The sequence below is a fragment of the Pseudorasbora parva genome, chromosome 25, assembly GCF_024679245.1.
Source record: "Pseudorasbora parva isolate DD20220531a chromosome 25, ASM2467924v1, whole genome shotgun sequence".
Classification (NCBI taxonomy): Eukaryota; Metazoa; Chordata; class Actinopteri; order Cypriniformes; family Gobionidae; genus Pseudorasbora; species Pseudorasbora parva.
The window spans coordinates 32,369,276-32,513,454 of NC_090196.1; the positions used below are offsets into that span (position 1 = coordinate 32,369,276).

General features: G+C 38.2%; 1 protein-coding gene and 1 long non-coding RNA gene across 4 annotated transcripts; both read left to right on the forward strand.

Annotated features, from left to right (window-relative positions):
* The first annotated feature begins 19,571 nt into the window (after positions 1-19,571).
* On the forward strand, positions 19,572-114,986 carry wnt7bb (wingless-type MMTV integration site family, member 7Bb). 3 transcript variants are annotated; one of them, XM_067437198.1, is made up of 4 exons: positions 19,572-19,611; positions 82,752-82,978; positions 107,329-107,600; positions 113,677-114,986. In XM_067437198.1, exons 1-4 carry the CDS (start codon positions 19,601-19,603, stop codon positions 114,154-114,156), a joined length of 990 nt encoding a protein of 329 aa, XP_067293299.1. In that variant the 5' UTR covers positions 19,572-19,600; the 3' UTR covers positions 114,157-114,986. The 3 variants fall into 3 exon arrangements, with proteins under 3 accessions (XP_067293299.1, XP_067293298.1, XP_067293297.1); XM_067437197.1 differs by lacking the exon at positions 19,572-19,611 and adding an exon at positions 64,839-65,534; XM_067437196.1 differs by lacking the exon at positions 19,572-19,611 and adding an exon at positions 69,357-69,780.
* Positions 114,987-138,464: 23,478 nt separating this feature from the next.
* Positions 138,465-140,643, forward strand: LOC137064487 (uncharacterized). Its single transcript, XR_010901553.1, has 3 exons — positions 138,465-138,561; positions 140,230-140,354; positions 140,540-140,643. It is a non-coding gene; the product is annotated as an uncharacterized lncRNA (long non-coding RNA).
* Positions 140,644-144,179: the final 3,536 nt, after the last annotated feature.

Genomic DNA, 144,179 nt, shown 5'->3' on the forward strand with positions numbered 1-144,179 from the left:
TTGTTCCCGGGTCGATAGATTTGGTCCATTCACACTGCCAGCGAAATACCGTAATATGTGCGCTTTCACACACAACCCGTAACGGTTGGTCGAGTTGACACGTGACATCCTGATGTGATGTATAACGGCGAGCGATCTCAGCTTCAGCGCGGATAGTAAGGAGCTCCTAGGCCTCGACTTGTGTCCAGTTTGCGCTCATTTCTGCTTGTTTAATTTGAGTTTCTTTTGTATACGAACACTCTCTGCGTTTAAAACACCGACGAGCTCTTCTGGCACTGCAGGGTTGTGTTACTGAAAAAACAAGCTCTAGGAGTCGCACGATAACTACGTACACGTTGCAGCATTAGTTTCGGCTTTTGTTCACACAGCGCTCGTCCCGGGTCGAATCCCGCAATATTACTAGGTCCCCGACCCGGGTCGAATTCGGTAATCAATCCCGGGACGTGGTTGCTTTCACACAGAAGGCGACCCGGCAATGTTCCGGGAATATTGCGGGTCCGACGTGCAGTGTGAAAGGGGCTTAAGTTGATAACAATTAAACTAATAATGCTTTTGGCTAACGATGCTTTGTATATTCATTTAATCTTGCTCAAACAATATAAATTGGTACGTTTATAGTCATTATCTGTGTTTTATATGTGCCTTATAAATACTTGCCCTTTTGTAGTGAACCTAAGCTGGTCCATATCCTGACTTAAGCCAAGGTAAAAAAAAAAAAAATAGTGGTAAACCAACATTGTGACAACAACAGTAGAGTTAAGCCATGGTAAGTAAACAAAATGTTTTCTGTAAATGTAGACTAATTCAATAGTTAGGTGAAGTTTGATATCTGGTGATTTGACCTGTGGCCTGTCTTTACATTAACGCTTTCACTATGACTACAGTAGATCGCGCTGTTTTTCGGACCCCCATCGTGCGCACCACGATGTTTACAAACATTGAAGGGGTCTATACAATAATTATATGATCTAGTGATGGAAACCCTAAAGTAATCTATATATGATGCGCCTCACAGAAAACCTTCCATATAAAACCTTTTCTTCTGAGAGTGTAGAAACTTGCTGAAAAAGTGCTGAATTCAGCAATGCTACAAATCAAAGCCATTCGCTCGCAACACACCTCCAACGAAACCGGGCCATAAGGGTTGATTTTGGGCCGCGCTCCATCCAAATTCCCTCTGGCAGATAGCTTATGGAAGCGGCACAGAGAAAAGTCCTCGGCCAAGAGCCTATTGCAGAACAGCTCAGCTTTCATTTCAAAGCCCTGTCTTTAGTGGCTTTTTCCTGATTTAACTTTCTTCTGGCCCATTAAAAGTGTTCATAAAATTAGGTTAGCAAGTGTTTTTGCCATTAGCAGTTAGCTTATAAATAGAAATCTGAACTGCTGGAAGGGTTTGGGATGGAAGTTAACCGCTAATAATGTGGCACTACAGGAGGAATAGACAGTCTCTGAATGATCCCGGAGAAAAATAAAACATCTATGGTGATTAAAATGACATAAAGCAGAGACTGTAGTATGAAATTAGCCGCTCTATTTTAGCAGAGAAGGCATTAATGTGTTCTACATCGGGCCTTTGAGGTTACAAGGCAATTTTAGCAGCTAGCAGACGTTCCTTGTTTGTCATTCAGAGTTGCATTCATATGCATGAACAGATACACAATTCTTGCACAAACAATTAAGATTATGTCTTCAAAATGGACACTATAAAGTTGATAAGACACAGGGCAACTTTTTGAGCAGTGTTGCTGAAAGATGTTGCTGTAGGCACTTTCCCATTGGGAATGGGCAACAAATTTCTTTTTGGACTTCCAGATTAAAATGTGTTGCCCATTCTCAATGGAAAAGTGTCCAAGCAACATCTTTCAGCAACATTACCCGGCAACACCGCTCAAAAAGTTGCCCTGTGTATTATCAACCTAACTGTATGTTCTTAAAGTTAAGACATAATCCATGCTTTCATGCAAAAAACAAACAAACATTTAGGAGTCATTCACAGAGACAAAACACAGATTTGAGTCCTGTGATCTTAAGTTGACACGTCAGATTAAGCCTCGAGAATGCGTGTTGATTTATTGCATTGCATCTAGGCCTTTTGAGCTCAAGAGCGTGTCATGAACGAATGGCTCCTTATCAGCCACGCGAAAGCTGGACAGGCTGAAGAGCACGTGCACAACAACCAAGGGGTTGTTGGTTCAGTGATAAAAAATTGCAACTGTGATTTAAAATGGGACTTAAAAATTGTGGGCATACTTCATATGTCAACAAAAAAGAAATATTGCCAGTATTTCACAAAAAATATACAATCGAGTATTTAAGTAATATTTTTTTACTGTACAATTAAAATATTAATATTCATAGCTGACTTAATTTGAGCAAAATGTATTTGTATTTTTCTAATACAACTGTGATTTAGAATTTATTTTTTTCTTCGGGCTGTATAATTTTAACAAAGTTTTATATCATTTTAATAAACTCGTATATATATATATATAACTATAAATGTATAATAAAAAATATACTTAAATAAAGAGATAACAAAACAAAAATACTAAACAAAAACATACTAAATGATATATTTTGCTGAAAAACAAAAAAAGTATTTAAGAAAATAATAATTTTACTGTAAAATTACAATACTAATATTCATAGCAGTCTTACTTTGAGGGAAAACATTTTTGGTAAAAAATTGTAACTGTGATTTAGAATGAGATTTTACGTTTTTTTTTCTTTTTTCTCTCTCTATTTTCTACTGCACAAGAGGCGTGATCAACGGGCATTATTCAAATGACTCTGTATGTAATTGGATAGTCCTTCAACCAATCGGACCACAAGAGGCGTGATCAACAGACAATGACCCATCGCTTCGCCATCCGTTAGTGTGTTAAACCCGCCAATAGCACGCCAGTTGGAAAAGCCAGTCTGTGATTGGTTCCTGCTAAAGTGTAACAGAAGCAGTAAAAATTAATGTACAGGCTTTACAAAAACATGGCTAAATAAAACAAAAAAATTACTAAACATTTAAAAAAATATATAATAATGATAATTGTATCTATTTTATACCAATATTTATGGCTATCTTAATTTCTTCATTTTCAAATTTTAAACCATCAAACTGCTCACAGTGTCGCATTTCACTCTGAAACATCCAACACACACACACACACACACACACACACACACACACACACACACAGGTTGTGTTTCCATATTTTATTATTTTATGGGGACTTTTCATAGGCGTAATGGTTTTTATACTGTACAAAGTGTATATTTGATCCCCCTACACTGCCCCTAAACCTACCCATCTCTCTCACACACACACACACACACACACACACACACACACACACACACACACACACACACACACACACACACACACACTGCCCCTAAAGCTACCCATCACACACACACACACACAGACACACACACACACACACACACACACACACACACACTGCCCCTATGATTTATAAGATGTTTTTCTCATGGGGACCAAAAAATGTCCCCACAAGGACAAGGATTTTGGATATTGCCATCTTTGTGGGGACATTTTTGTCCCCATAACGTAGGGTTTGCCAGGCCACACACACACACACACACACACACACACACACACTTAGATGGCAGCGTTTGCAAATTATTATTATTATACATAATTAATTATTATTATACAAATTATTATACGTTTTGCACTATATTTACATTCATGCATTTATCAGATGCTTTTATCCAAAGGGATTTGCATTGCATTCAAGGTATGAGTTCATGCATTCCTTTAGGAATCGAACCCATGACCCTGCCGTTGCTAGCGCTATACGCCCTACTGTTAAAGCAACCAAATGCACGCTGGGAATCAAATAGAATAAAATGGTCAGTTTTTGCAAAGCAGCTTTTTTTTCCACCACTGAAACAGGCAAAACTGCCTATACTCAATCTGAAATGGATTCAACCACAATGGTGCCTTTTACTGAATAGTCAGAGATGCATCACTAGCACACCAATCAAAATATCCATTACCATCCTCACCCAGACACAAGCCAGCCAATAGGAAGTCAGCACGCCAGTTCCACCTCTTTCTCGGAGCTGATCACAAGCTCGAGGAACGCCAACAGCAAGGTCATTTATTCTAATTAGGCCATTTGCCATTCCAGAGTCAGTCCTAATTCAGCAGCTGCTACCTGAGAACGCTGCTCTTCAATCAAAGCAGTCTGTCAGCGCTGGGGAAAGCATCACCACGAGGAAGAGCTGGACTCATGTTCGCTTACAAAACAGCACGGCGGATGCTTAATGTGGCCAAGTGTGACTCAACCCAAGGTGCTTAACTGTTGTCCTTGGCCGCCCGGCTCGGGTCTTTTTCTAGTAATGGCTAAAGTTTCACGCTTTAGAGCTGTAACAACATGGTGCGAGGAGGCTCGGATGAATATATTAAGACTTTGTTTTGGTCGCCTGGCTTTATCAGACACATGTATGCGAGGACTAATATCTACCGCACCAATATCTTCATGTTGATTTCATTAGTTTACTTTTTATTGGTTTTCGATTTCATTCATACTTGTATGTATACTGTAAAATAAAATAAAAAATCAGGCCCCAATTGAGAATTTTCTAGTGTCTGCTCACATCTAAATTTTTCAGTTGGCCAAATGTAATGTCTGTGAAGTGATGCAATTTAATTCACAGAAGTTCAATTTGGCCAAATGAAAAATTTAGACATGAGCAGTCAGTAGAAATGCTTCAATTGGGGCCATTTTTTTAGGTGTTTTAGTTTTTTTTTTTTTTTTTACAGTGTAAAGTGCACTTAAAATGAGTAATGTACAATATAATGATACTGATAGCATATAAAACATGCATGTTTTGACTTATAAAAACATTTTTTTTTAATGCTGTGGGTGAATACTCGAACATAATCCCAAACCACGAGACTCATTTATCTGCAAATAACGGAGAAACTCTGTTAATAGCAAAACCCACTAATGAGATGAAATCCAGTCATTCTGACTGTTTTATGGCTGGATTTATTCACATCAAAGCTCATCAGTTATGAAATATAAGCAATATGCTGCTGACAAAAACACTCAAATATGTGTTTTGCCTTTTTTTTAATATAAAACATGAACATGCATATATTTAATAAGCTTAATTTATTATAAAAACAATCAAATCAACCAATGAATTCCATGCTTTTTAAGTACAATCTAATTAAATGAAATTAAAATGATTTCAAAAATTGAGTTGAATCTTGATTAACTTCACCAATGAATGCCATGAATGTTCTACAAACCTCAAAGGGGACAATTCTCGAATTAAGTCAATTAACTATTTAATATTTTAAGTGTTATGCGGTGGTAAATTAAATGTTGTCCTTAATTTGTGGCCTCGTCCACACGAAGCCAGCGCTTTCCTAATCTGATCATTTTTTTTCCTCGTTTCAAGAAATATCTGCGTCCACACGGGATTAAGAAAACGGACTAAAACGATGTAGTTTGCATGCCAGGCCAGTGTGGGGCGCTGTAATTCTGCCACAGAAATACACTAAACACGGAGAAGAAGAGTTGTGTCTAGAAGGGGTATAGCAGTGGTCGGAGGTGAGGCACAATCTCACAATAACATAACAATAAATACATTTGCTACTTAACAGATGTGTTTTATTAATCCCTACACCCCAACCCAAAACATACCCTTACAATAATGCAGATACAGTAATTAAATGACGCAATATTGATGTGCGTATGCCCAGTGCCCGTAGCTTTATCCCTTAAACTCTTCACCGTGCTGGACGTAGTGTGATCACCGTTTCAGAAAATATACGGATTCGCTGTACACACGAAAACGGAAGATGATCGTTTTCAGATTTATCCACTTTGGGACCCGGTTTCGAAAAATATCGGATTCAAGCTTCAAAACGCCGGATCCGTGTGGACGAAACGCTGATACGGTACAAAATGTATACGTGTAAACGGGTCTCCGTGTGGACGGGGCCTGAAGCACAATTCAAATTTAAAGTACAATCATCTTGAACTTAAATGAGTTGAATCTTGTGTAACCCTAACCCAGTATCTTAAATCAAGATACATTTACTTGAGAAGAAACATTACTTAAGATATCAAGTCTTCGCAATTAAGCGAGTTAATGCGTAAAAGTTTATTTTCGGACCCCATTTGCAGTCATGTTGTTTTCAGGGCTTGGTAGATTACTTATAAACTACACTGTAAAAAATGATATGTTCAATAAATTATGACAACATATGTTTTTACATTTTTAACTCATCAAAATAAGTTAAGAAATGTTAAACTTGTTTTTATTAGTTATACAAGATGTAACTCATTTTTTAAAGTTGATTTTGAAGTCTATTGTACTGCAAAAGTTCAAAATTTGCCTTTTTTTTACAGTGTAGAATGCAAATGACATGATGAACCCTGTAATCCATTACATTACACATTTTCGTATTACTTTTAGATTTCTTCTAGCCTTAACTTTGTCATCATAGATTTGAATAGGATAATCTTGGACTATAGTGATACTTTATTTACTATAAAACCAATTCATTCCATTAATGAATTTTCGGTACAATCAACTTTGATGTGTATATCATTTCAATTTAAATCACATTAAACAGATTTAAAAAAATAAGATGAATCTTGATTAACTTAAGTGATCTTTTTTTTTGGATCATGATATTTTATGGCTGAATTTATTAACATCAAAGCTCATCAGGTATGAAATATAAGCCAAATGCTGCTGACGAAAACATTCAAATATGTTTTGTGACATTTTTTAAATAAATAAAACATGCATATGTATATATTTAATGAGCCTAATTTATTATAAAAACAATCAAATCAGCCAATGAATTCCATGCATTTTAATGCATTATGCATGAATTAATGACATTTAAATTATTTTTAAAATTTGACGAATCTTGATTAACTTAAACTTAAAACTTGATTAACTTAAAAAAGTTGAAAATAGCTTATTGATGAGATGATAATGAGCCTAATTTATCATAAAAACCAACCGATGAATTTTCATGAACCCCAAAGGAAACGTAAACATTTGTCAATTAACTTTTTTATTATTATTTTTATTGTAAGTGTTATGCGGTGCTGAATTTGATTAGCTCCCATGTATATTGATATTGCACATTTAAGTCTCTGTCCAAGCGTGCGCTACGAATACTAATGAGATCACGTTGTAAATTCACTGTGTAGGGGGCATAAAGCAGAGAAAGGACCTCTTCAAACTCTCAATGAGGTCTAAATCACGTCGGGACAGTTCTGACCCAATTCAACAACCAAACAGGAAGAAATGGCCGAATCCTAACAAGATTTATTTTCATTCGCTTTCAAGACGCAGGAACTCGCTCTCGCTCGCTGTATCTTTGAAGGGCTTGAAGTTTTCTTGGCAGCTCAGGGAAGAACGGCAAGTTCAGCCAAAATAGACAATAAAGCAAAGGGGAGGAACATGCCAAAATGAAGGGGGCAACTAGTTCCAGGGGTTCATTTTTCCTTCATGATTCACGCTGGAAAAGAAAGCACTTCCCTGTCCTCAAGTGAACTCTCGTCGCGCGCGCGCTCTGGCTCTGCGACTCTGGGGGAGGGGACGCACACGCGTACGCGCCCGTGCCCGCGCTACACTGCAGAACTGGGTCATCTGCAGACGCATCAGAACCTTTTTTTTTCACGGTCTATGATCAGAACTCAGAAGAACCGAGAGTGGTAAACAAACCAGGACCAAGTCGCACATACAGCCCATGTTCCCCTATAAATATCGTGACTGTCGGTGGTGCAAACACTCAGATTGCGCGTGCACGCAGGCCTCCCGAGGTTTTTCTGACTGATAATGTGCTTTGTAGAATTGTATTGCAATGTTTTTGACACTGCGGGCTTTACGGCACGATTTTCTGTAAAGATGATTTTAAACATTATGCATTGCGGGGGGGAAAGGATGAGATATTTCTTGCATTTTGTATTTAGTCATTCATTAGCCTACTAGCTATTGTGCACTGCAAAAAAATGACTTTTGACTTGTTGCTGCCTTAATTTTAAGTAGGCTACAATCAACTTGGGTGTTTAAGTCATTTCCACTTAAATTACATTAAACTGCATTGTGAGTTGAATATTTATTTAGTTGAATTCTATTATATCTATTTTAATAAGTAATGTAAAATGTGTTACATTTTTAAAAATTACGGTATCCTAAATCTACATACATTTACTTGTGGAGAAAAATTACTTAAGATATTTAATCTTGTTTTTGCTTACAATTAAGCGAGTTTATGCATAAAAGTGTGTTTTTTTCTGACCCCATTTGCAGTCATGTTGTTTCCATGGCTGGGTAAATTACTGAATGCAAATTACATGATAAAAACTATTATCCATTACATTACACATTTTAGGTAATGTAATCGGACTACTTTTGGATTACTTTTACCCTTAACCTTCTTATCACGTAGATTTGAATTGTACTATGGTCATATAAATACATTTCAGTTTCCCAAACTGGGGTTTCTGAAGGCTGATGAAATCAGCAATAGCTAAATAAACCATAAACATGTTACATTTCAATATAAAAAAACAAAATAAAACCCAAAAGAATGAAATATTTGATTTGATAGGCTGTTTGACTTGTAAAAATGTAATTCCTCAAAACTAGAATACTTTCTGAACAAGCATATTATAAATAAATATAAAAATGCTGGGTTAAAAACAACCCAAATTGGGTTAAAAATGGACAAACTCAGAAATTGGGTTGTTGTTGTGGGTCCATTCACTGGGTTCAAACAACCCAATTTCTGGGTTTGTCCATTTTTAACCCAGCTTGGGTTGTTTTTAACCCAGCATTTTTTAGAGCGTATAATAATTAGTGAGAATCAATAAATTATGAGTATTGTACTGCCATTTTGCCATCATGTAAAAAAAGTAACTATTAATAATCTAACTACAAGTACAAATTTTAATCAGATTATGTAATCACGATTACGAACAATCATGTTTTATTCTTTTAAGTCACTTAATTTAGCATTTTTCAGAAAACAAGATTTATGCTTCTCAAGTAAATGCATCATGATTTTGTAGGTAGCCTAAGATAAAATACTGATTTTGTGCTAATATGTCTAAATGGAAAAGGCATTTCGGCATAAAAAAACATTATTAAATGCATCTCAAAGGACATAAAATTAAAACCAAATTTTTTGAAAATGATGATGTGTCAAATTATAAGTTATTAGGCTACTTCTCCATCTCCAGCAATGCTCGATCACTGAGTTCCAGTCGCGAGGACCGGAGCCAGTTACCCAGAATGCTCTAGGGCTGCACTAATAGGAGCTTTTACAGCAGCGATATCATGGCACCAGACTGAAACCACAGTGACTAACACGATATATAGATGAGTCGAGCCGCGTGCTGCCAAAACCACCAAACCACAGTCGAAACCCACAAAACTATCACTTTAGCTTGAGTCGCTTTCAACAACTGCCTGGCGAGCAGAAGCTGTAGAATCTGGCAGAGAAGCCGAGATACTTACATTCATCAATCTACTACAGCATAAAAAAGCAGATGATGAACCCGTACCGGACACGCGTCGCGTGAATCAGCATCGCTTTAATGTCGCGCAGTGGCGCTACCGATCACATTTACAGTACAGGGGAAAATAATCACCATCATGAATTATGCAACTTTCACAGTGTGCTATTTCAATCGCAATCTAATATTAGTAACCTTTTGCATATTAAGCTTGAGATATGCATTAATAAGGTCATATTACATAACAGCCACATGTGATCATTTGAGCTTATTTTACGTAAAACAAATTTTTTGTTTGCGTTCTGTTGTATAAACTTACGTGTTATTGTTGATGCACACAAAATTTTAACCTACATTAAAAAAAAACATTATGTACTGAAAATCAACTCTCTTAAAAACAGGCATCGCCTACTATTTACAATATGCATAATCATGGCAGTTTTAATATAATTATTCAAACTTCAAATGCATCACATGGACTAATTTTGCACGAATAAAAATCTCTGACTAGCCTACTTTAGGCCTATATTTTACATTATACACGCAATTGCATATGCACGCTTAATTTATTAAAAACGTGTCCATTATTATATTTTCATACTACATCTACAGAAATCATAACTTTAAAGCAGTCCTGATGTGATCTAAGAATCATTAAAAATGTGGTTAACATTTGACTAAAATATAAAATGCAGATATTCAATATGTAATGCATTATGTATGTTTATGAATAATTGTAACCAAAGTTAGATTCCTTTTCAAGCGATTGCTGTTTGCCATGTGCACAAGGTGTAACATACATTGAAAAGATATGTATAACTTATTTATGAGACCATCCAATATATTATGATGAATGCATTTATAATGGATTATATATAAACGCTTGAAGTAAAGTGTCACCAAAATGTCTTTTCTTTTCATGTTGATGTTCCACATCCAATTGCGAATCTTATTGGGGAAATCTGCATGTGTTCAAAAAGATCTAACAGACGCTGGGACTGTTATTTGTATGTTTGAATTATAGAAATATCCTATCAGATAGGGAGTTTTTAATGAGGCACCAGGTACACTCACCTTCAAAACTCCAGATGAGTTCAGATGTGATGAGAGATGATTTCTGCTCGGTGTTTGAGACTTTGAGATCCGTCTGCATTCTCCAAAGCAGTTCGTTCAGTGTTCCAGTGAACTTCAGGACGTCCTGATGGAGGATCATTGTGCTTTGGGACACGGAGAGACCCGGACACCCCTGTAATGCGCGCGATTGATCATGTCGTGCGTCTTAGCGCGTCGCGGCGCTTCTTTGATTACGCGCATTTACGCACGAGACGCTCGGCTTTCCTCCATTTTATTTACGCGTGTAAAGAAGCGACACAACTCACAGAATGAAATCTCGGAGTGTAAAATAAGATTGAGTTATTGGGAACGGAGGACATTTGGATGTGTGTGCTCATATAAACGCCCATTTTCACGTGCCCACCGAGGGAGAATCATCGTGTATCGCATGCTGAGCTTTATTTCGGTGAGGAAGGACGTGCACATAAACTGTGAGGAACATTATATTATTGAGTAGCTATAATAAATCACTTTCAAAAGCACCTCATCTTTCCTACTGAAAGCTGTTATTCACCATTTCATTTTGGGTAACACTTAAAATAAATTACACACAATTAGAAACATTATTACGGCTTCATTAAGATTCAAATAAGACAGTTTATGAACACGTCAAAGTTTAATGGCATTTCTGATTCTGTGAATGTATAGCTACATGAGCGAATTCGTCAAAAATTGTAAATTACCTGCAATTATGTTTTTATGTAAGTATTTGTAGAACGGTTATATACAAATACAGAATAACCCATCCATCCGCCAGCTTGATGAATCTATTGGTGAAAAAATCAGAAAAGTAAAAAAAGACTTGCACTCTATTCAAAAGAGATTTATTACAGATTTAATTGATTTTTATTTTGTTGGAAACTTTTTTTTAATTTTTATTTAATTTAAAAGTGTGTTTACACACACACACACACACACACACACACTTTTTTATAAATATTGAATCAAGAACACACACACACACACACACACACACACATATATATATATACAGACAGAGAGACAGACAGATAGTCAGAGACAGACAGACAAACAGATAGTCAGAGACAGACAGATAGTCAGTCAGAGACAGACAGATAGTCAGACAGACAGATAGTCAGAGACAGACAGACAGATAGTCAGTCAAACACAGAGAGACAAACAGATAGTCAGAGACAGACAGATAGTCAGAGACAGACAGATAGTCAGAGACAGACAGACAGATAGTCAGTCAAACACAGAGAGACAAACAGATAGTCAGAGACAGACAGATAGTCAGAGACAGACAGATAGTCAGTCAGAGACAGAGAGACAAACAGATAGTCAGAGACAGACAGATAGTCAGTCAGAGACAGGCAGAGTGACAGATAGTCAGTCAGAGACAGACAGACAGACAGATAGTCAGAGACAGACAGATAGTCAGAGACAGACAGATAGTCAGTCAGTCAGAGACAGACAGACAGACAGATAGTCAGTCAGAGACAGACAGATAGTCAGTCAGAGACAGGCAGAGTGACAGATAGTCAGTCAGAGACAGACAGATAGTCAGTCAGAGACAGACAGATAGTCAGTCAGAGACAGACAGATAGTCAGTCAGAGACAGGCAGAGTGACAGATAGTCAGTCAGAGACAGACAGATAGTCAGTCAGAGACAGACAGATAGTCAGTCAGAGACAGGCAGACAGACAAACAGATAGTCAGAGACAGACAGATAGTTAGAGACAGACAGACGGAACAGACAGACAGGTTTTGTCTCTGCTCTTTGGCTGTGCACCAAGTAATGTGATCAGTCAGAGGTGGTTCAGAAATGCAGCAGTCGCAGGTGTCCCTCCAGCTCAGGCTCCTCATAAACATACACACACACACACACACACACACACACACACAGCTGGAGTTCACCGAGGCTGTCTGTCCCGCTGCAGACTCCTCTCACGGGCCCCGAGAGCCTCTACCTGCTCCTGTCTCGCGTGGCTCTTGTGTTCGCAGGTCAGGCCTGATGACCCAGAGAGACGCCCACGGAGCAGCCCGTCGGTGTGACGAACAGGAGATGATGTCACCGCTCCGATGGCCTGGTCATGTGACCGGATCAGACTGTTAATGCTTGTGTTTGTGTTCTGACCTGGGATCAGATGACATCCTATAGCTTAAAGGGATAGTTATCGCAAAAATGAGAGTGTGATGTTTATCTGCTGACCCCCAGGGCATCAGACGTAAGTGTGTGTGTTTCTTCAGGAGAACACAAATGAAGATTTTTAACTCAACCGTTGCTTGTATAATGCATGTCAATGGGGTGTAATTCTAGATGTAGATAAATATGACACTTTCATTTTTGGAGGGAAACTATTTCTTCAACCAGAAACAAGGATAATATGCTTTGATTAGTTGCCACTAAAATGCATAATGTTACACAATATAAAGGGTTAGATCTCCCTCCCCATGTTGTTTAATAATATACATTTATATTTCTTCTTCTTCTTTTGTCCCACAGACGGATCCTCACTCTCTCATCCTTTATATCTCCTCTTAACATTGGGCTTTCTTCTTTAATCACACGACCGGTCATCCCAGTGTCGACGCAACATCTGTGTTTGATTGGCGCCAGAGTAATGATACACACACTCTCACAGCTGATCCAAAGTGAGTGCTGGATGTATTCCTGTTAAAACACCTTTCTTCAGGCCATGGCTCCCCAGGGAGGCCGGACCTCGACTCGCTCTGCAGGAATTTTAAGGCTACCTCGTCCTACGCAATCAGATGAAAAGTGCAGCTTTACAGAGACCCAGATCTGTTGGACCGCAAGCGAAGCGATACAGGGTTGAGTTGTGTTAGAGGAACGGAGGAACCCATGTGACTCTCTACATGAGGTCAACCCGAGGAGCAGACCCGAATATTATGCCACCTTCACGTGCTATCGGAATTATCATAAATACGAATTTCCAAGGTAAAAATGGCACATGAACACCCTCTGATGTTGTGTTCACCACTGGGAAGTTCAGAAATAATTTTGATACCCAAGTTCCCGAGATGGACGTTAGCCTAAACGCACCCTAGCGGCAGCAAATCTAATGTGCCGTGAGTGTCGTCTAGCAACTCTCAATGCAGTTCTGAGCTGTAAAAACCAAACTCTGGGCGGGCCAATCACATCGTGTATAGAGTCGGTGGGCAGGGCTTAACATAATGACGGCCGAGTTGCGTTTGCGTGCTTCTAGTAAACACAGAAACTGGCGAACGGCGGTCTTTCGAATCAGCTTTGACCGCGACTCTGGAAGACTTGGAGTTAAGCTTTTCTCTGAGAAAAGAACAAAGAACGGCACTGAAGTCATTCTTAAAAAGGGAAGATGTGCTCGGAGTTTAGCCGACCGGATACGGTGAATGTTTAATCTATCAGCGAGCTCCGCTTCACCTTCGTTGCTCTGGTTGGTTGTAGCGCTATCCTATCGCGTGCAGAGGGAGTTTGAAAGACAACCGTTTATCCGCCCCTCGGATTGAGCTGACAATGGTGAGTTTCCAGACCAAACATCTTGATGTGGGTCTGGCTTGTCAGGCTAGACGGGCGTGGCTTAACCGCGCAATATTAGAATATTAGTTTTTTTTCCCACAACAATTTCACAAAGTCTTGTCTTGTCGTTAAAGTAGTACATATTTACATACATTAATAATCATTTGAAGCATATTGTGTATTTTAAACGCATCAAAATCGCATGTAGTTGACCATTCCAGAATAGTGAGCAAGCTGACTATCTAGATAATGTGGTAAAGTAGCTAACTTATACAATAGGATCATGCAGGGCTGAAAACTATTGCCATTTTAGTGTTTAAGCAGCCTTCTCTTGTCTACATTATGCCTTTATTATGAATGAGATTATAAACGATATGCTTTCGTGTTGTGCTGCTATGTTTGCCAGTGATTCTATGATTTTCTGGGACCGGGAAATGACTGAAATGGTTATGGTGTTAAAATGACATTTTCCAAAGACGCACAAAAGCATGAACCTGGCGTCCTCCATTCTTTCCGACAACAAAGCACCTAAACACAACAAGCTCGTAATCACGACTTCTGAAGTGGGAAGTTTTCGATAGCACGTGAAGTCAACATTAGTCATTATTATTATTCACTTCACTGACTGATCCACAATCGAATCTCTTCACACAGATGTTCGAATGTGACATGCTACGATACTTTTGAATCTTACGGAGCAACGCGATGATGGATAAATGGCATTCAAGCGCTTTTGCATTCACTTTGCGTTTCTCCCAAGAAACTGTGAATTTGCTGGCAAAACTTGTGCATTCCCCAGAGAAGCTTTGTGTTTGCTCACAATCTTTTATACTCTCCCAAGAACATTTAAGGTTGCTGGCAAAACTTTGAAGAAACATTGCATTTTCTCAAGAACATTTGCATTTGCTGAGAAAACATTTGAGCTTTCCAACAACAACAAAAAATGTTACGTTCACTTGCAAAACTTTGCGTTTACACTCTTGCATAAACTGCTGCGTTCGCTGACAAATCGTTCACGTTCCCCTAAGAACGTTTGAGCTCTGGCAAAAAGTTATATTTAAGCACTTTTGCATTCGCTCCCAAAGCGTTGCGCTTCTCCCAATTAAGTAACAGAAGCATTAACTGGCAAAACGTTTGTGCTTTTCTCAAAAAAACGTTGCGTTGCTTAAAAAACGTTTGCGTTCCCCTTTGCATTTGTCGGCAGAATGTTTGCATTCTTCTGAAAAACACTGCGTTCACTTGCAAAAATGTTGCGCTCCTCGAAAAAACGTGTTGTTTGCTCACAAATCTTTCACGTTCCCCCAAGAAAGTTCCTCCGAGAAACGCTGCATTTGCTCGCAAAAAAGAAAAGAAACGATTTTTAGGCAAATGCGCAACATTTCTCTGAGGAATGTGAAACTTATGCCATTAGCTTCTCGAGGAACGCAAAGGTTTTGCGATTGACGCAACGTTATTTTTAGGAAAGCATGAAAGTTTTGGCAGTAAATGCTTCTGTTTGTTGGGAGTTTTTTGAGCGATTGCAAAAGCACTGAAATATAATTTTTGCCAGTACCACAAAGCTTCTCGAGAAATGCAAACTTATTTTTAGTATTTGGTGGCAAATCTTTTGTGCTTTCCGACAAAAAATACTGCGTTTGCTTGCGAAACTTTTGCGTTCCCCAGAGAAAGTTTGAGTTTGCTGGTAAAATGTTTGCATTCTGCCAAAAAAACGCTGCGTTCGCTAACAGATCTTTCCCGTTCCCCCAAGAAACTTTGAGTTTGCTGGCAAAACATTTGCATTTAATTGCATTGCAATTCTCTTGAGAAACTTTGCATTTGCTTGAAAACATGTTAATATTCCTCGAGAACCTTTGCATTTGCAGGCAAACCTTTTGGCTTCCTCCAAAAACACACACACACAAAAAAACCTGTTGCTTTTGCTCACAAAACGTTTGTGCTTTCCAGCAATTAAAAAAAAACCTTACGAAACCTTGGCAAAAATGTAGTTTCAGTGCTAATTGCATTCGCTCACAAAAAGTGCGTTTCTCCCATTAATCTTTGCATTTGCTGACAAAACTTTTGCACTTTTCTCCAAAAACGTTGCGTGCACATGCCACATCCACACACAGCGTTCGCTCACATTCCTCTGAGAAACTTTTGCAAGCGAACACAAAAGCACTGGAATATCATTTTTCCTCTCTATGTCCCTTTAGGGGATCCGTAGCATTTTATGAAGAGCCATTTTTCAGCTAAATGAATAAAATTCAAGAGCTAAAGGGAAGGTTTTACATTTTGGTCTTTATTCACCAGATGTGAGGCGAACTTATGGGCAGATCAGGGCGTCTTGTAATTGATAACTTCAATAACTTGAATATGCATATGCACTCATGAGATTTGCAATGCTTTGACTTTCTCAACACCACTGTTTTTTGTGTGTAATTGATAACTTGATTATGCATGAAAATTGAGATGGTCAGCTGTTGTGCTGCTTTTGTTTTTATTTATTTTTTTACATTTAACAGCCCTTGCATTGTCTGTGAAGTAGTGGTTTACAGGTTTGTAACGACATGAGGGTGAGTAAACTATGACCAATTTCATTTTTGGGTGAACTGTTCCTTTAAGTGCCCAGAGCTTGTTTTCTGATGATAATCAGCTCTTTGTTTTCCTAATTCACCCTTTCCTTTGCATTCTGTTTCTTGCACTAGCTCTCTCTCTCTCTCTCTCTCTCTCTCTCTCTCTCTCTCTCTCTCTCTCTCTCTCTCTCGAGCGCTCATCACGAAAGCTTGTCTTATCTAATTAAAAGCGAATTAAAACAAAAGATTTCCCGCCAAGGCACGCTTTATTTCGCAGCTCGGCGTCGTGTGAAGCGTGGCGTTGTTCTCGTCAGTGTTAGCGGAGCTCAATTGGAGGAGATGTGGCCGGTTTGCACGCGCAATCAGCGGGTTCCTCGAGCTCTCTCGTGCGTGCAAACCGAGCCGATGGTTAACTAATCTAAACGACGACTAATGATGTGCAGGTGTTGGCCACCGAGCAGCATTTGGCGACCGCTTGGGAAAGCTGGTCGTGTTTCAGTAGGTTTGGTGTGTCGTTTGAATGTAATCTGTCTCTGGGGCCCTGCAAAAATCTCACACGACAGAGACAGACGTAATCTGAAAGAGAGAGCCTGCCGCACAATGTGCCTGAAGTTCAGGTTACTGAGGACACCGCGCCACCTGCTGGTGGACAGGGATATTGTCAGTAATATCAGTAAGTTAATGGTGACAATTTTAAATTAAAATATTTTGTAGTTATGAAACGCTCTAAAATATTTATCAGCGTAGTATTACTGATTTTGTGAGTTAAAGGGTTAGTTCACCCAAAAATGTAAATTGTGTCATTAATTCACTTGACTTAATGACAGCTTTCCTATAGCTCAAACAGTAGACAAGCAACTATCCATGTAATGAGTTTCTTAACAAATTTAAAGAAGACCTATCACCACAATGCTCTTTTTGTAAACTCGAATCTGAAACTCTCCAACATTTATTTTGTAATTGTAAATATTCAGAAGAATTTTGGAAGCAGGCATCTATGTTGATTTTTGATACATTTTACAAATTTATTAAAATAGAAGAGCCTATGATCCTATTCTTGGACTGTAATACTGGATCTGATATAATTGATAACGCATTAAAGGTAATTATTCTTCTTGGGAAGTTTCATATACATAAAGCTAAAGTAATGTCTATCACACCTGCATTTAAGTTTTTCTGTAAAGATCTTAAAATTTTCTATGACTCTTTGAACTTAATTACCATACATAAGAAGTGTATTAAAACATCTCTTATATTGAAAAAAGTAATTAACAAAATGTAATAATTTACCTTGTACAATGTAAGATCTGTTATGTGCATCCCCAATTTCTGTTTATGTTTTCACTTTTATTTTTATCTATTTTTCTGTTTTTTTTTTCTGCTTTGTTTGTTTGTTTAATGTTACATATTATTGTATGTTTTGTTGTAAAATGCAATAAAAAAAAAAAAAAAAAAAAAGACAAGCAACTCCAAGGTCATGGGTTCGATTCCCAGGGGAAGCAAGAATTGACAAAATGTAAGTCACTTTGGATAAAAGCGTCTGCCAAATGCATAAATGTAAATGTAATTCCTCCTGTGGTTGGACACCCGTCAGACCTCCGTTCATCTTCAGACACAGATGAAGATATTAGTGTTGAAATCCGATGGCTCAGAAAGGCCTTCATTGACACCAATGTCATTTCCTCTCTCAAGACCCATAAAGGCACTAAAGACGTCGTTACAAAGCCCATCTCACTACAGCGGCTCTACAATCATTTTATGAAGAGACGAGAAGAGTTTGTGCGCAAAAAAACGAATAACAAAGAACAAATAATATCTACGCATCAGGTTTTGTTTTTAATTAAAGGACTAGTTCACTTTAATTAATAATTTACTCACCCCCTCATCCAAGATGTTCATGTCTGTCTTACTTCAGTGGAAAATAAATTAAGGTTTTTGAGGAAAACATTTCATGATTTTTCTCCATATAATGGACTTCAATGGGGATTAACAGTTAAAGGTCCAAATCAATGCAGTTTCAGAAGAAGAGGCTCTCACCGATCCCAGAGGAATAGGGTCTGATCTAGCCTAGGGTGACCATATTTCGATTACCGAAAACTAGGACACTCGGCCCAACAATGAGATACTCAAATGATACTCAAGTTTATTCAAAAATGCCTTATTCATTTCAATACATACCCCCCTCTGTACGGATAGAAAATTGTTAGGTTATATTAAAAAAATACTAATATAACCGATTAAAAGGTCTGTGTCTTGGAAAAACAGGATGTTTGGTCACACTAATCTAGCCAAACTATCAGTTATTTTCAAAAAAATGAGCAAAATATATAGCTATACTTTTTAACCACAAATTGTGATTCTTCACAGCACATGATGTAATCACCTCAGAAATGTCAAAATGAATGTGCAAAGATTAAACATATTATCTATTATCATTCTGTGCTTTATATCAAAACACTGCATCTGCAAATGGGTTGATGATTTGACGTCACACAAGATACAAAAATAATATAGACGGTTTCATTGAACGCACGCGCGTTGCCGCGGTTACGCGCCTGGTCCGACGTTAACTTCTGGTCTGTTTGTTTATGTTGCTGCAGTTAAAACCGTCTATAATTAGTTTTTTTTTGTGCATAATTTAAACTACAGTAAATGGGTAAACATTTATTTGTCTTGCTTTAACCTGTTCATTTAAGAACTGCTTTGTTATTAGATTTTTTTTGTTGTTGAGCCAAACCTCAATATTGTCCTATGGTGACTGTCTCAAGCATGGTTCAATAAATTAGGCTACAACTTTTATGAATAATAATAAAAAATACCTCGGGCATAATTTGTGACACCATATAGCCTGATTTTAAATCGGGCAATTCAGCTGACAACTGTAATTAGTTGAAGGACCCCATTCAAGATCATGTTCCTGCGAAGCCCATGACATGTGGACATGGTAAGATTTTGTCTCAGAGTTGTTATAACTTTTTTTTTTTGCAAGCACTGTGTTTAACACCCCTGCGTTCTCAGTCATTTCGGTCACACACCATACACACTCTAAGGAAAAAAAGGTACAAAAACAAGGTCACTGAGGAGGTACATTTTCAAAAGATACACTTTTGTACCTAAAGGGGTCATATTGGTACCTTAAAGGTATATGTTAGTAGGCTACCTAAAGTGTACTAGTGCCTAAAAGGAATAAAAGTGTACCTTTTGAAAAGTTTTTTTCTTTTCTTTTTGTGAGAGTGTAGGACACAAACAGTGAAAGATGTGACAGTTAGTGAGCCCTTATATTTTCTCAGACAGACTTCATATAACATGATTTTTTTCACCTCAAACGTGGTGTTTTACCATCACATTAAAAAAAAGCATTTTTACTGCAAATGTTAAGTCTCACGGGTATATCTGTGGCAATAGCCGACAATACATTGTGTGGGTCAACATTTTAAAACATTTCTTTAGGCCAAAAATCATTAGGATATTAAGTAAAGATAATTTTCCATAAATATATTTTGTAAATATCCTAATGTAAATGTATTTTAAAAAACGATATTATTAGAAGTAATATGCATTGCTAAGGACTTAATTTGGTCAACTTTAAAGGGATTTTCTTAATATTTAGATTTTTTATAGTTTCAATGGTTGTATCTCAGAGGAATATTGTCCTGTCCTAACAAACCATACATCAATGGAAAGCTTATAATAATAATAATAATAATACAAAATGGACCCTTATGACTGGTTTTGTGGTCCAGGGTCGCATGTGTCAACTACCCAAAATATCCTGGTTTTGCAACTCTTTGTTTTGTAGGATAGGTTGTTAGTTAAGTTTAAGTTTAATTCTTGATATGGGAACACATTACAATCTCTGAATTGAGGTATGAGAATATAGGCAATTCTTCTGGTTGTCTAACGTTTTTTTCCCGCACAAATTTATGTTTATTATCATGCTATGAGCCTTTTATTTTTCAATGTAATTTAATTTCTGCAAGCTTCCAGGAACTTTGTGAGGCATAATGCATTCTGAGAGGATCCAGCTCTGCTACCCGTGTTTCTCATTGGAATATTGGTAGGCTATGAGTTGTGTGTTTGGTGTCTAACATACTGAAAATGAACAGCCTGCATTTACTGGGAGCGCTGCTCATTCACGACCTCCACAAAAATGGACCAAAAGCCTGCCTTTTCAGTGGAAAAATGTGTTGTCAAGGATCTGATTCGCTGCAGCGACATCCACTGGCAGCGGTGAGTACTGCATCTACAGCACACGGACTTAGGCATCCTCGCTTTGGGATGCACACAATCATGCCTTCCGACATTAACTTCTGGAATATTGTTGTGGTCACTAAAACTACTAAGTAGGTTGATGCTGAATTATATTTTCCTAGCATTGCTCCACTTAATAGTCTTGAACGTAACATTTCTCTTGTGATTTTTGCCCTGGAGATGTGTCTGTAATTGCACAGTTTTCCAGGCCTAATTATGCTAAACGCATTTAAAGTTTATTGTCTTTTGCATCGAGGGAGAACTGCACAACTCAAATATTAACCCAACTGTCCTCATTTCTTCCTGTCTGACAATTTATAGTGGGATTCAATCAGGTTCCCGTAAGTACTACTGATGAGTTTTAATTTGGTTGACGGGAAAGCGCTGTGGGTCTCGTCTGGTCAACGGAAACGTCTTCAGCCACGTCCCATTGACAGATTTTGACCAAAAGCAAATACATTCAGCGAAAATGAACGAGAACATTTGAGCTGAACAAAAAAATATGCAGTCCACTCTCCTTCAAGTCTAACAAAATTTTGAAGTCTTATTTGAATGAAAGTAAAATGCTATGTACCACTTTAGCTATAAAATAAAAAGGCATTAAAAGCCCAAACCTGCATGAGTTATACAGTATATGCACTCTAAAGAATGCTGGGTTAAAAACAACTCAAGTTGGGTTGAAAATGGACAAACCCAGAAATTGGGTTGTTTGAACGGGTTCATTCACTGGGTTAAAACAACCCAATTTCTGGGTTTGTCCATTTTCAACCCAACTTGAGTTGTTTTTAACCCAGCATTTTTTAAAGTGTGCATATTTATAGTATGGGGTTGTTGAATCTGATTGGTTGATGAACAGTCTAAGGCCGGTTTCACACTGCACGCGTTAGAAGGAGGTAAGCAGCGTGTTTTTTTCGGCGCCCATGTTAACGGATTAGAGCATTCACACCGCACGCAGAGGCAGCACGTCGCAGGAGCAGAAGCGGCAGGGCCGCGATCGTTTCGGCGTCAAGTCTATTTTTGCCGCGCTGCTCACGCTGAATTACTGCCACAGTGTATAGTTCTTGATAAAATTGACCTGGCTAACATGAAAAATAACATATTTCACCATAAAATCATTAAGTGAAGTGCTCAGTGAGTTTTTTTTAACCAAATGACATCCTGTGCTTAGGCCTGTCACGATAACAAATTTTGCTGGACGATAAATTGGCGAAGAAATGATTGCGATAAATGATAATATTGTCGTTCTGAGAGCATTTTCCTCTCAAATAATGATAATGGCATAAAAATGCAGGTAAACATTTTCAAAGATCAATAAACTTTAATTTCTAAAGACTATTTAACACAAAAAAATGGAAAACATTTTAAATAACCACAATAAATGAACAAAACAACCAAAAACAATAAAAGCATGGACTCTCAGTCTGTTTAAAAAAATGCATTTAAATAAGTAACAAAAACAATAAATAAAATGGATAAAAACTACAGCGGATGATTGTGTTTTTGGAGCATATTAGGGGAGCCGGTTCACAAAACCCACGGTTCGGTTTGTATCACGGTTTTAGGCTCACGGTTTTCCGTTCTGTACGGTTCTTGTTTTTTAAAACATTGATGACATGCTTTTCATTTATTTGGCAAAAAAAGGAGAATGTGTATTGCTATCTCTACAGGAACTTATGTGCCTTTTTAACACACAAAGATTGAACTGAAGAATTTTCTTGTGTTTATCAAACTTCAGTGTAGCTTTAAGCCTCGTTTATACACAACGCGATCGCTCGCGGCAAAAATGACGTCGACACGGAGTGCCCCATTTCGCTTGGCACGTCAAATTTCGTTACTTTGCGTGTGGCTCCGCAACTGAAGAGCCATGAGATCTAGACGAATCTGCTGGCCGAGAATGACGTCTCATCACGCCGCACCCGGTCCCCGCGTCGAGTATTAACACCTCCCCAAACGGACGAGGCGCGCGCAGTCAACGAGAGAGACGAGGAAAACAAAAAAGCATGCAAATGGCAATTATCGCGGCCGAAAAAATTATCGAGCTCCATTTTTTTAATTGTGCGATTGATTGATGTATCGACTATCGCGACAGGCTGTGAAAAATATTAATGAAATGCATGAAAACACATCACTGCCAAAAGTTTCTGCTTTAACTTCAACAGGCTGTTTAAATGATTAAACCCAGAGGCATATCTTAACTTTAAGGTTACTTTTATCATCTAAACTACCTATATAGCATGTTATATGTTTTTGGGACAGAGGGGAAAACGGTTGCATTTGCAGCAGATATATGCATGCCCATCATAAATCAAAGCATGAGAATGACAGTGTCGGAGGTGAACACCGGAAAATGTGACAGGATGGACAATATTTGTCTGTATTTGCATTACATGAGCCGCGGTTCAGCTGCGGGAGACGAACGCTGGCAGTGTGAATGTTGGCTCTCCATACGCACTGCTCCTGCCCTGCGAACGCACTGCCTGCACATGCAGTGTGAAACCGGCGTAAGGTGTGCAGTGTTTTTTTTTTTTTTTTTTTTTACAGAGAAACGCATGGCTAAAGTAGTTCCAGTCAGATGTTGACTGCATTGCAGTTCCATATCACTTCGCCAAATTATTCTAGTTATTTCAAATTAAGAAAACAGCACACAAAAAAAGCACACAAAGCAATCTCATGCTTATTGTAGCTGCTTTCGATGGTGGGCAGTCAGGGGTCATCATAGGCAGACGGGATAGCCTTCATTGCCCTCGTGCATTAATGAGCTTTAGGCGCCCAACACCCAGTCGCTGGTTTGTGTTTGTTCCTCCTCGGACACTGTTGGTAAATCCTCGGCTCGCCCCTGCCGACCGGACAACACAAGAAACTCAAGCCCAAGCCCTGCCATTTTAGAGATACTCTGACCCAGTCGGCTTGTCATAACAGTTTGTCCCTTGTCATTCAGATCTTTATTCCTATCCATTTCTCCTGCATCAAACATGTTGATTATGAAAACGAATTGTTGTATTGTTGGCGGGATTGTTAGTATCTAATCTACCCAGACCTTAACTCTTTCCCCGCCAGCGTTTAAAAAAAGCTGCCAGCCACCGCCAGTTTTTTTTAAACCATTTTCACCTAAATTTAATAGTGCATAGAATATTTTTTTTATGAATATCTGCGCATACAATATATCAAAAGAAAGAGCTGACCCTCTTCTTTTAAACAAACAAAAGAAAGTTTTATTCTAGCTTCTTGCATTCCTTTTTTTATCAACACTTAGATATGGATAAGTTTCATAAAAAAGCCACATTTTGAACAAAAAGCTGAGAAAATCACATTTTTGTAAAAGACTGTTTCCAGATCAGATTCAGAGATGATCAAACACAGATGGAGTAGATCGAGTCCATCAACACCTCTAATGCTTCAGTCCTGTAACTCGTCCTGCTCCACATTTCATTCAGTAACATTAGACAGTTTTGATTTATATACTGTTTAATGATGATCACGTTATTTTTCATATGCATATGATTACATGTGATAGCTTCTTTTACTCCGTCTTACGTGTGTGTTTTGATCAGGAGATTCTGTACTTATTCAGAAGATGTGCAATAGCGCCCCCTAGTGTCTAACAGTGAAAACACGGAAAATTACATTTTTGGCCTGGATGTGTTTTCTCATAAATAACAGAAAATTCTGTGTTTGGCAGGGAAGGAATTAATACAGGTCATTCTAAAAATATAGCATATTGTGATAAAGTTAATTATTTTCCATAATGTAATGATACAAATTAAACTTTTATATATTTTAGATTCATTGCACTCCAACTGAAATACTTCAGGTCTTTTATTGTTTTAATACTGATGATTTTGGCATACAGCTCATGAAAACCCAAAATTCCTGTCTCAAAAAATTAGCATATCATGAAAAGGTTCTCTAAACGAGTTATTAACCTAATCATCTGAATCAACTAATTAACTCTAAACACCTGCAAAAGATTCCTGAGGCTTTTAAAAACTCCCAGCCTGGTTCATTACTCAAAGCCGCAATCATGGGTAAGACTGCCGACCTGACTGCTGTCCAGAAGGCCATCATTGACACCCTCAAGCGAGAGGGTAAGACACAGAAAGACATTTCTGAACGAATAGGCTGTTCCCAGAGTGCTGTATCAAGGCACCTCAGTGGGAAGTCTGTGGGAAGGAAAAAGTGTGGCAAAAAACGCTGCACAACGAGAAGAGGTGAGCGGACTCTGAGGAAGATTGTGGAGAAGGACCGTTTCCAGACCTTGGGGGACCTGCGGAAGCAGTGGACTGAGTCTGGAGTAGAAACATCCAGAGCCGCCGGGCACAGGCGTGAGCAGGAAATGGGCTACAGGTGCCGCATTCCCCAGGTCAAGACACTTTTGGGCTACAGAGAAGCAGCACTGGACTGTTGCTCAGTGGTCCAAAGTACTTTTTTCGGATGAAAGCAAATTTTGCATGTCATTTGGAAATCAAGGTGCCAGAGTCTGGAGGAAGACTGGGGAGAAGGAAATGCCAAAATGCCTGAAGTCCAGTGTCAAGTGCCCACAGTCAGTGATGGTCTGGGGTGCCATGTCAGCTGCTGGTGTTGGTCCACTGTGTTTTATCAAGGGCAGGGTCAATGCAGCTCGCTATCAGGAGATTTTGGAGCACTTCATGCTTCCATCTGCTGAAAAGCTTTATGGAGATGAAGATTTGGTTTTTCAGCACGACCTGGCACCTGCTCACAGTGCCAAAACCACTGGTAAATGGTTTACTGACCATGGTATTACTGTGCTCAACTGGCCTGCCAACTCTCCTGACCTGAACCCCATAGAGAATCTGTGGGATATTGTGAAGAGAAAGTTGAGAGACGCAAGACCCGACACTCTGGATGAGCTTAAGGCCGCTATCGAAGCATCCTGGGCCTCCAGAACACCTCAGCAGTGCCACAGGCTGATCGCCTACACGCCGCACTGAAGCAGTCATTTCTGCTAAAGGATTCCCCACCAAGTATTGAGTGCAGAACTGAACATAATTATTTGAAGGTTGACTTTTTTTGTATTAAAAACACTTTTCTTTTATTGGTCGGATGAAATATGCTAATTTTTTGAGATAGGAATTTTGGGTTTTCATGAGCTGTATGCCAAAATCATCAGTATTAAAACAATAAAAGACCTGACATATTTCAGTTGGTGTGCAATGAATCTAAAATATATGAAAGTTAATTTTTATCATTACATTATGGAAAATAATGAACTTTATCACAATATGCTAATTTTTTGAGAAGGACCTGTAGGTGGAGAGAGGGTTTCTGATAACGTGCTTCAAAAGTGCTTACAGCAAGCACAGAGCCAGTCCATTTAAAAGCTAAGCAGCGAGCTCATTGGCTGCAGAATCCGTGCAGTCAGCTTTAGCCATGTTAGATGATGTCATTGTTTGCAGATTGCATTAAGAACCCGTCAGTCTGCGCCATCTAGAGTTTCATGACTGAACTATATATGTATATAATACCACGGTTTGGCATAATTATTCAGCTAAAAAAAATATTCTAAATGTTTCGCTAATGTTTCTATTCAGTCTCGAAAACAAGTTTTCTGAAGGTTATCGGAACATTCAAAATGTCCAGTTTAAAGAAAAATGTTTTGATGGAATGTTGATGTTGATCATTTTGCAGACTTTTAAAAGAATGTGACTTCTGAACGTTCCGAAACGAGTAGTTACATTTAAATAAACATTCCATGAACAATATATTGTTGCTAGAGCAATAAATGGAACAATAGGTGTTTCTCAATGTCAAGGATGCTTCCTTGGAAGGACTGATCCTTCCAAGTCACTTCCTTCAGAGGCTAGGCGAGGATCCTCTTTAGCATTCGGAGAACACGTAAATGGAACAGGCTAGCAAGTGCACGTCATTGCGTCATTACGTCAGTGAAAAGGTCCGTTGGCCATCAATAACGTTATGTGTAACGTTATTTGTATATTTTTTATATCAATACAGTAGTAATTTGTAAACTTTACTCATATTTACTACGGTTATAACAAACGTAAATAAAAGCATTGTGGAAAGCAGGGAGGCGAGGGACCGTGAGAGCGGGCCGGTGGAGTGATAATGAGCGGCAGCTGATCGCCGCCACACCGGTCTCGGCTCATGGCAGAGTGGCGGGGGTATAAATGGAGAAGTGTGGAAGACGAGAGGACTAGGCCTGGATTTTATGCTATGGTTTGTTTATGTTTTATTTTGTGTGTGCGGGCAGTCGTCCGTGAGGGGCTACCTGCGTTACTTTCGTTTTGTTTATTATTTATAATAAAGTTGTTGAACATTCGCCGGTTCCTGCCTCCTTCCTTCCCATCTACGAACCCCGATTCAAGCATATTTGCCCCGTTCACGCTCCGACTCCGCGAACGTCTGAAGATAGCAAAGCTGCGCGCATAGGATTGTGGGTGATTTGAGAACGCGAAGAGCACGAAAGCTACTCATATTCATCCTTTCCTGTACATGACATATTTTTCGAACGAAGGACTCAGTCCTTGGTTGAAATTCTGAGGATCCTCGACATTGGAACAGTCCTTCGTCGGGTGTCGATGACGTGGCATCCTTATGCTGCGTTCACACCGCACGCGAATGACGCGATTCATGCGAGTGATTTACATGTTAAGTCAATGCAGAGACGCGAATAGGCATTCTGCGGCGCGATTCACGCGAATGAGGCGGCAATGATCACGCGAATTGAGCGTTTTGAACGCGTGATTTGCGCGAAAAACGCGAATCGCTCAAGTTGAAAAATCTGAACTTTGGCGGATATTCGCGCCGCGTTAACCAATGAGGAGCCTGCTTACTGCTGTCACGTGGTGAAGTGCCGGATGGGAAACCCATAGGGGAAACCCGAGGCCAGAATAATTTAAAAATACTACTGTTTTGTGTCACAATTTACTTTTAATAGTTTTTCAGGCGAGAATGTAGTTGTTTAAAGCTCAAATATGTGATTTATTTATTAAGAGAGCTCCTATTTGAAAATTTGATCTGGTGTTTTCGGTGGTGTGAGACCCAGGTGATCACCGAAGCTCAGCGCTCATCAACCCCGGTGAGAGCAGCCTTAACTCGGATAGTCTTTCTGGCGACTGCCGCTGCCTGGCAGAACCCCCTCCCATGATGCGAATTCGCCTCTGTTGTGTAGTGAATTTCACGCGTGAATGAAGCGAATGGATTCTAATTGTTCACGCGTCCAACTTTGCGCGAATAGCGCGATTTTATTCGCGTCATTCGCGTGCGGTGTGAACGCAGCATTAGAATTCTGGCTTCCGAGGATCCTTCCTTGACATTGAGAAACGCCTAATATGTATGCATGTGTTTGGCTAATTAGCAAACTCCCATTGATTCTCCATTGGTGGTCATTCAAGCTCAAAATAACATTTTATTGTGACCTTTTAAACTTGGCCTGTTGTTTTTGTTTTGAAAATGCTGTAAATAAAAAATACATCATTTTTACCTAACATATCAAAGTGTCATGATGTCACTGTGTTTCAAGAGCGAGTACTCACATGATGTTTGTGGCTCAGAAAGTTGTGTTCTCTAGGTATTATAGAACACCATGTTTATACACTTAATCATTTTCACACATTTTAGTGACCCATTCATTCGAACACAGGAACAAGGTGAAATCTTCCTCAGTCGTATGCCACGTACCCATAGTTTTCATAGCAATGTGGATTTCTGTTTCTACACCAGCTTTTCCAGTCATCTGTCACTCATCAGCCCAGAAAACAGCACCTAATGACTTTCACAAGTCGACGTGGAATAATTGTTTATAATCCATCAGCCAGCCCTGTTTGAGTTCAAATTGAGAGCTGAGCTCATTTTGCATATGGTGAATTTAAAACCAGCCTAATGTGGAAAATGAAATGCTAGCATTTAAAAAACACAACTTTATTAACAGGTCTGAGAATGCCATTGACATCCACATTGACAATGAGGTCATGTTTACACAGTGTCTCCTTAAAGATGAATCCTAGAACACACACCACACACTCACTCATTCATGAAATGCTAACGGTTGTCTTTTCCATCTCAGCAAACACCAGATTTAGAGCTGGAGGATTAATCATTAAAAGATCTCGAATCAAAAACCCCTGTCATCTAATTCCTAAATGACAACGATTCGCCTGTCTATTGAACAAAATCACAACGGAACAATTGTAATTGTAATTGTATAGGTATATTATCAAAGAATTCTTGGGAAAAAAGTTTATAGTTAGGATATAAACACTTTATATCTACAGTAGCGATCAAAATAGAACTAATCTAATTTGTAGATCTAAATCTAAATGTATTGATTAAATAACGCTGTAGTTTACATTGTTATTGAACCAGGTGACGACAAGTGACTTAAAAATGTTTGTCATTGAATCATTCATTAAACAGGTTCGTTCAAAACTGCTGAGTCATCCAGTAATGAAACACGTGAAGTCTTTATGAGTGAGTCATTGAATCATTCATTCAAGAGTTTTATTCCAAAATGCTGATTCATCCAGTAATGAAACAAGTGAAGTCTTTGAGTGAGTCATTGAATCATTCATTCAAAAGATTAATTCAAAATGCTGATTCATTCAGTAATGAAACAAGTGAAGTCTTTATGAGTGAGTCATTGAATCATTCATGCAAGAGTTTTATTCCAAAATGCTGATTCATCCAGTAATGAAACAAGTGAAGTCTTTATGAGTGAGTCATTGAGTAAATAATTCAAGAGATTTGTTCACAAACCTTGATTCATTCAGGAATGAAACAAATTAAGTCTTTATGAGTGAATCATTGAATCATTCATTCAAGAGATTTGTTCACAAACATGGATTCATTGAGTAATGAAACAAGTGAAGTCTTTATGAGTGAGTCATTGAATCCTTAGTTCAAGAGTTTTGTTCCAAAATGCTGATTCATCCAGTAATGAAACACGTGAAGTCTTTATGAGTGAGTCATTGAATCATTCATTCAAGAGTTTTGTTCCAAAATGCTGATTCATTCAGTAATGAAACAAGTGAAGTCTTTATGAGTGAGTCATTGAATCCTTAGTTCAAGAGTTTTGTTCCAAAATGCTGATTCATCCAGTAATGAAACACGTGAAGTCTTTATGAGTGAGTCATTGAATCTTTCATTCAAGAGTTTTGTTCCAAAATGCTGATTCATTCAGTAATGAAACACGTTTAGTCTTTATGAGCGAGTCATTGAATAAATAATTCAAGAGATTTGTTCACAAACCTTGATTCATTGAGTAATGAAACAAGTGAAGTCTGAGTGAATCACTGAATCATTCATTCAAGAGATTCATTCAAAAATGCTGATTTATTCAGTAATGAAACAAGTGAAGTCTTTATGAGTGAATCATTGAATCATTCATTCAAGAGATTCGTTCACAAACATTGATTCATTGATTAATGAAACAGGTGAAGTCTTTGAGTGAGTCATTGAATCGTTTATTAAGTTTTGTTCCAAAATGCTGATTCATCCAGTAATGAAACAAGTGAAGTCATTGAGTGAGTCATTGAATAAATAATTCGAGATTCGTTCACAAACCTTGATTCATTGAGTAATGAAACAAGTGAAGTCTTTGAGTGAATCACTGAATCATTCATTCAAGAGATTCATTCAAAAATGCTGATTCATTCAGTAATGAAACAAGTGAAGTCTTTATGAGTGAGTCATTGAATCATTCATTCAAGAGATTCGTTCACAAACGACTCTTGTAATTAGATCTTCTGTCGACCGCAAAATCACAGACCAAACTAAGCAAAAACTCTCATCACAGCGAGCTTTCTATAATATTGTGACATGCTGCATTTCAAAACTCAAAACTATAGGTGCGTCCCAAACCACGTGCATTGTGATGTTTGTGCAAATCATTCTAATTCTTGTTCCCCCAGTGCGACAAGAGCAACAAAACCTTTCTAAAATCATCATAACAGACTTTTAGTGTGTTGAAAGGTCGGTAAACCAACAAACTACCTGGTTTAAAACGCTTATTTAGCATGTTAAATGAACTTGCACCCGTTCTGGTGGATAAATAAAGATTTTCCTCATGAAAAACGAGATTATATTAGCTCACACGCTACAGGCTAAGCTAACAGGCCAGGAAAGCTGTCATTATCCGAAGAGAGGTCATTTTATTAGGATGTCTCACAGTAGCCAGTTTGATGTGTAAGCAACTTGATTGATTGCGTGAGAGACGTGTGATTATTCGTGTGATAATGGAAAAGTCACAAGTGATTATATTTTCTTTGACAAGGAGCACTAGCTTCCATTTCAAGCCTCACATCACGCTAACCCAAACCCAGGGGTGCGAATAATCCCACAAGACCACTGAAAACATTCTGATCTAAAACAGCATCTCGCTCTTAATGATGAACGATTTGAAGTGACCAACTTTCAGTCTTTAAAAACACGTATCACATTAGCTGCCAGGCCGAAGGCTGACCAACAGTTGTGCCGTGTTTGGATTTTGTGTGAAAGAAATCTGTGTGATCGCCAAGATCTCCAAGCCACATTTTAATACACACGTCTACATTTACATGCTGAATGTAAAGCGGCAACATCTAATATTGTATAAACAACAATGAATAATGAAGTGTATGTGGTGCAAAACTTAAAGGCATAGTTCACCCAAAAATGTAAATGTGATGTTTATCTGCTTACCCCCATCCAACATGTAGGTGTGTTTGTTTCTTCAGGAGAACACAAAGATTTGTAACTCCAACCGTTGCAGTCTGCCAGTCATAATGCATGTGAATGGGTAACAACTCTATGAGAGCAAAAAAACATGCTTAGACAACATGCACACAAACCCTGCTGCTCGCGACGACACGTTGATGTCTTAAGACACGAACCGATCGGTTTCTGTGAGAAACTGAACAGTAGTTTTGTCAAAAATATCGATATTTCGATATGTATTGATACTGGAATATCTGAAACGATACGATTCTCAGTTTTTACAGTATCGATACCAGCTGCACTCTCCTCTCGGACCGTCAGCGAGTTGACACACACCGGCATATTCTCACTCAGCCCGGTTAACCTCTGAGCACGGCGAACGTGCGTTCTGCTGGACTTTTTCCTCATGACAGTGTGTTAGTGTTAGTGTGTGATCGGTCTGAATTTCGCGCGGGATTGCACATCAATTAATTCTACTAATGCCCGCAGATTTCGTGCTCACATCTGAAGCGCACACACACACACACAGCCTACCGTAATAAAGCCGCCTCTGACATGATACTAGTGCAAACATTTGCTTCTTTTTCCAGCTTATTATTGGTCAAATCCACTCAAAGAATTATCAGTGCACATCTGGAAGAGTATTAACGCAAACACAGTCGCAAACCGTTCAGGAAGAACGAGTGAACGAATGACTGAAAAAATAAAGCAGTCTATTTCATTTGTATCTTCTATTCTATTGTATTTATTTGTGCTATTGTTCGTAATCTGTTCATTTGTTCTTATTTTATTACTGTTTACTCGTCTTTTTAAATTCAATTTACCATCCGAAATCAAGCTTTCTTGTGCTGTGTGTAAGCTATTGCAACACAATTACCCCATTGTAAAAAATACATTGAGATAGCAAAAATTTGTGATAATTTTAATAGTAATTGATCAATAATTGTTCAAATCAAAACGATGCCCAACCCTAAGGAACATGCTGGCCACATGAATTTTTAGTAAAAAATAACAATGAATAATAACAAGTTCTGTTGTCATATTAAGCATCTTATCTTTTTTTAAAATTTTTTTTACTGTGGTATCGATTTAATATCAATATTTTAGTCTGATATCATATCGAAGTCATAATTTTGGTATCATGACAACACTACTGAACAGTATTTGTTATTTTATTACCTCATATCCAGACGAATCTCATCTATTTTTCCCCGTCATTTCTTCCATCTGGAAAGGTCAAACTGATGCGATCATTTATTTATATATATATATATATATATATATATATATATATATATATATATATATATATATATATATATATATATATATATATATAATATTTATATATATATATATATATAATATTTATATATATATATATATATATATAATATTTATATATATATATATATATATATATATATATATATATATATATATATATATATATATATATATATATATATATATATATATATATGTTCAGCCGATCCGCACAGGCACAAATGAAGTATCTATATATATATATATATATATATATATATATATCTCTGATCGCGCCAGTTTGACCGTGCCAGATGGAAGTAATGGCAAATGGGAACACTAGATGAGATTCGTCTGAAATGAGGTAAAAAATTACATAAATGCTGTAGTGTTTCTCACAGAAACCGATCGGTCCGTGTCTTAAGACATCAATGTGTCGTCAGGAGCCGCAGGGTTTTTGAGCATGTTGTCTAAGCATGTTTTTTTTTTTTTTTGCTCTCATAGTTGTTACCATTCACATGCATTATGACTGGCAGACTGCAACGGTTGAGTTAAAAATCTTCATTTGTGCTCTCCTGAAGAAACAAACACACCAACATGCCCTGGGGGTCAGCAGATAAACATCACATTTTCATTTTTGGGTGAACTATCCCTTTAAAGTCGATGGACATCTGAGGGAAAAATGGCATTTGTGAGAGCAGCTCTCTCTTAAAGGTGCTAAAATATTTTCTTGTATCCCAGTTTAATGTTCAGAGCCCTGTTCGGACAGTAATTGTTTCTAATGGGGACGTCTGTAAATTAATTAATTTGCACTTCGTGGTCAGTCAGCTTTAAACAAAATGTCTGTCATTGCTTGGACAATTAATGCATTATTATTAGCTTATTAATTGAAATATAATAGCCTATTTACTTACACTATCAACACTTAAATATTTCTTGCATTTTATATCTCAAAATGACTCTTGAGCTTTTTAAACAAATAATGTCTGCCCAGATCCGGGCCACATCTGGGACATTCAACACAACTCAGATGTGGGCCGACACTGTTGCTGTCAGTGATTTATCAGTACTCATAAAGCACATATTAATGCCTTAGGCCCCGATCACACAGAACACGTTTTTGCAGCGAGAAGCCTTTTTTGAGTGGATTTCGGTTGGCAGAGAGCGTTATGCACGCTGCTTATTCGCCCTGGGCGCCTCGCGTTTTAACTGCTTGCTGCGCCTCGCGTTTTTGAAGGAGTGCTCCAAGCGCATGAAGTTGAAAATAAGTAAACTCTGAGCGGAAAAGCGCCCGACGTCATTACGTTTATTTTCTGTTGTCCAATCGAATGAATGGAGAGGCGGGCCTTCCGTTGTGTTGACCGTTACATTGATTTGACTGACCGTACAGGTGATTCGGGGGTTGCCTGGAAACATAAAAAAAAACGATGCACACTGCTCTTTTCTGAATGAAAAACGGCAACCAAAAAAGGCTGTACAGTGCGTCTCGCGTTTTCGAACCTAAAAAACGCGTTCTGTGTGATCGGGGCCTTATTCTGCATATCCTACCCAATACCTAAACTTCAATTCTACAAAAACGAACTTATTATTAAACATGGCATGAAATCAAATTTTACAATTCGTATTTTTATATGTAATATTGTAGTGTTTACTATACATGATTTATCTGTGCACTTCATTAATAATTTTTTTTTTTTTACCCTTATAATCTTTAATCAAATACATTAACCTCCCCTCCCCCTCGAAACGTCTTCTCTTCTCTCCCGGTCATGTGTTATTGCGCGAGGGCGGTCTCGTTTCTGTGCCGCCTCTCAGACGCCTGTCGCTGAGGGCTTTCAAATCTGCCTCCATTTTGTTAGCAACGGCCAACTTCCAACGATCCAATCAGTTCCCGAAGGACGAAATCAAGCCCTGCCCTACATTTGTTCTAATTTCAGAGGCCGTTTCACTCGGATATATGTCACAATAAGGAGAAAAAGACGATCTCAACTTCCGTTTCATGCCGACTTTATTTATTGAGGCCAAAGTTGTAGTTAATAGTGAATTTGTGTTCCCCATGTATGACTGCATTTCTTTGTTCTGCTGAAAACAAAGGAAGATATTTTGAAGACTGTTGGGTAATCAGACTGTTAGCCATTGACTTTTTTTACTTTTTTTCTCATATTATGGAAGTCGGTGGGGCACATCAACTGTTTGGTTATCCATATTCAGTCTGATTCGAATCATTTGAATCTGTTTGTAACACAGACTCATGATTCATTTAATGATTCTTCTGCCAACCGATAATTGCTTGCACAGCGTAGGTTTTCCAAGAGTATTCTCAATCATATAAACATCAGTCAATCAATCAATCAACTTTATTTGTATTCCGCTTTTACAATGCCGATTGTTTCAAAGCAGCTTCACAGTGTTAAACAGGACAATATTGCAACAACATTTGATTTGGCTGTACAGTCGTTCTGGAGAGAACAGTGATGTTATCAGCTTAATTTAATTTATCATATAACATCTATGTCTATGGCAGTGATCAAAATAGAGCACAGTCAAGACAAATGACATATAAATGTTTTTAAATCATTCATTCATTCAAGAGATTTGTTCAAAAGCGCTGATTTATCCAGTAATGAAACAAGTAAAGAATTTACGAGCGAGTCATTGAATCATTCACTCAAAAAATACGTTCTGAAAATGTATAGGTGTGAATTTGGTTAAAGAATGCGGTTGTCACTCCGCAAATAATCAAAACTGTGTGTGAAAGTAAACATATTAAGGACTCAAATACAGGACTGACAATTGATTCTGCATATTTGTTATTAAAATAAGTCTATCACGCCGCATTCACACGGGGCGTAGGCGTTAACGCTTCTCATTTACTTTGAATGGGGGACCTCATCCATTGCCGAACTGAATTGTGGGTTCCATCGCGGCACTTCACTCGCGTTGCAAGCGGCAGAAGTTGAAGATTTCTCAACTGCACCAGCGCAGGCGTCATCCAATCAGATCGCTGTATGCAAATATCCTACAGCAGACTAGCCAATTGCGTTCATTACTGCTCCGTGAACCATCCAGACGCAGCTCCCGGACCACTACGTGATATTCTTCCCGCTGTAAATGTACTTAACAGCTTCGTGCACCTGTGCAGTGCACTGACAACAACTACACGGGCAATCGCACTCACACATACAACCAAATCGGCATCCATTTCGTCTCACAGACTAGCTGTCAAAAAGAGGCACTTTTTGTGTTGTGTTTTGGTCCAAGCGGCAAGTTAATGTGATTGGCTGTTGTCACTATGACGATCGCGTCAGCACCCAGCTTCAGCCACGCCCTCCGTCAAGCGTTAACGCCTACGCCCCGTGTGAATGCGGCGTTAGGGCCAGATTTACTAACAGCTTGCTCCAGCTCAAACCCTCATTTAGCCATTGAAAAACTACTGTCGGGATTTACTACAGGCACACAGTGAAAAATTAGCAATGAAAAGGCGTGAACAGGGTAGGGCTGGCGGAAACTAAACATTTTCTTGACCGACCACCGAGCCTCATTAGCCGGTTGAAACCGGTTAACCGATTAGTTTAAAATATGCTGCGCTATTTGAAATAACAGCCGTGAGCCGCGCCTGCAATTTTGCAAATCTGTCGCATCTCTCTATGATCTCTCTGCCACACACACACACACACACACACACACACACACTGTCCTGGCGCCGGCGCCTCCCTTCCACTCACGTCACTTTTTTAAATCCCCTACAGCGTGAAACACGGCGCCGAGGAGCTTGTTTGTAATTGGAGGACAAATGGCTCATTAGTTTCGAAATGGTTTGGGTACAAGGTGATCGCGTTGAAAATAAAGGCATTTGTCTAGCGTTAGAAGCTCATTTGAAACATTGCCGCTTTGAAACTCTTTTAAGAAAATGACAGAGCAGAAGAAATGCCGCTTTAGTTCGAGGCAGTGCTAACAATAATAAAGAAAGATGATGATCAACACCTTATGTGTTTCCACTGAAATGTAGATGTGATATATTTCCAAATGTAAGCCCATCTTATGCGGAATGACCCTTCATGATCGTCTGCCCCGGCTCTAACCTCGAGTGTTTACTTTTTGCACACCTTGTGAGCGCGCAAACCCAAACGCTGTGACCTCGCGCCAAATGTTTTTATTGGTTTATTAAGTACAAACAGGCGAGTTATGACAATTGAGTGTGAGGGATTTGTTCACTTCACACAAAACATATTTTGTAATGAGACAGCTAACTGTAGTAGCGTTTGGTCCACTGTAATAGCCTAATTTAGAGATCACTTTTTTTTTTAACCGACAACTTTGATCGGTTAAAGGGGGCGGTGAAATGCTGTTTCATGCATACTGAGCTTTTTACACTGTTAAAGACTTGGATTCCCATCCTAAACATAGACAAAGTTTCATCATCGTTTGATGGAGTATTTCTGTGTCAAAAATACTCCTTCCGGTTTCTCACAAGTTTCGGAGAGTTTTTTCGAGTATGGGTCGGCTTGTTGTCGACAGAGCAGAAGGTCCTTGTATGGGCCGTACGGGCTCTTCTCCCGGTAGGGTGCGCGCGCGTGACTAGAGCGAGAGAGGAAATGCACGCCGTAAACACTCGCTCAGCTGCAGATCCAGTCCTCCGTGAAGACTTCTGTCGCACCGCGCTTCACTTTATTCCTATGGGTGACGTCGAGCGACTTCAACGCTTCAGCACAGCATTCCGGGAAGGCAGCGCTGCATTTGAACCGATTTGAACGCAGAAATGACGGGAAGCTTCACAACATCGCTTCAGTCGCGTCACAAAGTGGATCTCCACGGTCACTGCTGTCAGGACTTCACCAAATCATACCAAAGAAGTGTGTTTTTGACGGAGAGGTCCCAGCGATAAAGCCGAACAGCCGGTGCCAGGGTGTAGTGTCTGACAAACAAACAAAAACTAAAGCTCTAAAACTATAAAGATTGACTACTGCTTGTGGATTCAGATAAAGTGTATTATGACTTGAACCATCAAGTTATCATTTAAAGGAAAAAAGAAAAAGAAAAAGAGCGCCTAATAATGCCAAAAGCAAATCAAAGACGAGGCGAGTTATCGGATACCGCGCCAGCAAACCAAACCTGCCTGGAGGGAAAGGGCGCTGGGAGCGCCGATAATACTTCAGAAATACTGAAAGAACTCAAATTATTTCGAATTGAAACGGCTGGAAACTTTGGTGTGCTGAGGAAGGAGGTGAGCGACATCAAATTAAATCTGGAAGATTTAAAAACAAGGGTGACTGACGCCGAACAGAGGATTGCGGACAACGAAGACCGTAATATGGATCTGACTAAGGTGCTGTTTAATGTGATGCGTAAACAAAAGTACCTTGAGGAGAAGTGTGAGGGTCTGGAAGGCCGTTCACAGAGAAATAATTTAAGAATTTACTCTGTACCGGAGAAAACAGAAGGAAGTAATATGATTGAGTTTATAGAAAAGCTTATTCGTGAACAGCTTAATATCCGGGAAGAGATTTACATTGAAAGGGCGCATCGCGCCGCAGTAACAGGTGTCTCCAAGGGACGTGTCGCGGACTTTACCAGATCAATCATCGTTTGTTTCCGTAGTTTTAAGGAGAAACAACGAGTGTTACATGCTGCATGGTCTCTAAAGGAAATTCGGATCAAGGATCAACGGATATATTTTGATGAGGATTACACCACCGAGGTTTTTAAAGAGCGCGCAAAATACAGGAGCTCAAGGAAACAACTCCAGGAGCGAAAAATCAAGTCTCGCATTCTCTACCCCGCAAAACTCATGCTGTTTTTGCACGATGGAAAGACTAAAATTTTTGAAAACCCACGAAAAGCAGCTGAGGGTCTAAAGGACTTTGGCGTAACAATGGAAGTTCCAAGAAAAGAGCCGGATTGGGACTCTGCGCTGCGGGCTGTAGGATGGCAGTCCCCCCGCAGTTGAAGCAAATATGCTCCCGCTGGGGAAATAACAGCCAGCGTTGAATCTCTTCGACTTTCCTTGGACAATTATGAAAAAAATGATAAGACAGATGGTGAATAAGGTATGTGGAGATTACATTGTGGCAAGCACTAATTTGTGTAACTGAGTGCAATGTCAGCAGTGTGTGAACATATCTGTACACAAGCTGAAAATTCAGAAGGATGTGTCTATGATTATGATGAACGTGATTTGGAGTTAAATTTATTTCCAAACATAAATGATACATGTAAATATTATACAGATGCAGAATTTATTAGTAATATAGAAACAGTTGGTTCATTTTCTCTTATTCATTTGAATTGTAGAAGCCTGTATTCGAATTTTAGTAAAATACATGACTATTTGAACACATTACAAAATAAATTTACTGTTATAGCCTTGTCTGAGACCTGGTTAACGGATACGAAAGGTGCGGAATTTTATTTTCATGGTTATGAATTGTTTCATGTTAATCGGATTAATAAGAGAGGAGGGGGGGGTTGTTTTATATGTTAGTAGTGATCTGAAATGTAAAATAATTGAGTGTATGACTACTGCAATAGAAGATGTAATGGAATGTTTAACTGTTGAGATTGAAATGAAGAAACAGAGGAATATTGTTGTCACATGCATATATAGAACTCCAGGATCTAGCATTACAGTATTTAATAACAAGCTGGAGCAATTATTAGTTGGAATAAATGAAAATAAAGTGTCTATGATGTGTGGGGACTTCAATATAAATCTATTGAATGTGTCTAATCATACTGGTAGTTTAGATTTTCTAGATTTAATGTATAGCAGAGGCCTTTATCCTACTATTACTAGGCCTAGCCGAATAACCTCCAGTTGTGCCACATTAATTGATAACATTTTTGTAAATATATTGGAAAAAACGGTCAAAAGTGGTCTTTTGATAAATGACACAACTGATCATTTGCCGATATTTGTAACTTACTTATGTGAAGTAAAAACAAAAAAAGAAAAGTTTAGTAAAGTTATTAGGTTGAGAACTGAGGAAAGACTAAATAGATTTAGGGACGATCTTATGAAAGAACACTGGGACAATGTTTATAGTACAAATAATGTAAATAAGGCTTATGAATTATTTTTGGAAAAGTATCTATGGTTATATAATACACATTGCCCAATAAAAATATTGAATGATAAAGTAAGAGATAATAATAAACCTTGGTTAACGGAGGGTATATTGAAATCTTGTAAAAAGAAAAATAAGCTTTATCGAAATTTTGTAAAATATCGGACAGTAAATACAGAAAAAAAATATAAAGTCTATAAAAATAAGCTGACTAATATAATGAAACGTGCAAAGAAAGATTATTATACAAATTTGTTGATGGAAAACAAAAGCAATATTAAAAGAATGTGGAAAGTTTTAAGGGAGGTAATGGGCAGTAAAGTGAATCATTGTCAGCCATTACATTTAATTAATGAACAGAACGTGGAGATAAGTGGTGAAAAAATGGCTGATGAATTTAATTCTTTTTTTGTCAATGTTGGTCCAAATCTTGCCAAAACTATACCACTATCTAATGAAAACAAAAGTTGGACAGGTGAAAGCAGAGTCATGAAATCGCTTTTTATAAATAAAGTTAGTGAGAGTGAAATTATTTCCACTGTCTCCAAATTAAAAAGTAAATTTTCATGTGATAGTGATGGCTTAGATATGTATATTGTTAAAGAAACTATACATTGCATTATTAGACCATTAAAATACATAATTAATTTGTCTTTTAATATAGGTCTCTTCCCAGATAAAATGAAGGTGGCTAAAATTATTCCCATTTTTAAATCTGGTGACCGGTATAGTCTCACAAATTATAGGCCTATATCTTTGCTTTCTCAATTTTCAAAAATTCTGGAGAAGCTTTTTGTTAAAAAAATGGATTCTTTTCTTGAAAAACATTCCGTAATAAATGATAATCAGTTTGGGTTTCGAAGTACCCGCTCAACAGCTATGGCTTTGATGAAAATCACAGAGGACATTACTACAGAATTGGAGAATAAAAATCACACAGTTGGAGTTTTTATTGACCTTAAAAAGGCCTTCGATACTCTTGATCATGGTATATTGATATCTAAATTACAGACATATGGAATTAGAGGTGTAGTATTAAATTGGATTAATAGCTACTTAGAAAATAGACAACAATATGTAGAGTATATAGGCCATGAATCTAAGTTGGAAAAAATACTGTGTGGAGTCCCTCAAGGCTCTGTGTTGGGGCCCAAATTATTTACGCTATATATTAATGACCTCTGTGAGGAATCAAAGATTTTACGGTTTGTCCTTTTTGCAGACGATACTATTTTTTTTGTATCAGGGAAGAATTTAAAAATATTAATGAAAACTATTGAACAAGAATTGGTCCTACTTCAGAAATGGTTTAATAAAAATAAATTGTCGTTAAACTTACGTAAAACAAAATTTATGCTGTTCACAAATAAAAAATGTCTTGATAATGTTCGTTTGACTTTAAATGGAATAAATATTGAAAGAGTGTCAGAATTTAAGTTTTTAGGAGTACTCATTGATGAAAAATTTAAATGGAAGTCACACATAGCTTATGTAAGAAGCAAAATTTGTAAAAACATTGCCGTTTTGAGCAAAGTAAAGATTATGTTAAATTATGAGGCAATGAGAATCCTATATTGTTCCTTTATTTTGCCACATTTTATGTATTGTTTAGAGGTATGGGGAAACTCTTATTTCACTAATTTAATGCCTTTGTTTATTTTGCAAAAAAGGGTTATAAGAATAATTAATGGAGTTGCTCCAAGAGTACATACTACAGGACTGTTTCTGAGGTCAGGACTGCTTAAATTGAAGGATTTGGTTTCTTTACAAACTATATTAGTTGCATATAAAGCAAAAAATAGCCTGTTACCGCATGGATTGCAAACCCTTTTTACTTTAAATAGTGAGACAAGTAGAAGAAATAATGATTTTAAACAACCTTTTGCTGGAAATACCCTCAAACAAATGTGTGTTTCAGTTTCTGGTGTGAAAAGATGGAATTATCTAGAAAATGAATTAAAATGTTGTTCAAATATTCTTCAATTTAAATATAAGTATAAACAGAAGATATTTAATCTGTACAAAGATGAATGTAAAAATTTTTAAAATTATAACAACGATGGTTTCGTCGTTGTTTTTGTTTTGAAAGTTGTCATTATTATTGTTGTTTTTGTTTGTTTGTTTTTGTTTAAGTGTGTGTGTGTGTGTGTGTGTATATATGTATGTATGTGTATATGTGTATGCATATATATATATATATATATATATATATATATATGTGTATGTATGTGTATGTATGTGTGTGTATGTATGTATATGTATATATATACATATTTCTTTTTCTTTTTCTTATGTTGGTGAGGCCATCCAATTTGTGACTTTGTTAATATAAGAATGGGGTAGGAGTTTATAAGATTTTTTTTCTTCATCCTACTCCTGTTCTTTTTGTCATGGAATGCATTTTTGTTGTGTTTGAGGATTGTTGTTGTGGCATTTCATGTTGCATTACCATGAAAAGAGAATGCATAAATAAATAAAAAAAAATAAAAAAATAAAGGTTCGGTCCTGCTTTGGAAGCAGCCGGTGAGTAAAACTGCTTCAAATGTCTGTGCTGTCGGCTACCGTCGCATGAGTAAACATCAGTAAACGACACGATCGCGTGCTTCGTCATTCAAATGCGCTAACGTTACTCCATTGTTGTTCTCTGTATAACGTTACACTAGTCTGACGTGCAAAACCGTTTTGCTTGCTACTGCTAAGGTTTAGTCGCATACAATAGTCCATAAACCGAATCGTCCTCATAAACTGCGAGTAAAGACACACAAATGTTGACAGGCCACTAAATACAGTCCATACCACAGAGACGGACGTCCTGATGTTCCCGTTTCTCCTGTTCAATTTATTTCTCCCTCAGATTTGATTCTGGATCATTATCTGTATTAGCTGAGATCGATAGCCATGGGCTTCTCCACGCTTGAGGACGTCACCGCTTTGCGCAATCGTCATTCTTTAGCTCCGCCCACACGATACGCCTCCAGGCGCTCGTTTTTTTCCTGAAAGACTCGGTACTCTTTTATAAATATAATAAAACTAAAGACTTTTCGGAGATATGAAGGATGCAATACTACTCTATAGGTACTCAAGATTGACATGAGATTGACTGAAACTGAGTGTTTCACCCCCCCTTTAACATTGATACGGTCAAACGGTCATCGGTTAACATCCCTAGAACAGGGTTATTTTTGCATTTGTTCTTATTCCATATGCATTTGTTAGTTTCCCTTTTAGACGCAAAATTCATGTGAGGAGAGTATTTCAATGAATTTATAAAGGTTTGCGCTTGTCAATTTATTGGTGTTTGTGCCATTATTTCCCGCCCCTGAAAAAGCATGTCTTAAACCACACTTATGTGCGTTGCATTTGGTAGATTGCATTGGTCATTGTAGTAACGTCAGTAGATTTACTGACTCCTATCTGGGCTTTTTTTTTTGGGATTGCGCTCACACTAATTTGCACCGTTTAGTAAATCTGGCCCTTTGTCTTACATATCTGAAGCCTTGATTTAAATGCATCTTGATTTAAGAATGTTTAAATATTTGTACTGGAAAACAAGGCAAAAACCCCAGATTTTTTACATGTGCAGCAAATCCCCAACTGATATAAGTTGCGTCAATTTGAACCGACAGCTTTAACTAGGGTTTTCCAGAAGTGTAGCAAGACAAATGATTTCATAAACAGGTGCATGACACCACAAGGTAATTATACACTAGATAATGGGGAATTAAGGGAGAGGTGATAAATCAATATTCTCTTACACCGACAGCGGCAGTATGTAAAACTACTCTAGACTCCACATCATATTTCAACCAGGAGTTCAAACCACATTCCCGTTATGCCCCGTTTGGCAGCTGCATTGTTGAGTCCAGTGCATGCAATGTGTAATTGAGAAATAGCTTTTCCTTCACAGGCCTCATTCTTCAGAAAGGCTTCATGATTGGCTTGCATTATGTCCGGTATCAATGTGATCTCATCATGCTACACAGAAATACTCTGTAATTCTGTCTTGTTTTCCAGTACAAATATCTAAGCTTTCATTTATTTTGTGACTGAGATGCATTGAAAGGCCACCAATGCGGTCTGAAAAATCATTCTGCTCCCAATCACAATGCTCAAGATATCCTTACTGCAAAAAAAAATTATATGATTAATAAGTTATGACAACATATGTTTGATATACAAGATTCAACTAATTTTTTAAGGCAGTTTAATGCAATTTAAGTTGAAATTACTTAAAAATTCAAGTTGATTGTATTTAAATTTAAGGCATCAACTTTTTTTCTCTTTTTCTGAGATTAAGTTTAAGTACATGGTTAAGGTTACATTTGTTCAAAGTTGGATTATTGTCCTTGTTTTGTCCTCAGTTGATATACAGAAGCAGCAGGGGCGTAACTACAGACAGTGCAGGCAGTGCAGCCGCACTGGGGCCCGTGCCCACATTGCAAACGGGCCCATGGCGACAAAGTGACTCCGCAGAATATTGTGACACTCACATTTCAAATGAAAAGCACTGGTTTCAGATTTCACACGGCTGTCGCGCTCTACCGTCACGCTTAGGATATACTGACCACCTTTTTCATCAGAGCATGTGAGCGGAGCACAGTTGCGTGACGCTCGATCCGCTAGATATTCCGCTCTATGCCAGTGAGCTTCACAATTCACTATAAAATGTGAATTATTTGATTTAAAGCTAGCGATTTCAAGTTTTCTTTTGGCGTATGTTTCATGTTTGTCATGTATTCACCGAGTTTCAGATTCTCGCAGATAGAAAGCGCACCTTTTTTATTTATTTTACTAAAGCACAAAGTTTTGTTGTTATGTGAGTGGACAATTAATATTTATAATTATGTCTCACATTTATCTGTATGGCCAAAAATTACGGAGTATTGCGAGTTATAGGCTATACCCCGTCATGACTCGTGAGGGGAAAAAAACAGCCGGTACGTGCGTTCGTCAGCCAGAGGTTTAAAGAAACCGTAGCCTATTTAGTTTCATATTTATGTTTAAATAATAGCCCATTATATAATTTATTATTATTAATTATTTTAATTAGGGATGCATCAAATATTCGGGCGAAAATGGACCATGTGCATTCTCTCGGTGCATTCTTGGCCGAAAGACTTTCATCACCGAAACAATACGTCCGAAATGTGGGCTTCGTCCCGTTTTTTAGCCTGTCTTCAATCCGTAGCGGCTCTGAGCAGAGCGCAGCGCACGTCAGAAGCAGAGGTGTGTGTGTGTGTGTGTGTGTAAATCTGAGCGTCATTGGTCTGTCACCGCTCGTCAATGTCAAAATATTTGATAAAACCAATCAAATCAGAGAAGGCGGGCTTTATGGTCACACAGAAACTGCTGAGGCTGAGCGGAATTTTTTTTTTAGGAGCGCAACTCGACGTCAAGTAAGATAAATGCAGCTAAACTAAACATTCATGTTTGACAGCTGCTGCTTTAAGTCAGAAATGTTAATCAAAAGAAAAAAATATTTAGGCGAATGAATAAACTTGTTGTGTCTAATTTTTAGACATTTTTAACTGGAAATATGCCTATGTGATTCATAATGTAGGCCTAATTAACGAACAAGAAATATTAACAAAGCCATTTTCATCAGATTAGGCATAAGATTAATAATAAATGTGTATATATTGTAAATTAATATAATTCTATTTTTAACATTCAGTAAATATATATATTTTTTTAAACTCAGCTTTTTCAGCCTGTATTGGGCATAAGATTAGTATTGAATGTGTTCATATTATGATTTTAATAAACTTAAAACTTTGATAAATAGTAAATTAAGTAAGTAGATTATCTTAAAAGAACATCTTAAAATGCTCATATGTAGATCATAGAAATCAAAATTTTCTCGGGGGAGTTACAACCCCCTAACATTTGGGATCTTGGTGATTATAAACCTGCCTACATTATTGGGTATGATTAATGCATGTACAGTATGGCCATGCAGTAAGGTATTAATATTTGCTTTATAAGTAATAATAAACAGCCAATATCTTAGGGGTATGCATGTTTGTAAGCTATTAGTTAATAGCGCAAATTGGACCCTAAACTAAATAGTGTTAACATTTTTTCTACAGGCCTACCCTCACTGGGGGCTGAGCCGCCCTAAAATGAAAATCATAGAAACGCCCCTGATTTTCACCATCATCACCCGCGTGTAGTGCCAGAAGACGCGAATGAGAACATCTGTCTCTGTGCACTCATCCGAAAGCGCGCAGTCTCACAGCGCGCAAATAGAGTTCTCTTTCAAGTCTTGCGTTTGAACGGACAAACCCACAAAAAAAGTAGCCTATGTCAACATGTCCATCTTGATGAGTCTCTAGTAATATTGTTATCTACTTTTTTTGGCCTTCAGAACATCTTAAAATACACATATGTAGATCCTAGAAATCTAAATTTTCTCGGGGGAGCATGCCCCCGAACCCCCCTAAATAACTCACATTTGGAATCTTACTGATTATAAAAGAGTGTCTTTTTTATGATTAAGGGATGTAGGCCCTACGGTGACACAGAATAAGCCATTAATATTTGATTTGTAAATAATAATAAACAACCGATATCCTGATATAGAAATGAAACCTGACCCTAAAGTGTTACATATGCTTGGTTGGGGGGGGGGGGGGGGGCTAACTGCATAGCCTGCACTGGGGCCCATCATTAGTAAGTTACGCCACTGAGAAGCAATATTATGATATATAAGTTACTATGCTTACAACAAGGAAAAGTATCTGCAAATTGGGTCAAAAAAATCTACTTAGTTTAAAGGCACAAGAAGTTTATTTTTCTGACACCATTGGGAGACATTTTTTTCTTGTTTTAAACACTTTAAATCACTAAATTCAGACATTTGAACTGGAAAATAGTCAATTGTGCCACCTTCACATACGAGTTTCCTAGTTGGAAATTGTACATGAACGTCCTCTCAAGTCATATTTACTACTGGGAAACTCTGAGATCATTTTAATACCTGGGTTTCCGAGTTGGGCTTAACATAAACTTCATGGTATTTACTGGTATTTGTTACTACATCACCTTTTTGTTAAAGTAGAGCATATTTATATAGATGAATAATCATTTGAAGCATATTGCACAGCAAATAGCATGTGTTTGACCGAAAGTCCAGAATCAGCCGACTGCCAATGTTTATAAGGTTTTATGCGACATTTTATTCAAAATTCTATATTTTCAGTACTTTTTAAAGGATTTCCTCAAGAATTAAGCAAGAAATAAACCTGGTGATTTAAACGCAGCACACTCGAAATCACGACTTAATCACAGACATTGTAGTCATTGTATCAGAAACCAGGCTTAGTAGGCTTTTGGAGTCGGACCCTGATGCAAAGTGAACCTCATTTGCAAATAGAAAATTAGCTTCTGAGGGTTTCTACATGAGAGGAACATAAATCCCTATTGACTTCTTTCGGATCCTTATCCAAGCTCTCAAAATGTGGCATTCAGGCTTTGGCGAGCAGCACCACAACCTCACTTTCCACTAAAGACATGTCCCAGCATTCAGACTGGAGGTAATCATGCTGAGAACAGAAGCCAGACTGCGGATTCGGCCCAGCGTATCTGCATACACTGCTGCTGGACTGAAAACGAACATGACTCGGCATTCATTATCCATACCAAACTTTAAAAGAGTTTGGGATTTATGTTGCTCCAGGTTGCTGATTTTATGTTGTGCAAGTATAGTAAAGGTCGTCTAGATGATGCAATTTGAGGTTAGTCAAGTCTAACCAAACGCTTTCCATTACAGTAGCGCTCATTGTCAAAGGTGGTCAATGGCACACCAAGCTGATGTAAGTGCGTTTTTTTTTTTAGTTTTTTTTTGCAGCAAACTAAATTTACACCTAACCATGCATTTTTACTGATCGGATAGCTATCTGATTTGTCAAAACGGTTCCAATTACACATAAATGTGTATTCAAAATGAACATAAATCCTTAAAGGTGCACTATGTAGTATTTTTGCAGTAAAATATCCAAAAACCACTAGGCTGGTGTTATATATTTTGTTCAGTTGAGTACCTACAATATCCCAAATGTTTCCAACTATTTGTAAATTGTGAGAAAATTGCTATTTTAACTAAGGACCGGGACGTGTCAGCATAGCGTCTGAGGGAGTCGCCTGTCAATCGCGTCATATCTGCGCTACCCTCGGTTTCGGGTTTTATTTGGCAGGAGCGCTTTACTCTTAGCAGTGTGAACAAGTGAACGCACAGAGTATCGTCATATCATAATTTTAAACACACTTAAATGTATCTAATATGATAAACAGAGCTGCTTTACCTCATAATCATAACCGGAAGAGCGGATCAGTGCAGGCGCCCGGTGACTGTGTCCCGTCCCGTCATAATAAAAGTCCCGGTGCTCGCGAGCCGTGTGTTTGTGTATCAATCGCTCCAGCAGCTGTGCTCAGCTCCACAACACTCGGTCCTGCTCTGCTTTACGCTACAGTAACGTTAATAACCGCATGCATGAACGTGATTTCTGCCCGAGTCCTACTTTCCACCGGCTGTGAGGTGAAGACCACATGTCCCAAGATACTGCACTCACACTTTGCGTCATCAAACTACGCCTTTGTTTTGAATAGGCGCCCTCCAGTGGACGGAAAGTTGCATAGTGCACCTTTAATTCCTGTGCTATATGCAAATATAACAGAGATCAAAATAAAAGATATGCACTTATTTTATTGTAGGATCATTTTCCTGGTTGCATTCACACCGCCAGTTGGAAGTTTGAAGTTACTTATGCCATCACTCACGTCCTGCCGCTCTGGTTGTTGTGCGGGACTTTTATTTTAGCAGTGTCTGTAAAAGTACATGTATTTGTACTGTCACGGTTATACGAGTGCATACGGCCAGACAACCACAGGCAATCCACACTCCAGTCCAGAAGGGGGCACACACAGTAATATGTATTATAATATGTATTGTAATACACAGAGGCATATTACAGGTGCTACGTTCCAATTTGTCTACTTATACTACGTTCTAAAAGTATGTACTCATTTTGTGAAGAAAAAGTACATACTTTTGAGTGTGTAGTAGAACAGTATGCAAGCTTCGGGACTACTTCATCATCTTTATCGACTCTGTCGCTTAGTTACGTGCATCCGTCACCGTTTATCTGCCCTGTCAATCATCACACAGTTCAAATCCTCCACATTCAGTTTAATCTCCTGCCGTATCGGAGAGAAATGTAGCCGCTCGTTGATCTGTCATGTGTGGGTCTTTAATGCAGAGACTCTCCTCGTGTTTGCAGTTTTAATATAATGATGCTTTAAAAGTTAATGGCCAAACGTGTCATTACAAAAGTTCACAATGCTACTGCAGGTGAAATATAATGTGGACAACACTAAATAAATATCTTTTCGTCAGGTTAAATACTGATAATTGATCACTCAAACCTTTATCTAAACCTCTCTACTTAACCGTCTGACTCGCACATCTGCCATGTTTGTAGTTTTTTAACACTTTTATCCACGTTTGTAGTTCTAATTGAATCCTCGTCCAACTTACAATGGATTGAGGGTTATATCCACCGTTAAAGTGTGTGTCGATCTGCACTTCGGATTCGGACCGGAAATAGTAAACCATCCAGGTATCTGTGGAATAATCCTTTCAGCATACTACGATTTGGGACATAATAATTCTCTTTTCGAATACTATTTAGTATGGATAGTATGCGGATTGGGATGCAGGGAGAAACTTTCTATCTTAGGTCTTATCTGAAGATATAAAAAGTTAATTCTGGATTTTTTTTTACAATTTTGTATTACAGAATTGACCTCAAATAAAAATTCAAACGGTTATGATTCAGCGAATTGATTCATGATTCAGATCGTGTGTCAAACTGCTGAAATCACGTGACATTGGCGATCCGAATCATGAATCGATACGCTGATTCATAACCGTTCAAATCTTTATTTGAGGATTGAAAACAAACGCAGGAGAGAAGACAATTAAACAGTGTGTGAAGATGAACGGAGGTCTTACAGGTGAGGAACGACATTAGGGAGAGGAGTTAATGACATACATTTCATTTTTGGGTGAGCTAACCCTTTAAGTATGAGAGTGCAGTTTTAATTATGATAGTTTGCAGAACCTTCGTCAGTAACTGAAGCACATCACGGCCTGCTTTAGGAGGCCTGTAAGAGCTCGAGCCGCGGACAACCAGAAGCAAACCTAGACGCCTCTTTTGGGTTTGGCATGCCAGATAAATCTGTTTCCCTGGCTGGGAGAGGGGCTTCCAGCTGAACCAGCTCCTACACAAACACAACCTTGCCCACTGGCTGATTTTATTTAGCTGTTGGTCAAGAGTACTTAATAATATTTAAAGAGACAGAAAGACGTTGTTTCGCCAAAACAGAAAATGCTAAGTTAGCTTCTCTGTACTCCAGGATTCCCAGTCGAGAATGAGTGAAATGCAGGGAAACAGACTCTATTGGGAGCATTCAGCCAGTTATGACAAGCTCTGGAGAATGAGAATTACGCCATGTTAGCGCAGATGAGGATCTAGTGGTCAAAAACCGTAGAGTCTAGTTACCGGCAATGACAGACTTAAATACCCAGAACTCCAATATATGTGTGTTTTCCCATTACAGATATAACGTACATTTAACCCGAGGAGTTCTGGAGAAAGTATCTGTTACACTGCAAAAAAATAAGCTTTTTCTGTCTTGTCTAAACATTCTGAAATCAATATACATTTACTTTTGATGCTAAATAACCTAAGATATTAAAGGACAACTCCGGTGAGAAATGACCCTAGGGGTAACTAACAGATGGTTACCGAGTAGATCGTTCTCTGGGATGCGTTTTCATGGAAATCGAATGTAAAGAGTTTTATTTCTAGAAACAGATTAGCTTATAACGCGAGTGTATGGGGCACAGAGTAAGTGAAATTAAATCGCTAGTTAATACCACTAACAGCTCAAAATAGCCTCACACTAACACGGCAGCATAATGAGGGTCCCTACATGCAGACCGAAGCATTGAGAACTTTGTAAGAGTACAAACAGTTTAATAGGAAGATACTTTATAAAGACAGTACATTACGCGTTTACAGACAGCGGCCATCTTGGAAAACAGTCTCGACGAGTCGAGCCACGAGCGCTGTTCTAAGTGAGCTGATCGATAGGAATTAAGTTTGTGAAATGTAATATCATGGACATTTTTATTTGTATTTATTTATTTTCTCTGCCGCGTTCAGTGCTATCTTCCGCAAACAGCGGACCATATGAGATTCAGTCACAGTTCATCACTGAGCACAGCGTTCGTGGCTCGACTCGTCGTGACTGTTCTCCAAGATGGCCGCTGTCTGTAAACGCGTAATGTACTGTCTTTATAAAGTATCTTCTTATTAAACTGTTTGTACTCTTACACATAACGCATTCCAGAGAATGATCTACTCGTTAACCATCTGTTAATTACCCCCAGGTTTATTTTTCACCGGAGTTGTCCTTTAAGGGCCAGATTTACTAACAGCTTGCTCAAGCGAAAACCCTCATTTAGCCATTGAAAAAATCGGGATTTACTACAGACACAGTAAAAAAAATAGTGCTGAAAAGGTGTGGACATATACTGTACATCTTTGCATCTGACCTTATTGCATAGGCATTTGTAAGAGTTTCCCTTTCAGACGCAAAATTAATGTGAGGAGAGTATTTAAATGAATTACGCAAGCTGATTTATAAAGGTTTGCGTTCGTCAGTTTACTGGTGTCTGTGCCATTATTTACAGCCAAAAAAAAGCCTGTCTTAAACCAGATGCGAACTCATAGATTGTGTTGATCATTATAGAAATGATTCGGCTGCGTCTGTGTTGATTCATTTGTGCGTCGTCAGTAAATCACGCAGAACTGTCCACTCCCATCTGCACTTTTTTGGAAATGCACTGCAAAAACTAGCGCGACAGACATTGGCCGATGGCTTGGTGTCACAGTCCTCTTGGGTAGTGGCTAGGACATTGCTAGATGGTTGCTAGAGTTAATATCTCATATATTTTTGCTTTTCAACTGAATGTATTTGCGTTTAGGACTGTTAAGATATTTGTTCTGGAAAACACCAAGTATAGGAAATCATTCCCATTTATCCTAATGGCAGTGGTTCGGTCACTGGTAAAGCATCTGTGCAATTGCACAACAACCACTTTTGCGGCACATATACATGCTGAAGCTAACTGGAACAGTTAACCAGCCAAACCCTGACCTAATGACAGTCTGGTAAATCACCATCTTTACTCCTCTGCGTTGCCCAAGTCAGTTGTGTCATCTGTCTGCGCTAGATACACATAAATTAACTCCGACAAATGAAATGAGTCAAAGTGTGGTTATCCACAGGACATTTGTGTAAACTCAGCTATTAGCGTTTACAGTAAATAGAGGTTCACTGACTCGCACGGTTTGGTATTCAGGGCAAAATTTGTATTCATCTCATTTATTAGTGGTGTTTATTACAGTAACAATAAGTACACTGACTGCCTCATGTAATCTTGAACCAGAATAACTTCCCCTTCTCTGATGACGAAGGCGAGGCAAACCTGTAAACCAATAGCAAGCCACAACTATCCAATCGATTCCCTACGGACAGTTTCTGTGATTAAATTCTGTCATTTAATTCTCATGTCGTTTGAGACTCGTAAGACCTCTGTTCATCTTTAGACACAGATATAAAATTAATAAAAACACACATTAATAAAAACCATATCGCCAATATCATGTGAGTTCAGCAGTTTGACTTGCGATCCGAATCATGAATCGATTCACTGATTCATAACGGTTCAAAGCTTTGTTCTGAAATCGGCCCATCCCTATATAAGTCGTTATTTAGTTTTTTTGCACACAAAAACTCTTCTGGCCTCTTCATAAATGATTGTAGAGCCGCTGTAGTGAGATGGGCTTTGTAACGACGTCTTTAGTGCCTTTATGGGTCTTGAGAGAGGAAATGACATTGGTGTCAATGAAGGCCTTTCTGAGCCATCGGATTTCAACACTAATATCTTCATCTGTGTGTGAAGATGAACGGAGGTCTGACGGGTGTCCAACCACAGGAGGAATTAATGACACAATTTACATTTTTGGGGGGACTAACCCTTTAATTCTCCCCTTACATTTGTTCTTTGAGAAGCAGTTTCACTCTGATTTACATCACAGCGGGATAATTAAACACTATAGTGAAACTTTCATTTCATGCTGACTTTAATATTTTGACTTTGTCCTAATACCTAGTTTTGTTGTCTACACTCTAAAACAGAGGTTGGCAACTGGCGGCCCGCGGGCCAAAAGTGGCCCGCCAGCGATAATATCTGGCCGTGATACCTGGCGTGATATCTGGCCGATAATACCTGGCCTGCATCTGCCGAATCTGACAGATTGTTTTGATAGCGGCTGGTTCTGAAATATATGTCAGTGTAACGGAGGCGAGCTAATGAGAACAATGCAGGTAAACTCCCATCATTTCAAAAGATGGTCGCTTCATCTAGTGGCCAATGGTAAAATATTTAGCATATAGCCTCATCGTTAGAGCGTCAGACTCCAATGCACAAAGACCCGAGTTCGAACCCCGTTTAGAGCGGACAGTGTGAATATGAGTATATTAACATTCACTTGCATTCAATTTTGTCTTTAGTGATTCTACCTTTACCAATGTTTTATTTTGGGATAAATTGAGAGCTTTCAATTTGAAAAGTTCTGAAAAACATTCAAGAGTCTGTGAAATAGATCGCTAGACACGCCTCTAAAAGAGCCGTCATGAAATGTCTGGTATTCTAAAACGAACAGTGAACCATTGAAACGTTTGCCTATATCGCAGGGCCTCAGCACAACACGTGAATGATAACTCAAACTCAGCTTCCTTTTTTATCAAAAAAAATATTGACAAGAACCAGCAAAAAAGGTGCCATGTCTCGTGGTGCCGTCTAATATTACATTCTTTACAAACAGTGAAAACTTCGTTGCAGATTAGACACACCAGCTTTGCATTCACAAAACCAGGTAGGATGCATGCACAGATGTCTTAATTCCCATTGTTCTTTGTATGCCGTATTTTCGCTGTTTCCTCTTTAGACTCTTTGATAGTGCTATCTTAAATGTTAACATCACTCTGCACTCGATAATCGTTTAGCCTACCTCCAGCACGCAAATGATTAAAAAAAATGCAGTTCACTACGTGAGGATGCCAAGGAATAATTCTGAGCGTAAAAGTATGCTATACGTGACGTCAAATAATTATTACAATAGGTTGTGTAACAAGCAAATTAAAATACATTTATTATTTACAATATGGAAAGTGGAAATAATAAAACATAGTTTGTTAAGAGCACTCAAACATCAATAAAATGCTCTTTTATTTTAGTTATTTTTATTTATTTATTTATTAAATTATACCTTGACTATATTCTGGCCCGCCATCTTGTGGCAAAACATTTTTTGGGCCCGTGGCCAAATATACATGCCGACCCCTACTCTAAAAAATGCTGGACTAAAAACAACCCAAGTTGGGTTGAAAATGGACTAACCCTTGTTGGGTTGTTTTAACCCAGCGATTGGGTTGTCTTAGGGCTGGGCGATATGGCCCCCCAAAAAAATCCCCGATTTTTTCACCAAAAATTCGATTTACGATTTAAAACGATTTTTTCCCCCTCCTACTTAAAATCAATCTGCAGATGACAAAGAAATTGTTCAAAACAAGTTTTAACTTTATTTTGTTTAGGTAAACTTAAATATTTGCGGCTTGGTAGAAGTGCCTACCTGGGGTGCAAAACTTTCAGCATGTGAATAACCCGGACTATTCCACAGTATAAATGGGCACCATATCTTTTGCAATATACAGTATACATATCAAAGGTTTATGAATTGATATGCAGATAAAATTAACTTTTATTAACAACAGTAATGTGCAAAAAAGTATAGGGAAAATTTAAATGTTATGCTCTTATTAAATATAGATTAGCATTGTTCTTCAATAGTCTCACACTGAACTGATCGACAGCTTCAGTGATTATTAAAGGAGCTCTTTACTTTACTGTAATTTAGTCACAATTTGAAGAAAAGTTTAGTTTTTCCTGAGACTGTGACTTCGTACTTTTCTCCATACATTAGGGAGTGGAAATCGCTAATAAATCAATAAGTGCTCTTCTGCTGGTTATAGTGGTGGGCATTTCATATCTTTTTTAAAATAAAAATGCTACAAAATGGATTACACATTTTAAAAAAATAAACTAAAAAAAAACATTCCACTTTTTCTTCCACAAGACCCCCTTTAAACTTTTAGTTTTACAAACCATCACATTAAAAATAACATTACAATCGGATATTTTGAGCTTTGAAGTGCTGGAAATAAGTGTGAAGCTCTTGAAAACCATTGGAAAGTGCTTGAATTTTAATCTCAAAAGGTTGTACGAATCCTGAGACAAATAATGACAACAACATTAAATCCATGTGGTTTTACTACAGTAAATCATGGTGAATGTTGGTGATTTGTGACTGAAACCCCTGACCTTCGCTCAGCTCTGTTTGATCTGATATCTGTGGTTTATAACAGAATTGTGCGCCGACCGCTTCCACTAGATCACAGTAGCGATGGTGTGTTGATTTAAACGCTCTCTCACTGGATCACCAGCGCTGTGTATCGTGTCTGTCACGAGATTGGCCCGTGTGTGAGCTCGCGCTGCGTTCGTGTCAGCGCAGCTTTAAATGAGTATAGCGCCTAGCGCGGTTCCGTTAAGACTTCAAACACACTTTGCAGCGGGGTATTGTTAATTGTTCTGTGAAAAACTGAATGTTGACGCTCTCCTTGTTGTTTGTGTACCTCTGTGGCAAACGCGCGCGGGGAGTGCTGAGCCATTACGGGAGCCCAGAGGGGAGCGTCGGCGGATTTTAAAGAGAAATCCGATTTTCATTCACAAAAATCGTCGTAAACTAAAAACTCGAATTAATCCATAAAATCGATTTATCGTAACCCAACCAGTGGGTTAAAACAACCCAATTGTTGGGTTAGTCCATTTGTTGTTTGTAACCCAGCATTTTTTAGAGTGTACATAGGCAGCATCCTTCAGAGGTCTTCAACCCTGCTCCTGGAGACTCACTGGCTGCGCCCGAAACCTGGAAAATGTTGCCTTCGGAGGACACATTTCAAAGCTGGAAGGCATCAAGCAATGTCCAGATCTAATGTTTGCTTCACTTCCTGTCTCCTGAGAGACCTTCATCTAATGGATTTTTGAAGGCAGCATACATGTATCCTGTGCTTTCCATTCAGTGACAGTCGAGTGTGGAAAATAAGATGCCGTCTGAAAGTTGAGCTTTCTGTTCAGTTTGTGTGTAAATGTGTGTTAATAACCAATATTTTCCACTTCTGATGTAATTTCTAGCGAGAAATGACTAATGTAGTAATTAAATCAGTGTTTAGGTCTCACCAAAGCTATTTCTATTTTGCTGTCGATCATTAAACTGTTACACTGCTTCAGAAGTCTGTCTGAAATTAGTTTCGTGAGGTGCCTTCATGCACAAAACGCTGCCCTACAAGCCATTGTCTCATAAGGCAGCGAGGCAACGAGTCAGCTGACTAGTTTCGGACGCAGGGCCACTGTCCTGCAGCGTTTAGCTCCAACCCTTATTAAAGACAGCTGGAGATAATCAAGATTTTCAGGATCGCTTGGTGAAAACACACAGGCAGGTGTGCTGAAGCAGGTTGGAAATAAACTTTGCAGGACAGTGCGTCCGCAGGAGCAGGGTTGAAGACCTCTGTTCTAAGGGGCCGTTTACACCACCGTTTTCAACTAAAAACATAAAACTTTATGGATTTTGGCCGTTCATTTACACTATGATGGCGTTTTGGGGGCCTTAAAGGTTTCTTTACAAAGTGACATCGCCATCTACTGGCCTGGCAAGAATAATACAGCATTTTTAATTGTTTTCACAGATCTTTGAGAGTGGGATCGTTTGACAAGGTTGTCTACTGCAGAGGTTTTCAAATTTGATGATGCCAAGGACCCCCAAGTATGATGCACTTTTATCTGGCACCCCCTTCCTAAAATCCATATTCTATTTAGGCATATGAAAAACATAAACAGTGTGATATTATAAATACAAAATATGGTTTGAAAACTTGATAAATTGGCTATAGCCTACATAATGTTATGTAACCTAAAGAAAAATGATTTGTACAATAAATGTATGAAAGCAGCTAACTCCAGTGAGTGAGATAAAGGGGACTCAGAAGAAGATACAAAGCAAACTTTCACAATTCTTTAAAGTAGCCAATGTATATGGCAAGAGAAGAGAGACACATTTAGATTAAAACAGAATGTTTGGTAGACTTTATCCATTTTTGCTTTGTCTGGGGACCCCTTAGGACCTTCTGGAGGACCCCTGCGGGTCCCCGGACCCCAGTTTGAAAACCCTTGGTCTACTGTATGCCAAAAATGCAAAGTGAAAACATTTCCATTTTAAGTACAGCATTGTCGTGTAAACGAACTATAAGGCTGCATCATAACTGAAAGGAGATCAGAATTGAAACCTCATTAGTGATCAGACTGGAGCACTTAGTAGTAGTCAGCAAATTGTGTGACACGCGCAGATGATTTGATTTTGGTGTCAGCATGTTGAAAGGTATGCAATTCAAATTCTGATAAGCGTAAAAATACAATATTGGGGAAACTGAATGAATTCGAGCATGCTTTCAAGAAACAGTTTTGGTGCTAGTTAACGGTGCTTTTGATTTTTAATAGCTGTTTATGTTGCATACGCTGTAAACATTTTTTGTTGGTTTAATTTAAAAAGTAAGTAACCTGGTTGCCTTAATTTTGAGTTTATTGAAATAAATTTGAGTTGATACAATGAAGGAGATTTGTTTAATAAATAGAAACTCAAAATATTATTGTATTTGAACCACATAAAAAATGTGATAAATCATGAAAATAGCACTATTTGGCTGCGTCATCAAAAATAAAACACACAATTACCCAATATGCTTACAAAATCTTTTAATATTATTTGAATAAAGGTTGTCGATTCTCAAAAATGTTCATTGTATTATCTCAAATGTTTAATTTAAATGAACTCAACATCTTAAGGCAACCAGGTAACTCAAAAAAAGAAAAAAAAAACATTTAGTAGTGTATGGGGAATTTCAGATCTCGCAAACCTGTCAGTCACTTGAGATCCACTAATAACAAACCACAACCATCCAATCAACTCCCCTCGGACCAAATCAAGCCCCGCCCTACATTTGTTCTTGTTTGTGAAGCAGTTTCACTCTGATATTCCTCACACAGGGAATAAAACACTAGCAAAACTTGTATTTCATGCTGACTTTAATATTTTGCCTTTGTTCTAATCCCTATTTTTGCTGTCTAAAAAGACAGCTTCTAAGTTCATACCACCGTTTTCAACTAAAATCTGAAACATTTTTATGTATTTTGTCCGTTCATTTACACTATGATGGCATTTTGGGGGCCTGAAAGGTTTATTTACAAAGAGACATCACCATCTACTGGCCTGGCATAAATAATACAGCATTTTTAATTGTTTTGCACACAAAAAATGCAAAGTACAAACTTTTCCTTTTTTTTTTATAGTATGTCATGTAAACATACTATAAGACTGCATTATAATAACTGGAATAGATCAGAAATGAAACCTCATAAGTGATCAAACTGGAGCACTTATAGGCAGCCAATTGTGTGACGTGCAGAATATTTAATGTTGATTACAGTAGAGTTTGCTATTGGCATGTTGCTTTTTTATGCTAAAAAGCATAAAAATAAATTTTTTGTAAAAATGAATGCATTCGAGCATGCTTTAAATAAACTGTTTTGATGCTAGTTAACGGTGTGTCCATTTTTGAATAGCTGTTTATGTTGCATAGAGGAATTTCCCATCTCGCAACAAGACTTCCTTTCAGTTTATGATACAATATCTTTCATGTTTTGATTAAATTACTTCATGAATAGACCTCACAAAGCCACTGTAGGCTAAGCTAGCCATTCATGGAGAAGCAATTTGTATGCATTCGACCTGTTTGTCTGTATATGACATCATCGTTTGTCTTTTTTGAAGTCCTTTTGGAAACACATTTGACTCAAATAAAGCGCAAAACCGTCTGCACGCACACAAACATGTGGCGTGAAAATGCAGTGACACATGCCGTCCTGACAATTGGACTCCATAAAAGCAGCAGATTGGTTGTCCTTTTAAACATTTTAATGAAGCTAAATCAAAAAATTACGGCCATGGTGACAAACAAGAGCATGGTTTTATGCGGACGCTTCAAACACCGCCACGCCGCAACAATCACCCCCTGAGCGACTTTATATTGAGTTTCAATCCGTCAAGCGACCATCTGGTGTAGCTGTGAGCGCGTTTTGAAGTGCGCTCTTAAAACTGTAAAAGAAGGGATGTCAAGGAACAAAGCATTTCTGTGGTTTGTTGGGTTTCTCTCTGTCAACAAAAATGAACCATCTGAACAGATGAGTGACATACTAGTGCCATTAACAGGAAGTACTGGAGAATCATTACTTCATCTGTGAGCCGCCACGTTTACATTTGTAGGCCTTGGTTTTTGTCTCGTTGGACAAAATATCACAATCTCCTAATAGCTCGATTGTTTCTCCTAGGAAGCAGATTCATGAAGACTTTTGCTCAGATGTTTCTCCTCATTTAATATCAGCTGGACGGTTGCTGTGTGTCAGTGAATCATGTTCAGGGATCTATATGCAAGTACTTTGGTCTAATTCTGTAGTGTACACGTCAGCAATGGCTTTAATATAGATCATTGCAATTCATTCGCAAATACATTTTACATTTAAATATTTCATTTTCATATGCAAGTTAATTTTGCATATTGTTAGGCCTATGTAGTTCAGTTCATGTTGCCACTGCAAAAACTTAAAAGGGATAGTTCACCTTTCATTTCATCTGTGTGTGTGTGTGTGTGTGTGTGTGTGTGTGTGTGTATGTGTGTGTGTGTGTGTACTTGTTTATATTACATTGTACATATTACACCAAATGTCCCCACAATGTAATATAAGCCTGAGACTAGCAGCCAGCGGTCCCCACAATGTAAATGGATTTATAAACATACTAAATGATGTATTTTTGAAAATGTAATAATGCAGAATGTTTCCTGTGATGAGTAGGTTTAGAGGCTGTGTGTGTGTGTGTGTGTGTGTGTGTGTGTGTGTGTGTGTGTGTGTGTGTGTGATGTGAAGTGACTCTGGTTCATACGGTGTGTGAGTGTGGATGTGAAATGACTCTGGTTCATACAGAGAGTGTGGGATGTTAAGTGACTCTGGTTCATACGGTGTGTGAGTGTGGATGTGAAGTGACTGGTTCATACGGTGTGTGAGTGTGGATGTGAAGTGACTCTGGTTCATACGGTGAGTGTGGGATGTGAAGTGACACTGGTTCATACGGTGAGTGTGGGATGTGAAGTGACTCTGGTTCATACGGTGAGTGTGGGATGTGAAGTGACTCTGGTTCATACGGTGTGTGAGTGTGGGATATGAAGTGACTCTGGTTCATACGGTGTGTGAGTGTGGGATATGAAGTGACTCTGGTTCATACGGTGTGTGAGTGTGGGATATGAAGTGACTCTGGTTCATACGGTGTGTGAGTGTGGGATATGAAGTGACTCTGGTTCATACGGTGTGTGAGTGTGGGATATGAAGTGACTCTGGTTCATACGTTGAGTGTGGGATGGGAAGTGACTCTGGTTCATACGTTGAGTGTGGGATGGGAAGTGACTCTGGTTCATACGGTGAGTGTGGGATGTGAAGTGACTCTGGTTCATACGGTGTGTGAGTGTGGGATATGAAGTGACTCTGGTCCATACGTTGAGTGTGGGATGTGAAGTGACTCTGGTTCATACGATGTGTGAGTGTGGGATATGAAGTGACTCTGGTTCATACGTTGAGTGTGGGATGGGAAGTGACTCTGGTTCATACGGTGAGTGTGGGATGTGAAGTGACTCTGGTTCATACGGTGTGTGAGTGTGGGATATGAAGTGACTCTGGTTCATACGTTGAGTGTGGGATGGGAAGTGACTCTGGTTCATACGGTGTGTGAGTGTGGGATGTGAAGTGACTCTGGTTCATACGGTGTGTGAGTGTGGGATGTGAAGTGACTCTGGTTCATACGGTTAGTGTGGGATATGAAGTGACTCTGGTTCATACGTTGAGTGTGGGATGGGAAGTGACTCTGGTTCATACGGTGAGTGTGGGATGTGAAGTGACTCTGGTTCATACGGTGTGTGAGTGTGGGATGTGAAGTGACTCTGGTTCATACGGTTAGTGTGGGATATGAAGTGACTCTGGTTCATACGGTTAGTGTGGGATATGAAGTGACTCTGGTTCATACGGTTAGTGTGGGATATGAAGTGACTCTGGTTCATACGTTGAGTGTGGGATATGAAGTGACTCTGGTTCATACGTTGAGTGTGGGATGGGAAGTGACTCTGGTTCATACGTTGAGTGTGGGATGGGAAGTGACTCTGGTTCATACGGTGTGTGAGTGTGGGATGTGAAGTGACTCTGGTTCATACGGTTAGTGTGGGATATGAAGTGACTCTGGTTCATACGTTGAGTGTGGGATGGGAAGTGACTCTGGTTCATACGGTGAGTGTGGGATGTGAAGTGACTCTGGTTCATACGGTGTGTGAGTGTGGGATGTGAAGTGACAGAAGGATGTGAAGTGATGAAGGAGGAGCAAGGACAGCGGAAGACGGGAAAGTCCAGGCCTGGTCCTCTCTCGTCTTCCGCTGTCCTTGCTCCTCCTTTTATGCTCCCGTCATATGGCCGCGAGACGAGACCGGTGTGTCATGCAGCTGGCACTTGTCAACACTAATCACCGGCCCGCTCTCGCGGTCCCTCGCCCCGCTGCCTGTCACACCACATAGGACTTAGTCTAAATTCCTGGTCTAGTGGTAATGCTGTAATCCAAGCAAAGCAGTGCATTATTAGTGATGCAGAGTTTTCTTTGAGGGTGCTATCTTAAAATAAAATCACAAATCAATAAAATCAATGTTAAAAAACAATCTTCAAAATACCTTTAATACCTCAGGATTTTTGTTTTGGTTTCAGTGCAAATATCTTTCTGCATTTTTACATTCCCAAAAAAACTCATTCTGTATTATTTACAATCTTGTTTCCTCACACACACACAATCTCACTCACTTGTAGGGTTGGGCATCGAGAACTGGTTCTAACTTGGAACCGTTTAAAAAATAACGATTCCATTGGAATCGTTTAGAAAATTTATTTTCGGTTCCGATCTTCGGTTCCAAGCGCGCAAGTTTTGGTTTACATGGCCACGTGATTTCCTGCTTGCGCCCGCTTGTTCTTTTAGTCATGGAAGCCAGGTAAGCGGCTCTGAAGTGTGGATTTATTTCACTTTTAAAAGCCTGGGTCGGCACAGTGCAACTAGTGTTGTCAAAAATATTGATACTGAAATATCTGAAAAGATACGATAGCCTGCTCAGCCTACACAATCGATACCAGCTGCTCTGCTCTCCTCTCCTCTCCTCTCTGACCGACAGCGAGTTGACACGCAGCCGCATATTCTCATTCAGCCGGTTAACCTCTGAACACGACGGACGCGCGTTCTGCTGGACTTTTCCTTACGACAGCGAGTTAGTGTTAGTGTGTGTGATCGGTCTGAATTTCGCGCGGGATTGCACATAATTCTACGAATCCCCGCAGATTTCAGGCTCACATCTGAAGCGCGCACACACATAGTCTACCGTAATAAAGCCCCTCTGACATACAAGTGCAAATATTTGCTTCTTTCTCCAGCTTATTATTGGTCAAATACACTCAAACAAATTCTCAGTGCACATTTTGAAGAGTATGTAAACAGTCTTAAACAATTCAGGACGAAATGAAGAAAGAGTAACAGGAACAGTGTTCAGGATCCATGAGTGCGGCAGTTCTTAAAGGGACAGCAGTCATTTGTTATTCAAAGTCAAACTACAAAAAGACAAACGATCACACTGCTCTTGACTGATCAACTTGTGTAACTTTAATGGTTTTATATGAAACTATTTAATTTTTTGCAAAAAACATTATCCAATGTTATTTTAAATTTATTTAGCCACTTTGCATTTTTTTATTCAGTTTCTTACCTGAATGTTAGACCTACCTGAAAAAATAAAGCTGTCTATTTCATTTATATCTTTTATTCTATTGTATTTATTTGTGCTATTTTGTGTAATATGTATCTTTGTTTATTCAATTTAACATTCAAAATCAAGCTTACTTGTGCTGTGTTTAAACTATTGCAACACAATTACCCCGTTGTAAAAAATACATTGAGTTAACAAATATTTGTGAGATAATTTTAATAGTCATTGATCAATGTTTATATATGAGAAAAAGCTTAAAAGCTTTATCATATAAAGTGATCTCTTCAGAAGAAATTTTTGATTGCCTAGACTTTCTGCAGACAAAAAAAAAATTATATAAAAAATATCTAATTGACAGTATATGCAGCGTTTTTCCCCCGTTGTATTGAAAATAGCATTGAATATCGATGTGACATGTTTTGACTCCATCCCTCAAAGAATCGGAATCGAGAATCGAAAAGAACCGGAATCGAAAGTAAGAATCGGAATCAGAATCGTTCAAATCAAAACGATGCCCTACCTTACTCACTTGCACACACACACACACGCACACAATACCACCCAAAACCAGTACGAACGCATGTACAGTAGCACATTTCTTGTGTTGCCCCAGCAACGTTTTTCTACTAAGAATACTGAGTATTAATTATAAGCTTTAAGGTATTAGTTTCTCAGAATATGCTTATTAAATGTACTCCATATAATCCAGTGAAATCATATGTGTAATCCTGGGCGGTTGCAGTGAGATGTGTGCTCTTTACCACAAGGGGGAGTGTTGTTTTCTCATTGCTCTGGTCTTTTGCTGAACCTGTACAGAAACGACATGACACACATGAACATAGATATACACTTATAGCTTTTGTGTAGTTCACTTATTTGAAATGTTCACTATTTGAAAAAGTAGTTTTTTTAAATGGAGATCACATGCGACTGCTGATCTATAAGTGCTTGAGTTTTGCAGGTACAAATATGCATCTTTTTAATCTCTTATCAGCCAGATTTGGTGATTTTTGGGTTCCTTAGAGGATTTTAAAACAGGCACAAATCACACAAAACAAGTTGCTGGTGCACAGTTAGAGGGCAGAGCTAATAAAATGAAAGCGTTTTGAAGACTTTTTGATCTTGAGATCATTGTTGAGATCTCCTTTGAAGCTCATACGAGGTCTTTTTCTCAGGAGAGATGCAGAAGACTTCAAGTTTTTTTGCTGCCCAAACGATTGCAATATTAAACAGCTTATGGGGATACATCCATAAAATCAGCTTCTGGTTCAAATGCATTGCTTGATAATGTTTATACACTGTAATAAAAAAAAGTTGTTTTTTGTTGATTTAACTTTAAAAGTAAGTAACCTGGTTGCCTTAAAATTGAGTTTATTGAAATTAAAAATTTGAGTTGATACAATGAAGGAAATTTGTTTAATAAATAGAAACTCAAAATATTTTTGTATCTGAACCACATAAAAAATTTGATAAATCATGAAAATAGCACTATTTGGCATGTTTCACTGCGTCATCAGAAATAAAACACACACAATTACCCAATATGCTTACAAAATATTGTAATAATATTTTAATAAAGGTTGTCGAATCTCAAAAAATGTTCATTGTATTAACTCAATTTAACTTTCAATGAACTTTTAAGGCAACCAGGTAACTTTTTTTCTATGTATTATATATATATATATTACAGTGTAGTACCAACAGAACATGTTTTATGTTACACAGCATCCTAAAATCTGTTAGAAAACCGACCTCTTGCTTAACATGACGTCTGCACCCACAAAATATCTTTGAATGTGTAAATCAAGTAAGAAAAATCCTGTCCCCGCCTCAAATATCAACCATGAAACGTATACATGGAATGATCACTTGATTGTGCAATTTCATTATGAAAAGAGAGGGCTGAGCCTCAATGCCTTTCATTTGCGGTCTGTGCAGCCAAAGCACGTGTTTCATGCCTGTAAAATGCTCTCATCTGTGAGTGTGAAGCCGAAGGGGCGTGGATAAAAGCTTGTGTTACCTGCCCTAGACTTTCACCTGCGGAGAAATGGAAAGAATTTAGCAAACCAGCAGCAGTCGATGAGCCTGGAACATAAAACCGTCGGCATTCCACCAGAAAGAGGGAGAGGGAGAGAGAGAGAGAGAGAGGAGGAACTTGACGCTCACGGCAGGTTCACCTGAAAACATTCGACTCGCTCCTCCTTGAAAACACAGCGTTTGTAACCCTCAATCTTGCTTTCAAACCCGAGAACGAGACGGCAAATCATCCTTGATCTGAACCCTGACTATGGCTCTCAGATTTCTAACTTTACAGGGACTCAGAAAGACCCGTCGGAGAGACAGAAACAGCGTGTTTACCTGCGCAGGTGGAACAGAGTGGCCGATGTGAATTTGCTGGATTTCTGCACTGACTGGACACCATGGTCAGACCCCTGCGGATCTTTAACGTGCTCCTGTGTTTCGGCCTCATTTATTCCAGGCTCGGGTAAGTGGAGAAACTGCATTGTGCTGTGTATAAGCGCTTTAAATGCGATGCAAACAGGACGTGCCCGGCATCGGAACATGATGTTTACGTTTGAGTAGTCGATGCATGTCATCCAAATCAACATGATCTGAGGCACTTTCTTTCAGCTTTTTGAATCTGTTCACTAGTCCTACGGTGTGATAATGCATTGTTTTATAATGCAAATATGAGATCATTAAAGGGATTTAAATTTAATATAGCTTTCAGTGGATCACACCAGCTTACCTAAAGCATTTTATGTCAGCTATATGGGAGAAAGCAAACTTTTTCTGCATATATATATATATATATATATATATATATATATATATATATATATATATATACACTGTAAAAAAAAATGTTGGTTTTTGTTGGTTAAACTTAAAAAAGTAAGTAACCTGGTTGCCTTAAAATGTTGAGTTTATTGAAATTAAAAATTTGAGTTGATACAATGAAGGAAATGTGTTTAATAAATAGAAACTCAAAATATTATTGTATCTGAACCACATAAAAAAATGTGATAAATCATGAAAATAGCACAATTTGGCTGCGTCATCAGAAATAAAACACACAATTACCCAATATGCTTACACAATCTTTTAATAATATTTTAATAAAGGTTGTCGAATCTCAAAAAATGTTCATTGTATTAACTCAGAATTTTATTTTCAATGAACTCAAAATTTTAAGGCAACCAGGTAACTTAAATTTTTTTTATATATATATATATATATATATATAGAGAGAGAGAGAGAGAGAGAGAGAGAGAGAGAGAGAATGCATTAAAAGTTTGACAAAATGTGATCTGAAATGCCGCATTTGTTAAATTTACAGTTAGTGTATTGGAGTGAAATGTGTGCGTGTGTGTGTATATATATATATATATATATATATATTTAGCTCCAATACACTAACTCTATATTTAACAAATGTGGCATTTCAGATCACATTTTGTCTTCTAATATACAAGCTTCCATTGCATTTATCGGCATTATAAATACATGCAATTGATACAAAAAAGTGATTTTCCGATCTGTACACCTGCTGCAGCTCATGGGTTCTCGGGTTTAAAAGCGAATAGGGTTGGAGATTGAGGAGTTCAAGGTCGTCATGTGAGTGAATTTGATCTATTCTAGCTATTTTCCCACCATGTTTAACTAGTTTAAAGGAAGATTCATCTGTGGTTTGCCTTCACCTCTCTATACCCTCAGTAATAACAGCATGCCGAGTTGTATTTCCACATTCCTTCAGCCTTCAGTTTTGCAAGACCTCACCTGAATTCTTTAGGGATTTATTCGTATTCCAACAGAGGGTCGCCTGTCATCTAGTCTATTCATGATTTACTTTTATATTTAACTCTTTGCTCTCGCGTTTATTTTCTTGTGTTGTGCATTTGAGAAATTATACTCTTGGCAATGCAAAATAAAACTGGTATATCATATCTAGATCTGCATGTGTCTTTCTGCAGCACAAACCATCTTTTGAAGTGTAAATCCATTCATGCCGCTGTTATTTACCCCAAACAGGTGATTATATACAGTTTACGGTAACTTCTAAAATAGAAAACCTCTTCTTTCTCCTCATTTCTGGCCTCTTGCAGACACGTTTGTCATTATGTCAAAGCTCTGAGATTAATCACACAATCCTCAGAAGACAGAAGATTGCTCCCAAGACCTCGTATGACTGAAAGCATGCTTTGAGATCTTCAGATAATGTGGGGTCTCGTCAGGTCAAACCTGTTTTGTCACCCCCGAGGCTTGATATCTGTCACTATACCCCCTTCACCCTCGTTCTCTGACATGACATATACAGCACATGCAGGTACAAGCATTGCATTTCACTCAGCGCATTAATAAAGCCGGCCTACAGATTTATGGCTTATCTTTGGACAAGTGTGTATGCTAACTTGTACTAATTTTTTATCTTCTAAAAAGGTTCCTTGTGTGTTATTTGAATTATTCTAAATGTTAGTTTCCTAGTTAAAAAAAGATAGACATGAATCGTCCTCTTAAGTCAAAATTTGAAAGCAATAAGCTTGAAAATCACGGTTTGTGCAATTCCGATTGCTCGTGAAAGCAGCATTAGTGGTTCAATTACTACCAAAAATTGTTCTGTTGTTGTTACAAGCCATAATCTAATGGAAAAGTGAAAATTAATCGCAGACAGAAATTGCCGGCGGACGTCACCATAGCAACAGTCGAATCTAGGGGTGTTCGATTCCAGGTTTTGGAGTCGACTCCGATTCCTGACTCCCACTGTGGGAATCAACTCCTCGACTCGACTACTTTAAATCAAAACAGGGTTAGAAAACAGACAAAATTGCTGTTTGTTAAACACTTAAATTATTCCCCCGACAATGAAGTCCTAAAATACTTATATTAAAACCGCACACTTTTAGCGTGGCCGTCCAAATGAGTCCAATTGAGCGATACTTTTGTGGCTATAAACGTTTCTGTATCTATTGCCAATACATTATTTTACACAGGGAAAGTCACGAAAAAAGATGTTGAGTGAATGTGCCAAACGCACATGATAATTGTCTTAAAAGGTGCTAAAGATACTAACTTATACATTAAAAAAGGCAAACTATTGATGCGTTTCTTCTTGATATTTTTAGGACTTATGGTTAGTTTAATGACGTTAACCATGGGGAACCAAATCTCTATTTATTGCAATAATATATACCATCAAATAAACTAAAGCTAGCATGGGGGAAGCCTATATTTACAAAATAAAGTCGCTGTGATTGTTTTTTTTTCTAAAGTAAGCACTGAAATAAATGTGTGTGACAAAGTTTCTGCGACAGCTCTCTGACCCGGTGTATTAGGCGGCCTTCGTCAGTGTATTACCTCGTGGATCGCTTCATTTCATTCACTCCTTGCTTAGAGTGCACTCAACTGCCATGCACTTTAGAGGAGAGATTCAGTAAACACGACAGAGTCGACACCGAGAGTCGATTCCTGTACTGGAGTCGACCCCGCCTCTGGGGCTATTCAGAGTCGAGGAATCGACTCGTTTGGAGTCGACTCCCCATCACTACTTCGAATTGATAGTTCTGTCCTTGAAAGTTTCCTCTGAAGATCCTAAAAGAAAACTTTCGATGTTCTACTGTTGCTAAGGTTGCGAAATTTTTGAGAGAAATGTAGCCATTTTCACTTATTAAATAAATTATAGTGAACACATCACGTCGCTAAATAGACAAGCAACTGCAATGGATGGTATATAGTTTATCACATTATTATGTAGGCCTAAGCCTATCAATTACTTTTAGGTAGTATGAGGGGTGCAAAAATACTTGTTTCTGTTTATTTTTTAACAGAAAACTCTCGAGGTTGTACTGTTGCTGATATGGTGACTTCCGCAGCGAACGTCATGTGAAAATAACCTAGGCTATATTAATTTGCATACAAGTAGGCTATAGGCAGTTTAAAGATGGTTGAGTGAATAAAATCATATAGTGAGGGAGTGTAGCCATTTTCACTTATTAAATAAATGCTCACGAACAAGCAAACGCTATGGACGGAATACATATATTTTTAACACTTTATTAGGCTATATAAATCTACATATCAACTTAAAGACTGGTAAATTATGTTTGGATAGTATGAGGGGCGCTAATACAAGACGATTTCGCGCCAAAAACTACAACGCAGTCCAAGAATTCGCGCGCTGCTTGAAGGAAACGGTGTCATGTAATCAATAACCTACACGGATGACAAAGCTTCTGTGATAATATTGAAACCTTTGAAGTGAACTTGCATTAGGGTGCCTCGGTTACCTCTCTCTCTCTCCAGCGGGCACGGACGCGATGTCAGTGTGGCCCCTAGTGGCCCCTTTATCCAAAAGTGGGCGGATGGTGGTGTGATGGTGCCGTTCTCTGCCCAATGGCAGCCCGGAGTCTCCGGAGAGGAGAGAGCCACTTCTGTTTCCATCCCCAAATCCCCCCAAAAACCATCAGCCCGCTCCGACTGAACGAACTGCGCGATGACACAGCGCGTCTCCTTCGCACACACACGCGTCTGGGAGTTACGCGCCGCGTAAAGGAAGCTCCGTTACCGAACATCACGGACGCGCAACTGGAACTAAACGCGTTTCTTTCTCTCAGCCCGTCGGAAAAGCGTCCGTTCGCTCCATATGTCACCATGATCCTCTTCTCATCGCGCAGTGTGCTGCTGTCTGTCTATTATCCGCAGATCTTCCTCATCCTCACCAGCGGGAGCTACCTGTGAGTTTACAAACCTAAATCTGTCGCTTTCACGTTCATAGAGAACCAGACTAAAGTTTGGACACAACTTTACGATGGCAGAGATGCTTTAAATTGGTTATACAGGCAGATATAGATTGAGCTTATTTACAAAACTAACATTTAAATGCATGTTTTGACATGTAGAAAACCTTCCAACAAGTGTTTAGTATCTCCTGTTTTTAAAACGCATCCCTCACACAACCCCAAAGGAACATGGACTTCTAAACGCAAAGCTTTTTAGTTACTGAGAGATAAAGCCATTAAAGTGTACAAGATTCATGGAAAATTCAGTTGTATGAGAAAGAGACCCCATTAAAAAAGAAAAGAAAAGAGAGAACACGTCTGGATGCATTGAATCGTGGAGGGAAACATTTTAAGGGAGTTTTAATTTGTGTAATACATGTTGGTCACTACATCATTTTTAATCATATTTCTATTATATGTTAATACACAACGAGTAGAATTGTCCAAACCTTTGACTGATTGCGTGCAAGGATGGATTAATAAAACATTAACATTTTAGTATTGATCTATAGGGAGATTTCTGCACCTGAAGGGGGTTTTCTTGAATGAACACGTGATTGATTGAGTAAATATGGTGGTTAATATTTAGATAAGCTTAATGAATGATGTGATGTTGATGGTGTTGAGACACTTACTTTGTGCTCGTGCGTTCAAATGCAAGATTGGGTTTAACTTTACTGCGTTTTGATAGATCTCATGTGAATATGAAACTTCATAAGTTCATGAAGCGATACTGATGTTTGTTTTGTCAGGTGACCTGGAAATGTGCTTTATCTAAGTTTACAGGTTTTATATAAGTCATGCAGATTATTTAATATGACCACAGTTACGTTGCAACATTGGAAGTTATTTTTTAGAGCCAGGATCAATAGAAATAGCTGTTTTTTTATTTGTTACCGTGTAGATAAGGATATTGAAGTGCAAATCTGGTTCTGCTTGGGAAATGTAAGTGTTGTTCAGTGTTGAAGTTGAATGGAGAGAATTTCATTTGGCCACTGAGTGGCAGAGAAGTTCAGTAAGATTTATATATAAAGTGTGTGTGTGTGTGTGTGTGTGTGTGTGTGTGTGTGTGTGTGTGTGTGTGTGTGTGTGTGTGTGTGTGTGTGTTCAATTATGAGTTGCTTTGGTTTTACAGACAGACAGTTTATCGGTTTAACCTTCACCTACTCTGAATACAGCCACGTTACACCTTTTGCATTCACATGCTGCAGTGATACTAATGAAGTATGGGGGCTAGTTGTCACACGGTTCATGTTTATTTCTGTGTCGTCACAAACCTCAAAGTCTTACAAGCACTTGAACATTACAGCTGTTGCTGGGGCAAGTTGTCACACTATAAGGGGTATTTCACTCATATTATAAAAGCTATTTAAAGACTTTTCAGCATGATATAAACTGTACATGAGATTGAAAATCATGAAAGGTTAACATAACATAGCACAGCTATTATTAATCAACAAATTTAATACAATGAATGTGACAACGTCTCCCAACCTGACTTTTCATATATGTGTGTGTGTATATATATATATATATATATATATATATATATATATATATATATATATATATATATATATATATATATATATATATATATATATATATACTCAATTCTATAAAGTGTTTTAAACGCAAAGCCTTATAGTAATTGAGATAAAGCCCTTGTGACCCTTTCCATGTGTGACAACTTGCCCCAATCTACCCTATATGTACACGTAGCGCCACAAAGTAGTGTTACTTCTGTAAAAAAGCACCGTGAACACTCAGCTCATCTCTTCTGAGCAGCACGTTTGAATGACAGCGATGCGTTTGGTCTGTTAAATTATTTTCCTAATCATTTTGTCCAAAAGCCTCGTTGTGTCTCTTTGTTAAATGACCTGTTAAATGAGTCCAGACCGAGGTCTTAATTTAGCGTCTGGAGACCCCAAACTCAATTTTTTAAATAGATTTGGGTTTTTGTTGCCATTTTAAGCGGGTAAGTCTATGTATAGCGCTGGTTTTGCACAACACTATTTACATTAGAAACCGTATTTATTCGGCACATTGCAAATTTGATTCATTTGCTGGAATTAATGGCTTTTAAAGGGAGGTTAAAAAGGAAGTACGTGGCTCTCTTTTCAGGAAGCAAACGCATTAGGGAATCTCTCACAGAGTGAATCTACTTCATCTGAATGCTTTTTAAATAGTTTTATGAGGAACATTTGGGGTGTGAAAAGTTGAAAAAAGTACTTAAATGTGTAATAAAACATTGCACTGCAGTGCAAATAAAGTTGTTATTCAGTGTTTTGTCTTGTTTCCTGTACAAATATCTAAACACACTTAAATCATGATACATTTACTTGACATATCTTGTTTTCTGAAAAATATATCAAAATAATTTTTTTTTTTTGCTGAAAATTAGAAAAATGTTTGCCATTAGAGTCAGAAGAATGTGCGTTGAATTAAGTTATAATGGATCTTTAAGTAATTTTAACTTTAACTGTTGAAAAGCTGAAAATGTCTTAACTAATGTTAAAAACATGTCATGACTTATTGATCAAATCCTTCATTTTTTCTTTTTTTACTGTGGACTGCCAGCTTTTTTTAAAAACTTGTTCTTAGCAAAAACGACTTAATTTTGATACTTTCTCACGTAATATCTTAAGTATTTTTGCTTCTCAAGTAAATTTGATTTAAGAGTGTGTTGATATTTGTACTGGAAAACAAGACAAAAATACCAAGAATTTGTATCTTTCCAAATTCCAGACATGGAACATTTGTAGTGTAAAATGAAAGATATTACACTTTATTTTCAAACAAATCCCGTAATTGATCCCCCTTAAAACCAGCCGTCATCATAGCAGCATAACATTTTTATCTCAGATAATAAAAAACAACTCCTTTTGTGAAAAACATCTATTCACTCTGTCCCATTATTGGCTTGAAAGATTCTTTGCTATTCTGAAAGAGACATAGTTTTAATAAACGGCCGTTTTAGACGTACAACTAAGCCCATAAAAGTCACATTTCCATTTTTCTGAATGCTTGGGCGATGCAGTCTGAGGTTTGAGAGTTTTCTGGTGCCAGTTCATCCATGTTGGTAGTTTAGAGTTTGTTTTAGCAGGATTTGTTTTAAGTAGAATGGACTGGGTGATAGCTGGAGCCAAGCGCACAGGGAACATTTATTTTCTTGTGTTTAAAAGTAGAGTGCATTTACTCATCCCGGGGATTATTTATTCCTCATTTACCAGGAAATCCTACTCATGTTTGAAATCTTCCTGGTGAGACAGAACTGATTTATTTTGTCATATTTTATATGGACCACAATTAAACTTACATTTGGGGCTATTTAAGTGTAGGGTCGCTTGGTAAAAACGGCTATTTTCAGATGGGAAAATACCATGCGTATTTTATAGGAGTTACAGCATTCTGCATTACCTGTGTGGTCAGAAAACACGAGGACTAGTTAAGAAGAAGCCATTAAACATGCATGATTGAGGTTGACGTGCACCTTAATGTTTCATTCTTAAACTGTTCCTCATTTCAGTGCCATAAAGTTAAGGAGAAAGTGAGTGTGTAGAATTAAAAACTCAGATCATTTGATTTGAGAAGTGTGATATATGACTTGATTGCACAGTTTGACAACGCAAGACGAGCATAAATGCACTTTTATTGATATTATTTTGAGATATTAAACCACAATGTGTGCCTTCATGTCATTGCGTTTGCACTTTACATCACAATAACCTGCTGTGAAGGAAACGGTCTATATTCAACTTGTTTAACCAAAGACATCACTTGTTTAACCAGAAACAACGTCAGTTGGTACTTTATGCCTGGACGAGCCGGACAGCCATAATAAGAGGTTTTAAATGAAAAAAATAATAAAAAAAAAACAAACAAAAAGGGTGGAGCATTTAATTTGTTTCTAGAGCAGCATGTTCTGCGGCTCACGCTCTGATTTATGGTGCTATGGGAAAAAACATTTGCAGATGAAAGTGTGATGACTACATAATATCATTAGTTTTGTAAAACCTGTAGTCTCATCATCCAAAACGCACATGGCTAAACAACATTGGTTTTGCACATTGTAGCTCATTATGTGGTTGCCAGGGTGTTATGCAGTTGCTATGGTGTTTTGAGTCTTTTGTAGCCCGTTATGTGGTTGCCAGGGTGTTGTTTTGCAGTTGCTATGATGTTTATTAGCCCGTTATGTGATTGCCGGGATGTTATGCAGTTATCTGGTTGTCAGGGTGTTAATCAATTGCTACAGTGTTTTGAACCTTATGCGGCTGCTAGGGTGTTATGTAGTTGCCACTGTGTTTTGTAGCTTGTCATATGGTTGCCAGGGTGTTATGTAGTTGCCACTGTGTTTTGTAGCTCACTATGTGGTTGTCATGGTGTTATGCAGTTAGGGTGTTTTGAATGTTTTGCAGCTTATTTTGTTGCCAGGGTGTTGTTATGCAGTTAAGGTGTTTTGTAGCTTATGTGGTTGCTAGAGTATTATTATGCAGTTTCAACTGTTTTTTTAGCTCGTTATGTGGTTGCCAGGTTGTTGTTATGCAGTTTCCACAGTGTTTTGTAGCTCGTTATGTGGTTGCCAGGGTGTTATGCAGTTAAGGCGTTTTGTAGCTCGTTATGTGGTAGCCAGGGTGTTGTTATGCAGTTTCCACAGTGTTTTGTTGCTTATGTGGTTGCTAGAGTAGTATTATGCAGTTTCAACAATGGTTTGTGTTTTGATGCTCGTTATGTGGTTGCCAGGGTGCTATGCAGTTGCTACAGTGTTTTGTAGCTTGTTATGTGGTTGCCAGGCCAGGGTGTTGTTATGAAGTTAATGTGTTTTGTAGCTCATTATGTGGTTGCCAGGGTGTTGTTATGCAGTTTCCACAGTGTTTTGTAGCTCGTTATGTGGTTGCCAGGCCAGGGTGTTGTTATGAAGTTAAGGTGTTTTGTAGCTCGTTATGTGGTTGCCAGGGTGTTGTTATGCAGTTTCCACAGTGTTTTGAGTGTTTTGTAACCTGTTATGTGGTTGCCAGGGTGTTATGCAGTTGTTAGGGTGTTATGCAGTTGCTATAGTATTTTGTAGCTCGTTATGTGGTTGCCTGGCCAGGGTGTTGTTATTCAGTTGAGGTGTTTTGAATGTTTGTAGCTTATGTGGTTGACAGTGTTATTTTGCAGTTTCCACAGTGTTTTGAGTGTTTTGTAACCTGTTATGCGGTTGCCAAGGTGTTATGCAATTGCTACAGTGTTTTGTACCTCGTTATGTGGTTGCCAGGCCAGGGTGTTATGCAATTAAGGTGTTGTAGCTCATTGTGTGGTTGTCAGGGTTTTAAGCAGTTACAGTGTTTTGAGTGTTTTGTAGCTCGTTATGTGGTTGCCAGGGTGTTGTTATGCAGTTTCCTCAGTGTTTTGAGTGTTTTGTAGCTCGTTATGTGGTTGCTGGGGTGTTGTTATGCAGTTTCCTCAGTGTTTTGAGTGTTTTGTAGCTCGTTATGTGGTTGCCAGGGTGTTGTTATGCAGTTTCCTCTGTGTTTTGAGTGTTTTGCAGCTCGTCATGTGGTTGCCAGGGTGTTGTTGTGCAGTTTCCACAGTGTTTTGAGTGTTTTACAGCTCGTTATGTGGTTGCCAGGGTGTTATGCATTTTTCACCGTGTTTTGAGTGTTTTGCAGCTCGTCATGTGGTTGCCAGGGTGTTGTTATGCAGTTTCCACAGTGTTTTGAGTGTTTTACAGCTCGTTATGTGGTTGCCAGGGTGTTATGCATTTTTCACAGTGTTTTGAGTGTTTTACTGCTCGTTATGTGGTTGCCAGGGTGTTGTTATGCAGTTTCCTCAGTGTTTTAAGTGCTTTGCAGCTCGTTATGTGGTTGCCAGTGTGTTATGCAGTTTCCTCAGTGTTTTGAGTGTTTTGTAGCTCGTTATGTGGGTGCCAGGGTGTTGTTATGCAGTATCCACAGTGTTTTGCAGCTTGTTATGTGGTTGCCAGGGTGTTATGCAGTTTCCACAGTGTTTTGAGTGTTTTGTAGCTCGTTATGTGGTTGCCAGGGTGTTGTTATGCAGTATCCACAGTGTTTTGTAGCTCGTTATGTGGTTGCCAGGGTGTTGTTATGCAGTATCCACAGTGTTTTGTAGCTCGTTATGTGGTTGCCAGGGTGTTGTTATGCAGTATCCACAGTGTTTTGAGTGTTTTGTAGCTCGTTATGTGGTTGCCAGGGTGTTATGCAGTTTCCATAGTGTTTTGTTGCTCGTTATGTGGTTGCCAGGGTGTTATGCACTTGCTACAGTGGTTTGTACCTCCGTTATGTGGTTGCCAGGCCAGGGTGTTGTTAAGCTGTTGCTATGGTAATTAGATTTTTTTGTAGCTCATTATGTGGTTGTCAGGGTGTTATGCAGTTAAGGTGTTTTGTAGCTTATGTGGTTGCCAGGGTGTTGTTATGCAGTTAAGGTGTTTTGTAGCTCGTTATGTGGTTGCCAGGGTGTTATGCAGTTAAGGTGTTTCTTAGCTTATGTGGTTGCCAGGGTGGTGTTATGCAGTTTCCACAGTGTTTTGTTGCTCGTTATGTGGTTGCCAGGGTGTTGTTATGCTGTTGAAACACGTTTCAAACCCTAGTGAGGTGTTTAGTATACTTCGGGTAGCATCTTAAATACAACAAAACCTGTGCCTGATTTCAAACGCCAGAATGTGGACGTCGCACGAATATCGACGCATATGAGAGATTTGACTCATTCATTTTAATTGGACAAAAACGAATTTACTACCATTCAAAAGATTTTTCAATATTTTTGAAAGCCAAATACTGCATTTATTCAATCAAAAATACATTAAAAGTGGTGAAATATTATTACAGTTTAAAATATGTGAATATATATTAAAGTGTAATTCTGTCACATGATCCTCATATGAGGAGTTGCTGATCTCTTCGAATCATCAATGTTTAAAACGGTGCTGCTTCATATTTTGATGAATACATTTTTTGTAACACTATAAATGTCTTTAAATTTATCAAATATGACAGTAATGCATCCTAGCTGAATGAAAAATGACCCCAAACATGATTGTAACTATATTTACAATTTATACATATCTCACTTTGTCTTCCATTTGTATTGTATTCTGGGATAACAAAGGATAAATGGGATGCGTCCTTTAGAATTCGGCCAATATCAGGTACGTTAGACTTGCGTCTGATGCTCACTAGTTTTGGAACAGATCTATGGATTTGGCAGCAAAACTCAGTCCTCATAGCGGAGCACTTAATGCCCAAACACATGGGTTTGGAAGGCTGTGGAGGCGCTATATTAACGTGTGGTCGAGTGTTAGTTTGTGTTCGCAGAAGGGTTTAAATAAACACACACTTTTAGCTGCTCTATTATATGCAGAAACAGGAGATGTTTCTTAAACACTGAGCAGGAGGGGTCCCACGACTTCATCACACATGTGCTTTTGTGTTTAAGAGTAATTCTTAAGCCTTTGTGGACATGGAAACACAACCAGAAAAGAGTCAAACCAGCCGTATCCGATTTCCAATGAACATTCCTGGTCTTTGTCCCGCACTGTTTGATCTATTTTGACGTGGAATCCATAAGTCACATCTATTCTCCCAGCAGTGACACCGACCCGTCCGCTCCTGCTTGCCTTTTTTTCTCTTTTCTTTTTTGCTGACACACGCATTGCTTGTTGCAACTCGCCTCGAGTCCTCAGCGGCCGGTGACGTCATTCTTCAAAGTTGGCACGCGTCTTGCCCAGTTTTTACAGTCCTCGTCTCTGACATGTTTGAAAGGCACATATCTGACTGGGTTCAGTGCTCGTAAACATAGTTTGGCCGCGCGGGTTCATGCAAACAGGAGAAAATACTCGGCGTGCATTTTAAGAGCGCTGTATCAACACCGAAAGCCCTGCGATGACAGAGATGTGTGCGTTTGGAACATGACCCACTCTGTGTGGTCACAGTTGCATGAAAATATGACTTGAATCAAAAAAGAGGGCATGAAAAATCTGATCTTCATAACCAGTAACACATTGTTCTGTATTCCAGTTCTGCTCTTTTCTATTCAGTTGTGTTTTCTGTTCATCGGCCGTGTTCAATTCTATTCTGTTGAGTTTTATGCGATCACGATTCATGTCATGTTCTGGTCTATTTAATTCTATTTGATTGTATAAAATCATGTTCAGTTGTTTTTCGTTTCTATTCCACTTGTTTTTGTCCTATTCTTCCATGTCTTGCACTGTAAAAAAATGTGGTTGTTTTTTGTTGGTTTAACTTAAAAAAGTGAGTAACCTGGTTGCCTTAATTTTGAGTTTATTGAAATTAAAAATTTGAGTTGATACAATGAAGGAAATGTGTTTAATAAATAGAAACTCAAAATATTATTGTATCTGAACCACATTAAAAATGTGATAAATCATGAAAATAGCACAATTTGGCTGCGTCGTCAGAAATAAAACACACACAATTACCCAATATGCTTACACAATCTTTTAATAATATTTTAATAAAGGTTGTCGAATCTCAAAAAATGTTCATTGTATTAACTCAAAATTTTAATTTTAATGAACTCAAAATTTTAAGGCAACCAGGTAACTTTTTGTCTAAATAATTTTTTACGGTGTGGATTACTCTATTCCAATTCTATTCTAAATTACAGTTCACTTCTGTTCATTTTTCATGTTTTCATGTTACTCTACAGTTACTGAATGTCTTGGTTTATTCCACACTGTACAAAATTATTTAGAAAAAAAGTTTCCTGGTTGCCTTAATTTTGAGTTCATTGAAAATCAAATGTTGAGTTAATACAATGAACATTTTTTGAGATTCAACAGCTTTTATTAAAATATTATTAAAAGATTTTGTAAGCATATTGGGTAATTGTGTGTTTTGTTTCTGGTGACGCAGTGAAACATGCCAAATTTGATTTATCACATTTTTTATGTGGTTCAGATACAATAATATTTTGAGTTTGTATTTATTAAACAAATTTCCTTCATTGTATCAACTCAAATTTTTTATTTCAATAAACTCAAAATTTTAAGGCAACCAGGTTACTTACTTTTTAAAGTTAAACCAACAAAAACCAACCAACATTTTTTACAGTGTATTCTGATTTTATTCTATATTTCAGTTATGCTTTTGCATATTCACTTTTGTTCAGTTACATTCTGCTTTATTAAATTATGTTGTTCTGTTTCATTTCTTCACATTGATTTCTTTTCTTTTCTATTTCTTTTTGTCCTGTTCTACAGTTGTCTTGATCTATTCTGATTTTGCCTGTTCACTTCTGTTGAGTTTTATTCTCTCAGGATTCATGTCTTGTTCTGGGCTGCGTTCCCCAAAAGCATCGTAAGCTTAAGTTGATCGTAGAACAATTGCCACCAATAGTCTACCATCAGCTTAGGCTTACGATGCTTTTAGAAAACGCAGCCCAGGTCTATTTAATTCTGTTGGATTTGATTAATTCATGATCAGTTATGTTTTTCTTTTCTATTAGTTGTTGCCGTATTCTGCTGTACAGTTATGTCTTGGATTGCTCTATTCCAATTCAATTCTAAATTACAGTTCTGGTCATTTCTATTTTTACATTTTGCTCTCTTTTATTCTGTCATGTTCACTTATGCTATTCTGTTCAATTCTATTGTATTTCATTCATTCCCCTAATTGTTTTATAGTTATTTCTAATCTATATATATAATAGTTTTTGTCTTTTTCTGCTCTACATTTGCTTTGGTCTATTCTACTCTGATTCGAAGCTGTTACAATAAAGCTTTCGCATATTCACGTTTGTTCTATTTCATCCCATCACACTCTGTCCTGTTAAATTATGCTCTTCTGATCTATTCAATTCTATCGTTTTTTTCCATTCAACATTGAGCTATGTTTTTCTTTGTCTACTCTACCTGTTTCTATCTTTGTCTTGGTTTATTTTATGTTAGAGATTTTGCGTAGTCAATTCTGTTCAACTCTATTCTGTTTTTTCCCCCCCAATCACTTTCTGCTCATTTGTATTCTGTCTGTTCTGATCTATTTAGTTCTATTTTTTTAGGTATGTTTTTCTTTCATTTTGTCCCATTTTGCTGTATGGTTATGTCTTGGTCTATTCTGTCCTGTTGATTCTACACTATATTAAAGTTTAGCAAATGTGCATATTCACTGTTCAATTCTATTCTGTTTTGTTCAGGCAGATTATGCGATGTTTAATTATATGCTGTTCTGGTTTATGCAACTCTATGTTATGATATCTTTCCTATTTTATTTGCTTTTGTCACATTTTGCTTTACATTTATTTATTGGTCTATTATATTCTGTCCTGATAATTCTGTTTGTTTTTTTTCCAGTTACATTCTACTCATTATTATTAATTAAATGTAATGTTCCAGTGTTGCTCTTCTCTTTTCTTTGGTTCTATTTAATTCTATTGTATTTTATTCATTCACGTTCAGTTTATTCTATTTGTTCTCTACATGTCTTGGTCTATTCTATTCTGATTTTTTTTATTACAGTTATGCTTTTGCATATCTTTTATTCTGTCATGTTCACACTCTAAAAAATTCTGAGTAAAAAACAACCCAATGTTGGGTCAAATATGGACTAACCCAGCCAGTTGGGTTGTTTTAACCCAGCGATTGGGTTGCATTAAGCAAATATTTAACCCAACCGCAGGATTAAATCAAACCCAATTGCTGGGTTCAAATAACCCAGTTGCTGGGTTAGTCCATATTTGACCCAACATTGGGTTAAAACAACCCAGCATTTTTTAGAGTGCAGTTATGCTGTTCTGTTCTATTTTATTCATTCACATTCAGTTTTCTTTTCTATTTGTTTTTGTCCGGTCCATCCTATCTTGTCCTGTTAATTCTATTGTTTATCGTCTGCCTATTCACTTCTGTTCAGTTCTTTTCTATTTCGATCAGTAAAACTGTACTCTCTTCTATTCTATGTTATGTTAAGTTATACTGTTCTGGTCTATCTAGTTCTATTTGATTAATCATGTTTTTTAAAATATCTGTTTGATTAATTCTTGTTGTCTTCTGTTCTGCAGTTGTGTTATTCAATGCTATTCTAACATCTTCTATTCTTTATAGTGGTCAGATCTATAATACCAGTCTTTACTTCTACATATTTAGCTACAGTGAATGAATCACATTTGTTGAGCAATACATTTTTGGTGGAAATGTGCAAGTCTTATTAATTTGAGAGGGGGGTAAAGTTTGTTCACTAACAGTCAATGCACATGAAACAATTAGGCATTTAACTCTTTCCCCGCCAGCGTTTAAAAAAAAAAGTTGCCAGCCACCGCCAGGGTTTTTGACAATTTTCACCAAAATTTAATAGCCCATAGAATATTTTGTTAAATGAATATCTGAGCATGCAATGTAGCAAAATAAAGAGCTGACCCTCTACTTTTAAACAACAAAAAAAGTTTTATTCTAGCTTCATGCATTACTTTTTTATCAACACTTGAATATGGGTAGGTTTCATAAAAAAAGCAACATTTTGAACAAAAAGCTGAGAAAATCTAATTTTTGTAAAAGACTGTTTCCAGATCAGATTCAGAGATGATAAAACACAGATGGAGGAGATCGAGTCCATCGACACCTCTAATGCTTACACAGTCCTGTAGCTCGTCCTGGGTCCACATTTCATTCAGTAACATTAGATAGTTTTGATTCGTATGCTGTTTAATGAGGATGATCAGGTTATTTTTAATATGCATATGATTACATGCGATCGCTTGTTTCGCTGCGCCTTCCTCATGTGTGTATGATCAGGAGATTCAGGACTCTTTCAGAAGATGTGCAATAGCGACCGACAGTGAAAACACGGAAACACGGAAAATTCCGTTACTGGCCTGGAAGCGTTTTCTCACAAATAACGGAAATTTCCGTGTTTGGCGGGGAAAGAGTTAATACAAATCTAATCTGTATATGATTCTTTATGCAGGTTATGTTATTGTTCCAAAAGGACTTTAAATACTTAAAATCAGCATTAAACGGAAGTTGCACTAGTGTTTTCTTCCCTGTGGTGATGAATATCTGACTGAAACTGCTTCTCAAACAAGAACAAATGTAGGTCTCGTCATCAGAGAGGCGAGTGAGGGAAAAGTTGTTTTGATGTTGTTAATAATGATGATAAATACTGCAATGTGATTCCATGTTGACTTTAAAGCGTTAGTTACCCCAAAAATGTAAATTGTGTGATTAATTCCTCCTGTGGTTGGACACCCATCAGACCTCCGTTCATCTTCAGACACAGATGAAGATATTAGTGTTGAAATCCGATGGCTCAGAAAGGCCTTCATTGACACCAATGTCATTTCCTCTCTCAAGACCCATAAAGGCACTAAAGACGTCGTTACAAAGCCCATCTCACTACAGCGCCTCTACAATCATTTATGAAGACACCAGAAGAGTTTTTGTGCGCTAAAAAACTAAATAACGATTTATATAGTGATGGGCCGATTTCGAAACAAAGCTTCAAACCGTTATGAATCAGTGAATCGATTTATGATTTGGATCGCCAAAGTCATGTGAGTTCAGCAGTTTGACACGTGATCCGAATCATGAATCATGAAATAAGTCGTTATTTAGTTTTTTGCGCACACTCTTCTCGCCGCTTCATAAAATGATTGTAGAGCCGCTGTAGTGAGATGGGCTTTGTAACGACGTCTTTAGTGCCTTTATGGGTCTTGAGAGAGGAAATGACATTGGTGTCAATGAAGGCCTTTCTGAGCCATCGGATTTCAACACTAATATCTTCATCTGTGTCTGAAGATGAACGGAGGTCTGACGGGTGTCCAACCACAGGAGGAATTAATCACACAATTTACATTTTTGGCTGAACTAACCCTTTAAGTTTGGTGTGTGTTTGAAGAAACCACCCATCAGCACCGTGAAGCATTCATGTTCACCCTCTTTCTTAACTCTTTGGTTTTGTGTCTCTTCTTTCCCACAGGGCTCTTTCCTCTGTGGTGGCCCTTGGTGCGAACATCATCTGCAATAAGATCCCCGGTCTCGCACCCCGCCAGCGCGCCATCTGCCAGAGTCGGCCCGACGCCATCATTGTGATCGGAGAAGGGGCTCAGTTGGGCATCAACGAATGCCAGTACCAGTTTCGCTACGGCCGCTGGAACTGCTCGGCGCTGGGTGAACGAACGGTCTTCGGACAGGAGCTGCGAGTAGGTCAGTGCTTGTCGCAGGTTTTGTTTTTCGGGTGACCAGATGAGATTGGCTGAAATTCGGGACGGGGGTGTCTGTGGTGACGGGATGGGGGGCTTCTATGATATTAGACTGTGTATAATAAAAGATAATACATTTCAAACCTGAACCAAACATATTTTTATTCAAAGATCAACAATCTGTCATTAGTCTTAAGTCTGCCACAAATAAAACTAAATTAAAATCATGAACTCAATGTCATTGTGAAAAAAAACCACAAAAAACAATGACTGCTTTAACTAGGGATGCAACAATACAGTTAGTCCACGGTTCATACACACCTCGGTTTTTAACCAGCGTTTTCGGTTCGGTTCGGTTTTGTTGTTATTCTATTCTTAGACGACAGGAACAGAAAGAGGTTAGATGTTTGAGAGATGTTTTTTTTTGCAATACTCTTTCTTTATTTTACTTAAAAGACTTAAACCATTACTTAAACTTAAAACTTTACTTAAAAAAAACCCTTGTACACATTCCTAGTGTACTGTATAATCTAAAATAAATAAATATATATAAAGATTTACAGCGGCAGCTCAGAGATGTACAGCAGCATTTGAGTATGAAATTGAATGAATAAATATAGGCTAAAATTAAATTGACAGTCTTCAATATACAATATACATTGATTAAAAGCTAAAGGTTTTTTTTATTTAATTTTTATACAAGAGCAGTGAGTGATTTTTTTTCTCTTTTTTTCTGTCTTTTAGAGGGGAACTGTCCCTTTAAGGACAAGCATTCACTAGGCTGCGTTGCTGTCAATTAAAGACCTGCTCATCTCACACACACACACACACACACACACACACACACACACACACACACACACACACACACACACACACACACACACACACACACACGATTTTACCTATATATATATATATTATGAATTCTATTAATTAGACATGCATTTTGATTACAAAAATGAATTAAAAATGAATCAAAATAAAATGGAAGTTTCATGCCATAAACGTGTCATTTTTGTCAAATTTTGAGTCCCAAAAAATAAAAACGGAAGGAATTTGGGAAAAAATAAAACTGATTTCATAGGCCCTATATGTCTGGATAATTCATCTCAAAATCAAGGAGGAAAAAATATTAAATAATATTTTACATGAAGACAGCACAGCCCCCAAAATCTTTTTTTGAGTCTTTGCATTTTGACATTATTTTAATTTCCATTATTTTCATATCATGTTTTTAATACCCATAATACTTTTTTAATTCAAATAAAAGTATATATTAATACTATATTTTTTTTTGTAATCTAAAATTTTATTTTTAATGTATTTTTGTTTTAAAATGTATTCTTTTTTTAAAAATCCATCAGAAGAAATGAAATATACATTGAGATTTTAAATCTTAAATGCATTTAATTTCATTAAAAAAAAATCCTTGTGCAAAACATAAAGGGGAAAGTGACGAATGGGATGAATATGATGAGCTAAATGTTGCTTTGATGCTTTAATGTAATTGATGTGAATGTGAATGTGGAAGTCTGTAGTGATGACGCCAGCGTGTTTTTGTGCGATGTTGTGAAGATAAGCGTCTGGTATAAATGCTGCTTTGATTACACGGGGCTCAGTCTTTAACTGTGACAAACTCTGAACTCAGAAACGGGCAATTGTGCTGAAATGAAAGGTCTTTGTGCTGTGGGCAAACCCTGGTTACACACGACACGGTTTGCATGCACACACTTGAGCCTGGAAGGCTTGCGAAAGCATGTTTGTGTTGCTGTGATTAATATAGTGCTGATTCACCTTTATTCATTTGATTTGACATAGACAGTGCACATAAACACTGGGTTAAAAAGATGCTATCAGCTATGGCCTGGCACTTCTTCTGCAATATATGCATGCATAATGTGCATTTGGTACTGAATGCAATGCATGCACAGCACAGTAAATCTGAAGTTTAATACTTAGTGAGCGATTTTGAGTTCATTGACCCTGCCACAATGCATCTCTTGCTCTCTTTTTCACGGGCTCCCTCTCCGTCGTATTTATACAGTCAAAATGAGCTACAAACGGGGCAAACATTTGCATTTTCATGGCTTTTGTGTGAAGAGGCATTCCTGAGTGTGTTGCAGAGCTCTTGGTCATTCATACATTTCCCTTCATTCGAAAGCATTTTGTCGCTGTTAAACTGCGGTCAGACTGTGACTTCACACCGTAAAACCCCACAAAATGCATCACAGTTCCTTTGAAATGTTACACTTCTGTGGTGAATCTTTGCTGAAGGGCTTTTTTACTCGCGTCCAAAATTCTCATTTATAATCAACTTTAATCTGAGTTTGCCGTGCGTCTGGTAGACTAAAGCAGATATGCGTGTAGTAAAACCTTAAATTGTGTTGTTTTCATTGTCCTGAATACATATGTTAAGCCTGCACAACAACAAAAACTCTTCCCCTGGCATTTTTTGCTCACTGTTCACAGTTATACCGACTGAAAAGTTGTTCTCTGTGAACTAGTAGATTGATAATGGTGCAACTAATATATTACAGATCTTTTTTCTGTAGAACTCACATTTTTTAAGTTAGGCGAATAAAAAATGCTATTAGAAATTAAATAATTTCTATGGTATGACTGGAAACTACAATATCATTGCCCAAGTCAAAAACTGAAAATAGACCATTTTAAAGTATTTATTCTAGTAAGCATTTTGATGCAAAACATTTTTATCAAGCTTTTAAAGGTGCAGGGTGTAAATTTCAGCGGCTTTTATTGGTAGGGTTGTGAATTGCAATCACCCAACGCTCACCCCTCCCTTTCATTGACAAGCTACACAGTGATTTTTATATATATGACATATATGATATATATATATATATATATATATATATATATATATATATATATATATATATATATATATATATATATGCATGACAGTTTTCACATTACCAGTTTTTCATACAAACTGTGGTCTGATCTGAACTAAACTGCCAGTAATACTACCTTTATTTATATTCTTAAAATGAGAGAAATCACTGCTTTTTCTGAATTTTTGTGCGAGGCTTCAGAGACATAAACAAGTTATTTGATAAACATCTGTGACCTTTGATACATATCTAGTCTTCATGCTGTTTTATTGATTATTATTGAATAAGTATTATATGGTTTACTACTAATAAACGTACATTTACAAAAAGCATGCATATTTGTCCATATACCCATGCTGATTAGAGTATTAAAAACTTAATTCAAACTTAATTTAAGATACATTTACAACAAATAAAAATCTGCGATTAAATTGCGATTAATCGCGAGTTAACTTATGACAATCATGTGATTAATCGCGATTAAAAAATGTAACCTTTTGACAACCCTAATATATATATATATATTAGGGGTGTAACGATACGCGTATTCGTATTGAACCGTTCGGTACGAGGCTTTCGGTTCGGTACGCTGTACGCATTATGTACCGAACGGTTCTTGGACTAATTAATTAGATTTGGAAAATAAAAAAGTGTGTGAAATATAATATGCGTTCAACAAGGTAGCCCAATAACCAAAACGACGTAACAGGCAATGCCCCTGACACCGCCGAAGAGAAAGAAAAAAAAAACACCAAATATGTTTTAGACTGCTCAGTCAGGTGCTCGCTTACTCAGTAGGCTACGCGCTGAATGCTCGTGGCAAAATGGCTATTGCGTTTAACAAACCAGAAATAGAAGATCCTCCAATAACCAACAGGTCTGGTGTTTGGGTGAACTTTGGATTATTTGTAAGCTATGATGGTGTTGGCAAGAGTGATGGATTAAAAAACAACGGTATGTCGCATTTGTTACATGATGGTACAGCAGCGGGAATAATTCATGTCATGTCAATCAACTCATTTACGCCGACAACAAGACGATAAAAAGGAGAAAAAGCCACAAACTATCCCACAAACTATTCCCGCAGCATTTAGACAGACATTTCAAACTTATTCAAATGGCAAAAGACATCACACGGCGAGTGGTCCATTTATAGCCGCGGATACGAGACCTTACGCACGTTTCACACAAACTCCGTCTGCAGTGCGTCTATGCGGTGCGTATTTTTTCCGTACCCATGTTAACGGTTGCGGACTACAAACGCAACATATGTGAAAGGACAACAGGACGTGCGGCTCCTGCACCCCATATGCAGCGCAAAACGCACCGCAGACGGAGTTTTAAGAACATGCTTAAAGTAATTGAGCCCCGTTACAATGTTCCTTCACGAGCCCATTTCAGCCAGTAATTCCTGCTTTGTCCCAAAAAACAAAAGCACAAACAGAGAACCAATTGGCCAAAGCAACAGCGGTTGCTCTGACAACAGACGGCTGGACGTCAAGGGCTACACAAAGCTACCTGACTGTAACGGCACATTACATTACCGATGAATGGGAGCTGAACAGCCACGTTCTTCAGACACGCCCCCTTGAGAGTCACACCTGTGGAGGATTTGGCCGAAGGGATGACAGAAGCAGTAGTGTGTGAAAAAAGTGTGGAGAGAGCTAATGTAAAGAGCTAATGCCTTATTCCTGTAACTACACAGAAGATGGGTAAAGTATAGCTCCATCATTGTTCAATGTAAAAAAAAAAAAAAATTCATACTTTGTTAGTTTTAATAAAAAAATTATAAAAAAGGTAATTTATCTGCCATTTTTTCTTTTTGCTGTATCTAAAACATACCGAACCGTACTGTACCGAACCGTGACACCAGTGTATCGTATCGAACCGAACCGTGAATTTTGTGAACCGTTACACCCCTAATATATATATATATATATATATATATATATACACTCCTGAACAAAATCTTAAGACCAGGGGATGCATCGCAAGTTTTACACATTTCACACTTGTGGATCATAACCAGGTTGTAAGTGCTGCTTCAAAATGCCAAAAGAAGAAACAGGAGCAAGAGACAAAAAATAGAGAGTAGGCAATTCATTGAAAACTGCATTTAAACTCAAACAGGCCGTTCATCAGCTGATCAAAAGTTTAAGACCATAGCCATAAATAGGTCAAATCTGCACAAAAATATGGCTTTCATGTCATTGTCCTTCAAGCAGTCATACTGTCAAGATCTCCTGATGGCAAAGGCAAAAAGGCTTTCTCTCTTTGAACGTGGCAGGATTGTTGAGCTGCACAAGCAAGGCCTTTCGCAACACGCCATCGCTGCTGAGGTTGGACGCAGTAAGACAGCTATTTTACATTTCTTTAAAAATCCTGAGAGTTATGGGACAAAAAAGTCAAGTGGTAGACCCAAAAAGATTTCACCTGCACTGAGCCGCAGCATCCGACGGGCTGTCCGTGAAGACGCAGGTCGATCCTCAACCCAAATGAAGGCCCTTACTGATGCTGACTGCAGCCCAATAACCATGAGACGTCATCTGCTAGAGAAGGGCTTCAAGAACAAAAAACGTCTTCAAAGGCCACATCTCCTCCCACGACACAAACTTGCCCGTTTAGAATTTGCAAGGGAGCACCAAACATGGGACATTGAAAACGAGAAGACGAGAAAAAAATTAACCTGGACGGTCCTGATGGCTTCCAACGTTACTGGCATGACAAGGAGATCCCACCTGAGATGTTTTATACGAGGCACAGTGGAGGTGTCCATCATGATCTGGGAAGCTTTTTCCTTCAATGGGAGCTTCAGGTTGTGCAGGGGCGTCAAACGGCGACTGGCTATGGATCTGTTGCAGCGGGCATCCCTCTTGACGGAGGGCCCCCGTCTGTGCGGTAATGACTGGGTCTTTCAACAGGACAACGCTGAAATTCACAAAGACCGCCTGATGAAGGACTTCTTCCAAGAGAATAACGTTGCTCTTTTGGACCATCCTGCGTGTTCCCCTGATCTAAATCCCAATGAGAACATTTGGGGATGGATGGCAAGGGAAGTTTACAAAAATGGACATCAGTTCCAGACCGTGGATGCCCTTCGTGAAGCCATCTTCACCACATGGAGCAACGTTCCCACCAGCCTCCTGGACACAGTCCCATCAAGCATGCCGAAACAAGTTCTTGAAGTGATCAACAAGAACGGTGGGGCTACTCACTACTGAGTCCTTTTTTGACACTTTTAGTACTGTTGTGCGTTTATTTTTGGGTTATGGTCTTAAACTTTTGATCAGCTGATGAACGGCCTGTTTGAGTTTAAATGCAGTTTTCAATGAATTGCCTACTCTCTATTTTTTGTCTCTTGCTCCTGTATCTTCTTTTGGCATTTTGAAGCAGCACTTACAACCTGGTTATGATCCACAAGTGTGAAATGTGTAAAACTTGCAATGAATCCACTAGTCTTAAGATTTTGTTCAGGAGTGTATATATATATAATTTTGTCCCAGGCTGTAAACATGTTTTTTTTCTGCTGTAAAGTTGGTCATTTTAACATGGGGCTCAATAAGATTCTGTCTCTAGTGGCCAGTTGATGAATTACAGTAAGTCACTTCCGTATTGGCTTCAACAGAAACTGGGGGAGGTGCCGCTTGATTCAGACACATATGTAATAATTAATCATAATTAATAATATAATAATAATAAAAAATTGAGTGAAGGACAGATGTAGACATTATAAAATATTTTTTTGGTAAAGGTTTAGCATTTATATGAATTTTGAGCAGTTTTTAGGTTTTTCTTTCTGTACTGAGGCATTCTTTGCATTAAGGGGGGCGAATTGTCCCATGACGGAAGGATTTGTTACTTTTTTTTAATTACAGTAATATCAGTGTTATTGTGTGTGTATTTGTGGTTCAAGTGCGACAAAGTCCTAAGGTCTTGAATAGGGCTGCACGATTTGGGGAAAATATATAATTGTGATTATTCTGGGTAAAATTGCGATTGCGATTTAAAATGTGATTATTGTTATTATTATTTTTTACAAATGAAAAGTGTGTGTATATAACATTTAATGTTTTTATATTAATGTGACTAATAATAATTATTATGATTATTATTACTGCTAAAAATATTTGTAAAAATAAGAAATATTACCATTACAATAACATTTTCATAATTACAAATAAAAAAGAGTATGTCAGAATAAATATAACAGCATAATACTAATACTAATTATTATTATTATTTTTGTAATATTTTAAAGAAAGCTTATTTTACAAAAAAAAAAAAAACTGCTGGGTTACCTATTAATATGCAGACAGCCTATGACTAAAAAACATTAGAAAGGTCTAAGCCGAAGGAGTTATTGTAATATATATATATAGTATTATTTTTTTTATTATTGATTAGCCAAACGTTTTTAATTCATACTGAACGCCAGAGGGCGCCCTCGAGCGGAAACGCCACATTTGCCTCAGAGAAGTAATTGACGTTAGTTTTCAGGAAATCCATGATGTGAAGCTAACGCTGTGTAAACAGAAGATAGAGACGCTTTGATTAAACATGACGACAATAAACGCGACTGCAGCAAAATATGGAGTATTTGAGTTCTTCAAGCCGTCAAGGGTATTTTCATAATAATAAAGTGTATTATAATGCAGCGCTGATTGACATAAAATACTATAAAATAACGCATCGTCTGCCTCACTCTGATGAGAAGCCACATCAGCTCACACACACTCGACTGACGATATAAAGTGAGGTAAAACATGTTATTAAACGTTGTCTTTTGTTGAACAGGTTTATGAACGCTTCACTAGTTTGTGAAGATGTTTGACTCGTGTTGCCTTTTCAAACGCACGTTATAAGCGACTCAAACTCGCAGTCTTTCAGACGGAGCAGCGTTTATCACAGAACCGCTCTTCGCTAACACTAGGCATTTATTTATTTCATTAAAATCGCAGCCTTTGAGCTTTCATAATCGCACACAAGCCAAATCGCGATTGCGGTTCGATTTCGATTAACCCTAGTCTTGAACCACTCCGATGAACTCTACCCGAGGTGACGGATGAGGGTTAAGCTCCTCCCCTCCGACCACCATGATGTCATTCTTTGTATGCCACTCCCACTTTTCACAGTTAATCGTGTCTCTTTGATCATCCTGTTTTACTTGAACGTGTGCAGTTGTTGAGTTTACGCTTGTTGGTGCATTTAATAATGGTTTGTTCATACCTCAGTATTCATTTGATCATCTTTTTATGCTTTATTAATTGTGATTATGCAAATGGTCAGAGCTTCACAATAAACCCTTAAAAATGAAGGTTGCCTTAGTTTCACAGCCCGAGAAACTGCAGGGAACCCTGTTGTAGTGCTTTAATGAAGCTGGAGACCAAGAAACTGAACCATATAGCAACTTTTTTTCACGGGTGAAGCGTATCTTAAAGCTACACTGTGTGATATTTTCCCCCATCTAGTGGTGAAACGGTATATTACCATCCAGTGAATAATAGTTTCTGTTCCTCTTAATTTCGATTTCGTTTCAACTCCTACGGTGGCCGATTTAGTCACGGCTTCCAGTTCGACCTCTTCGGTGAGTGTTGCCTCAAGTGATGAGGTTACTTTTGAAAACTATTATAATTTGCAGTTATTTATAATAGTTTTACGTTTTCGTTATTTTTTACCATTTCATTGCTAACATCAGCTATCAGGTTCCAGACGAATGCAAGCAAATCTTAGTAAAGTAACTTTTATCAGTGCTATCGTTATTCTTTATATTATATGACATCACTAGCGTAAGGCAAACAAATTATAATGCAATTCAAATATTAATCTCATATTATCCGTCATAGAACACGGATTTATGTTATAAAGTAAACAATACTTCTTCATCATTGACGCGAGGAAAACTATCCTAGACGTCGTTCTAGTGTTATGCACAGCACACCATGATACAATTAGCCAAGCAACAATAAAACTTCCAATATACACAAATAGGCTGAATTAATATTACCTGTCGAGAAGAAAGCAGGCAACGTCGGCGTCCTTTTTAAAATCGTTGCTCCTCATGAGCTCTTTCCATCTTGGAAAGGCCACTCCAGTATTTACTTTTGTCTTGTTGATTTGCCCGTTGCGTTGCCGTCTTAATTCTCTTTTCCGCTTCCTTGGCGACTCTGATACATATCCCGCAATGTTACTAGGTCCCCGACCCGGGTCAAATTCGGTAATCAATCCTGGGACGTGGTTGCTTTCACACAGAAGGCGACCCGGCAATGTTCCGGGAATATTGCGGGTCCGACGTGCTGTGAAAGGGGCTTAAGAGTGATCCTCCATCATCATATAGCAGCCTCAAGCAATCCTCCTCTTCACATTCGACACGGTGCCATCGAGTGTTAAAACGCGAAAAGCGAAGCTTGAATTTACGGGTATGTCCCTCTTTGGCAAATGTACTTTCAAGATGGAGGAGCAACATGGCGACCGCCATCCGAACCCTCACCCGTATGTATTTTCAATGGTATATTATAAAATTAGGAGAATGCATTATTACTTGAAAGAAGTAAATATACATTAATGAGCACATATATTTTTGAAAGAACTAAGTGATTTTAGCTAAGAATAAACTAAAAAAGTTACACAGTGTAGCTTTAAATAACGGAGGTATTAGTAATGTCATATCACTCAAAAAAATATGTTGGATTTACTTAACTTTTTTATGTCAACTGGTTCCACGTAACTGGGTTATGTTGACTTGAATTAACATTGTTTATTTCAGTAAACTTTAGTTTTTTTAACGTAAGGTTATTTCAATGCCATTTATTTGAATCAGGTTAATATTCTTAATTTTGTCCAAAACTATTAAGTAAAATGAATATCAAACAAAAACCATAACTAGTAATCCAGTTCAATTACAAATTTACAAATGTTATCTAACAAGAAAAACCTTTTACAAAATCGTATTGGCTAGCCAGAAGATGGTTTTTTACATCCATGGCATGCCCAAAGTATTTAACACATTGTTTCAAATCATTCTAGGGCAGCTTTAAACATTTACTCTCCGAATGTGAATGTCCAGTTTGATTGGGTTACTTGATTGAAACATGTTATTTGAAAATTAAAACATCAAGTTTTGTCAAAGAGTATAACATGAAGCAGTTGAATCAGAAACCGGATATAAAGGTGTTAAATCAAGATGAGTTGTTTAAATAAAGTGAACAGCATCATGCAATCATTCGAGTGTGGCTCCTTTTCAGTACGACGATAAGTGAACACGTCACTTTGACATTATACGCAGATATACACAGATCTGAGACACATTCGCCGTCTTGTTCTCTTTAAAACAGAGATGTGTTTCTGTACGTGAAGGCTGTGGCGTGTCCATTTGTGTTGCAACAGTTCAGCCAAAGCCGCTCAATGGCTAGCTTGTGTTGTGATGCTCACAGTGCCTTTGGACGGTTTTTCGATATTGCGTGCATGCGACATAGAGCGTTTGTGCAATTAAAAGCCTTTGGAGAGTTGATTTTGTACGGTCTGTTGGTAAATGATGTTAAAACCGATGTTACAGTCGGTCTTTAGAAGCTGCACCGATTCCAGGAATATCTCAATCCATTCATAATGGACTGTATGAAACGCCTCATGCACAGAGACTCCAGGGTTTTTTCTAATTGTAAATCCTCCAGATTGTAACCACTAAATTGTTCCTGCTCGTAAGGAGCTCGTCTGCAAGCGCTAGATTCAGTTGTTTTCGAAGAGATGGTGATCAACAGACCGCAGAGTTAATTCTCTCTCTCTCTCTCTCTCTCTCCGGTCAGTTTGGATACGTTTGGCTGTTCTCTGCGGCGCACATTAATAGCTGGGTTATTGAGAGTTTCTGAGCGCCTGAAGAATTGACTCGAGGAAGGATTCGGTTTCAGTCGGAAGAAAAGGGCCAACGTGGATCCCCAGTTCCACAAACGGTCTGTAAATAAATATCTGGCAGTGCAGGATGACAGAGATGAGCTTCGGTCCAAAACTCACTGAGCTTCCCATCGCGACTTCACTGTTTAATGTCAAGGCGTGAGTCCTGAAGGCATCACAATGTGCTCAGTGAAACACATCTGTCCAACATGGTATATATTTGAGAAAATATCATTTTATTGTATTTTTTAGAATTAAAAAAATATATATATATATTAAGTACATTACATTTAATACAAAATTATCGTTGTATAGATATAACTATTAAAAATATATATTTAAATAGACCATTTTATATAATAATAATAATTTATCATTTCTTTATAGAAATTCTATAGTAATTCTGTATACATTTTTTAAACATGTATAAATTAATATGCTATTTACTTTATTATAATATGTATTATAATGTTATTTATATTATTTTTTATTAAACTATAATAATAATAAAAAAAAAAAAAAAATATATATATATATATATATATATATAATATATAGCTATGATTTTTATGAACCCACCCGCTGAGAGGCATTTATATATATATATGCCTCTCCAATCACATTCTGCTCTGCTTCACTTTTTATCATCATAAAGGAAAAAACACAAAAATATAATAACTTAATATAACAAAAATATTTTATATCTATAGTTTAATATCCTCCAGAAATGTCCATTTGATGACAGTGATGGTCTTATTTGTGTCGGTTTTTATAGCATCATCTGAGACAACATTAAAATGTCAATGAACTCCATAAAGAGCATCTCCTGAGTCATAAACGTGTGTGTGACCTGCAGCGACTCGGATACTGAAGAAGAAAGCGAGTGTAAATCGTCCGCACGCTCTGACGGCGCTCCTCTGGATTCCGGCAGCCGTATTAATCTTCTCCTGGGCTTTTAGTACGGTTTGGGGAATGATTAGGAATTCTTCATGCGGTTAAGAGGCTCACCTGCCCGAGAGCGAAGCGTCTTGTGAAACGAGGAAGGGCACGACAGGTTGAACTCTGGTAATATTTCTCTGAAACTGCCAACAAACTCCTTTCACACGAGCGCCATGAATCACCTGGACGACACACAAGCCGTGAGAGGAAGAGGTGTGTGTGAGAGAGAGAGCGCTTCATTCTGTCAGCACCCTCACACACACGCACACACACTGTGTACACACACTCAACAGACAATTAATCCCACTAAAAACTAACAGATATTATCAGTTTTTCTTCTTCTTCGTTTTAAAAGCACTTTTGCGATTTTAGATTGGACACATTCAAACAATTAAAGAAACAGCTTGTGCAAAAAGCTCTAAAACACTTTCAATTTGGAGTGTAACATTATAAAGCTGCCAAAGCTTTAACATTTACTGGGTTAAAACGACCCAACCGCTGAGTTAAAACAACCCTTTCCATGGGTGAAAACAACCCATTTACTGGGTTAAAACAACCCTTTCACCATGTAAAAACAACCCATTAACTGGGTTAAAACAACCCAACCGCTGAGTTAAAACAACCCAACCGCTGAGTTAAATCAACCCAACCGTTGATTTAAAACAACCCAACCGCTGAGTTAAAACAACCCAGCGGCTGAGTTAAATCAACCCAACTGCTGAGTTAAAACGAGCCAACCGTTGAGTTGAAACAACCCAACCGCTGAGTTAAAACGACCCAACCGCTGAGTTGAAACAACCCAACCGCTGAGTTAAAACTACCCAACCGTTGATTTAAAACAACCCAACCGCCGAGTTAAAACAACCCAACCGCTGAGTTAAAACAACACAACCGCTGAGTTAAAACAACCCTACCGCTGAGTTAAAACAACCCAACCGTTGATTTAAAACAACCCAACCGCTGAGTTAAATCAACCCAACCGCTGAGTTAAAACAACCCAACCGCTGAGTTAAATCAACCCAACCGCTGAGTTAAATCAACCCAACCGCTGAGTTAAATCAACCCAACCGCTGAGTTAAAACAACCCAACCGCTGAGTTAAATCAACCCAACCGCTGAGTTAAATCAACCCAACCGCTGAGTTAAATCAACCCAACCGCTGAGTTAAATCAACCCAACCGCTGAGTTAAAACAACCCAACCGCTGAGTTAAATCAACCCAACCGCTGAGTTAAATCAACCCAACCGCTGAGTTAAATCAACCCAACCGCTGAGTTAAATCAACCCAACCGCTGAGTTAAAACAACCCAACCGCTGAGTTAAAACAACCCAACCGCTGAGTTAAATCAACCCAACCGCTGAGTTAAATCAACCCAACCGCTGAGTTAAAACAACCCAACCATTGAGTTAAAACAACCCAACCGCTGAGTTAAATCAACCCAACCGCTGAGTTAAATCAACCCAATTTGGAGATTAACCATATAAAGCTGCCAAAGACACTGTGTGTGTATATATATATAATATCCATTCATTTAATTTAATAATTATGTATTATTATGCAATTATGTAATTTATTTTAATTCTTGTTATTATTATAATTATGTATAATTTGATTAATGATACAAAATAAATCAAGTAAAAATTGTAGAGATGATTGCGGAGCAGCTCAGATGATTTTTTTTGTGAGACTCTAGAGGAGAAACGCGTGAGAAGCAGAAGACTGAAGGATGATTAGATGTTTAACTAAACAACAAAAGAACGGAGTGATCCGTCTCTATCTCATGAGTTACAATTATGCTATTATTTTACTAAAGGTTCTTCTGAAATGTTTCAGGCCTCAGCGTTTTTGACCCTTTTTTATATAAATTTTGCCTGAATTTCAGTATTGAGTATCAGACCGCAGAAAAATGAATAAAAGTTGTTTTGGATGGTCTGTGTGTGTGTGTGTGTGTTTCCAGAGTAAAGTCCTAATGAAGTAATGACTGAGATCCTGCCTGAATCACTGCTTCATGTGTTTAGGGAATAAAGCTTGCGGATGTTTCTGCTCGTCGTCGTTCTTTTGGACCGATCGCCAGCGGATACGACGAGTTCTGGTGAAGCGGACGTCTTTTTCTCTCTTCATTTGTGGTGAAATCAAATCCTCCTGGAGCGCTCAAGCCACTGAACCTAATCGCAAATTACTCTCCGGCGATGCCTAACAATACCGAGACGGCCTTTATACAGAGCAGCAAACCATGAGGGCGAATTCATAACCAAACGTCATCAAATGCAATATTCTGCAGAATATATTTTTATTTCACACAATGGAATTTTATCCTTTTCCACAAAATATAATGCAGACACGTATCACAGACAAGCGCGTGAGCACAGTGTATGTTTAAGGATGAGTCTGATTTAATGTACAGTACAGCCCAAAGGTTTGGACACGTTAGTATTTGTAATGTTTTTGAAAGAAGTTTCTTCTGCTCATCAAGCCTGCATTTATTTGATCTAAAATACAGATTTTTTTTTTAATATATTGTGATATATTATTACAATTTTAAATATTTGGTTTTCAATTTATTATACTTTAAGTGATCATTTATTTCTGTGATCAGAGCTGAATTTTCAGGATAAACTGCATTTATTCCAAATAAAAACATGTTTCAAATAATATAAAACTCCTTTACTATCAATTTTTATTAATTTAACACATCCTTGCTGAATAAAATTATTGATTTATTTAAAAAAAAAAAAAAAAAGACTGACCCCAAATGACTGACCAGTAGTGTATATTGTTGATACAAAAGATTTCTATTTTTACAACATTTGCTTCTTTTTTAATTTTTTAGTTTTACTTTTTATTCATCAGAGTATTATAAAAAAGTATCACAGGATATGAAAATATATGAATCAGCAGAACTGTTTCCAGCACTCATAATGAATCCTCATCTGAGAATGGTTTCTGAAGGATCGTGATCACTGAAGACTGGAGGAATGATCCTGAACATTCAGCTTTGATCACAGAAATAAATGATCACTTAAAGTATAATACATTGAAAACCAATTATTTAAAAATGTAATGATATATGACAATATTAAAAAAAAATCTGTATTTTAGATTAAAACATTACAAATACTAACGTGTCCAAACCTTTGGCCTGTACTGTACATTAGTATTAAAAACAATTTCTAATAATTCTTATCATTCCAAAATGTTATTTCAGTCGTTCTACTTCAAAATGTCTGTTTTATTTGTATTAATTTGAAATTTGCTGGCAATTTCTGAGTGAAAGTTGTGTCCACACCTTATTTTCCCAGTGTAACAGAAAGAGAAGGAAGTTTTCTTCAAAGTGACGTCTCCGTTATCAGAAGGAAATCTCAAGCACATGCGCTCAAGCATGAAATCTCCTGAACATGGAATTCAATGTCAGGAGCTGCTTGGAATTGTAAGCTTGCATTAAATGATTGAACATGTTGTGAGTTGCAGGCAATCCTTGTGCTTTTTCAGGCCGATGTCTCGACAGGTTTTCCCGACTGACACTCTGACATTGGGCTGTCTGTCATTGATGAAGTTCAGATTAGGCACATCAGCCTGAAGCCACAGGAAAGAGATAGACATCTCCTGTTAGAAGAATGAGTGGGATGGCCGGTATATCCGTATGGAAATGTGCAGGTCATGGATTAGATGTTCTCAGGATTGAGTGAGTATAGAAATAAAACTGAGAGGAAAGAGAAGTTGGGAAATAATGAAGAGATAAGAGGTCAGTTATTTTATGCTGTAAATTTTGAACTTAACCTTTAAAAAAAATGATGGATAGTTGCCAAATGGATATTTTGTAACTAATATATATATATATATATATATATATATAGAGAGAGAGAGAGAGAGAGAGAGAGAGAGATTATTTCTAATAAATACATAAACTGTATTGCCAATTGACATCCCATTCTTAATCCGTAGGGTTTAGACGAGGATGTTGGACGAGAAGGCCTGGCTCTCAGTCTCCGCTCTAATTCATCCCAAAGCTGTTCTATCGGCTTGAGCTCAGGACTCTGTGCAGGCCAGTCAAGTTCCTCCACACCAAACTCCTCATCCATGTCTTTATGGGCAGACGCTTTGTTCACTGGAGCGCAGTCATGTTGGAACAGGAAGGGGCCGTCCCCAAACTTTACCACAAAGTTGGCTGCATGAAATTGTCCAAAATGTCTTGGTATGCTGAAGCTTTAAGAGTTCCTTTCACTGGAACTAAGAGGCCAAGGCCTGAAAAACAACCCCATACCATAATCCCCCCTCCACCAAACTTTACACTTGACCCAATGCAGTCAGGCAAATCCCATTCTCCTGGCAACTGCCAAACCCAGACTCTTCCATGGGATTGTCAGACTGAAGCGTGATTGGTCGCTCCGAGAACACGTCTCACTGCTCTAGAGTCCAGTGGCGGCTGCTTTACTCCACTACATCCACGCTTTGCATTGCTCTTGGTGATGTAAGGCTTGGATGAGCTGCTCGGCCATGGAAACCCATTCCATGAAGCTCTCTCCGCTGTTCTTGAGCTCATCTGAAGGCCACAGGAGTCTGGAGCTGTTGACTCTGCAGAAAGTTGGTGACTTCTGCGCACTGTGACCCTCAGCATGCGCTGACCCCGCTGTGTGATTTTACGTGGCTGAGTTGCTGTTGTTCCCAATGGTTTCCACTTTGTTATAATCCCACTAACAGTTGAGCGTGGAATATTTAGTCGTGAGGAAATGTCAGGAATGGCCTTATTGCACAGGTGTCAGCCTATCACGGCCCCACGCTTGAGTTCACTGAGCTCCTGAGAGCGACCCATTCTTTCACTAATGTGTGTAGAAGCGTCTGCAGGCCTAGAGCTTGATTCATACACCTGTGGCCATGAAGAGATTGAACACCTGAACTTGATTGAACTTGAAAATCACCTTGAAGTGATTTTAGAGGGGCGTCACAATACTTTCGCCAATAAAGTGATATATATATATAATAAAATGATACATTAAAATTATATAAAAATCTTAGGAAACAGTAATAACAGTATAAATAATATTATTTAATAATATTTTTTTTGTTTTATTATTATTCTTATGTATACTATTGAATACTTTATAATAATTGTAAATATATATAGTAGATTATATATACATATTTCTTTTTTAAATTACATTAAAATGTATTTCTACGTTTACATATAGGCCTATACTTATACAATACATATAAATATAATGCATTATTGTTGTATTTTTGTGTGTGGTGCACTGGTGCAGGGCCGCCTGTGTGTGTGTGTGTGTGTGTGTGTGTGTGTGTGTGTGTGTGTGTGTGAATAGAAAACAGTGCTGATTCAGCGACTGGATGGAAACAGGATGTGTTTCATCCGATGAAAGCTCTGCCTGTCAGATCCCCATCGCTCTTTTCTGATTGGACGCAGGCAGAACTGGACAGGTGGACAGACTATAACCCTTATCATGGACACTTTAAATATAAAGAGCTTCAATTGTCATGCGTTCTGGTAAATGAGCTGTGGGTGGCTGTTTGATCTCGGATCTGAAAGATTATTCATACCTGACAATAGAGCAGGAATGAGAGCTTATCTGAATGGAGTGGTGATTAAAGACCTGCTTTACACGCAACAAGAATGATGGAGAAACGCAGCACTGCGGTCAGTGCCGGATCACACAGCGTTTGAGAACTCGCTCAAAGCGTTTCAATTCAGTCAGATGGCCTTTATTGGCAACATTCTGTTTGTAAAGTGTCAGCGAATGTATCAGCTCAGGAAATCTGCTTTATTGTGCTGAGGTGTTGTGCCAGACCAGAACAACTCATGTTTCCCTGTGGCTGTGTGTGTGTGAGAGAGTTAGTGATAGTGTGAATGTGTCTGTAAGAGTGTGTTTAAAAGTGTGTGTGTATGAGAGTCTGTGTGTTAGAGAGTGAGTGTGTGTGATAGTGTGAATGTGTCTGTGTGAGAGAGAGTGTGATAGTGTGAAAGAGTCTGTGTGTGTGTGTGTGTGTTTGTGTGTCAGAGTGTTTGTGAGTGTGTGAGAGTGATAGTGTGAATGTGATAGTGTGTGTATGAGTGTAAATGTGTCCCTATGAGTGTGTGTGTATGAGAGTTTGTGTTTGAAAGTGTGTGAGTGTATGTGTTTGTAAGAGTGTGTGTTTGTGAGTGTGTGAGAGTGATAGTGTGAATGTGTATGTGATAGTGTGAATGTGTCTCTACGAGTGTGTGAGTGTATGAGTTTGTGTTTGAAAGTGTGTGAGTGTATGTGTGTGTGTGTGTAAGAACGTGTGTTTGTGAGTGTGTGAGAGTGATAGTGTGAATGTGTATGTGATAGTGTGAATGTGTCTCTACGAGTGTGTGAGTGTATGAGAGTTTGTGTTTGAAAGTGTGTGAGTGTATGAGAGTCTGTGTGTGTAAGTGTAAGACAGTGTAAATATGTCTGAGTGTATGAGTGTGTTTTAAAGTGTGTATGTGTGAGTCTGTGTGTGTGAATGTGTCTATACGAGTGTATGAGAGTGTTTGAAGTGTGTGAGTGTATGAGAGTGTAACAGAGTGTGTGACAGAGTGAATGTGTGTCTATGAGAGGTGTGTGTGAGTGTATGAGTGTGTTTGAAAGTGTGAGAGTGTATGGGCGTCTGTGTGTGTGTGTGAAAGAGTTAATGTGTCTCTGTTAATGTGAGTGTGTGTGATAGTGTGAATATGTCTGTGAGAGTGTGAGTATGTGTGTTTTGAAGTGTGTGTGTGTGTGTGTGAGAGAGAAAGTGTGTATTTTTAATAAATAAATATGTCATAAATGTTATGATGGTATTTTAAGTTATGAGAAGTTCTGACAGACATCGTTGTGTTTCCAGTGTAATGAGTTTGCAGAGCTGTGTGTGTGTGAACTCATCTGATCGCTGCAGCTTCATCGTAACTCTTCTCGATGCTCTCGCTGACCTCAGATGATTGGCAGATTTAGCGCGTCCTTCAAGAGCACGAAGTCCTCTCGGCGGCATGAGTGGAGCGTTTTCTGCTGCCCAGGCCATCCTAGGGTTCAGCGGGATTGTTTGTTCGCTCTGAGGTTGTAAATCTCCTCAGCCGTGTCAAACGTGATTTGTTTAGTGGTTTGCTCTCGTCCGTCTGAGCCAAAGCGGTCAGTCGGCATGACGGACGCAGTCTCCCGCCCACTTTTCTTTTTTATTTCACGTAAGGTCACCGGATATATACGTAAAACAAGGGTAAACGGAGACAGAGCGCTACTCTTCCACAGCGATCTTGGATTCTGTCGCAGACACTTGCCACTAAACTCTATTAGACATCTGTTTTAATATTCCTCTGTTCTTCCCTTCCAAGTTCTTTGAGGGTTTTCTGGTCAGTCCAGTTTTCCACTGGCAGGGTTCGAGGCTATCCCAGGGTGCTTCTAGCTGGAGTGGAGTCAGGGCTTTGGTTCTGGCCTCCTCACATGTGCTTTATTCACTTTGGCGTTTGTGAGTGTATGGCCCTCGCGTACCGTTAACCCGATGTGGACAGCAGCCTGATTGGGCACCGCCTGCGCCATGGATAGGAAAGATTGTGAGGCAGGGCGAGAGTGTATTTTAGGAAAATTCAGGAAATTGAACTCAGGAAGTTTTGTTTGTGAGCTTGCATTTGTGTTCTTGTGTGTGTGTGTGTATGCCTATAGTGTAGTGATTGTTAAAACAAATTTTAAACTGTGCATGCAAGTGTGTGCATACGTGTGTTTGTGTGCGTGTTTGTGTTTGCATGTATGTGTGTGAGTGCATGTTTGTGTATGTGCACACGTTTGTGTTTGAGTGTGTGAGTGCACGTGTGTGTGTGTGTGTGTGTGCGCGCACGTGTATGTGACTGTGTGTATGTATGTATTTGTGTGTGTGTGCACGTGTTTGAATTTGTGTGTGCATGCACACGTGTGTGTGTATGTTTGCATGAGTGTGTATTTGTGTTTGAAAGTGTGCACATGTGTATGCGAGTGAGTGAGTGAGTGTGTGTGTGTGTGTAGGTAAGTGTATTTGTGTGAGTGTGTGCTGCATGCATCCAAACGCTGATCCATGGCAGCCACTTTTTCTTCTTGGCAATGATCTTTTTTCCTGCTTTTGCCACAACACTGGCACTGTGTGTATAAGTGCATTTGAGTCAGAGACTTGAACATGCCAGTAAGTGTGTGTGTGTGTGTGTGTGTGTGTGTGTGTGTGTGTGTGTGTGTGTGTGAGAATGTGAGTGTGTATGAGGAGCGCAAGTCTTTTCTGCCGTTGCAAGTTGGCTGGTTTATAGCAAAGACTATAGCTATGAAGATGCGACACGCATACATTACTCATGAATGGGTGAAGATGCAAATATGATGGAATAAGTCCCGCCTTCCAAATAAAATAGCCAATCGGTGATTGGTTAAGTCGTTGGATCACTGCAGCTGCTGAAAAGAAGCTTTTTGAATGCCATTTGAGCATAAGAAACAACATTTTCATGTTCAGATTTTGTTGCTGATTTATAATCTGTTATTTAAATGCGAGTTTGGCCAGCAGTGTTTGAGATTTGAGGATTCCCTCGTTCAAGTAGAGGGACAGAAACTGCTGCCCGGAGGCGTTGCATTTTTGGCAAACAGACTTTATTTATAGTCACCAAAATGACACATGATTGGTTGCATTTAATAAACAAAATCAGAAAGGAGATATTTATTATGGTCTACATGTGACATTTTGCACAAACAATTTTTGAAGGAAGAATCTAATCCAACATTACACTCTAAAAGTTTTTTATTTTTCCATTTTAAGATGTATTCTCATGCCACTTTTAACATGTCTCCTTAAATTCCGATTACCATTAGTGGCCAGTGTTTGGCTCGTCTGAGATGATCAAAGTTTGCTTTTATCAGTGGATTCATTTCCTCAGATTGTTCAGCTGATATACTGTAGATGTCACGGTAAATAAAGCTCCAGATGTGTGTGTGTGAGAGCAGCGGTGTTTCTTGTGGTGGGTTTGTAAGGTGCTCTGGCAGGAGAATTCAGCACTTTGGACAGCACCTTGGCTTTGCTTTCTCACACTCTGAGAATCCTCCAGCTCAACATCTGCGGCCGCTGTTCAACAGCTGCAGTCCCGGCGCCAAAGGTTCACACAAACACCAACCGCATCGCGGATCTCTCATCTGCGCAGGCTAATTATCAATTCTCATTTGATTTGAAATTCACCTTTTTATATTCCATTCTCATTTTCAGTCATTATTAAAGATACAAAATCATGTTTTCTTTAAGATATCGCATATCTGAACACAAACTGATTTTGTTGCTCATATTAATTATTATATCTTAAATGATTTATATTATAAGAATAATATAATTATGAGTTTCTAACAGTGTAGATAACAAATTTAGCCTTTTATCATTTCAAGAGAAAACACGAGTGGTGTTTGCACATGCAAAGGTTGCTGCCATTTTAGGTGTTCTGGCTGGTTGCTAGGGTGTTGCCATGCAGTTGTAGAGGTGATCTAATTGCTTTTAGTACAATATTCTGTGGTTGCTAGGGTGTTGTGGCTGGTTGCTAGGATGTTGCACTTGCTAATGTGTTCTTTTATTGGTGTTTAGCAGTTATGTGGTTGCCCGGGTGTTCTGGCTGAATGCTATGGTGTTGCCATGCAGTTGCTATCCTGTGTTAGTTGTTTTTTTAGCACAATGTTGTGTGGTTGCTAGGGTGTTGTGGTTGGTTGCTAGGATGTTGCACTTGCTAATGTGTTATCTTATTGGTGTTTAGCAGTTATGTGGTTGCCTGGGTGTTCTGGCTGAATGCTATGGTGTTGCCATGCAGTTGCTATGCTGTGTTAGTTGTTTTTTTAGCACAATGTTGTGTGGTTGCTAGGGTGTTGTGGTTGGTTGCTAGGATGTTGCACTTGCTAATGTGTTCTTTTATTGGTGTTTAGCAGTTATGTGGTTGCCTGTGTGTTCTGGCTGAATGCTATGGTGTTGCCATGCAGTTGCTATGCTGTGTTAGTTGTTTTTTTAGCCCAATGTTATGTGGTTGCTAGGGTGTTGTGGTTGGTTGCTAGGATGTTGCACTTGCTAATGTGTTCTTTTATTGGTCTTTAGCATTTATGTGATTGCCTGGGATTTCTGGCTGAATGCTATGGTGCTGCCATGCAGTTGCTATGCTGTGTTAGTTGTTTTTTAGCACAATGTTATGTGGTTGCTAGGGTGTTGCTATGCTGTTTATTTTGCATTCTAATTTGTTTTCTTTAGAACAATGTTTGGTTGCCTGGGTGTTCTGGCTAGATGCTAGGATTTTGCTATGCATTTGCCAAGGTGTTCTTTTATTGTTTTTTACCACAGTAATGTGATTGCCTGGGTGTTCTGTTCTGGTTGGTTGCTAGGGTGTTGCCATGCGATTTGCTATTGTGTTCTAATAAGTTTTTAGCACAATGTTATGTGGTTGCCCAGTGTATTTTGGCTGGTTTCTGTGCAGTTGCTAAGGTGTGCTAATTGTTTTTTTAGCATAGTGTTATTCAGTTAAGGTGTTGTTCTGCAGTTGTAGAGATGGTCTAGTTATTTGACTGCATTCTGTTATGGGGCTGCTAGGGTTTTTCTATACTGTCTTTGTTTAGAACAATATTATGTGGTTACTGGGCTTTTGCTATGAAGTTGGTAATGTGTTCTTATTTGTTTTTAAGACGATATGTTTTTAGCACAGTTATGAGATTGCCTGAGTGTTCAGGCTGGTTGCTAGGATGCTATCATTCAGCTAAGGTGTTCTAATTGTTTTTTAGCTTAGTTATATTTTGCTTGGGTGCTGCGTTGCAGTCTAATTGTTTTTAACACAGTGTTATGTGGTTGCTAGGATGTTGCTATGCAATTGTTATGGTATTCTAATCCGTTTTTAGCACAATGTTATGTGGTGCCCAGTGTATTTTGGCTGGTTGCTGTGCAGTTGCTAAGGTGTTCTAATTTGTTTTTAGTACAATGTTATGCGATTGCCAGGGTATTCTGGTCGGTTGCTAGGATGTTATGCAGTTGCTATGGTGTTCTTTTATTGTTATTTAGGATTATGTGATTGCCTGGGTTGTCTGGCTGGTTGCTAGGGTTTTGACATTCAGTTGGTAGGGTGTTAAAATTATTTATTGCAAAATGCTATATTTGGCTAGCTAGGGTCTAGCTCTGCAGTTGTAGAGGTGGGTAGTCAAATCATTTTTTTAGCAGTGTTATGTGATTGTTAGGGTGTTGCTATGCTGTTTCTTTTTGGAACTATGTTATGCGGTTGCTGGGCTGTTGTTGCTATGGTGGTTGAAAATTTGTTTTTAGGACAATGATTTGTGATTGCCAGAGTGTTCTGGCTGGTTGCTAGGGTGTTGCCATGCAGTTGCTAAGGTGTTAAAATTATTTATAGTACAATGTTATATTTTGATAGCTAGTTGTAGAGCTTGTTGCTCTGCAGTTGTAGAGGTGGTCTATTTTTTGGGAATAATATTATGGGGTTTGTATGCAGTTGCTAAGTTGTTTTAATTTGTTTTTAAGACATGATTATGTCATTGTCAGGGTATTCTGGCTGGTTGCTGCTAACATTTTTGTATTGGTTTTCAGCAGTTGTGTGATTGGGTGTCCTATTCTAGCTTGTTGCTAGGGTGTTGCTATGTAGTTACTATGGTTTTTATCACACTGTTATGTGGTTGCCCAGTGTACTTTGGCTGGTTGCTAGGGTGTTACTGTTTTTTTTTCTGTCCAGCATTTAAAAATCATGCATGTGACACAGTAGCACACCTCTCCTCAGCAAGACCCATGCTATGATGAATTAATAGACAGACACTTGGGTTTGCTTAAAGGGATAGTTCACCCAAAAATTAAAATTTGATTTTCCAGGGCATCTGAGATGTAGGTGTGTTTGTTTCTTCAGGAGAACACAAATTAAGATTTTTAACTCCAGCCGTTGCTCGTAAAATGCATGTCAATGGGGTGTATTTCTATGAGAGTAAAAAAAACACAGACATACGAATCCATATTAAACCCTGCGGCTCGTGACGACACATTGATGTCTTAAGACATGAAAAGATCGGTTTCTATGAGAAACACAATAGTATTTAATTTTTTTTTTTTTTTACCTCAAATACAACACTATGTACATCAGCCGTCCACACGCCATCACTGCCTGTTAGTAAAGGTCAAATTACACAATATGGCGTAGAGATATGCGCAAGATATCACTTCTGCCACTTGTATCCCATTGAGATACGCCGTATCTTGTACATTTGACCTCACTTGCAAGCGGTGATGGCGCGCTCGCGTATTTAGTACATAGTGTTGTGTTTAAGTGTAAAAAATTATATAAATGCTGTTGCGTTTTCACACAAACCGATCGTTTCGTGCCTTAAGACATCAATGTGTCTTCATGAGCTGCAGGGTTAATTATGGATTCGTATGTCTTTGTGTTTTTTACTCTCATAGAAATACACCCCATTGACATGCAATGTATGAGCAACGGTTGGAGTTAAAAAAACATCTTTTGTGTCTACTACAGAAAAAAAACACCTACATCTGATGCCCTGGGGTCAGCAGATAATTATCACATTTTCATTTTTGGGTGAACTATCACTTTAAACCTCGTCAAAAGTAAAAGTGATGTTAGCTTTTATACTACCCTATTTACCACAAATATTGATTTAGCTAGTTTGCGTTTGAGTCCTCAGATATCACAGCTTGTTCCCTCTTCCCCCCAGGCAGCAGGGAGGCGGCATTCACCTACGCCATCACCGCCGCTGGGGTCGCCCACGCCGTCACGGCCGCATGCAGCCAGGGAAACATGAGCCACTGCGGCTGCGACAGGGAGAAACAGGGCTACTACAACCAGGAGGAGGGCTGGAAATGGGGCGGATGCTCCGCGGACATCAAATATGGCCTCGAGTTCTCCCGAAAGTTTGTGGATGCCCGGGAGATTAAAAAAAATGCCAGACGGCTGATGAACCTTCATAATAACGAAGCTGGGCGAAAGGTGAGGCTTTAAGATTCGACATTTAGCGACTTTGTTTCTGCAAGACCATTCGTCCAATGTTTTGTTTGACTGCATGATTGGAAAAAATCACCCAGACAATGCTTCTTTAAGGGTTAGTTCCCCCCAAAATGTAAATTGTGTGATTAATTCCTCCTGTGGTTGGACACCCGTCAGACCTCCGTTCATCTTCACACACAGATGAAGATATTAGTGTTGAAATCCGATGGCTCAGAAAGGCCTTCATTGACACCAATGTCATTTCCTCTCTCAAGACCCATAAAGGCACTAAAGACGTCGTTACAAAGCCCATCTCACTACAGCGCCTCTACAATCATTTTATGAAGAGGCGAGAAGAGTTTTTGTGTGCAAAAAAAACTAAATAACGACTTAAATAGAGATGGGCCGATTTCAAAACAAAGATTCGAACTGTTATGAATCAGTGAATCAATTCATGATTCGGATCGCCAATGTCACGTGATTTCAGCAGTTTGGCCGTTTGAATCATCAATCGATTCACTGATTCATAATCATTCAAAGCTTTGCTTTGAAATCGGCCCATAAGTCGTTATTTAGTTTTTTTGCGCACAAAAACTCTTCTGGTGTCTTCATAAATGATTGTAGAGGCGCTGTAGTGAGATGGGCTTTGTAACGACGTCTTTAGTGCCTTTATGGGTCTTGAGAGAGGAAATGACATTGGTGTCAATGAAGGCCTTTCTGAGCCATCGGATTTCAACACTAATATCTTCATCTGTGTCTTACGGGTGTCCAACAACATTAGGGTAAGTAATTAATGAGAGAATTTAAATTTTTGGGTGAACTAAACCTTTAATCCGTTTAGACTTTATAAAATGTTTGAAGCTTTAAAGAGTTTTTTGGCCAGCGGTGACTTGAAGAAAATCTTCGGGGGAAAGTTCTTATGCGTTCGTTTGTTATTTCTCAAGAGCGTTTTAATTTGACAATTTACCAACATAAGTCGTGGTCGTCTTGCAGAAACATTTATTCATTTTGTTTGACTGCACGGTTGGGAAAATCTTCCAGACAATGTGGCTTAATCTGTTTTAGATGTCAGGGGCTTTAAAACATTGGATCTTGGAAGCACTTTTTGGCCGACATTTAGTTAAAGAAACAAATAACAAATTCTTTCGGAAAATTTCTTATCCATTAATTCTTGCTGAAAAGACAAATGCATTTAGAGCATTTTAGTAATTGGCTCCACGAAAAACATGTGGCACGGTTCGTCTTTGCAGTCCTCCAGGTTCTTCATGTATAAAACAGGTGTGTTTCAGGTGGCAAACGGAGGATTCATCCACCAGACGAGTTCATCAGCCATTTTCAGCGACTCGTTTCGCTTCAGCCAATTACTGTGTGTTTTCTCGGTTCGCGCCTTGATGCTGGTTCAAGCTCGGTTTGGCCGCTTGCCGCTTTGGCCATGTTTGTTTGTTTGATAGCTGTTAGTCATCCAAGAACACAAAACAACATGCTCTGAAACAGCAGAACCGCATGCACTCCGGTGACAAATGGATCTAATTAATAACACAAGGCTTTATGGTGTGAGCGAGCCTGAGCCGAGCCGGGATTGAGCCCCAGGTCCGCGGTTGCCAGTTGGAGGCCTTCCAATCCCATCGCGGGCCGCTGTATGGAATCATCAAGTCTAAAGCCTGTAACAGGATATTATTGCGAGTCTTTCTGCAGCACTGAAAACACAACCCTCGCTCCATTGAGTCAGGCTTTTATTGAGGACCCACAATGGCATTCGTGGAGCCATAGCATCATAGGGTAAGGGGGGACGGGACGTACCATATGACTCTGGATGGGGGAAGATTGAAGTTGCTGCTCTGGAATTTCAATTGCTATCATACGTGTGTGTGGTTTGAGCGAGCCGGGGCCAACACTGGTCCACATTAGCGCTGTGGATGTAAGCGTATCCAGGCAAATGTAAACAGCGCTGCGGGCCTTCGGACGGCTTGTGAAGTAACACATCGTTCATTTTGAAACGCCGTTGCCTGCGGGCACACGTTGGCTCGGTGTACGTTAAATCAACATTAGTCATGAATGTATTTCTCTGCAGATTTAACGTTGATGTATTGAAGCCACGTGGAACTGATTTTAAATAGCACTACGGGTGTTCAGATAATCAATGTTTTACAAGGGAATAATATGTTAACTGTTTAAGTATTGGCTGAAAATCCAGTTTACATTTTCTGAAATCAAATTAATGCTTGGCACAATTAATGAAACGTTCAAGGTGCAAAACCGTGTTAAAAATACATACTTGCGTGTGTGTGTGTGTATGTATTCATGTATATATATATATATATATATATATATATATATATATATATATATATATATATATATATATATATATATATATATATATATATATATATATAATATATTGGATGTATTTATTTCTTTATTCTATATATTTTAAGCACGGTTTTGCACCTTGAACGTTTCATTAATTCTGCCAAGCATTAATTTGATTTCAGAAAATGTAAACTGGATTTTTTTTTTGTAAAAATGTAAAACTACCAAAATATAATAATATGCATATGTATTGATGCATATTTATTCTTTTTATGTAACATGATGTAAATAAAGTGTATATACACAAATACATACACACAATTGTACATTTCATTTTTATATTCATTTTATATATTATTTTATTATAACTTTATATTTACATATCTATATCTATACACACACACACACACACACACACACACACACACACACACACACACACACACACACACACACACACACACACACACACATATATATATGAATAATAATTATACACTGTACACACACATACTATGTAAACACAAACTTTTATTTTGGATGCAATTATTCTTTCATATATATATATATATATATATATATATATATATATATATATATATATATATATATATATATATATAAATGCTGTCTATGTAGGCAGCTCACTAAGTTTTGGAACAACTACATTTTTAAAATGTAAAATCATATTGCAATAATATATTTATTCTGTTAGCATAATTCAATCAGTGCCCAATTAGGAACCATTTTTTATTCAAAATGGAAAACTGGCAGCATTCATAAGAGTCATGGGGAAAGGCAAGGAAGAACAAAACTCCTAATGTAGACGTTTCTAAATGTCTTGCCAGAACAATCCCTCGACCTCTGTTGTTCTTGCGCAGGCCCTGTTGAAATCGAGAGGGCTTTAACTGTCAATGGCCTCGCGTGGGTCAAGGTGGTTTTGTGGGATTGATCGATTAGTTTACATGTGTTTTCCAGGGAAATGATAATTGCTTTTGGTGAGGAGTCGTGCCAGACAAAGAAAAGGGTCTGGAAAAAGTATTGATATCTAAAAATAAAACATTTCCTTTTTCTTTGCAACAGACTGTACATGCAGATACATTTTTCTTGTTGCTTGCAAAAGATCTGCAATTGATTAAAAGGCTCAATAATCCACTTCTAACGTGGAGTATCATGGTGTTTGGCCGTAGGAGATTTATATTTATTTTTCCTGCTCATAGATGTGGTGTGCAGGAAGGTAGAGAGAATTACAGAGTAGGTTTGATGGGTAACTGGCAGAGAGCGTCTCGTACGGATCAGCAGCGAGCCGTCTGAAGTCTCCCGCAGTATTAATGTAGCACATTAGATCGTCCGTATGCCAGCATATGGTTTTTCCACTGCATGAACATGCTCGTCTTCCAAACAGCCCAATGCAAACCAGTAAAAGGCTGATTTCCGAAAGCCGTTAGTATGTGCTGTGTTTGTGTCTCCAGAGTGTTCAGAATAGCACACTAACTATTTCTGAAGTGTGCAGAATGTGCAGCGTTTGTATGCATGGGCTACGCGAGATACTGTATCCCACAATGCAATGTGGTCGACTTGACCTTCCTTTCCCAGTCTGATGAATGATCCGTATAATGATGATTTAAGCCCTTCTTGACTGACATTTCTACACAAAATTGGTTTCAAAAATGTTCAAGATGTGGCTGTCACTTGATGCGCTGAACACGGCATTATTTATCATGTTTCATATACAGTGTGTTATTTACATCAGGGCAGTATACGGTAAACTGTAAGGCTGGACACACACTGCAAGCATGGCGTGAGTGTGGCGTTTCTGCTGCGTGTCATCCGCGGGGCGGCTGCCTGGCGTTTTCTCCGTCTTTGCACACCAGAAGCGTGTCTGACGCGGCGCTGCTGCTGCTATTAATGTACAGGGAAGCCCTATACTTCATGTTAAATATAAATATATTGCCTATTGATACAGCAAAGACAACGTCGGCAGTAGCCTATTGACCACATATCTATGGTGTTGACGGCAAAATAGGCTACAGAATATTTAATTCTGTGTTTGACAGGTTTAATATTTCAAAATCGATAACTATGTTGTTTTTTATTATTACAAATAGGCCTATATTTGCATTTATGTTAACCTACAGACTTTCAAACATGAAAGTGTCTTTTATTAATATGTATTTGTGTCAAAATTACATATAAACATCTTTTCCTATTCTATTTTGCCTGGAAACGCTTCCAACACGCTCCTGGTCGCGTGAAAAATAGGCGTCTCTTTTATTTGAAGCATGCACGTGTTTTTCGCGCGGCTCGGACCGGCGTGTGACGCAGGCAGTATGCAAGCTCTAACCGGTTAACATGGGAGCCGAAATAAAAACGGACACGCCATGCAGCCGAGACGCTCACGACACGCTTGCAGTGTGTCCCCGGCATTGAATATCAAGTGGCGACGACAGCATCAGAACTGTACAACACAATCATAATCATTCAAAACTACACAGACCAACAAATTAAACATATACCTTAAATATAATAGTACATATTATATTGCATTATATACTATAAAATATATTTTATAATAAAATGTTGTATAAAATATAACTTTTTTTCAACAAAAACTAAAGAAAAATAACAACAACATGGAACAATATGATATAATACATATTATACAACTATTTAATAACATTAGGATGTATAGCTATTATTCTATTATGCATATTTATTATATTATATAGTAAAGTATTACTTAAATACGATATTATAGTAGTGTCACATTCGAAATGTTTTTTTTTTAACATTAGGCTGTATAGCTATTATTCCATTCCAGACATTTATATTATATCACATAGTCAAAATTTCCTTAAATATTATATTATAATGGTATCGCATAAAATATTATACAATATATAACAATTTTTTAAACATTAGGCTGTAGAGCTATTACTAATAATATTATTCCATTCCGAATGTGCTTAAGATGCAATGAAATGTATCTGATTGTTTATTGTTTTAATATGTATGTATTGTTGTATATTTTATATTAAAGGGTTAGTTCACCCAAAAATGAAATGTCTGTCATTAACTCCTCTCCCTAATGTCGTTCCACACCCGTAAGATCTCCGTTCATCTTCGCACACAGTTTAAGATATTTTATATTTAGTCCGAGAGTGTATGCAAGTGTATGCACACTATACTGCCCATGTCCAGAAAGGGAATAAAAACATCATCACAGTAGTCCATATGAGACATCAGTGGGTTAATTAGAGTCTCTTGAAGCAGGGAAAATACATTTGGGTCCAAAAATAACAAAAACTACGACTTTATTCAGCATTGTCTTCTCTTCTGGGTTTGTGTTCAATCCTCAAATAAAGATTTGAACGGTTATGAATCAGCGTATTGATCAATGATTCGGATATTTGATTCAAGAGACTCTAATTAACCCACTGATGTCTCATATGGACTACTGTGATGATGTTTTTATTCCCTTTCTGGACATGGACAGTATAGTGTGCATACACTTGCATACGCTCTCAGACTAAATATAAAATATCTTAAACTGTGTGTGAAGATGAACGGAGGTCTTACGGGTGTGGAACGACATTAGGGGGAGGAGTTAATGACATACATTTCATTTTTGGGTGAACTAACCCTTTAATATTGTCTGTACTCTGTACAGAACTTTGTAGATGTTATCTGTGAAGTGCTCTATAAATAAACTACACTTACTTGTAAATGCTAATCTAACCGAGACTCGTGTTGTGATTTTCCGCAGGTTCTGGAAAAGCGAATGAAGCTGGAATGTAAATGTCACGGCGTGTCGGGCTCCTGCACCACCAAGACGTGTTGGACCACATTACCGAAATTCCGCGAGATCGGCTACGTCCTGAAGGACAAATACAACAAAGCGGTGCATGTGGAGGCGGTCCGTGCCGACCGGCTGCGCCAGCCCACTTTCCTCAAGGTGAAGAAGATGCACGGATACCAGAAACCCTTAGAATCGGACTTGGTCTACATCGAGCGCTCGCCCAATTATTGCGAAGAGGACGCCAAAACGGGCAGCGTGGGGACGCAGGGGCGATTGTGCAACCGGACGTCTCCGCACACGGACGGTTGTGACCTCATGTGCTGTGGGCGGGGCTACAACACGCATCAGTACACCAAGGTGTGGCAATGCAACTGTAAATTCCAGTGGTGCTGTTTTGTAAAATGCAACACCTGTAGCGAGAGGACGGAGGTTTTTACCTGCAAATGACGGGACGGGAGGAAGACAGTTTTGAATCGGCCGTTTTGCACAGCAGAATGTATATTTGCTTTAACACAGGAGTTAAAATACTAAACTCTATCCGTAGGTACGAGCCCAGAAGTACATGCACTGACTCGCGCTAAAGGACTGCAGGATACCAGTGCATTCTGGGATTTGTAGTGTGCTCGTTTCGCTCATCTAGGGATCCGGCATAAGACATCGCCGCGATTGCCGGCGCAAAAGGAACTCGTTGAGTTGTGTTTAAGGAGCTCAGTGCAAATCGAGGACGTATAAAAGCCTCCTAAATGCCAACTGGAACCTGGTAGAGTATGTTAGTTATCCAGTCACACTGGATCTGTCTGTTTGAACACTGAAAATAAATTATTATATATTATATATGTTATAGTCTCCTAAGGAACCGAAGTGCTAACGGGTAGAAATGTGTTATTTTGTACTAAGTGTAAAAAAAGAGAGAAATGGAAACAGACTTTGTAGAAACTCGTGACTAAAGGTGAAGCAAAAAAGGCCCCGTATTCTCCGACAGAAACGTTTAATGGCTAATGATGTGTTGACTTCCGAAACCACTGTCATTTTTTTGATTTTATTTTTCTCAGCTGATGCATGTTAACATCGGTTCATCTTTGCTGAAATCTAGCCGTAGTTCTCAGTAAGGTATGCCATATAGACATTTGGGCCGCTTTTTTTCTTTTTCCAACTTGGCTAAAGCAGTGTCTACGATTCAAAGATCCTTCCTCAGTTCATGAAATGTGGAACGAGTATATTTCCGGATATGTTACAGAGTGCTGCACTGATATTTTTTCTATTCAGATACGATGCAATTAAAAGTAAAATAAATATCAAGTTGACTGACATGTGGGATTTCATTGCAGGGAAAATAACACACTTTCTGAAGTCTGGGTTGTGAAACGCTGTCTCTCAGGTTGTAGAATTGTCAGAGTGTGTGAGTGTGTGTGTGTGTGTGTGTGTGTGTGTTACCAATTTGGAAACATTGCTATTTTTTATGGTTTTAAAATAATTCTCTTCTGCTCTCTAAGGTTGTATTTATTTGATTAAAATACAGAATAAAACTGTAATATTGTGAAATATTATTACAATTTAAGACAACGGTGTTCTATTTTAATATACTTTAAAATGTAATTTATTCCTTAAATCAAATCGGTATTTTTATCATCATTACTCCAGTCTTCAGTGTCACATGATCCTTCACAAATCATTCTGATATGAGGATTTATCAATGTTGGAAAGAGTTTTGCAGCTTAATATCTGTTTTATAATCATTTTCATGATTCTTTGATTAACAAAAAGTTAAAAAGAACTGCATTTATTTAAAATAGAAATATTTCATAACAATATACACAATAAACAATATACCGTTCAAAAGTTCGGGGTCAGTAATTGTTTTTTTCAGTTTGAAAGAAACTAATACTTTTATTCTGCAGTAAAAAGTGTTTTTTGTGAAGTGAAAATATTTATATTTCGCATCAATTCTGTTCTTTTTTATTTTTTTAATCATCAATGAATCCTGAAAAAAGCATCACAGATTGCAAAAAAATAAATAACACTAATAATAAATCCTCATCTGAGAATGATTAGTGAAGGATCATGTGACACTGAAGACTGGAGTAATGATGATAAATTCAGCTTTGATCACAGGAATACATTATGTTTTACTGTATATTCGCATAGAAAACACTTATTTGAAATAGTAATAATATTTCACAATATTACTGTATTTTCGATCAAATAAATGCAGCCTTGACGAGCAGAAGAGACTTTCATTATAGTGGTTTCTCCTCCATTTTAAAAGCTAACAAATGTATTTTTCTACCCTAACTATGCACAATTATATGATTAATTGCACTTTATTTTATTGCGTTAGCACTGTTTTTTTGCTGTTGATTGCTTCCAAATGAATCGTTTGTTCATGCAAAAGTGCATGTATGAATAGATCATTGGTCATTATCAAACATTGGTGTTTTCAACATGATATCAGCATGAATCCCAACTCCAGCTTCCTGTATTTCAGAAGCCTGAAAACCATTTAACACACATCACCTCTCAGCATAATGAACGTTAAACCTGAAAAGAATAGACGTGTCGCCATTTCCTCATTATAAATGACAAGACGAATTGCGCTGGTGGCTTTGTACGCTTGTTTCCTGGCCATGTCAGCGACAGCTTTCCACTTCCATGTCTTCGAACCCCATTTGGGAAGGTTGCCCAAAAAGAGGCAGTGATATTTACTGTGACTCATATTTGAGGCCGCGCTCCCAAAGGCCGGAAATTGTGCCCGTATTCCACAGTTCCAGTCGCTCTTAATCTTAATAGGGCATGAGGAGGAAACATACATCATTAGATATCATAGTTAAATCAAGCGAGCAGCTCGCCGATCCAGCCTTTCTTTATGTTTCTGAGGAAAACACATGTTTATAATATCTTGTGGTCCGTTCGCTTGATTGTGGCATGTGTGGAGTTATCTTTGGAATTAAAGGGGAAAAAAACGAGAGTTTAGGTTGATTCGGTCTCGAACTGCGGTAGATATTTTGCTCTCTCATTGCATTTCAGTATGTTTCTCCTAAAATCCCTTAGCAAAAATAAAAATGTTTAGACTTTAGAGTTATAAAATGAATTTGGGATACAAGTTTGCTGACGTTTGTGAAGTTATATCAGGGGAAAATAATGATGTTGTTGCGATTTTTATAGCGCCTCCCATCTAATAAATCACTGTAAGCTTTGTGCTTTGTCACTTCTGATATGAAAGGTCTCCGCTTTCAAATTCTGCCATTTTATTATGAAATTCAAACAATAAATAGGGTGAATTCAGGGTGATTGGGACACATTTTCCAAGTCATCTCAATGACAAAAAGTGTCCCAATCTCCCTGAAATCACCCTAACATTTAGAGCTCTTTAATGTGGCATGACAGATCGCAATAACACGTCTGTTCAAGTGAAGCAGAAGCACACGTGAACCGATCTTCTCTTCCGCTTTACTACTAGTTACAGCACCAAATAAACGTGTGAACATCAGAAGGTATAACAGTACAACGTACAGAAATCATGTCTCATGTAATCGCTCAGTGTTTCCACTGAGGAAAATGTCAATAAAACAGCTTTTATGCCCATAAACTCATTAGTTAGTTAGAAAAATGAACCCTAGAGGAACATTTTGCTAAATATATACACTATATTGCGTATTGGTTGTATTTTTATTTAACATGTTCTTTAATATTTCATGTATATATGAATGAATGCATCATGTTTTCATTTCGGTCAAATGTTGGAAACATTACTATTTTTAATGTTTTTGAGAAGTCTCTTCAGCTCACCTAGACTGCATTTATTCAATCAAAAATACAGAAAAAAATGTAATATTGTGAAATATTATTACAATTTGAAATAATGTTTTTCTATTTTAATGTATTTTAAAATGTAATTATTCCTGTGATCAAAGCTGAATTTATCATCATTCCTCCAGTCTTCAGTCATTAATCATTCTCATATGAGGATTTATTATTAGTGTTGGAAACAGTTGTGCGGCTTCATATTTGTTTTCAGGATTCACTGATGAAGTACATTTTTAATTAAATAAATGCAAGCTTTATGAGCAGAAAAGACGTCTTTCAAAAACATTAACAACTAATGTTTGACAGGTAATATGAAATATTAGTATTTGCCATATTACCAAGTGGCAAATGAATCTGCATTAAAAATAAAATATGTTTGATTGGATGTCAAATACAAAGATACGGGAGCAATGTAAAAAAAAATCCACCTTTTTCAACGTAAAAGACTTACATTTTTAAATATAATCAAATTGGCACTATAAGTCATTTCAACTTAAATTATATTTAACTGAATTTAAAACAAAAATTCTCAAATAACTTATACTTTTTAAATTGCTTTAATTATTTTGACGAGTTATACATGTATTTTTTACAGGGAAGTGGTTTCTCCATTATAAAAGCTGACAAATCAATACACTTCTAATTGACGTCAGCTTCTCAACAATGCAAGGTTTTTTTTCACAGGAAAAACATCTGAGAAGCAAAATACTGGCGGTAAACTTAGAAAATCAGAACGCACTGCACATTTTAGGTAAATCTACACTATCTGGTCTCCCATGAATATTGTCTTGAAAGTGTCAAATAATTTCTTAATGAATGTTTAACTGATGCTTTATACATATACCCAAGCTGAAGCTTTCTTTTGTCGGTTCGACCGTATTTTCGAGTTGGAGTGAAGCTGTCGGACTGTCATGCCCTCGGCTGAAAGGCATTACAGACGGGCAGCAAAGCAGAAGTAAGATGTGTTTTGTTAGTCGTCTGAAGCCCTGGGGCCCGGAACCATCTAAGCTCCATCACTATACCCCGGATTGCCCAAAATAAATCCACCTGTTTCTGGCAAACATTTTGTCATTAAAAAATATGAGAGAGAAAAACAGAGTCCGCAGTGTGTGTGCTCTCCTCTAAAGCGGCTTTTGTTCTGGTGTCAAGATGGTTTGTTCAATGCGAGTTGAACAAATGCCGGCGGCCTTATTCACACAGAAACGGCCGATCGAGAGCCACTGTCTCACGCGGGTGAGAGAGAGAACAACTATGGTTAATAGATCGCCGTTTGTTTACCTTCTTAACAACCGCTAGTTACTAATAAAACGCAGAATTAAGGCCGTTCCCTCATTTTATTGTGCAAATGTTGCTCTTTTTATAGCCCATCATTTCCCACTTAAAGGTAATTAAGTCTCAAGTATTTATCCTAATAGTCATCCAGTTATAATATGAATGTAGAGCAGCTCAGATCATTCAATTCATGTGATTCATGAGCTCTTTTGATTGCAGGTAATGTAATCCGATCACTTCTTGCTCAGGAGGAAATTGTGGATTATGTCCAGTTTTTTGTGTGCAGTTTTTGTCTCTTTTTGTGCCATTAGCGTCTCCTTTTGGAATTGCATAAAGACTGTTTCCGAACAGATTTCTAGATCTACCTCTTCTGAACTGAACTGAGTTAGTTGGCTCTTCACATTAAACAGCCCCAAGATTACGCAAATTAGGCCGGATAATTAAAGGTAAAGCACCAAATCAGAATTGCAAAAACAATCATTGATTAATAATTGCATGGATTAATCCTATTACACATTAAAAAATATTTTTTTTTAAACTTTGAAATAATTTAAACTCAGAAACTATTAATTGAACAAACATACAAAATTAAATGAAATATTAAATTTTAATCACGTACAAAGGCTGAAATAGTATTCTCATGAAATATACTCCAATAATCTTTGTTTCACTAAAACTACAACACTAATGTGCAAAAAAAAATCTAATTCTCAATGTAAATATGCAGGCATGTGTATACAGTATATATATATAATATGTATGTGTGTATGTGCATATATACATACACACACACACACACACACAATCATTAATTTTATATATTTGCCCATTTTATAAGTGAAAACAAATGCATGTTTACAAACACACATTTAAACATTTATTTATTTTTACATATAAAATATATGTGTGTGTGTATGTGTATACATATATGTAATTAAAAGTCTAGTACCCTTTAAGCATCAGACCAGGTACAGGCGTGTAAAAGTACACTGGTGTTTAACTTCACCCGTGTTTTCCAAAGCAGCACACGCTGAGCATTGTGGGGGATTTCACGGGACCTACCGGGTAGACACACAAATCTCAGACTAGCAATCTGTTAGCGCGGGATGAGCTTATGGATAGCGTGCAGCTGTGAGTGGGAGAGACGTGACAGTCGTAAAGAATAAATTATCTTTCAGAAAAACGAGGAGAAGGAATGGAAGGAGGGTGGAGGGTGAAGACAAAAGCGTAACGGGACGCTTTCAGCTGATGTTTGAGATCTTCCAGAATGCACGGTGGAGATAGAAGGGAACTGCTGTCCTGCACACATCGCCATCCATTACGGCGTTCTGCAGGACCTTCTCAGTAACGCGGCAGGACGCAGCAGGAGGAATGATAGCGTTTGTTACTGTGCAATAGAGTGAAACATTGGCATACTACTGTTAGCAAAGCTTCTGAATCTGAGCATCAGTTTTGGCAGCTTGTGACGTGACTTCAGTGTGAAAACACAGAAATGTTTTATGTCTGTTAGTCTTGTTTTCAAACTAGGGGAGTGAAAGATAGCGGACCACCCCACCCTGAGACGAACCCACTCCCAATAGCCTGTTCAGACCTCAGAGATGAGTAATGGCACTCACACACCAGTTGAAATGAAATGAAAACTAAATATAAATATTATATGTATGCATTTTTACTTCTATGTCACAAAATGACAAAGTTGATCAAATTGTTCAAATAAATGTTTATATATATATATAGTCTAATTGATATATAATTTATTATTTTATATAACCTTTAAGTAAATACAAATGCATTTTTTAGTCTCAGTGCTATAATTGTGGAAGAGCTCACTAGGAAAAATTCCAACAATTTTGATGTTATGATAAAAAAAATAAATGTTACATACGGTAACATGAACAATTATAATTGTAATAGATTTTTTTGTATTTTTTAAATTATGTTTAATATATTATACAGGGAGTGCAGAATTATTAGGCAAGTTGTATTTTTGACGATTAATTTTATTATTGAACAACAACCATGTTCTCAATGAACACAAAAACTCATTAATATCAAAGCTGAATATTTTTGGAAGTTTTAGTTTTTAGTTTTAGCTATTTTAGGGGGATATCTGTGTGTGCAGGTGACTATTACTGTGCATAATTATTAGGCAACTTAACAAAAAACTAATGTATACCCATTTCAATTATTTATTTTTACCAGTGAAACCAATATAACATCTCAACATTCACAAATATACATTTCTGACTTTCAAAAATCAAACAAAAACAGATCAGTGACCAATATAGCCACCTTTCTTTGCAAGGACACTCAAAAGCCGGCCATCCATGGATTCTGTCAGTGTTTTGATCTGTTCACCATCAACATTGCGTGCAGCAGCAACCACAGCCTCCCAGACACTGTTCAGAGAGGTGTACTGTTTTCCCTCCTTGTAAATCGCACATTTGATGATGGACCACAGGTTCTCAATGGGGTTCAGATCAGGTGAACAAGGAGGCCATATCATTAGATCTTCTTCTTTTATACCCTTTCTTGCCAGCCACGCTGTGGAGTACTTGGACGCGTGTGATGGAGCATTGTCCTGCATGAAAATCATGTTTTTCTTGAAGGATGCAGACTTCTTCCTGTACCACTGCTTGAAGAAGGTGTCTTCCAGAAACTGGCAGTAGGACTGGGAGTTGAGCTTGACTCCATCCTCAACCCGAAAAGGCCCCACAAGCTCATCTTTGATGATACCAGCCCAAACCAGTACTCCACCTCCACCTTGCTGGCGTCTGAGTCGGACTGGAGCTCTCTGCCCTTTACCAATCCAGCCACGGGCCCATCCATCTGGCCCATCAAGACTCACTCTCATTTCATCAGTCCATAAAACCTTAGAAAAATCAGTCTTGAGATATTTCTTGGCCCAGTCTTGACGTTTCAGCTCGTGTGTCTTGTTCAGTGGTGGTCGACTTTCTGCCTTTCTTACCTTGGCCATGTCTCTGAGTATTGCACACCTTGTGCTTTTGGGCACTCCAGTGATGTTGCAGCTCTGAAATATGGCCAAACTGGTGGCATGTGGCATCTTGGCAGCTGCACGCTTGACTTTTCTCAGTTCACGGGCAGTTATTTTGCGCCTTGGTTTTTCCACACGCTTCTTGCGACCCTGTTGACTATTTTGAATGAAACGCTTGATTGTTCGATGATCACGCTTCAGAAGCTTGGCTATTTTAAGACTGCTGCATCCCTCTGCAATATATCTCACTATTTTTGACTTTTCTGAGCCTGTCAAGTCCTTCTTTTGACCCATTTTGCCAAAGGAAAGGAAGTTGCCTGATAATTATGCACACCTGATATAGGGTGTTGATGTCATTAGACCACACCCCTTCTCATTACAGAGATGCACATCACCTAATATGCTTAATTGGTAGTAGGCTTTCCAGCCTATACAGCTTGGAGTAAGACAACATGCATAACGAGGATGATGTGGTCAAAATACTCATTTGCCTAATAATTCTGCACTCCCTGTATATAAACATGTGTGTATATATACATACATGCACACTATATACACACTCACCTAAAGGATTATTAGGAACACACACTAATACTGTGTTTGACCCCTCTTTCGCCTTCAGAACTGCCTTAATTCTACATGGCATTGATTCAACAAGCTGCTGAAAGCATTCTTTAGAAATGTTGGCCCATATTGATAGGAGAGCATCTTGCAGTTGATGGAGATTTGTGGGATGCACATCCAGGGCACGAAGCTCCCGTTCCACCACATCCCAAAGATGCTCTATTGGGTTGAGATCTGGGGACTGTGGCGACCATTTTAGTACAGTGAACTCATTGTCATTGTCAACCAATCACATGGCGACTGCCATGTGATTGGTTGATTAGATAATTGCATTAATGAGAAATTGAACAGGTGTTCCTAATAATCCTTTAGGTGAGTGTGTGTGTGTGTGTGTGTGTGTGTGTGTATATATATATATAGTCAGGTAAATCAATACTCAACCCTTGTACTTGTGATAAATTGTGTTGTTAATGGTGTTTTATTTTGTAAATTGTGCCGAATAAAAGTAATTCTCTCAATTAACTAGTTTTTGCTGTTGATTCTAGCCCAATTTTAAGTAGCACTCATGTTGCGCGCAATGACTGATTGTTAAATCTACCTATTCCTACTCCCTATGAAGTGATGTATTTTGTACATGTATTCTCAGTGCTGTTTGTCGGACTGGACACACACTCTATTCGAGATATCACTCGAGCATCACTGTGGGGCGACTGGATCAACCCACAGATTTCTAAACAGCACAGTGATTTTTCACGTTTGCGTCGTGAGGATTAATGGTTGTGGCAGCCATTGCTCTGAGAGAAATTGGCATAGGACATTCATAAAAAGCATCGTTCATATTTGTCTCGCTGTTGATGTCACATTGCATTGGAAATGTTATGTCGAAGTTGTTACGAAACACTGAGAATTTGAGCTGCTGAGCTGTTTAAGACTTTTCATCACATACTAATGGATATTCAATATCCCTGCCTCTTGATCCAAGTCAGTGCGCCGCAGCAGTTTTTACTCTCGTAAGTGACTTTTTGTTCAGCATCAGTGTTTCGTGCACACATTCCCAAAGTTACACTTGGACTACATCTGCCATGCTGCCATTGACTTTTGACCTGCATGTAAAATAATTGCGTTGCAAAAACAAGCATTTAGTGTATTTGAACAGAACAGAGACTTGATTATAAAAGTATAGATGATGAAAAGTAAAGATAGATTAAATAGATACACAATGCAGATCGAACTCCATACTCGTACACAGCAGGGTTTTTTTTTTTTACTCCGAGGCCTCCGGAGACGAATGTGCCGCTTTGTCTGTTGAGTAACGCAGCTCATCATCTCCTTCATGTTATTTTGACTACTTGTCTCATTGAGAGACAATCACTGTGAGGTTCTCTGTCATCTGGTTGATATTAGTGGTGAGGAACACATGGTGGATTCAAAGGAACAGACCCCGCTGAGCTCATCTACTGCTGGGTACGGGACGGCCCGAGGAGGAGGAACCCGCGACGTGTCCTGCTACAGTCTTCACAACGCAACAACAAAATGATGAATGTGAGCCCCCCAGAAAAAGAGTCAGGGCGTTCTTGCATTCAGAAAAGCTGGATGCAATGCAGTCTTGTTATGCAGTACAAATGTCTAAACATCCTTAAAATGAGATTTACTTTGGACGCAGAATTGCATGAGATATTAATTGTTTTCGTGTTTATTTTTATGACCCTTTGTGAAATCTCACAAACATTTTTGTGAGGCTTGTTTTTCATGTAAATTTATGTTTTAGGGATGTTTTTATATCATTGCTGCAATGCAAAACAATTTTGATGTTAAAAAAAAAGCTTTATTTGTTTGTTTTTTGCAGTTAAGCGCAACGGAATTGCATGGGTTTCCAGATGCGCTATTCAGAGTTTACATGACTTATAACACTGTGCTCTAAACAGACACGATACGGGACGATACGTCTGTTCACAGTCACACCAGACACGACGAAATCGACCAAAAATCACAGCCAATCAGAAGAGCCTGTGGGCGGAGTCTCTCTGCAAGTGCACTGCACTCGCAACCAAAAGGTACGTATTGTATGAAGTACCAGTTATTTCCGAGATTGTTGATGTAGTAACAAGACTTGAAAATTTTGGAAAATTTGATCTGGGCGATATGGCCAAAAAAAATCATATCTCTGTATTTTTTTTGTTGAATGTCGATACACTGCATATATCCTGTTAATACAATGATCATAATGGAAGGCAAGCATGATGTATTTATAGAGGTGGTTTGCTCTGCTGTGGGGGTGTTGTCTCATACACAGATTTGTAGAACAGTGGGGAAAATAAGTAGAGGGGATGACCGGGGCCATGTATTGAGAGATTTTGGGGAACAGTTAGACCATTGAAGATGGGTCGGGGCTGGGTCTTCCAACATGACAATGAGCCAAAGCACACAGCCAGGATAACCAAGGAGTGGCTCTGTAAGAAGGTTCTCCAGACCTAAACCCAATAGAGAATCTTTGGAGGGAGCTCAAACTCTGTGTTTCTCAGCAACAGGCCAGAAACCTGACTGCTCTAGAGAAGATCTGTGTGGAGGAGTGGGCCAAAATCCCTCCTGCAGTGTGTGCAAACCTGCTGAAAAACTACAGGAAACGTTTGTCCTCTGTAATTGCAAACAAAGGCTACTGTACCAAATATTAACATTGATTTTCTCAGGTGTTCAAATACTTTGTCAGCTGTATTGTCAGCTGTATCATACAAATAAATAGTTAAATATCATACATTGTGATTTCTGGATTAGTTTTTGTAGATTGTCTCTCTCAGTGGACATGCACGTACGATGACAATTTCAGACCCTTCCATGATTTCTAAGTGGGAGAACTTGCAAAATAGCAGGGTGTTCAAATACTTATTTTCCTCACTGTATTACTACAGCATTTCACCTCAACATTATAAAAGGCAACAACAGATTGGAAGCTGCCATTTAAGCAATGAATGAATGAATGAATGAATGAATGACAGGCGCATCTCGCTCCTTTGTAACTCTGCACAAGGCAAATAAGGGGTTGACATCTAATGGAGAAGACTATAATTATATTTATGTTAATCCTATCTTCAATGTTAGCGGAAATGAATATGGGGAAAAAAAATATTTGTGGCCTTTGAGAATTGATTTCGAATCGTTCACATTTAAAAAAAAATGTTTGTCCAGCCCTAGTATCATTATTTACAACATTTCTTATTTGTATATTTAATTTATTGATCAAATTTAAAATGAAAGATATTTCAGGGTAAAAAGCACAGATATGCAGATTAAAGTATAACAGAACTGAGAGAACTGGTGAGAATATTGCTTCAGAATTACACTATATTTGTAACACAAAAATCTTCTTCTTTTTTCAGACAAGCAACTTTTTTATTCTGACAATTGAATGACCGATTTACTTGCAGATGACACACACACACTTAATGAACTTATAGTTGTGCTCCCAAGTAAAAAAGTTAATTTTGAGCCGTGTAATAAAACTGTTTTTTATTTTAGTTTTTAGTTGTGTTATTAATTTTTTGGGTAAGTCTATTCAGTTTTTTATTTTTACATATGCTTTTGTTATCATGTTAAAATAAATTAAACGAGAAATTTTGACATGCGAACAAATGTATTTAATACATTTTAAACTTTAACTAAACTTAAATTTAAACTATATATATATGTATGTATAAATGTATATATATAGACCACAAATTAAGAATGACTATTGTTGGGAATGTTATGTGTGGGGCTCCATAGAAATATTTTTTTTCGGTATTTGTATAAAGCTTTCCAATTTATTTGAATTAACAGAAATGTTTTTGGTTTTAGTTAACTAGAATAACCTTGCGTATATATATATATATATATATATATATATATATATATATATATATATATATATATATATATATATATATATATATATATATATATATATATATATATATATATATATATATACCCCTGAATATAGAGATACACCCCTGTGTATATTTACTAAAAACTGCTAAAATAGTACATTGAGTATTATGCTGAGTATGTTGCCGTACTTTTAAACTAAGTTGATGACTTGAAAAGACACACAAGATGACTAGGTGGTTTAAAGGGAGGCCGCAAAAACACAGTTCATTACATAAAATCCTCTTAATCCAAATCATCTTTACTGCAGCGCATGTCGAAGACGCTTAATAATTCTTATAAAACACGATTACATCGTCTCTTTCTGGTGGGGAACAGCATTTTTGCACAAACAACTCAAGTAGATAGCCATAACCATCCATTAGGGTCCGACGGACTCTGGGAAACGTTAGATTTACGGCAGATCTTGCCCCAGCGAGAACGTTTAATAACTGCACTTTAATAAGTTTCTGTTCTGGACAATAACAGTAAACCGTAAATAACGTCAGATCAACAGATAGGGCCGTGGATGTGCGCGCTGGGAGGGGGAGAGATGAGGCCGGCGAGCACTAAATAATTATCCTGCGCTTGGCCGGCGCGTGTATTTATGTTGGCCGGGACGAGGCCGCGGCGCTCGTAAAACTGGAGTAGGGTTAATGGGTGAAGAGCACCGCCCTCACAACCTCACACCGAGAGCATCAGCACCAGCAATGTCTCTGTGTCTCAGTCTCTGTGCGTTTGATGCACTTTTATTGCATTATTGCGTATTGCATTAACTTAAAAAAAAAAATCTACTCTGTTTTTCTGAATTAACGAGTTATTCATCTCAGAATTATAAGAGAATTTTCATGAATAAAATGTTTTGCTCTGTTTTTCTGAATTAATGACGTAATTATTTCAGAATTACGAGAGAATTTTTCATGATTAAAAAAATATTTTGTTCTGTTTTTCTGAATTATTGACTTAAAGCTCCACTGTGTGATATTTTCCCCCATCTGGCGGTGTAAAGGTATATGACCATCCAGTGAATATTAGTTTCGGTTCCTCTCAATTCTGATTTAGTTTGAACTCCTACGGTGGCCGATTTAGTCCAAGATTAACATGGCAATCCCTCTTCACATTCGACACGGTGCCATCCTAAGAAAGGTGTCTTCCTAAGAAAGGTGAGAAATCAGCCCAGAACTACAAGGGAGGAGCTGGTCAATGACCTGAAAAGAGCTGGGACCACCGTTTTCAAGGTTACTGTTGGTAATAAACTAAGACGTCATGGTTTGAAATCATACATGGCACGGAAGGTTCCGCTGCTTAAACCAGCACATGTCCAGGCCCGTCTTAAGTTTGCCAATGACCATTTGGATGATCCAGAGGAGTCATGGGAGAAAGTCATGTGGTCAGATGAGACCAAAATAGAACTTTTTGGTCATAATTCCACTAGGGATGAAAAGATTATCGTTAATGTTTCACGATAAAATGTACTGACGGTTAGTAATATAGTTTAAAATTGAATTATCATTAAAACCGTCAGTGATTATCACGATTTTGAAAAGTCGCGTTAAATCCTATCCAGTCTGGTGCAAGCGCAGCACGTGACGCAACGCTGTTTTCCGAACGAGAAGAAGTGACAGAAGGCAGTGACAGCACCAGGAGATTTTCCAGCCTTCTAAAATCTGGGGTGTGGCCATATTATCGCTTTTACTAGCAGAACATGCCAGAAGAAAGTCGCTGTAATAGGGGGAAACACTTCAAATCTGCAAAGATTTGCAAACGCAAGGCAAGTGGACTTTGACCTCAATACCAAACCTACGTCTGGGAAATAACATGAAGCTTGAGGCAAAGAAGAACAAACATGTTCACGACTAGGGTGACATTTAATGAATAATAATCAGGGCTTGAAATGAACAACCGCCGTTTGTTTGGTGTATTTCGGCGTCGTGTAACAGTCACTCACACTAGTCACTGTTGCTAGTCACCTACTTATTATAGGCTTCTCAAAAGCCATCTGTTATAATCACGTTGCGCATTATAACCTATCACACGTGTTTCTCTTGAGTTTATGAATGCAATGTCTAATAATCCGATGCCTTCAGAGAAGCCGGAGTTTTGTTCAGAACTTGCTCACACTCACTGTAATCTGCACCCAAAGCAGAGATGAATGTGCGATGTGCAGGAGATTCATTCAGCATAGAGTTGAATGTTTTTGTTCTAACCTATTTCAGCAGCGAAAATAGTTTAAAACAAACACAGCAGAACCATAGTGCATCTGATATGACTGGCATAAAGTTGGCTTGACGTTCGAGATTCGCAAATTTAGGGACTGTCTCTAAAGTTACATACAACATTGTGTGTAAATTGTTAAAAAATAAAATAAAAGAGTTTTTAATACAAAAAAGGCAACCTTCCAATATTTATGTTCAGTTATGCACTCAATACTTGGTGGGGAATCCTTTAGCAGAAATGACTGCTTCAGTGCGGTGTGGAGGCGATCAGCCTGTGGCACTGCTGAGGTGTTATGGAGGCCCAGGATGCTTCGATAGCGGCCTTAAAGCCGCTGCATGACTCGCCCATAGACATGATCAGAGAGAAGTAGCTCCGGCTGCAATGATCTTCCGCAAGACGCATGGAGTTCTGTTTATTAACCACTAGAGTTAAGTGGTTTTCAGCAGATGGAAGCATGAAGTGCTCCAAAATCTCCTGATAGCGAGCTGCACTGACCCTGCTCTTGATAAAACACAGTGGACCAACACCAGCAGCTGACATGGCACCCCAGACCATCACTGACTGTGGGGACTTGAGACTGGACTTCAGGCATTTTGGCATTTCCTTCTCCCCAGTCTTCCTCCAGACTCTGGCACCTTGATTTCCAAATGACATGCAAAATTTGCTTTCATCCGAAAAAAGTACGTCGGACCACTGAGCAACAGTCCAGTGCTGCTTCTCTGTAGCCCAAAGTGTCTTGACCTGGGGAATGCGGCACCTGTAGCCCATTTCCTGCTCACGCCTGTGCACGGTGGCTCTGGATGTTTCTACTCCAGACTCAGTCCACTGCTTCCGCAGGTCCCCCAAGGTCTGGAATCGGTCCTTCTCCACAATCTTCCTCAGGGTCCGCTCACCTCTTCTCGTTGTGCAGCGTTTTTTGCCACACTTTTTCCTTCCCACAGACTTCCCACTGAGGTGCCTTGATACAGCACTCTGGGAACAGCCTATTCATTCAGAAATGTCTTTCTGTGTCTTACCCTCTCGCTTGAGGATGTCAATGATGGCCTTCTGGACAGCAGTCAGGTCGGCAGTCTTACCCATGATTGCGGTTTTGAGTAATGAACCAGGCTGGGAGTTTTTAAAAGCCTCAGGAATCTTTTGCAGGTGTTTAGAGTTAATTAGTTGATTCAGATGATTAGGTTAATCGCTCGTTTAGAGAACCTTTTCATGATATGCTAACTTTTTGAGATAGGAATTTTGGGTTTTCATGAGCTGTATGCCAAAATCATCAGTATTAAAACAATAAAAGACCTGAAATATTTTAGTTGGTGTGCAATGAATCTAAAATATATGAAAGTTTAATTTTTATCATTACCGATACTACAAAACCGAGAAGAGAACACGATTAAAGGAAAATGCTTAAATATTGTGAAAAAATATTGGTAAAACCGATTATCGTTTGCTCTCTAATATGGAAGAAGGCTTATTCGGATGCAGCGATACATAACTCATAGACATACTGTATATCAGACAAAATATGTTCCTAGAATTTTTTGCTGACATGAGAAAACACCCTCAGTAAAAAACATTCCATTAAATATAGATAACATTTTGAAAAATAGATAACATTGGGTGCACCCAAAATCTTCTTTTTGGTCTTTTAAAGAAAACGAAAAGCTCGTCTTCACTGGATGAGGAAGTGTCCGTGTTTTCTCAGCTGACCCTGCAATGTTCGAGCTCTGAAACATCACAGATGCAAACTATTCAGACATGAAATATTTGCTTTCTCGCTTGGCTTTTTCGTTATGCGTCCGATGTGAAAGGGCCTTGAACTGCGTGGCATGAGCGTGCCGTTTCATATCTGTTGCATATCAGCAGCGTGGCATTTTCTATGTCTTTCCACACCAAAATGAGTCTGACAGCACTGCTGCTGCTAGGTAGTGCTACAGAATAGGGATGTCACAAGTACCGGTACCAAGCCAGTACTTAAATTTTAAAAATGTGACGATACCAGCATTTCTGCTGTACTAGAAGTATCGACTCCAGAGTATATCCGGTGCCCGCAGCTTCCGTGTTAATCTAAGTGCAGGGCTCCCGACTGTAGCCGAATATATAATAGTGTCTGTGAATATTAAACTGCAAAACACTATTTAAATATTAATCCTGCATGTTCTGCGTCTCTGTGTGGATGACGGGAACTGATGCGCGGGAACACACACACACACACACACACACACACACACACACACACACACACACACACACACACACACACACACACCCACACCCACCCACCCACCACTCGGTCGCTGTCTTTGTAATCTCTGCCAACTGCCGTGTGTCAATATATGAGGACAAGAATGCATAAACTGTCACTTCATGAGAAATTAACGTAATATTTGAGAAAACGGTCATATCATGAACACAGACACTCAAAGGTCTTCACAGCAACCCATCAAAATAAAAGTCTGGTGTCACATGAAGAAATTTACAGAATATATTAGGCTACTGTTGTACAGTAGATTTAGCTACGTCTCTATGTAATAATACGCCTCTACTAATAATAATAATTATACCTATATGGTTACTTAATTTTCACTTGATATATAAATATAAACGTCTAGGAGAAAGAGAAGAGTAAACAGTGTGAGAATATCAGATGTGTATCAGTGTATTGGATCCGTGCATTCGGCCTTAAAGCGACAGCAGCTTTATAAAGAGCTTTGTAACTTTTATACAAGTATTTAAATGAGTTTAAATTAGTCGTATGGTAGTGTGTCAGACGGAGCATCACTGACTGGCTTAAACCATGATGGCATAATGTGCATTTATACAACAATAATAAAATAATGCGTTGACATAAAAAAGGACATTTACATTTGATACTTAAGTACTTTTGAAAACAAATACTTCTGTACTTTTACTTAAGTAAAAATCTGTTTTTACAACTTTCACTTGTAACAGAGTAATATTTGACCAGTAGGACTTTTACTTTTACTCCAGTAATAGAGTTATGACATCCCTACTACAGAATATTTTGTTCTGTATTGACAGGTGCAATATTCTGTATTTATCACAACCTAGAGACTTTTAAACATCAAAATGTAATTTATTAATATGTATTTGTGTCAAAACATAGATGTAAACAAGACATAAACATCTTTTTATTTTCACTTTTGCCTGGAAATGCTTGCAACACGCCTGCGTGCCGCGTGAAAAATAGGTGTCGGTTATATTTCTAGCATACAGGCGTTTTCAGCACGGCTCGTGTCACGCTCTGCTCTGACCTGTTAACATGGAAGCCGAAATAAAAACGCTCACGCCACACAACCAGTTTGTAGCCGGCCTAACTCTATCCAGAAAGTTCCCTGTTAAGTGGGTTGCTGTAAGAGTCCAGCATCTGCTCATATTCATGTTTCTCAGTATAAAGAATGTCCACCAGCTTCTGATTTGTAATGTTTGTGAAGCTGTTTGCACACAAATAGTTACCATGGGTTTACAAAGCAATAATTTACAGTGTGATCCTCTACTGGTGTTTGACTTGCAGGCGCTTTGTTTTCAAACAACAGGGCGCCATTATAAGCCGACTTCAAACATGGATAGTCGTGACCAAACATCTCCTCATTAAGGCTGGAAGCGCACGGAGGCTGTGTGTCCCGACTCATTCAGGCCCCCAAATGCCACGATCCCAATGTCATTGATAAAACATCAATGTGCGGCGCAGATGAGACCACAAAACCCGATACTTCATAGACAAAATCCAGACATTTGGAACATATTTGCGTTTTCAACATCTTGGTTAGCTCGCACAGCACGCAAGCTGTTAACGAGACAAAAAATAGAAGAACAGAGAAATTTTGGCAAATGGGAAGGAACATCGTTTTGTAAAGAATTTAAAGTTGTGGATTTGTTACAGATGGAGACACGTGGGTTGGTCGGATGTTTTTTTTTCCTCCTTTTTTGTGCGTCTGTGGGATTTCTTCACCTGTTTCTGCATCAGCTTAAACTTTGATGACTTAATGTTTGGGGTTTGTTTGATCAAAGTAAGAAACACAAGCTATGCTGAAGATCACTAGCTAATCTCGGTTAAGTACCGTCATAAAACTAAAATAATCTCCCAAAAGGACATTTCACCATGATCTGGACATGTCCTGTCATTTGCCCTGCATGCTGATAAAAAGCAGAGTAAATGTCTAATTATAATTTCTTATAATTATCTTTTCTGTTTCACTGGTCCAAAGTAAACTCTGAGCCTGATATTTCGGTGCTTTATGGAGTCTCATTGTCATAAAATCCATGAATAGATGAATGCATTAGGGGAAGACACATACTGGGTGCTGCGGCAGCTGTAAAATACATTTTTAGGCGCAAGCAGCTGCTCACCACATCTTCACGTTTCATCGGTTGATGGTGTAAAAGCATGCTGAACACACCCTGCCAACAGCGAATGTTCTGGATGGGTTCTCTCAAAGTTACGAGCAAACATTCTTCCAGTAGCGTTAAAGAGTTCACCTAAAAAAGAAAGAGAAAATTAGAAAATGATTACCTAATGTACTCACCCTTGTTTTTTGGGAAAACAAAGCACCTGCAAGTCAAACACCAGTAGAGGATTCCTAGGTTTATATGACTTTCTTATTTTTGCCAAAGACAATGTGAATTATATAAAAAAATGTCCTGATGCTTCCAAGCTTTATAACATTGAATGCATTGAATGGGGGATGAGATTTTAAAGCCCAATAAAGTGCATCCATCCATCATAAAAGTACTCCATACACCTCCAGGGGTTAATAAAGGCATTCTGAAGCAAAGAAAAATATCTATATTTATAACTTTATAAACTATAATCACTGTTCACGTCCTGTCTCGTCCCTAATATAACAATGTTCTATCCATACAGAGGGGGCATACTCTAAATGTATTGAAATTAATAAGGAATTTGAGTAAACTTCCAGTATCATTTGAGTATCTCATCAAAATATGGTCAACCCGAGTATTGACAAACGCAACAATACAGGGGATAGAGTGAGAATTTGTAAAGAGAAATATGAAAGGAGCTTGAGTTAGTTGTTTAAACCACGAGAGGCGTCTAATCTCACCTGATCTTACGCTATGCCTACATCGGGTCAGAGGTCACTCTTCCACCAGGACTCGACTCATGTACGGCTGTTACAGGACCCAGTGATTGTTGTTAATTAAGATATAAATATGATTTATCTTACAAAAATGCATTGATTGGCAGCCTTTATTAAAGGAACACACTGACTTTTTGGGACTTTAGCTTATTCTCCGTATCCCCCAGAGTTAAGTCCATATACACACCATTGTCATCTCCACGTGTGCTATAACTCTGTCTGACGCATCCACCTCTAGCTTAGCTTAGCACAAAGACTGAAAATAAACAGCCATCTAGCCAACTGATCAATATGTGTCACAATAACAGCATCATTTTTCTATTTACATGTTGTGATGTTTATAGTAACATTGTGTACTAAGTGTGTGTTCACACCGCCGAGAGAGCGGCAAGGTGGCCGGAAGCCATTCATTTTCAATGGGAGCCGGGCGGCGCGTCTTGGGCGATTTGGGCGTCAAGGAGAGTTGAAATCAGCGCAACTTTATGGTAATGAGCTATGACGCGGTTCGGCGGCAATCCGTCAGAATGTAGAAGTGCTCCACTTGAGAGAAATCCAGAGAACGCAGGCCTGTAAACTTTGGTTCCGACCACATTAGTTCCCAAGCAAAATGTAAGAGAAGTTGATCATTGCTGTGCGGGTTTCCCGATCATTTATGACGAGATCATTCATAGTGATGTGTAATTTGTTAAGAAGTCGCGCAACACTATTTTATAGGCGCTAGAACGCTCGTTGTTCAGCGGGTATGCAATTCATTCTTACTTTCACATTTAAACGATTTCATGAGGTTAATTTATTCCCTACTTGTGGTCAGTCTATCAATCAACATGCTTGTTTGATTTGCGGCCTCTTTAAATACAGTTAAAAAAAAAAAATCATTCGATCTACGTCAGAGCGGCAGTGCGTCCACAAAGCTTTCTACAGCGTCGTTGGCAGGGCGGCAAGAGCGAATTTTGACGCTCTCGCCGGCGGCGGTGTGAACACACTGTAAGGCAGACGAAAAATTAAAAGTTGTAATTTTCTAGACCGATATGGCCCGGAACTACAGGGAGTGAGGAATTATTAGGCTTGAAATATTATGTTGTCTTACTCCAAGCTGTATAGTCTGGAAAGCCTACTACCAATTAAGCATATTAGGTGATGTGCATCGCTGTAATGAGAAGGGGTGTGGTCTAATGACATCAACACCCTATATCAGGTGTGCATAATTATTAGGCAACTTCCTTTCCTTTGGCAAAATGGGTCAAAAGAAGGACTTGACAGGCTCAGAAAAGTCAAAAATAGTGAGATATATTGCAGAGGGATGCAGCAGTCTTAAAATAGCCAAGCTTCTGAAGCGTGATCATCGAACAATCAAGCGTTTCATTCAAAATAGTCAACAGGGTCGCAAGAAGCGTGTGGAAAAACCAAGGCGCAAAATAACTGCCCGTGAACTGAGAAAAGTCAAGCGTGCAGCTGCCAAGATGCCACATGCCACCAGTTTGGCCATATTTCAGAGCTGCAACATCACTGGAGTGCCCAAAAGCACAAGGTGTGCAATACTCAGAGACATGGCCAAGGTAAGAAAGGCAGAAAGTCGACCACCACTGAACACGACACACAAGCTGAAACGTCAAGACTGGGCCAAGAAATATCTGGCCAGATGGATGGGCCCGTGGCTGGATTGGTAAAGGGCAGAGAGCTCCAGTCCGACTCAGACGCCAGCAAGGTGGAGGTGGAGTACTGGTTTGGGCTGGTATCATCAAAGATGAGCTTGTGGGGCCTTTTCGGGTTGAGGATGGAGTCAAGCTCAACTCCCAGTCCTACTGCCAGTTTCTGGAAGACACCTTCTTCAAGCAGTGGTACAGGAAGAAGTCTGCATCCTTCAAGAAAAACATGATTTTCCTGCAGGACAATGCTCCATCACACGCGTCCAAGTACTCCACAGCGTGGCTGGCAAGAAAGGGTATAAAAGAAGAAAATCTAATGATATGGCCTCCTTGTTCACCTGATCTGAACCCCATTGAGAACCTGTGGTCCATCATCAAATGTGCGATTTACAAGGAAGGAAAACAGTTCACCTCTCTGAACAGTGTCTGGGAGGCTGTGGTTGCTGCTGCACGCAATGTTGATGGTGAACAGATCAAAACACTGACAGAATCCATGGATGGCAGGCTTTTGAGTGTCCTTGCAAAGAAAGGTGGCTATATTGGTCACTGATTTGTTTTTGTTTGGTTTTTGAATGTCAGAAATGTATATTTGTGAATGTTGAGATGTTATATTGGTTTCACTGGTAAAAATAAATAATTGAAATGGGTATAAATTTGTTTTTTGTTAAGTTGCCTAATAATTATGCACAGTAATAGTGACCTGCACACACAGATATCCCCCTAAAATAGCTAAAACTAAAAACTAAAACTTCCAAAAATATTCAGCTTTGATATTAATGAGTTTTTTGTGTTCATTGAGAACATGGTTGTTGTTCAATAATAAAATTAATCCTCAAAAATACAACTTGCCTAATAATTCTGCACTCCCTGTATTCTCTCATTCTCGCGTAAAAAATCCAGGAATTTTGCTGCTGTACCATGGATGCAGCGGCACAATGATATTACGCAGAGCCTAAAAATAGTCCCCAGCACGCTCTCTGTGCAAGTAGGTTGTCACGCTGGTTATGTTGACGGAAGTTAGCCTATTTTCAGGCTCTGCGTAATATCATTGCGCCGCTGCATCCATGGTATGGTTTGGACTTAATAAACTCTGAGGGATACGGTGAAGCAAAAGACCCAAAAAGTTGGCATGTTTCTTTAACCACCTGGAGCCGCATGGAGTAGGGGAGAACTGGGGCGAAAGTAACGCGGGACGAAAGTAACAAAGCAATTTTCTTAGAGCCCTGACTACATTTGCATTCCAAGCTATGACAGCACGTTCAGCACGCAACCTTTGATGGATCTGCCAAAAATCATGTTTTTTCGTCATCGTTTCCTGCAATTGGGTCCGAAATATAGTTTTCGAGTATGAAAAGTAAATTACTGAAGTGGTACTTTTTTTTCTAATTACAAGTTGTGTTTCTCGTTTCATGTGTCACAGTAATGATCACTCTACAGATTATTTATTGCTGTTCCACATCCTGAAGGTCTGTCTTTTCAGAGTTTTTCAGAATGAAAGTAAATCGTGTTTAAATGTCAGGACTTCATGTCGGGACGAAAGTAACACTTGTTACTTTTGTCCCACTTTTATATACATATTGCTTTTTATGCTAATTTAATTTTCATATTGTTTATATTGTTGAAGAAAAAAATTATCAAATAGATTGACATTGCACAAAAAAATATTCTAAACCTAAAAGTTTGTTTTGTCAGGTTATATTTGAAAAATGTGATTAAACTTAAAATTGAAAATGTAATAAAAATTTTTTTGCAAAGATAAAGTAGCTACAAAATATGTTTGCAGTTACATATTAACAAGGTCATAGTCAGCTATATTTAATAAAAACAAGAGTAACACAAAACAATCTAGCTTATATTGTTGTGTTACTTTTGACCCACCTGTGTGTTACTTTCATCCCAACTGATGGGTTTAAAAGTAACAATCTGCATCTTATGTTCAATATAAAATTATACTGTAGTCGTTCTGCATTTTTACAAAATACCACCTGCTATTGATAGACCACACTTGTGAGTTATTGATCAGAGCAAATATAAATCTCTGTCTAAAAAAAAATCTTTTAAGATTACGTTTTTCTGAAAAATGGTACTTTCGCCCCTGCTCTCCCCTACTTTTATGATGGATGGATGCACTTATTTGGGCATCAAAATAAGAAACCATTCCCTCCTATTATAAACCTTGCTAGAGCCAGGGCATTTTTAATATAACTTTGATTGTGTTTGGCTGAAAGAAAGTCATATACACATCTGAGAGCGTAGTAGATTATAGGATAATAATACATTTTTTTGTGTGAACTATTCCTTTAATAGAACATTTGGTTAGAGTTATTCTCTCAAAATGTTAGCACATTATTTATACATTGTTCATGAAAAGTATAGTTCATTCATCTACTGTTTTTTTTGTTTTGTTCAGAGAACATTCAAAAGTGACTCCCATTCTGTTTCAAGATTTTTTTTAATCTCCTAGAAATACTGTATTTATAAACTAACTGAAACGTTAGCAAAATGTTCTTTATTTGTTACCTAGGGGAGTCTTTTTTATTTACAGGAACTAAATATGTTAGTTATTATATATATATATATATATATATATATATATATATATATATATATATATATATATATATATATATATATATATATATATATATAATAAGTTTAAACAGAAAATATATTTGGCATAAAAATCATGTAAATGAGTCTATACTTTTAATTCAAAACGTCGAGTAGTTTATTAAATTGTTCGTTTAACAGTTCTATTCTAAAATTCTAATAATTGTATTATTGTTTTATTTTTATTTTTATGAACTTACCTCACGCTTAACCGATGGTTGGAAGCGTCACGCTGTTCATCTTCCGTGTGAACAGTAAAGCCCGCCTTCTTTGATTTGATTGGCCATCTCAAAGACAAGCAGTAAAATTAAAGTTTTAAAAGTTTTCGTCCTCCTTACGGCATCAACAATATTGAACATCTGAAATATAAAAAACAAAAAAACAAAAAAAAAACGTGAAATATCAGGTATGACATTCAAATGCGAAATTCTCAAAATCTATCATTATATATAATTTAAAAAATGTTAAATATAATACTTTATAACATATGTCATTGTATTTTGTAAAATATAATATACAATATAAAACATGGTGTATATACTATTTTATTTATATAAAAAAAAATTTGTAACCAATTGGGTAACGTTATTTATTTTCTGATGGATAACTTACCTATTGTAAACAAATGCCTGCTCCCAGATAACTCTCATTTGTTCCTAATTAATTTTTTTAATTGCCTGTTTTCCAAGATGTCAGTGAAGAGGAGACAAATGTGACACAAAGAAACATCAAGGTAAAAATCAGTTGTTGTAAACTTATGAAAAAAAAAGTGTGAAAATAGTTTTATTTGAAATAATAGCTATTAAGTTAGCATTAGCATGACAAAGGACTTGGCGATTTTGTAGACCAGAAATGTCAACAAACATGATTTGAAATAAAGATTCAGAAGTCACACATAGAGAGTGTGTAAAGTGTGTTTTGATGTAGTTCGTTTTCTAAAAGTAGCAGAAATATATAGGAAATATATATGTTACACACTCACGACTAGGCCCAGCTCAGCCATTTCTTGGGATGAACAATATCATCTGATTTTGAACTGATTTCAAGTCAGTTTTCTGAGAGGCCGTTGAAATAGAGGCCTGGACTGATCTTTCTTTCTTAATCTGATCCAGGATGAGTAAATTAGCGACATCTGTCAGACGGCGGTGAATGAGAAGCTGTGTTAGCATCTGACTGATACATCAAGTCAGACGTAGCCACACACACACACAGAGAAACGGAGAGACCGAGCTCTCTCTGAACCCACAAAAAAACATGACTGAAACCCAGCAAGCATCTGTTCTGATGACAGGGCCATGAAAAGAGCAGAAAAACACATCGGGGCTCAACAGTAGGTTTTGGCCTGAGGGCCTGTGAAAGAGTTTTGGGTCTGTTGACAGAACTGTCACTTGCCGGCTGCTTATGTTCACAATGATTTGATGGTCATGTATGAATAGTTTGTATGCCTTTATGAATGTAAACATTTTATATTCTGTGCTTTTTTGCGAACTGTGCTGATGGTTTGTAGCTGGTTTTTGCACATGCATATTACTTTCCAGTAAAAAGTGTTTTTTATTTAGAGCGGCCAAAAGAGTTTAGTTATTATGGCCCATATGGCAAAAGACAATTTATTTATTAACCCTCTAGTGGTGTTCGGTTATTTATGACCGAAATAAATGTTTTTTCATCAAAATGGTTAGAAAATTTGTAAAGGCAATACACCACAAATAATCTGGCATGTGTCTTCACAACACACACACACACACACAAACGTCTGTTTAACTATCTTTGTGGGGACTTTCCATAGACGTAGTGCTTTTTATACCGTACGAACTGTACATTCTACCCCCTACACTGCCCATGCCCCTAAACCTACCCAACACACACACACACACACACACACACACACACACTGCCCCTAAACCTACCCATCACATACACACACACATACACACACACTGCCCCTGCTCCTAAACCTACCCATCACATACACACACACTGCCCCTGCTCCTAAACCTACCCATCATGGGAAATATTATGCATTTTTACCTTCTCAAAAAAACCTCATCCTGTATGATTTATAAGCCTGGGGACCGCTGGCTGGTGATCTCAGGTTTTACTATCCTTATGGGGACATTTGGTCCCCACAATGTAACATAAAAAAGGGCACGCACACACACACACAGTCTCACTCACACTATATCTCTCACATACACTTTTAACTAATTTTAACCTATGCATTTAACATAAATAATATTATTCTGATAGTACATATAAATTATAAAATTACAATTTATGTTTTTTAGGTAAATAAATAGGCTTAATATTTGTGGTGATTCAGTGGCGATGACAGGGAAAGTAAAGTCTGCATTAGTGGCCCGACAGCAGGAGAAACCCCTGACTGTGTTCTGTTCTCCTATAGGTGCATCAGAAACCTGCGGGATGAGCACGTGGACCCCGACACGACATGCGGATTCCACAATTCAGACCAGATGCCAAAATAGCAGTCAGACGATTCCGCCCATGTGCCAAAGCCAAAGCAGAGCCGTGAGTTGGTTTGTAAATTGTATAAGTGGTGAGCGTCTCCATAGAAACCAATTTGTATTTCTGGTCAGAAACAAGTACACCAATATCTTCTCTAGCTCTGATATGTTGGGCAATTACATTTTTATGTCCTGGAATATTAGAAAGGTTGTTAAGCACAGGGGCGGTGAGTGACATAAATCTTCTAGATTACAGGCTTCATGCCAGAGAAAGAGCACTGTGAACCGTGCCAACATTATCCTGAACGTTTGAAGTCTTCCACACAGCAAACTTTCCCACCCGAACCGGCCGCTCTGTTCACATATCTAAACATTAGTAGAACTGCTATGATGTGGGATTTGACACTGATTAAATGCATTGAAATGTTCGCTTTATATTGCACAAGAGATTCAAGAGGCTGTTAAAACCCTTGTAAGTGAGTCTAATAATATATATATTTCAATCATTGTTTATATGATATAATCTGTAATTGATGGAAGTACCACTCAAAAAAAAAAGCTTAAAGGGGCGGGGGATTGGGGGGTGGTGGGGCTAATGGTATTTTATGCATTCTGACTTATTTACACTGTTAATTAAAATAATTTTTAAATTAAATTTTAATTTAAAGGGATACTTAACTGCTTTTTCATATTAAACTGTCATTCCCTTAACTAAGACGAGTTGATACACACCTCTCTCGTCTCAGTGCGTGCTCTTAATCTCTCTGACGCGCAGTGGGGGAGATGAGAGGGAGGATTTTTCAGCCGTGACTTTTTTACTGCGCCCAGTCGAAGTACTCTCAGAAGTGCTATTCCGCCATACATTATAGTTCTCCTTTTTAACCCGCTTAGAAAAGCGTCATGTTTTATTTTGTGTCATCACACTTGATCGTTCAGCTATTGGTGTAACTGTATTTAAATAGGAAAAACGTGGAGGTGTTTGGTCGCTTCTAACTTGATCTCTGTTTGGTACCATAGTGAATGAACTGGGCTTAGTGGGCTAAGCTAAATGCTATCAGATCGTCACCGCGCGCCAGAGCGATTAAGAGCACGCACTGAGACAAGAGAGGTGTGTGTCAACTCGTCTTAGTTAAGGGAATAGCAGTTTAATATGAAAAAACGGTTAAGTATCCCTTTAAAGAGATCTCATGCTAAACATAATAAAAACCATGAACATGCTTAATGTCGAACTCTGCTATAGGTACTCAAGATTAACATGAGGCTGGCAGAAACTGCGTGTGTTACCCTTAAAGGGGAAATTCTCAGAACTGCCCTAACATTCTGCCAAGGTTCTCTCAAAGTTCTAAACAAACGTTCTTACAGTAACATTATAGGGTTAAGTTCGGAACACACTCTGCAAGAACAAAGAAAATGTGTTAGTTTTCGCGAGGTGGCAAGAACAAAGTTCGCTCTGGCAGCACATTCCATACTTCACGAGAAAAGCAGGCGCCGATCATCTGCGTTTCTCCGCATTAACTACGCCTACTTTAAATTAGGGATGTTAACCGATGACCGTTTGACCGATGGTTGACCGTATCAACGTTAACCGATCAAAGTTAAAAAAAAAAAGATCTCTAAATTAGGCTATTATAGACAGTGGACTAAACGCTGCTACAGTTAGCCGTCTCATTACAAAATCTGTTTGTGTGAAGTGAACAAATCCCTCACACTCATTTTTCATAACTCGCCTGTTTGTACTTAATAAACCAATAAAAACATTTGGCGCGAGGTCACAGCGTTTGGGTTTGCGCGCTCACAAGGTGTGCAAAAAGTAAACACTCGAGGTTAGAGCCGGGGCAGACGATCATTAAGGGTCATTCCGCTTAAGATGGGCTTACATTTGGAAATATATTACATCTACATTTCAGTGGAAACACATAAGGTGTTGATCATCATCTTTCTTTATTATTGTTAGCACTGCCTCAAACTAAAGCGGCATTTCTTCGGCGCTGTCATTTTCTTAAAAGAGCCGCGGCAATGTTTCAAATGAGCCTCTAACGCCAGACAAATGCCTTTATTTTCAACGCAATCACCTTGTACCCAAACCATTTAGAAACTAAAGCATTTGTTTGTCGATTACAAACAAGCTCCTCGGGAAAGTGTGTGTGTGAGAGCAGGAGGCAGAGTTGCGAAATTGCAAGTGCGGCTCGTGGCTCGCGGCTGTTATTTCAAATAGCGCAGCGTAACTAATCGGTTAACCGGTTTCAACCGGCTAATGAGGCTCGGTGGTCGGTTAAGAAAATTTTTAGTTTCGCCATCCCTACTTTAAATGTCTGACCAATCACACAATAGTTCTCGGACACCCGCAAGAAAAAAGTTCTGCTCAGGCGATGTGTCGAAAACAAGCTGCGAGAACTCCCAAACGAGGGCTGCGGGAACTAAATGACGTAATTTTGTTCTCGCAGCCCTGGGAGTGAGAACTTTTTTCTCTTTTACTTCAGCGATTAGCATTACGTTTTGTATCAGTAGAAACCCGGGACTATAATTGAATGATCGTGCTGACACTCGCTCGGCTCACTCACATTATATTGAACAGACACGTTCAGTTTTTAATTATTGTGTCTGTTCTCTAACTGTACTAAATTATTTCATTACTTTGAAAATGAAAACAACAGTAGGGGCGGTGCTGCGGTGGGAAAGTGATCCAGTAGCGGGGGCTTTGGGAGTGGCCTCGTAGAGCAGGGGAGCAAGTGCATTCTGGGAGTTGTTGTCTTTCATCCCCATGAGAAACAAATACATTGTATGGCTTTTCTCAGTCTAGAAGGCACCAAATTCAAAAATAATTTCACATTTCTACTACATAAATGACCCAATTTAAATAAATATTCATCTTCCCAGTGCTGATGTACTTCTTTGATAGAACGTTCATTCACAGTTTTCTGGCTTTAAATAATGATCTCAAATATTACAATATTACAAAATATTACTGCTCAAAGTTCAGTATTATGCTTTTTTAAGAAATCCCGCAAAAAGATGAGCGAGAAGGAGAAAGGAGTTTTCACAAGGAGACGGTGAGTGAAAGGGCTTCCCTTGCATATTTCATCACTGGACTGTAGTGAGATTTCCACAACACAAATTGGCACAATGCCAGATGATTGTGTCTCATTCTAACAGCGGAAGGAGTAGTTCACTTCAGAATTAAACATTCCTGATAATTTACTCTCCCCCACGTCAAGATGTTTTTTTTCTTTCTTCATTCAAAAAGAAATTTAGGTTTTTGAGGAAAACATTCCTGGAAAACTTTCTCCATATAGTGGACTTCAATGGGGACCGACGGGTTTCAATGCAGCTTCAAAGAGCTTGACATGATCCCAGACGAGGAATAGGGTCTTATCTAGCAAAACCATCTGCCATTTTCTAAAAATGTCGAAACATTGCTATACATTTTAACCACAAACGCTCTTATTAAATAATGCATTACTGTAATGCAATGTCTAAATGTGAATTTTTATTATCAAAGAGTAAATTTGCAATTTTTGTTGTAATTTTAATTAATGCAACAAAATTACTTTTTTCTGAATTTGTATTAATTTTTTGTGTGATTATTTTAGTAAATCAAGTTATCCTAAATGAAAATTAGTTGCATTGGCAACTTGCGGAAAAATGTAATTGTTTTATTTTACGTTATTTTATACTGTATTGTTTATTTTAATTTTATTTAAAGTTTGTTTTAAAGTTTATTTTAGTTATTTCAAATTTTTAGTTTGTAGTTACAGTACAGGCAAAAAGTTTCGACACATTATTATTTGTAATGTTTTTGAAAGAAGTTTCTTCTGCTCATCAAGCCTGCATTATTAAAAAATACTGGGGGAAAAAATTAATATTGTGACATATTATTACAATTTAAAAT

Coding starts and splice junctions, on each gene's coding strand:
- wnt7bb (XM_067437196.1), top strand. CDS start 69,440: ATGGCAGCCCGGAGTCTCCGGAGAGGAGAGAGCCACTTCTGTTTCCAT. Junction 69,781..82,751: donor CTCACCAGCGGGAGCTACCT/GTGAGTTTACAA, acceptor TCTTTCCCACAG/GGCTCTTTCCTCTGTGGTGG. Junction 107,601..113,676: donor ATAACGAAGCTGGGCGAAAG/GTGAGGCTTTAA, acceptor GATTTTCCGCAG/GTTCTGGAAAAGCGAATGAA.